General features: G+C 27.1%; 5 protein-coding genes across 11 annotated transcripts in view; 4 read left to right on the top strand and 1 right to left on the bottom strand.

Moving 5' to 3' along the window:
• Positions 1-2202, top strand: part of LOC135924409 (uncharacterized) — a 2489-nt gene extending 287 nt beyond the window's left edge. The window contains exons 2-10 of the mRNA XM_065459466.1: positions 1-101; positions 140-196; positions 249-305; positions 396-470; positions 513-569; positions 613-693; positions 737-1546; positions 1588-1852; positions 1938-2202. The exon at positions 1-101 is cut by the window's left edge and continues 80 nt beyond it. Coding sequence (XP_065315538.1) covers positions 1-101; positions 140-196; positions 249-305; positions 396-470; positions 513-569; positions 613-693; positions 737-1546; positions 1588-1852; positions 1938-2202 — 1768 coding nt within the window. The remainder of the gene's footprint in view (positions 102-139; positions 197-248; positions 306-395; positions 471-512; positions 570-612; positions 694-736; positions 1547-1587; positions 1853-1937) is intronic.
• Positions 2203-15733: 13531 nt separating this feature from the next.
• LOC135923299 (uncharacterized) lies at positions 15734-34296 on the top strand. 2 transcript variants are annotated; one of them, XM_065457969.1, is made up of 17 exons: positions 15734-15842; positions 17576-17768; positions 18819-18946; positions 19757-19873; positions 20299-20478; positions 20656-20881; positions 22475-22945; positions 24750-24931; positions 25111-25219; positions 27542-27853; positions 28068-28183; positions 29233-29499; positions 29713-29809; positions 30548-30699; positions 30762-31159; positions 31594-31893; positions 34148-34296. In XM_065457969.1, exons 1-17 carry the CDS (start codon positions 15777-15779, stop codon positions 34209-34211), a joined length of 3378 nt encoding a protein of 1125 aa, XP_065314041.1. In that variant the 5' UTR covers positions 15734-15776; the 3' UTR covers positions 34212-34296. The 2 variants fall into 2 exon arrangements, with proteins under 2 accessions (XP_065314041.1, XP_065314042.1); XM_065457970.1 differs by lacking the exons at positions 30548-30699; positions 31594-31893; positions 34148-34296 and having other exon boundaries at positions 30762-31005.
• A 10505-nt stretch (positions 34297-44801) lies between these two features.
• On the top strand, positions 44802-103504 carry LOC135924408 (kinesin-like protein KIF13A). Its single transcript, XM_065459465.1, has 36 exons — positions 44802-44901; positions 45011-45077; positions 62099-62117; positions 70453-70504; positions 71069-71161; positions 71319-71556; positions 71961-72048; positions 76636-76770; positions 77217-77332; positions 80585-80699; positions 80969-81181; positions 81517-81618; positions 83019-83156; positions 83397-83617; positions 84263-84378; positions 84632-84971; positions 85286-85549; positions 85900-86160; positions 87380-87578; positions 87725-87862; positions 88491-88559; positions 89484-89828; positions 90072-90500; positions 90831-91117; positions 91376-91628; positions 91853-92000; positions 92296-92454; positions 92932-93058; positions 93448-93739; positions 96337-96561; positions 98046-98351; positions 98403-98477; positions 101702-101888; positions 101994-102056; positions 102107-102199; positions 102813-103504. Exons 1-36 carry the CDS (start codon positions 44850-44852, stop codon positions 102908-102910), a joined length of 6123 nt encoding a protein of 2040 aa, XP_065315537.1. The 5' UTR covers positions 44802-44849; the 3' UTR covers positions 102911-103504.
• A 1823-nt stretch (positions 103505-105327) lies between these two features.
• On the bottom strand, positions 105328-123626 carry LOC135925448 (AP-1 complex subunit gamma-1-like). 3 transcript variants are annotated; one of them, XM_065460775.1, is made up of 22 exons: positions 123514-123626; positions 122903-123029; positions 117223-117443; positions 115852-115976; positions 115281-115422; positions 114818-114914; positions 114369-114445; positions 113382-113477; positions 113087-113167; positions 112630-112784; positions 111682-111795; positions 110866-111064; positions 110268-110565; positions 109769-109962; positions 109523-109656; positions 109151-109255; positions 108597-108752; positions 108296-108383; positions 107486-107873; positions 107135-107313; positions 105797-105892; positions 105328-105729 (listed from the first exon to the last, which is right to left on the bottom strand). In XM_065460775.1, the coding sequence occupies exons 2-22, from the start codon at positions 122940-122942 to the stop codon at positions 105628-105630; spliced, it is 3087 nt and encodes a 1028-aa protein (XP_065316847.1). In that variant the 5' UTR covers positions 122943-123029; positions 123514-123626; the 3' UTR covers positions 105328-105627. The 3 variants fall into 3 exon arrangements, with proteins under 3 accessions (XP_065316847.1, XP_065316846.1, XP_065316845.1); XM_065460773.1 differs by having other exon boundaries at positions 105329-105729; positions 107135-107346; XM_065460774.1 differs by lacking the exon at positions 123514-123626 and having other exon boundaries at positions 107135-107346.
• A 1682-nt stretch (positions 123627-125308) lies between these two features.
• On the top strand, positions 125309-143437 carry LOC135925128 (phosphoenolpyruvate carboxykinase, cytosolic [GTP]-like). Of its 4 annotated transcripts, none has more exons than XM_065460321.1 (10): positions 125309-125421; positions 133292-133738; positions 135130-135317; positions 136734-136937; positions 137632-137863; positions 139075-139265; positions 139471-139690; positions 140730-140932; positions 141060-141279; positions 142808-143433. In XM_065460321.1, exons 2-10 carry the CDS (start codon positions 133410-133412, stop codon positions 143061-143063), a joined length of 2043 nt encoding a protein of 680 aa, XP_065316393.1. In that variant the 5' UTR covers positions 125309-125421; positions 133292-133409; the 3' UTR covers positions 143064-143433. The 4 variants fall into 4 exon arrangements, with proteins under 4 accessions (XP_065316393.1, XP_065316392.1, XP_065316391.1 ...); XM_065460320.1 differs by having other exon boundaries at positions 125309-125435; XM_065460319.1 differs by lacking the exon at positions 125309-125421 and adding an exon at positions 133142-133173 and having other exon boundaries at positions 142808-143437.
• The last annotated feature ends 742 nt before the right edge of the window (positions 143438-144179 follow it).

Raw genomic sequence — 144179 nt, 5'->3', positions numbered from 1 at the left:
TTACTATTGTCGCAAAAGATGTGGTGGGAGAGCAAAACTCACCATTAATTGTGACTTTAGTATAACTAAATGTCATTTAGACACTTGTAAACCAATTCAAAGTAAAACTTAATTGTAATTATATATTATTATATTTTAGATGTTTCACCTTTATCATCAAACATTATCTTAGAACAACTGAGATCAAATTTTCAAGGTAAAAATATTTTATTACATAATTATAAAACAATAAACTCAAAATCATATAGATGTATCTCAAATATCTTCTCAATCTCATGGAGAATCCTTGACCCTCTCAAATCCAAGTTAAAAATTATAAATAATCTTAAATAAATATTATAATTTTAGTTACAACATATTATATAACCATTATCTAAACACAAATTTTAAAATAGGTTATACTCAAAGTCATTCAGCTTACACATCCCCTCTTTGCTCATATATCTCCCCATATATTCCTGATTTTCAAAGTAACATTTTTATAACAAATCAATTTAATCTATAAAATATAGATGCTCCCAACATATCAAATGATTTCTATACATCTCCTCTTAATTCAGAAATAGAAAGTAATAATTCTTAATGAAAATATATATATCCCTATATATATAGGCAATTATTTTTTAGAAAATATGGATAATTATGGATTTGCAGAATCTCTAATAGATTTTAATGAAAATATACATATTTTTGGTAAATTTCTATATAAACATCTAAAAATTTTCTTATATTTTAGAGGAACCAACATTTATCGATAGCCAAAAGGGCAAATCATTGCTCTTTTTTCAAAATTTTCTTTACCGTTATAACGGTACATACAGGAATACAATTTACTACCGTTGTCTAAAAGCTGATTGTAAAGTGACGTGTAAATATATTCAGGGATACACAATATCCAAAATGCATGAACATCAAAATCATGCTATACTTTTTCACAAATTAAAAACTTTGCAAACAGTAAAAGCAACGGTACAACAAAATCCTTTAGATACAAGGATGAATATCTATCTAAAGGCATTAAACCAACAATGCTCTGAAGATCCAGATATAATCAATTATCCAGGAGCCTTACCACCTTTTATTTCCGTTAAAAATACGATTAACCGTATTTTAAAACAAACCAGGCCAAATATTCCCATTAGCAATGACACAATTGTATTGACCACTGAATTGATAACAACATTCAGTGGTGATAGCTTCTTAATAAAAAATAATAATAACAAACTTATTGTATTTGGGTCTGTCATGTTAGTCAGTTTATCTTCCTATACAAAATTTATTTATATGGATGGGACTTTTTACACATGTCCACGTTTTTTTAGCCAATTATATACTATACATATCATGTATAATCAAACGATGATCCCTATCATATATGCACTTCTTCCAGATAAAAGGAAGGAGTCCTATATTGAGCTATTTCAAATAATCGTGGAATATGGGACATTGAATGGTATCCAGTTTTCACCAGAAATGGCACAAACCGACTATGAAGCAGGAGCGATATCTGCTCTACAATTTGTATTTCCCAATATTTTAGTAAAGGGTAAAGTTTAAATTATATATAGTTGTATAATTTATTTTTAGGCTGCTTCTTCCACTTTACGCAGGCCATTTGGCGTAAAGTTCAGCATTTAGGTTTAGTCAAGCAGTATAAAGAAGAGACTGCTGTATACACTATTGTTCGAAGGATGAGTGTATTACCTTTATGCAAGAGAGAGGACATTCAAGTGGTCCGTGATTCTTGTGTAGATCTAGCAGCCAATGACCCGTTAATATTAAGTTTCTTAATATATATGGATACTACCTGGATAAATTCTGATGCAATCTTTCCTCATCAAATTTGGACCAGGTAATTATTTCATTTTTATTAATTCCTCACAATTTATATAAAAGTTTATAATATTTTTAACATTTAATACATTGTTTGGTGTTAGGTATAAGATTCAAGGTCCTCGCAGTAATAATCATCTTGAAGGATATCACCATTCCCTCAAGCGAATGGCAAAAAATGCTCATCCGGACATATATTCATTAATTCGCGTTTTAAAAGATAACCAACGCCTGACAGAACTTAAAGTTATACAAATCAATAACGGGGAAATAGTTACGGAGAAAAATAAAAAATATGTGATAATTAATAAAAAAATTGTAAACTTAACAGCATTATATGATATTACTTCTAATTTTTTTTTTTATTGATAAAGTGTCTGATTTAATAAAATCATATTAAATATATATTATTAAATTTAAAATAGTTGTAGATATATTGTTAATAAAAAATTTAATATAAAATTGATAAAAAAGACCAATATACTTGGTGTTTGAAATGATACTTTATTTTTTTTTTGTTTACATGACAAGATTTTCACTGGATGTAGATATCTATCATAAATCTATATACAGCGTCTACATGAGCGGGAGAGGTAGGAACAGTTTGCATCCTATTTTTTGAAGGGGTGGGTGGTAGGCTGCCTTAATGGGGGTAGGATAAAAATATTTTGGGGTTATCTATTAAATCTTGAGATGAAATAAGACAAAATTTATTGCTGTAAAAATTAATACTTTTATTATGGAATTATTATAATACAATTCATCGACCAAATCTATATATTGCAAACAATCATACACATTGTTTTCCAAATAAACTATCCTTTTAAATGTAATTTAGAGTTTAGATATTTCAGCAAGCTCATAATGCCATAATAATTAATTCATTGTAAATAATGGGAGTTTTAATTGAATTTATTATCTAAAAAATAAATTCTTTATATTCACAAAATATCGATAGATGGTAGTAGAGATAGATTAATTTAAGTTATCCTTTATAAATTCTTTGAAAAGAGTATCAATAAATTAAATAGGTAAAAATAATAATAAAAAGAACGCATACTTAATAATATTATATATATATATATTAAAATTTATTATAATATCCCCCTTAAAATATATATTTGTTATTAAGTATTGAATATAACTATTGATAAAATCTTTTATTGCCATTTAAAATATTTTTGTAAAACGCCTTGTTAATAATATAATTTGTAATTATATACTAAAATTTATTATAATTTCTCCCTTAAGATATATATTTGTATTAACTATAAAAAGTTTATTGAGATTTAGATTAAAAAAAAAATAATGATCATATATTCAAAAAAAAAGTTTGCTATATATATTGACAATGTAATTTATATAAATTGATCTTTTTAAAAAAATTAAAAATAAAAAATTGAACATTAGTTTGTTAAGTAAATTGATTTATAAAATATAAAATTTTAATATTAGTTTATAAACAATTTGATTTAAAATATAAAAGTTGTTTTTTTAACAAAAAGAAATTTTAAGTTAAGCCATAAATGGCTTAAGGATAAAAAAAAATAATTTTTTAAAGTTAATATTATTTAACATTTCACACTTTTTTTTTTTTTAATTTTTTTTATTTGCCCTCTGTCTATAATTTAGTTGTATGTCATTCTTGCTCGTCAACCCCTTCGTTGATCTTTTGTACGTTTTATCTATTTAGTTCCACACACAAAATAACTAATTTTGTTTTAATATAAGGAAGAGAGAAAAAAATTTATTATCAAATTTAATTCATTATAAAATTTTCAAATTTTCTAGGCAACACAGTATTTCTAACTGGTCTTTGATTCTGATCATTTATTTGTACGTTTTGGTTTCTTGTTTCATCACCTCTCCTTCTAAAATTCAATGTATAAGGTGATGCATTATTATTAACATTCGCTTTAAAAACTGTTGCACCATTAGAAGAAAGTTCTACATTAGTTGATCTTCTTTTTATTTGGTCCAAGTGTCTTTTTATAATTTTGTTCCCAGTATCTATATCATACAACAAATTTCCGTTTTTGCGCATTATTGTACCTTTTTCCCAATTATTATCTTTAAAAGTTTTATACCATATGCTGTCTCCTATTTCTATATCCCTATCTATTGATATCTTGCGATTTAGTATATGATCTCTTTCATCCCTCGGTTTTATCAACTCCCATTTTGTCCTAATCATTCTGGAGAACATTACTTCGCTTGGTATTTTGTTGGTCGTTGCGTTGGGTGTATTACGATAATTAAAAAGAAACTTTTCTAGAGCTATGTCTACGTCTATTTTATTATTATTTTCCATATTCCTTTTCATATTCATTTTCATTGATCTAATCATACGCTCACATTGGCCATTGGACTGTTGGTGGTGAGGTGCGGTGAGCAAGTGTTCGATTTCATGATCTTCACAAAATTTCTTGAATAATTTACTGGTAAAGTTAGTTCCATTATCACTGACTATTCTATTAGGTATACCAAATAAACTTATTATTTTCATCAATTCTTTAATCGTTGATTCCGTAGTTGTGTTTCTCATTCTCCTAATAATAGGAAATTTGCTGAAGGCGTCAACACATACCATAAAATTATTATCTTTGAACTCTGCAAAGTCTATGTGTACGCGCTCGAATACTTTCGTTGCTGTTTCCCATGGGTTTTGAATATTATGAGGATTGTCTGCGTATTTATTGCAAGCATCGCAATTCTTTACCTCCTGATCTATTTCTGCATTTAAACCAGGCCACCACAGATACTCTCTCGCTAATGATTTTGTTTTTCCAGCACCGAGATGCCCATTATGCAACTCTTGCAAAATCTCTTTTCTCATACTTTTCGGTATTATGATCCTATTCTCTTTAAAAAGGCAACCTTTGATTAAACTCAATTCCAATACCATATTTTTATACGTTTTGTTCTTTATCTGCTCATGATTCCTTATATCATTAATTACTTCCATTAGTTCTTGATCAATATTAGTTTCTTTAACTATTCTTTTAAAATTTATTGGTGTGTCCCAAAAATTGTCATCAATTATTTCGTCATCTAACTTTTGTACCATCTCTTCTGTATTCATTAGTGGTAATCTGGACAAACAGTCTGGTACAATATTTCGTTTCCCGGGTCTGTGAACTATCGTAAAGTCATGTGCTCCCATAGCCAAGTTCCATTTTTGGAGTCGCATTGATATGGAAGAATTGTCCTTGAGTCCCTTCGTAAATATATACACGAGTGGCTTGTGGTCGGTAATTATTACAAATCTTGTGCCTATTAAATACTCCTGGAATTTTTTAACCGCGTAAATTACCGACAAAGCTTCTCTTTCGATATTGGTATAATTTAACTCTGATTTCAATAGTGCTCTTGACGCGAAAGCGATGGGTTTTTCTTTGCCATCACCCTCAATATGAAATAAAACTGCGCCTAACCCTTTCTTTGAAGCATCAGTTGCAATGCCCACTGGTAGATCCGGGTTATAAAAATTTAACGTAGGCGGAGTGCTTATGAGTTTTTTTAGGTAATCAAAGCTTTCTTGATGTGTACTATCCCATGACCACTTGTCTTTATTTACTATTTTGTATAAGGGATCGGCGATGTCAGCAAAATTGCACAGAAATTTTCGATAATAGCTCGCCATCCCCAAAAAAGTTGCCAACTCTTCTTTTGTCTTAGGTTCCGGCATATTAGAAATAGCCTTTATTTTATCTGCGTTCGGATGGATTCCATTGTCGTCTATATCGTGACCTAGAAACCGTAGTTTTTTTTTAAAGAAATATACTCTTTGTGAAGTTTGGTGTAAGCCCATACTTTGATATTTTGTCAAGTACCATTTTTATGTTGTTCACGTGAGCTTCATCATCCTCCCCAGTAATCAATAAGTCATCAATATAAAACACGACGTCTTTCATGTTCCCGAAAATGTTATCCATGGTTTGTTGGAATATTGCTGACGAAGTTTTTAATCCAAACGGAAGTCTTGTAAACCTGAAATAGCCTTTATGAGTTGAAATAGTGAGAAAGTCTCTTGATTCTTTGTGTATTGGAACTTGAAGAAATGCATTTTTAAAGTCGATCTTTGTAAATTTCTTGCCTTTCGATAACTTTGCCATAAGGTCATTAATGCGTGGAATTGGGTACTTGAAATCCTCTAACGCAGGATTAATAGTATTCTTGAAGTCAACACATAGCCGAATTGAACCATCGCTCTTGACAACAGGAGTGAGAGGACTGGCCCATCTTACCTCTTCAACAGGTTCGATTATTTTGTCGCTTATCCACTTCTGTAGTTCTTTTGTAACCAATTCCATTCTAGAATAAGGTACACGCCTGGGAGGTATGATTTTCGGTGTAGCACCTTGTTTTAGATGTAGTTTGACATAATTGCGTAGTATTGGTTTCTTGCTAAGTTTTGACTCGCATTGTTTGATCAGTTCTTGAATAGTATTGTCATAATCTTCTTCGACTAAGTTTACAAATCTATCTAGTATATTTCTAAAGACTGCTATCCAGGTCCTTCCTAACAGTGCAATCTTATCACTCTGGACTACATAAGCAGTTAAGATTTGACTTTTGTCTTCGAATTTTGCCTTGACTTTGGTAGTTCCTAAAACATTTATTGTGTTTCCATCATAACCAGTTAATTTAATATCTGATTTATTTAAGATTTTTACTCCAATCTTTTTCGCGATATGAATCGGTAGAATACTATACTTTGACCCGGTGTCGATCTGCATCAAAATAGGCATCTCATTCAAATATACCGTGACCTTGTAAGCATCGTTAGCTGTGTAATTATTATCGGTATCCATATTGTTTATGTCTAAATTGTCTAAATTGTATAAATTATATTCTTTTCTTTCTAGTTTGTCATTATCATCTTCTTTTATCTCTTCTATATTAACAGTGTTTACTTTATTTGTATATCGTGATTGATTATTGTCGTTGTTATGATATTTATAATTGCATACTTGATTAGTTCCTCGATTCCCAATATTATGATTATCATTATATCTTTGAATACATCTTGAATCGTTATAATGTCTGTTATATCTGTAATTATAATCATTATTAAATCTATTATTATTATAGTCATTTTTAATATAACTAGTTCTATTATCAAATCTCGAAGAATTATTGTACGATCCTGGATAGTTTGCTCTGACGTTGTAATAATTCGCTTTATAATTCTGATATCTAGGGTTGTAATTATTTCCTTGGTAACTGGGGTTATAATTATTTCCTTGATAAATATTTCTTTGAAAGTCATGGCCTCTTGCTGTCCATCGTTGTCTGTTATCGTAATTAGATTGTAAATTTCGTCGTTCATCATGGTCTCCATATCTCACCAATTGTTTATTTTCTTCTGTTTTCCTGCCTCTTTGCCTTTCTATATGTTTCACGGTTGTATCATTTTCTGTTTTTTCGTTTAAAGAAATATTTTCAACTTTAGCAATTATATTTTCTTTTAATTCTAACTCTTCAAAATCATCTCTTAAAGTAAGAACTTCTTCTAATGTAATGTTTTCTTTTAATGTAATTTTCTGCCTAATATTTTTGCTGATTGACGAAATTTTTACTTTTTCAATAACTCTACTATCACTTAGCAAACATTCATTTTTTAAAATGCATAATCTACTTACCCAATCGATGTAACTTTCGTTTTTACCTTGTACAGCTGCATTAAATAATAATAAGTTGGAACTTGTAGATTTCCTCGGGTGTAATAACCTGAATTTTTCAAACAATATCGATGGATTGATGAAGTCGGTAGGTGAACATATCGATTTAAGCTTGATGTATACCTCATCTGGTAATCTTCTTGTAAAGGAACCCGCTTTTTCGATGTCCGATATCTGATTGTCCTTGAAGATGTCTTCAAATCTACTCAAAAAAAGATCGCCATTGCCTGCGTATATTGGAAATTCAATATTTATATTAACATTATTATTGGGAATCTGTTTCATATTTATTTATTTATTTACGACTTCCTCGAATAAGTAGCGGAACTGCCACCATAAAAAGTTTATTGAGATTTAGATTAAAAAAAAAATAATGATCATATATTCAAAAAAAAGTTTGCTATATATATTGACAATGTAATTTATATAAATTGATCTTTTTAAAAAAATAAAAAATAAAAAATTGAACATTAGTTTGTTAAGTAAATTGATTTATAAAATATAAAATTTTAATATTAGTTTATAAACAATTTGATTTAAAATATAAAAGTTGTTTTTTTAACAAAAAGAAATTTTAAGTTACGCCATAAATGGCTTAAGGATAAAAAAAAATAATTTTTTAAAGTTAATATTATTTAACAAACTATTTTATCTATTGATGAAATTTTTTAATGCTTTTTAAAATAATTAAAAATTTATAAAACGCATACTTAATAATATTATATATATATTATAATTTATTATAATATCCCCCTTAAAATATATATTTGTTATTAAGTATTGAATATAACTATTGATAAAATCTTTTATTGCCATTTAAAATATTTTTGTAAAACGCCTTGTTAATAATATAATTTGTAATTATATACTAAAATTTATTATAATTTCTCCCTTAAGATATATATTTGTATTAAGTATTTTAACTATTGATAAATTTTTTTAATGCTTTTTAAAATAATTAAAAATTTATAAAACGCATACTTAATAATATTATATATATATATTAAAATTTATTATAATATCCCCCTTAAATTATATATTTGTTATTAAGTATTGAATATAACTATTGATAAAATCTTTTATTGCCATTTAAAATATTTTTGTAAAACGCCTTGTTAATAATATAATTTGTAATTATATACTAAAATTTATTATAATTTCTCCCTTAAGATATATATTTGTATTAAGTATTTTATCTATTGATAAAATTTTTTAATGCTTTTTAAAATAATTAAAAATTTATAAAACGCATACTTAATAATATTATATATATATATTATAATTTATTATAATATCCCCCTTAAAATATATATTTGTTATTAAGTATTGAATATAACTATTGATAAAATCTTTTATTGCCATTTAAAATATTTTTGTAAAACGCCTTGTTAATAATATAATTTGTAATTATATACTAAAATTTATTATAATTTCTCCCTTAAGATATATTATTTGTATTAAGTATTTTAACTATTGATAAAATTTTTTAATGCTTTTTAAAATAATTAAAAATTTATAAAACGCATACTTAATAATATTATATATATATTAAAATTTATTATAATATCCCCCTTAAATTATATATTTGTTATTAAGTATTGAATATAACTATTGATAAAATCTTTTATTGCTTTTTAAAATATTTTTGTAAAACGCCTTGTTAATAATATAATTTGTAATTATATACTAAAATTTATTATAATTTCTCCCTTAAGATATATATTTGTATTAAGTATTTTATCTATTGATGAAATTTTTTAATGCTTTTTAAAATAATTAAAAATTTATAAAACGCATACTTAATAATATTATATATATATATTAAAATTTATTATAATATCCCCCTTAAAATATATATTTTTTATTAAGTATTGAATATAACTATTGATAAAATCTTTTATTGCCATTTAAAATATTTTTGTAAAACGCCTTGTTAATAATATAATTTGTAATTATATACTAAAATTTATTATAATTTCTCCCTTAAGATATATATTTGTATTAAGTATTTTATCTATTGATGAAATTTTTTAATGCTTTTTAAAATAATTAAAAATTTATAAAACGCATACTTAATAATATTATATATATATATTATAATTTATTATAATATCCCCCTTAAAATATATATTTGTTATTAAGTATTGAATATAACTATTGATAAAATCTTTTATTGCCATTTAAAATATTTTTGTAAAACGCCTTGTTAATAATATAATTTGTAATTATATACTAAAATTTATTATAATTTCTCCCTTAAGATATATATTTGTATTAAGTATTTTAACTATTGATAAAATTTTTTAATGCTATTTAAAACAATTATTAAATTTGTAAAACACATGTTTAATAATATTATTATGAATTATATATATTAAAATATATTATATTCTCACCCTTAGATTTATATTTGTATTAAGTATTTTATACAACTATTTGTTGTCTTTTATTTTTATTTTTTTAGTGGTATTTTAATTTTTAGCGATTATTACTTTAGCGATTTAGAATGGGAACCTTAATTTCTACTAGCTTTCTAAGTTTAAAATCAGCTGGATAATTTTAAATATCGGACCAACTTTTTGGATTATTTGACGATAGCAAATTTTTTAAAATTACTTGGAATTAAAAATTTTTGGAAATGTATCTATGAAGGTTTATAATTTTTATAAAGAAACTTTCAACTGTATTGTAAATAGTTAAAATTCGAGCAAACGTTTCCTAGGAAATCCCTATCCCATCTTAGCATAAAATATAGTTTATCTTCTAAGTTTTTTTGCTGTTTAGGGTAAAAGATTAATTAAATATTATCTTATAATACATTTTATAGAGAAGATGATAAAGCACTTAATATTTATAGCCATGATGGTATAATTATAGATTCTTTTAAAACTACCAAGTATTTTAGTCAATATACATTTTATTCAAATATTCTTGTAAGGATAATTTTAGATTATAAATGGAATAAAAATAATGATGATTTAGCTATAATAGTTAAAACGAATAGGGGGAAATTTATAACCTGGAATGCTGAAAATTCATTTATGACAAAGAATATTGAAAAAAGGTGTATATTTTATTAATACATAAATCAACCAAAATTATTTAGAAGTACATACAATCATATATTTTGGTCTTATAAGGATACCATTTTACTTGTGTCAAAAAAATTTGATTTTTTGCTTTATTATCCATTAAGCAATAGGTAATATGTGACTTATTTAAGTGTTTTACCTTATGATAATAGTTTTATAGTTATCAAAAGTATGTACAATCAATCTGATTTAAAAAATGATGAGTTTAAATTTTATTTTGGAAAATGGATATCATTCAACATAAACAAACTAATTGATATATTTCTGATAGTATATGTGGACTCATTAAAAAATCTTAATATTGCTTATATCTTAAATCAGCAAATATTTCATTTCAACCAATCTCTTATTGCAAATTTCAAGGAAGAGAAAACATTTACAAATCAATTTGTAATGAATTTCTGTACTGACAATGACAATGTCAATATTCATGTAATTTAATTTAATTAAAATTTGTATCATATATGAAACTTTTAGATGATATTAAACTTTTATCAAACCAATGAAAAAATGAAATCAATATCTGGAATTAAATTATTAGATTTAGAGCTCAATTATAATATTTGTGATGATAAAGTTTATTTGAAAAAGAAAAGGGAATATCAGGAATGTTTATTTGATTTTAAATATGGAAAAATTTTAAAATGTTCTTTTCTTCCTGCATATGATACAAATGCACAAACTAATTTTTCTAATATTTTAGTATTATTTGAATATGGTCATTTATTATTAATAAGGAGTCTTGAACCTGTAGATCAGGTAACTTTATAGTTCAACATTTAATATTCTATTTATTATTTAAAACCTAAACTCATAAGGATATTATAAATATATTTAGTTATTATAATTTTATGAAGTTATCCAAATTTTTTATTAAAATTTTAGGTTAAATATACCTCTGAACCCTTATTCAAAGATGTCATATCGTATGATCACAGCTCCTTATTTTGTTCCCACATGAAAAGCAATAATAGTGGTAATCTTCACTACTTATATTTATTAATCAAGAAGAAGCGATATTTTAAAATAATTTCTATATCTATCCCTTCATTAATTATGAATGAAGCATTTATAAATCTTGTTAAAAATAAGCATCAAATAGTTGATAATATGGAAATGCAGGAGATCAAAATTGAATCAAGTCACAATTTCAAGCATTCAGAAAACATTGTGTTTGAGGATTTGAAGCTTAGCCCTGATCATGTTATCATTATAGTAACATCAATTAAAGTAATAGAAAAAAAAGATAAATGTCATATCCTGATTTGTCTTATTTTGATACAATTGTTTGTTTACCAATCTATATAGCTTCCTACAAACAGCCTAAAAAGAAGGAGCCTATTTAGATTTATGATTAATTGTTTATACCATAAAATTTATAAATAACAAATAATATTTATTTAATGTCAAACTAAAAACAAACCAGAATATAGAAATAAGTTTCAAAAAATAAGATTAACCAGGACATGGCCAAAGCATTTAAATATTTATAATTATGTGATAGTTTGGTAATTATATTAATAAAGCTGTTGTTTATGTGTCCAGTATTTTTAAAAATTTTAACATTATAAATATGATAAAGCTTTTACCTTAGCTAATGTAAAAATTCTTATTTTATTAAATCTTTCAACCCCGACCATTTTTATTTTTGCTGACGTTAATCAAATTATTTAATATAATAAATTGTGACAAACATAAATAAACTTTATTAATATATATTTTATAAATATATGCAAAAGCAAAATATATAAAAATTTATAAAATTATTACAATAAACTACAAAATATACAAAACCATAAATTTTTTCTGGGTTTTTTTTGCATATTTTGGCAATGGCAATGTTATCAATTTAAACATATCATACATTATTGATAAATCATCTTCTAAAAATATGTCGCATTTTTGGCAGAGCCATGGTTCCGCTAAAATACTATTATATGAATTATTTATTTTTCTCCATGCTTCCATTGTAACGCCAAAGAGATTATCAAAAATTAATGCAAAAGATAAAATCGATAAACAACTGATAGCTGTCAATAGGTATCCATACAATTACATCGAGGGATCGATATCTTAAAAATTATGATGCCGATATTAGTCTCCGTAATGGAGAAGACTAAATGATTTATATAATAGTCATTTATCGAGACCATGGCTCTGCCAAGGATAGGACATCATTTTAAAAGATGATTTATCAATTATGTATTTAAATTGCTACCATATTCGCTGCCAAAATATTGTAAAAAAAAAATCCGAAAAATGTGTATATATTGACGTTTATTGTAAAAATTTACATAAATTATATATTTTCCTTCTACACATGTAAAATATATATTAATCAGAGACCTGCAGATAGAGGACTGCAAAGTAATTTTTTCGCAACCCGAGCCCGAATAAAATTTTGCAATTTGAGTTTGAATATTATAATAGCCAAAAAAAATTTATGTGTATTTATTCATCGCCACCTTATATAAATGTGTATTTGACGACCATAATCTATTCAAGATATATATTAAGTTGCATTTTATTTAATTTGTAAAAAATATTATAAAAAGATTAATATACAAGCGAATTAAAAATTATAGCGATTATATAAATATACAATAAAAGCATCATTTATGTCGAATATAGATGATAATGATATTAAAGTTAATAAATATATAAAAAATATAATGAACATATTATATTATATTAACAAATCAATATCATTATCAAAAGTATCACAAAGTGAATAATTATGATATATAAATAAAGAGGCGTCCAGTTTATCTGGCTTTTAAAAAGTCCCTGAAAACGCTCTTTCACTGCTAGCCGACGAAGCAGGGATAGCTAGAAATTTAAGAGCTAAAATACTTAAATTTGGAAACTCATTATGGTTTGTTTTCCACCAATTTAAAATATTATCATCTTCTATACATAATTTAGGATCTAGGTATTTTTTAAGCTCGTCAACTTCGCCGCTAGCATCAGAAAACGCATTGTCAGCCTCCCATAGAGATAAATCCAAAAACGTATCTACCTCAGTATTTTTTTAAGAAAAAAAAATATTCATAATATAATAATAATATTAAAAGATATATATTTACTTTATTATTTTTTAATAAATAATTTTATTATTAATTTTATGAACCTTTATTTACTACTCTATCAGTTGAGCGTTGATATTTATATACTTTTGCTCAATAATATCTGTTGATTTTCTCTGCATTCATCAACGTGTTAATATGTTGACACAAATCTTTATAATGTTCTCGGGATAACATTTTCATATCCCGAAATTTTGGGCACAAAAACGTCGTAATTTGGTGGAATATATCTATTTGAAATTTATCCACAAATATTCCCGACATCTTTGCGATGTTTAGCTGAGAGTTTAAGTTAGGATGCGCTAAAAAACTCAATATTTTATGATAACACAATGTAAATTTGTGAATAGTGAGTTTTAAATCACTCGCAAGTTCATCACTCGCAATTTTAAAAGGCGTCAGAAACTTGATAAGATCCCTCATCATTTCAAAATATTATTGTTTAGTCTAATCGACTCTCCTCTGGAATTGAGGATCCCCAATATTTAAATTGATTAAAAATCGATTCAATCATATTTAGCCTGCTATTCCATCTAGTCTCAACACACATATGAAGAGTTTTATCGAGCTGATTAACTAATCTAAAATTTAATGATATATTTTAATAAAAAGTTAATTTATTTTAAAACTAGTTTCAGATTTAATATCTATATCTATTAGAGTTTATACTAGATTTGAGAGATGATTTAAATCTTTAAATATTTCAACATGATTAACATTAGAAAAATTTAGTATGTAAGAAAGATCAACTAACTACAGATTATGGTAAAAATAATATGGATAAGGACAATTTTACTACTACTAATTATAGAAAGCGAATAAATAAGGTTATTAGGATTATTTTTAAAATAATCATGACCAATTTGTATTTGGAAAAAAACAGAATTATAGAAAGTTTTATAGGAGAATGTATATAATAAAATAATAATGAAAGAATAAAACTTATCTTATATCTTTAGTACATAAAATAGTTTGTCTTGTCTTATCTTGTACTTCACTGGGGAAACACACAATTAAGTGATAAAATATTTTGGTATCCGGTTGTTAGGTAAATTATAAAATAATAATTGATAATTACATGACATGTTATTATGATTGAAATTTTAAGATAAAATGGATAAATAAAAAATGATATGATTTTATAATTAATATTATAAATTATAATAACTATTTAGAATATTAATATTATTATTCATTTTTCGGGTTAGGTCGGGTCGGACAGCTCTTATAACCCGACCCGAGCCCTAACCCCAAAAAAACTTTTCCATGTCCGAACCCGAAGCTCGGGCCGGATCGGGTCGGGCCACGGACAGCCCGTGCAGTCCTCTACCTGCAGAGATACCATTTGCACGGCACCCGGATTTAAAAAAATATTATTCTTACTTTTTATAGCAAATAATGGCTATTTAAAATATACGGCTGCCCGGTCCGGTTATTTTTAGAAATTTTTGGGCCCGTCCCAGATATATTTTTAAAAAAATTAAAATACAAAGCTTATTCATGTTTGTAACAATTTATTATAAATACAAAGTTAGATTTAAGCCAACAAAATATAGGTTTACAATCATGATCTTTTTATAGATAGCACACGTGTATTTTTCTCTTGAGACATTTTTCTATAATTTGGTTTGCTTTTTTTATAAAATTGTGTAGAAAATTTATGCCCAATGCAAAATGAACCAATACAAATATTAATTATATTTGTATTGGTTCATTTACTATAAGCAACAGTTATTTTATAAGATAACAAACTACAAACAATAATTTTATAATTATGTAACATTATTTGAATTGAAATGATGGTACATTTAAAATATTAAAATTATTTAGATATTTCTACATTAGTTACTAAATAATATAATGTAACATATTTATATATAATTTTGATAACCAGCCTTATTAATAATAAGAAAGACGGGAAATACTGAATATTTATTTAAAATATTAGAAGTTTTAATTATTATATTTATAATATATTCAATTTTTTTAAAATATTTTAGGGAATCATAATGGGTTATTCCAACTTTATTCAGAAAAGAATCCCACTGCATTGCTACAATAATTTGTTCCATATAGTTTATATGAAATTCTTTGATAATCAACAACGAATGCTTTGTTTACACAAAATTGCGCAAGATTCCGAAAATGTAAAAAAATATTCCGCTAATCATCCAGATTACAATTAACTGCATACATTAATTTATATACGTTATATTATTATTAGTATATTATATCCCCGTAAGTGCAGGTATCTGAACCATAAGGAATATCGGTTTGGATAAAAATAACGGTTCAAGTCTTTAAAATAATATCGGTTTGGTTTGAACCTTTTAAAGCTGGTGCTAACTTTTTCGCATAAAAACTTTTCTTTAAAAGCACATATTCAAAAATATTTTTTGTGGTATTCCCTAAAAAATCATATTAAGCCCTTATACAATTAAAATATTTTCAAGATTCTCCTCTGTTAACTTACATCTATAAGAGGGAAAAGTAAATTATTTGGTTGAAAACATCTTCATATGTATCTGGCGTTAGAGACTAATACCACTGCGGGGGTGACGCTAACATCATCGAAATTGGGGAAAGGCAAGGAATTATGAAGATCTCGTTAAATAAAATTGTAGCGAGTAGTTTCTATTTGAATTTCCTTTCTTTGCTAATTCTGATTTGGTATTAGCGCATAAAAAATGGAATCGTAATTATGGGGGTGTAGAAATCTCTGATTCTCTGTCAAATAGAAATATACAAAAATATCTAAAAAGGACTACTGATACTTATTAATCAAAAATGATTGATAATAATCTTTAAATGATATCAAAAGGTTCAAGTCGATTCACAGACCTTTTTAAAGATTCAGCTCAGGTTCGGTTTAGATTCTATAAATAATACTGGTTGTTCGGTGTGGATCTCTCTATAAGTGTCTATCGAATTTGGGTAAAATACTCCAATTTAAATTTTTCAAAGGGATAAAAGGATATTTAAGGTGTTGATTTTTATACAGAAAAAAATGGCATGTGCTCGCAACTAGCAATAATCTCAATTCATAACTTAGGCATAGCTAGGATTTGGTTATTGGTTGGGGGGGGGGGCTGGAGAGAAAGCATTATTAGATGGGTATTTTGCTATCCATTTAGTGCAGGCCTTTGGCTATGTTAATTTTTTTAAAATAATTTTTAGTTTTTAATTTATATTTTTTATTTAAGCTGTATCCAAAAATAAAAATTTTAAATTCACAAACTTTCAAAACTTTAATGAAAATAAATAAACAAGCTATTTTAATTATAAAAATATAAACTTGTCCAAAACATAATTCTAGAAAATTTGATTAACTTTAATATAGATTTCAAAATTTTAAAATTTGCGAAAGTTTTTTGGATACAGTCTAAAATGCTTATTTTTTAATGAAAATTTTGAATTATCATTATTTTAAAAATGTTATAACTTTTACTTACTTTTCTTTCAAATTATTTTTTTATAGTAATATATTATGATTTAAGATGAAATTTTTTTTATTAGCTTTAAATGCTATTTACGAAAACAGACTATTTCAGAAGTAGAGGAACTCCCCTTTCCCCATCGTTATGCCCATAGTTCATAAATAGGAAAAATAAATTTTTGAACGGAGATTTTTGAAAAAACCTTGTAACATTATATTTTTATGCTTAAAATAGTAAGAAAAATATCACCCAAGAGGAATTCAGATAAATCACCTAATTTATATAAAGTATTCCTACTTTTGCTTTGATTTAGCTAGAAGGAGGTGGGGTGGAACATTTTAATAATTTCTTCGTCCTTCATTTCCATTTAATTACAATTGTTTATGGGGGGGGGGCTATGAATTTTAATTATCTTATATTAAATTATTTGCAACAAAAAATAGAGACATATAAGCACAATGCAGACGTCTTCCATTTTGCCAGACATCGATTTTGAGGTATGCGAAAAAATAAGTTTTTACATCAATGAAATGGGCTGCAAAAAATTATGGTACACGGCAATCCACTTTATTGACCGAACTCATCGAAGTTTTATCAAAGTTTTCCAGGCTAATTTAGACACTGACCCATCAAAAAGTTATTAATTAATACCTTAATTAATTATCTGTAATATTTATAGCTCTTGAGTAATTTATTCAGTAATTAAAATGTTTTTTTGTGCTCGAATTAGGCGAGTTACTCTGAAATTGTAAATTTAAAATACGAACAATTTTTGAGAGTTTGATTGAATATTACTATTAATTTTTTTTCTTTTAACAAACAACTGTTATCAAAATACCTCAAGATATGAGAATATTGATAGAAAGTATTCGATAGGAAAAAATCTTTGATTTGAAATCCTTTAATTTCTATAAAAATTAATCTTCAAATTTCGAAAAATTAAGGAACAAATTAAATTTCATTTGCTTAGAGTGGAGTTCCAGAACCAATATTGAATTTTAAAATCTAATTAAATTCTTAACAAAACATTAGCGTTGTTAAAAGTTAGTTGTGAAAAGTAACTATAAATTATAGTTACATTCTTAAAAAGGTAACTTTTTGATTTTTAATTTATATTAATTAACTAGTTACATTTCAAGCGTTATGTATATTTAATATAAATCATCATTTTTTAAATTATTATTATACAAAATTATTTTGTACAAATTTTGATCAAAGGGTTGTAAAATAAAAATAAAATTTAAATATAGATATAAAACTGAAAAAAATATATATACCAGAATATAATATTTATTGCACTGAAAAAATATTTACATAACAAGATGCAATTTTATTTTTCAAAAATAAATTGGGTTCAATAAATTTTTATTCGACAACAACCAAATATTTTTCAAAATTGTCTAAGAGGCATACTGGATTTCTAAATAAGAGCTTTCCTAGATTAAACAAACGTTTTACTTTAGAGCATGATGTGAATGAGACATTATATCTAATAAAAAGTAATTTTGAATTTAGATAATCATCGTATAGAGAAAATAGATGAGAGATATATAAATATTTGTAATATTTTTAAAATATAATTTGAAAAAAATTACTTTTGTCGTTACATTTCAAAAAAATGCAACTATATCATTTAACATTTAATTCCAGAAATTAGAACTTTAAAAATATTGTCTTTTGCAACAGATCAATTAATCGAAGTATTGAACTTGCCTTTGCTCAAATTATCCGACGAGAAGAAGGTTGGAGAAATTGCGTTAAATTCTTCCCATTTATTTATCTTCTACACGGACAAAAACTTAGAGATAGTAAAGGTAAATCTTAGGATTTTTTTAAAATAAACTTAAATCTTAATATTTTAAAGTAATGTTTGTAGGTATATAAAAAACAAAAAGCAAAAGGACACGTTTTTTTTTAAAAAAAAGGAAAAATCACACTGTCCTAGATGAAAAAAACTTATCAAAAGATTTAAGAATTACATAACTTTCGTGAGTTTTGAGGGGTAGGAAACATGTCCAGAATCTTTTATTAAATCTCCATTTAAAATATTAAAAGTGTTTGATGTGAATGATTTATTATATATTTTATATTATTTTTCTCGCAAAAATTGCACAAATTACAAAATTTTAATGATAAAATGATTAAATTTTTATAGTAGTTGGTACAACTTTTAAGAATCACAAAACATTCGCGAATTAGAAAAAAAATCATTTAGACTAATACTTTAATTTTACGTTAAAAAAATGGCTTGATTTTTTTTCCCGATAAATTCGCGTAATTTTTGAGATTTGATTTTTGTATATTTAGGACAGAACCTTAAATAAAAAAAGACGAAAAACAAAAATTAACAAAAAAACACAATATTTCGAGATCTTCAGCTGCCAGTGGGCGATTCTTATCTGTAGTTTCCATAGTAAATCGCTCACTGACGAGTCATGGGGATGACCTAGTCGAAAAATAACTCTAAAATTACAAAATATTATTTTCATAAGAATTAGTAGTAAGAAAAAGATTTGAAATTATTTAAGAATTAAAAAGAAAAAAAATACACCAAAAAGGTTTTTTTTATTTGCCAGTTTGTCTTCATAATTTTAAATATATTTTCGCAAAATTTTTTATCTCAGATATCTCCTCACTCTACCAAAGATGAAACTATTATCGTTGCGGATAATTCTTTGATCCTCAAGGGCGTAACTTGCTTTGGAATATCCAACGAATCGCTATTTTACGCAAATCAAAAGGTAAAGTTACAAAAAAAATTACAAGTGATTTTTTTTAAAAAGTTAACTAAAAAAGTTTTTTTTAAGACATTTAACCTAAAAATTATGTATTAAATAGATACTTTTTATTTAAAATAAAACAAAATCGGGTTACTTTCTAAAGTCAGGTTTTAATTTTCTATTCTACAATATTTAATGTTAGAAATTCTCGTTCTAAATATTAATTCCATTTTGCCCTTGGGGGGAAAAAAGTAATGTATCTATGTAATTCTCTCAACCATGACCTTCGCTATTGACTATTCTTACAGAATATCCTTAAATTCAATTTTATAAATGAAGCTTTTTAAAAAAACTACATAACATTCTTTTGCGTTTATGAACAAGAAGTTTTGATTTCAGATAACTAGTGATAACATCATAATTAATTTTTTGATATAAAACGTCAGAATCAGATTCTCTTCCATGATTTAAGCTATCATTGCGATATCATCAGCCAACAATCCCTTCAAAATGATGGCGCCCATCTGTTAAGTCACCATTTTAGTATAAAGCGTTTGACGGTACACCCGAATATGTGTATATTGGTATTCGTGGATTCAGCGGGAAATCATTTTTTTTATGATTTGGTATAAATTTTTAAGTTTTAAAAATTAAATTCTACTTAGCAGAAATATATGTATATTTTATTAATAATGCGAGAAATATTTTTGCAGTGGCTCTAACATAATTGCAGAAATCGAATTATTTTTATTATTTTTGCGATTGATTTAAATAAATTAATATTTTTTAAAATTTAATTAAAGGAAAAGGATCATTTATCTTCAATCGATGTTCAAATATCAAATGAAACGAACGAGTTGCACACTAAAGATTTAGAAAATATTGGTTATCTTGATCAAACTCATATAATATGGGATTTATCTTTGCACGAGTCGTTTTACCCTTTTCCCGTGTTCTTAGTGCTAAATAATCAGCCTCCTTCTAATTATGAATTATTGGTATACGTTTACATGTCCAAAACTATCCATGGTAATTATTACCGGGGGGGGGGGGGGTATTATATTTTTTACTAAATATTTTGATTTTGGTGATTGATAAAATATCACCTTAAAATATTAAATTTTAATATTAACTTGACAAGTGTTCGAATTAATGTATTTTACATTATTTAGCGACTTGTCTTATATAATACCTGCACTAGAGTCCTGCAGGGCTGAATTATCATTGGTCAAATCGGCAGTAGAACAATTATTAGTACATAGATTCGGCGCTTGGTCCGAATTAATTTTTTATTTCTTTCCTATTCTTCATTTTTTTGCTAGATTGAATATCATATATATTAAATTTATAAATTAGGTTTAAAAAAAATGAGTTGGGAATATTATTTACTTTCTTTTAATAATATTTTGTAATTAATAGAATTAAAAAAAAATAGATATTAACCATTATTTAAATTATCTAAGATAAAGTTTTTAAAATGCACAACATTAAAATAGAGAATAAAATAGATATTTTGAATTCGATGTTTCTTGCCTATTAACTTAAAAAATTTTTTATACAACGGACCCGAGTCGGGCCTAGTTTAAAAAATTTTTCCATTGGTTATCGGGTAGGCTTGGGGCAGGACATTCTGATTTAGCAGGTGTTTAACTTTTACCACAAATATTAAGAATACTATTTTTTTGGACATCTGATAGTTTTCTATATTTGTCAAAAGTAAATGTTAAAATTTGGAAGTTTATATTGTTCCTCAATTCTGCAAAACTTTTTCAACTATTACCTCGAATGTCAATTTCCTTGAAAATATTATTCCCCAAATAGCGAATGCAATATCGCTAAGACATTATAGCAAATTTAATTTTCCAATATTTATAGTATGCTGATTCCCCATCAAAGCTATCAGTTTGTTTAATTTTAGTAGGGTGTCATAGAGGTCTGTAATGGGCGGGGTGTTTTAAACCGAAAACCCGCCTATTATTTGAAAAAAAATTAACTCGCTCACTTGTCCGCCCTAAAATTTTAAATAAAAGCTTCTCCGCTTAGACCATTTATCTAAAAATTTTGTTTAACCCGCTCACAATTTTTTAGAATAATTTGATTAGTTGGTTTGGCTTTTATTTATTTTAATTTATTTTTACTTAAACTTATATAATATGCAATATTATGAAATAATAAAATAACCTAATATATAAGCCTGTTCTACTCATTTTGTCCGAAAATTATCTTTAATTCACCAACCCGAACACCTATTGTTTTTATTTTTTAACCCGTTCACACACCCACCCAATGAAAATATTTAACCTTCCGCACACCCCAGAAATATAAAAATTATTATTTTATGCCGATCAAATAAATTTCGTTTCATAAATAGTAAGTGAGAGATGCTTTTGCTAAAGTTTTCACTAATAGTTTATTCGCTATAATGTTCCCGATAATACATTGCCCTAGAATTTTCTTTTCATGGTAATATAAGTTTTGCGCGGAAATGACATGTGAACACCGTAAAGCCGTCTATCATTCAGTAAGAATTTTTTTTCTGTTTTTAATAATTAATAATCAAAAATTTTGTTTTTAATTTCACATTCATTTATTTTCGTTTCTACCTTTTATTTCTCTATCAAGGTCCCCTCTTGAATATGATCAACCGTATACTATTGAATAACTTTCTAACTTTCAAGCATCTTAGCAAACATCCCCAATCAAACATATCAGAAAATCCCTTTACCGTTATCACAGCTTTCCTTAGTCTCGGAACCTTATCTTTTTGGTCGCTTTACAGTCAAGAAATAAAATCGGAAAAGACTCTAGAAGATAACTTAAATATGATCGATTCCTTACCCGTACCCGAGTTAAATATCGAGGAGATTCTTTTGTCTTCTGAAAATATTAATATTCCTAAAAATAATAATGTCAAGATAGACAGTTTGAACCAAAATGACAATAATAACATTATTAAGCGTTTTCTAAACGCTCTGGATATAGGGCACTTGCAATTGGCATGGAAAAGGTTGCATCTTCTTCGAGAAAATCATATCAAAATCTACGCCGAAATTTTTTTGATCAAGGCACTCCGTTTGATGCGTATCGATTGGGGTTCGCTTTTTTAAAGACAATTTATAATTTTATTTTAAAAAATATATTTTTCACTGATTTAATTTTTTTTACTAAAAATTTATAATAAATTTAGTTTATTTGTTTCTATTTGACTAAGATTCAGATTCTATTTTTGATCCTAATTTAGTTAGGTTCAAATTGATATTATTAATTGAAAATTGTTTTGCTTTAAAATTGATCGAGTTAGAACCTCATAATAGTTAAGCTACTCTTTTGTTAACTAAATTTACACTCGTATTATAATTATTTGAAGCAATTTGTGGACAAAATTTATGAATACTTTTTTTTAAAAAAAAAATCCTACGCAATTGTTTTAAGCAATTTGTAAACTATGTAAAAAAAATTTTTTACCATAAATTAATACAAGACAACTACTAAGTATGGTAATTACTATAATTTTAGCCGTTTAAACCAATTTTTAGCCGGATAAAAAATCGGCAAATACAAGATATTAGAAAATTTTCACTTCCTCTGGGTTTTTTTAAAAGAGAGCAGCTCAAATTTGAAAGAAACTAATATAAATTAAAACGCCTTAATGTTAACTTATTTTCTTCGGAAGGCGCCAGAAGATTGAACCCAATTAGCCAACATTTCTATTACCCAAGTTCTAAGCATACTATTTTTTGTTTGAACAAATCTTTTGCAATCGGAAACTTTAAATTAATAGCGTTTTGTAAAGGTTTACACTATAGAGGTCTGAAGTGGGCGGGTTTTCGCCAAAGCCCGACCACTCCTTGTTTTAAAATTTTTACACACCTTCCCATTGGTTTAAAAAAATTTTAACCGTCTACCCGCCCATTATTTTATGATTTTTTTAAACTCACGCTCGTCTTTTTCTTTCATTTTTTTTAAACATCTAAAAAGAATGATTCAGGATATATCTGCAAAAATATTTTATAATTTGAGAAAATACTAAAATTACGAATGTAAATTAAGAATTTATTTGATTAGAGAAAATAATCGAGAAAAATATAAAATTAGTTTATTTTGATATTATTTATAATTACAATGTAAAATAACAATGAATCCACATTATCTGGATTCTAAAATGTGCTTCTTGGCTCTATAAATCATCCAGTTATGTTAAATCCTTGTTCAAAAGAACCTCTAAAAGCTGGAGTTGCTAATATTTTTTTTAGCAAATCTTCTTGTCGTTTCCATCAAAGTAGAATATTCGTTTGAAGTTTTGCAATCCTTCAAAATCACAATAGTTATATTATAGTTATTTTGTCTATTATTAAGAGTTCTAATTTCTAAGAAATTTTTATTTATTGAATTATAAACGATTTCAATTTAAAAGGTTTGTAATATACATATATTTATATTATATCTCGAATATATAAAAGACAAGAACATACAGAAAAAAACAAACATTGTATTATGCATAAAATTATATTGCTAAATAAATAAGTAATATGAAATTTAATTTCCAGTAAATTTTTATTTATTGAATAATAATATATACCTTACTGAAAAAGATTTATAATATATATTTATATCTCGGATAAACAATGACAAAAACATTATTAATAATATATAAAACAACATTGTATAATTAGATGTATATTAAAAGTATATTACCGAATAAATAAAATAAGGAAGATTTTAATTTCTATAGACGGGCACCCTTTAATTATCTAAAAAATAACAGGTCCATCCGCAAATTTAAAAAATATTTTTAACCCGCCCGCCCACTGTTTAAAATTTTTTAATGAACGGGTTAAAACCCCTCTCATTACAGACCTCTACCTTACTATTTCAATATATTATTTATTTTATTTAGCCAAACACGCGTGCAAACATTTTGGGCAATTATTAACCCACCAAGCTCTTTCAATGATTGCGATGTCAGAGGACAGAGAAACTGCGTCTCGATTCATCAAATGTCTTTTCCAAGATTCGGGGAAAGATCTGGATCTCTTCTCTCTGTGTCAAGAAATATCGAACAACAATTCGATTGTTCAAGTTGATTATATTTTTGCCATACGGAGTTATGTCTCGTGAATCGTGATTAATGTTCGTTAGTCCCTACTTTTTAAAAAGAAAACTTTTTAAAAATTATCGTCTGTGATTTGTTAGCGGAATCGGTTGGTAACTAACTGTTAAAATCATAATTGATCGCAATTTTAAAAAAATACAATTAGTTTTCTAATCCGGTCAAAGATATTTTGAATCTTCCAAATGAGACTGATCATCCCAACGATACTGATCCAGAATTGCGCCATATGCTGAATGAGATGGAGAAAAATAAAGGTTTTTTTTATATTCATTGAAAAACGAGATTATTAAAAATAAATGTTCACGTCACACATATTACTCAAACATTATAATTTACAAGAAATACTGTCGAAAAGATAGAAACTTAGGGCACTCTTAACCTAAGGTAGGGGGGGGGGTATGACGTACACTGGAACTTAAAGAATAGTTTGATTTTACGTGAATGGGAGTCATTCCTTATATTCTTACTTGTATTCTTACTTATATTTTGTATATGTCAATTATAATTGCGAGGTGACAATGCAGATGTATGATCAGATCGGCGAAAAATTTGTGGACTGGCACAACCCACTTTGAGATGATTCTTACAATAAGTAGACAGAATTTTAAACGAGTGATGTTTTAGTAGGTTAAGACATAATGTTTTAGTCTTAGGATTTAGTTATATTACAGGTTATTACATATCAAATTGATCAGGATCTGATCGACCTTATGGGATCTGTAAGAGATTTTGTATACAAACTAAAAACCTGCAATCGATTTTTTTTTGGTCGCGACTGCTGCCGTGTGGCAATTTTTATTTCATTTAAGCCCTGTCTATGAAACCTTTTCTTCCAGCAGTTCGAATTTTTTAAAAGCATCCAAGGAAGAGATATCAATTTTTTTATTATCTCTCTTGATGTTAGGCAAAAGAAAGAATAGAGAGGATATATAACAATATTTTGGGCCACGAGCCGGGCTTGTATTTTGATGATTTTTCTACTGTAGGACTTATTCAAACTTAGGTACACTTGACTAAAACTTGATCCAAATTTTTGCATCCTGGCTCTTATATTTTAAGGATTTTTAGGGTCGAAGTATGAAAAACTACTTTTTTATTCTTATCGATTGCCATCCACTAATTAAATTGATTCTAATATCAAAATAGTGGCGGTCTAATTAGCCTTATTTTGAAGAAAATCCTTGTAAAAAATAATGGATTTCTCCCAATTTCGCAAAACTTTAAGCAAATATCACTAAAGCTAATCTAATTTTTTATTTAAAAAAATATTTTCGTTGGAATGGAAAGTTATCTCTATTATGGGAAGAATGAAAAAAAAAGAAATATTTTTTTATTCAATAGATACCATTATAATTAATTTTTAAAAATAAAAAAAAATCTGAGATGGAATAGCTTGAAAATATTTTTGAGTAATATGGTATATGCATGTAATTTACCGATTTTTAAATATTTTCCTGTCAATAAAAATCAAAATATATAAATATATGCTAAGATTCTTTACTACAATAAGAATCTATAATAACATTAATAGATTAATTATATATTCATCAATTTTATGAATGCGAAAAATTGGCATTCCATTTTTTTAAAAATACAGTCTTAATAAAATTGCCTAAAATTTTATAAAATTAAGAGAAACTCATCATTTTCTAGAAAGATAAACTTTGAATGGGGTTAAAAGAACCCTTACATTAAAAAATATAAAAGACAAAAATATTTTTTTAAAATGGAATATATACAAACGTTATTTTGTTATTAATCATTATTTATAATACGATATTTTTTGGTAAATATATAAATGAAGACAATCTATAAATGTGAAAATAGATTATTTTTCTTACTTTGATTCTCGATATCCAAAAATATAATAGCTAGGAAGCTTAAATTTAAACCATGCTTTAGTGTTAAGGCTCAAATCCTAAGAGGTCATTTGAAAATCATTATTTTTGATCGATTTGATATGGTACTACTAAAATTAAACGAAAAACGGGTAAAAATTCTATTTAGCAAGCATTTATTTTCGTTTGTAAACCATCTAACCACAAGATATATATGCCATGATTTTATTCTGGATAAGTTGAGCATAATAAATGATAGATACATTTCATAACTACTACTTCTGATTAAATATACCGTAATACACGTAATGTTAACTTTGTTGGACAACCTCAAGTGTAAAATACTCTATTTTCATAAGTCACTTATCTTGCTTCGATCCGCCGTAGGTTATCGCCCCCTAAACCACAATCATTATTTATGGTCTACTTTATGCCCCAATTATCATCTCTCTACCTAAATATTTCTTCTCAATTAAATCGAAAACTACTGCCCTACCTCTTTAAATACACTTTTCTCTCTTTCATCATATATTATAACATATCAATAACATTTATTCAAACTATTTAAACCAATTTAGAAGCATAATCTAATATAAAACGAAATAATTACATTTTAAAACATTTGCGAACACATGCGATTAGCGTGGCACACTCTTAAATTAACTTAGTGATAAGGCCTCTTAGACCGGATCTTAAGTCCTTATAAGTTTCCTTTATCATTTCCTATATCTCACCAAGGTGTCCCTAGCCTGAGAGAATCACGAATCAAAGACTTGGGTCAAAAGTTGGTATCGCTCGAAATACGTGATCGCCGCGAGGCCATTACCAAGATCAAAAGCTACTTGGAATTTTCCAAAGTTATCGCGCTAAAAACGTTCAATTCTATCGACCATAATTCGTCTGGAGATAGCTTTGTTTCAACCGAAATCGATCGGGAGAGGGCCATGAATGAGGAAATCAATGATTTAATCACCTATCATTACATGCGAAAGGTGTTCGAAATCATCGACGAAAACGGGATAGATATCGAAAAGGATATGGAAGCGTTCGGTACATATTATTTTTTATCATTCTTTCAAAGTTGCTCAAAAATTAGTTAAATTTAATTATGAAAGTGACCTCATCTTGTTAAATAATTTTTTTTAAATTAATTGATCGAACCGTTAAATTTTAGCATGTTTTAAACCTGAGGCCCCAAATTTTTAGTATACTTAATTTTTCAATACTAATTTAAATTGATTAATCTTTATTTACGGCCACAAAGATTTGAATATGAACCACCTCCCTCATTTCTACTTCAAAATTGCCGATTATTTCAACCAGAAAGGCTCTCATCTATTGGCAGGTGATTATTACCTCAAGGCCAATCTTTTGGAACAAGTTACTAATATTTAATTATTTACATATGTTATTATAGAGATTTATCAATAGAAACTGACTTTATGAGAACGAAAATATATACATGTGCCGTTTGAATTAGAAGGACTATCTTTATTTTCATCCGTTCCAAACCAAAAAAAAACATTTATAAAAAAAATTATTTATTTTTATATTAGACTTAATTTATAGTTAATTCAATTGTAAAAAGTGTTTACATATCCGAGTTTCCCATCGAAACTAACAATCCGTATAAATCTCGAATTTTATATTAGACTTAATTTATAGTTAATTCAATTGTAAAAAGTGCTGTTTACACTATTTTGTACTCTTAATCCGAGTTTCCCATCGAAAATAACAGTCCGTATAAATCTCGTTTTAGACAATAAATTTATCTAATATCACGATTAGTATTATATAATGACACGTTACAAAAGTAACAGCGTTACTTAATGTTTTAAAAGTAACGATTTGAACGCTTAATTTTTACGTTACTGGTTACTTTATATTTTATTACTTTTATTTTAATATTGTTTAGGTTTTTTAAAAAACCTTAAACAATTTCCAAACATAAACACCTTTTTTTATATAAAATATAATATACTCCTGCCATCCTCAGCATCAATTGAACTGGTGTTTAAATATGGTGCTGATATTGTTTATCAGATAGAAACTTAAAAAAAAACAATCATTATTAAAAATTAATAAAATTGTTTAAAAATAAAATAAGAGAATTCATAATATTATTATAATAAATATATGCGCCTTTTTCTTTGAATTTTTTTGATTTAATATAATAAATACCTATATCGATTTATAAAATACAAGGAAAACAATTTATGCTATCTTTTTTCAAAGTAAATGGTTTAGAGACTTTTAAATATAAATAAGATTTTTACAGAGTATCACGAGATGTATAACGCGAAATATAATGACTTTACTGTTTTTGAGTAACATAGATAGCTTTACGACTAATAGATCGCTCATCGGTTAAGCATTATTTTTTTTTTTATTCTCACCATAATATAAAAATAATTGTATTATTTATAAAGGCTCTTAAAAATTATTTAACCTGCGCGAAATCAATTACCGAAGATTGTCGAATATCATCTCCCAAGGATACCTCAGATTACGATAAAGCCATTACTGGCCTCCTCACAACCATAACCAGGCTTTACACACCCGATGACGCTTATTCGAATCGAGATATTGAAAATAAAACTGAATCATTTCCTTTCGATCATTTTACGGAGACTAAAAGGGAACACGCCCTTAACGAAGTTGTAACCTTTCTACTGAGACCGAATAATTATGAAAAGGTAAATATAAAGAGACATGTAAATTGCCTTTATTCCCCATTTGGTAAGTTTTATGGTTCAGACGTAAATATTAAAGAATAAAAAGATGTGTTCTTTTTTAAAGCTAAAATATAAGGATATTTGAAATGATTGATTTTTATGTGACGTTAATATTTAGAACAAAATGTCAGATAATAAATATTAAATTTGATCCATTTTACTATACTTATTTAGGATTTGAAGACACTTTTGAATCTATATATATACTGCGGAAAAATATCTGAATCTAACAAGATAGCCTTAATCATATGTGACATGGAAAAGGAAAATGGTGAATTAGATATATTATATATAAAGCCAGGATTTATTTTGAAAAAAAATATAATCGGCCGGGAAATAAAATTATAATTGGCTGGGCCGTTCATATATATAAATTTTTCGGCGGAGCAGGACAATTTATATATAAAAAAATGAGACAGTGCCTTGCAAATCTCTGATTTCGTAAAATTTTAATAGGCCAGCCTGGACCATAAAATTATATATATTTTTTTTGGTTTTCAAGCTAATAATTTGATTAATACTGTTTCAAAACAAATTAGAATATGCTTATTTATTCAGCTGTCTAACCAAAATGGGCCGGGCTGGTAAATTTTTTAAAAAGTTATAATGGGCCGGGCATAGCAACTTATGCACAAATTCTTAACGGGTGGGTTCTCCACATTTCTGATATCTAGGATAGTTTGAATTATTATCAGAAGTCCATTGGCAAGTTGTTACACGGGATTAAAAAATTAAACCATATGGATAAAAAAACTTTGTAAATGGCTTGCGCTCAAAATATTTTATAGGAGGGGAACTGGCTTGAGAGATTAGACGAAAGATGTGAGTGATTATGTAGTACCAATATTTTAAAACCGTTTTTATATTAAATTTTTTATCTCATTATTAAGTTTTGATATGTTTAAACTATTAATCGTTAGGAAATGCTTGGATCGGTGATGATAAATTGTAAAATTTGTTATTTTTTTAATTATTTTGGCTAAAGTATGTTTGGTAACTTTTTTAAAAGGATTGTTTGAAGATGCTCACAGAATACTTTATCAAACATACAAGAGCTTGATTTTAAATATGAACAAAAATGAGGCTCAACAAAATAAGGTCATCATATCGGACCATTTGGATTTACAATTAATGCTTTTGCACAGTTACAAGATTGCTAAGGTAATATATATTTTATTTAATTTTAAAACCAATTAACGAAAAACGATTATTCGCATTTACAGATCCAAATGAAATCCAAGATGAACGATCTTTCGGCCAAACTATTGATGAGGTTGATCTTCGAATTTCCTTCGCAATTTTTCTTCTCCAGCCCTTCCATTAAAAGCGAAGGGGTGAAAAATTTAAATCAGCATGCACTTTTTAATCTCAATGATACACTGAGTGATATAAACCAAATCAGCGATAATTTCGAAAACATCTTATCCGTCGCCAGGATAAAAATATACCATTCCGTTCTGATATCAGCGGCTCTGCAGTGCTGGAAAGCGGGGCTCGAGGCGGCAGCTTATAAAATCGCCGTTTTGATATTCGAAAAAGTAAACGAGCACAAGAAGAATCAAGGCAGGCCCGAATTTATAATGTCTCAGCCTAACAAAATCAAGTTGCAAAATATTATAAGGTTTAAGTTTTTAAATATATTCCGGGTATAATTAAAAGCAAGATAAATTGTTTTGTATAGTTTTTTTTAAGAAAAAAGGAAGGGTTGGGCTGTGTCCTAAACCTGGTTTAAAAATTCACAAAAATAAAATCAGAAGTTTTTAAATTTTAATCAAATCGAAATTTTAAAATTTTTTAAAATTATGTTTAAAGACAATCTTTTTATTTTTATATTAAAATTAGCTTATTTCTTTTTTTTTCGTTAAAGTTTCAAAAGTTTAGGAAATATACTTTTAATATTTAGGACACAGTCTTAAACGAAATAAAGAATTATTTAGCATTATCAACATTTATATCAAACTTTCATGAATAATTTTTTCAAATTAAATTTTTAGCGCTCTGATTTTTTTTAGAATAATTGTAAAAAAAATAAATAATTCTTTCTCTAACTCTAAGAAAATATAAAGAAGTATCTCGTCACCATTCGCCGGAAAAATCCGATAGTCTAAATTTATACCAGCTCGTGCCTTGTAAATTTTGCGGAACGGATTTCGAGAATTACAAAATCGTGTGCTCAAAATGCGGTGAAATCAATTGCCATCCTTATTGCATTTTGACGGGACTGAGACTCAATAAAACGGTCTTATCCGAGATCGAAAATACCGAGGGGGGGAGTCGTGATGATAAGATGGTATCTGAAATGATTGGTTGTTGCCCATCGTGCAATTTTCCTTACCTAAAAAGCGCGGCAAAAGAGTTTAGTTAATTAATATGTTAAATAGAATACAAAATTAAATTTGCATTATGAGGTGATACAACTGTAGGCCCTTGAGCTTGGCTATAAGGAGGGTATTGTAATAGATTTTAATAGTTATGCCACCAGATGGTTAGCCATTTTACCCTTAGCCATTTTACCCATTATAAAGTATAGATTTAAGACGATATTTCTTGGTGGGGGACAGTGGCGTAGCCAGAATTGATCCAGGGGGGTTAAAATTTTTTGTGGGCTTCACCCCCAAACCGCATTTTAAAAATTTGCCAATTTTGTGCTTTATTGGTGTCTAACCACTATAGTAGTCAGCATAAATAAAATAAATATTAGTAACAAAATTTTGGCCATTTATGATTAATATGCGACTGAAAGCATTATTCTGAAAATGTTATCAATGTTTAGCCAATTGTAAATTAATTCAATCCATTCGGTGTAGAAAGAAGAATAAAATCGCCCCCAAACCTCCCATTTTTTATGATTACTCAATATATCTTATTCTATGTTAAAAATAAATATTTTAATTAAATTTTTGCATATAACAAATTTTGCAGAGAATTTCATTATAGATTTTATTTATTATTTATTTAATAAAATAAATTTCAAAATGTATAAATTTTATACAGATTATATTAAAAATTTATTCTAAATAACTATATTTAAAAAAAATAGAATTACAATAAAATATGAGTAATTCTTGTGCGGTATTTAAAAAAATCTAATTTAACAATTATAATATAATTAATACAAATGAGTATATTAGGACGGGTTGGGTTGGGCCTTGGAAATTTTTTTAAATTTTTTATGTGAAATAAAAATATTTGATTTTATTTATAAAAACAAGACGCCATATAACATATATCTTTTATTTTGAGTAATTATAAAAATGAATTTCTATATTTAAATAAATTCGGGCTAGGCCGACAAAACTTTTTAAAAAAAATTTCGGGTTCGGGCCGATAAAACTTTTTTAAAATAATTTCTGGCAGGACCGGGTTTGAAAAATTAGACGCGACGATATTTTTTAAAAATAGTATAATATATAAATATTATAACTAAGAATTCATTATAATTACTTTTTGAATATAAAAATTTTATGACTAAGATCATATTATAATAATATAGCTATTTTATAATTTGAATTTATAAAGAGATCTACATTTATTTGAGATTTCACTAATTCATCAAGAATCAAATTTTTATCTAGAATAATCTCCTTATAAATATTTAATATTGTGAATCCATTTAAACGGCTTTCACCGGTGCTATTTCTTAAATAGGGTTTTAACCTTTTCAAAGTTGAAAAAGACCTTTCATTAGTGCCGGTGCTAATCGGTAAGGTAGCTAAGATAAAAAGCAATGTTTTGATATTAGGCAGGGAATCTAAAGTGCAATTATACATGGAAAGGGCCTGCAAAGCATATTTTGGTCTCTTCTGTCACCAAAATTCGACATCACAAAGTAATTTATCATATGATCCTGATAATTCATCAGAATAAAACTGAGATTTTCTTAATATCCTCTCGCGTTTCAAGTGTATTTAGACTCAAACGGCAAAAGAAAATAAAAGCTGTTTAAAATAAAATTGTGACTAATAAATCTTTCTTTTATTGAAATAAAAATGTATCAATAAGGGGAGTAAAAATATTTATTTTATAAAAATCCTCAATTGTAGGCATCAATATTTAAGCGATTGGACTATCTAGAAACTACTCTAGGTTTAAAATTTTTAATCCCAAACATATTAGCGATTACCTTTACTTTCTCATTATATTTACCAAATTAAATGATTTTTCTTTTATTTAAAAATTATAAAAAATTAATTTAAATTTATAAACTATGCGAGAAAAAATTTACAATATATTTTTATTGTTATTTAATATTTTACCTATAATTTTTGATATATATTTTTAAACCATGTTATCATTTAAAATTAAAAATTCTCATTTGTTTTTTTAAATATATTTCATTTTAATATCGTATATAATTTTATTTATAAATTGAAAACCATTTTTAAATAAAATTATTTGCAATAAGAAAAATATTAAAAAAATAAATTTTTTTCGGAGGTTATAGTGGGGTTTCAACCCTACCCCCCCCCCCCCTCCTTCTCTACGGCACTGGTGGGGGAGGACTTCTTTAATTAATTTAACTAATATAGTTTAATTCAAGACGACTAAAAAACGGTTTCTTTTGTATTATTTAGTTTTTTTTATATTCTCAATTTTAAAATAAATTTAGATATATAAAGGCAAGCATAGAACAATGTCCGATGTGTGAATCATGTGAAATATCAAAATTTTGAATTTCTTTCGCTATACAATTTTTATTATAACATTTTTTTTAATAAAAGAAAAAATATGCCTTTTTTATTCAGGGATTATATTTATACGTATATTATATGTTATAAGTATTTTATATGTTATATGTATATAATGTGTAATATGTATATCATATTTTTAAAATATTCGCAAATAAAATAATTAGGCGGCAATATATGCTCATTTAGGTGTTGTAATACAAATACTAAATGTGAATTATATTTCGAAAATCAAACTTCAAAGTTTTTTTAAATAAATTTTTTCTAACTAAATTCCTGACCGTCTAATATAATTTAAAAAAATATATATTATATTATTGCTTAAAATTAATGATATATGTCGAAGTCAAGTTTTAAATCTTTCAATTAAAAATTATTATCTTCAATAAATTTGTTGTTATTAAATTGTTTGATTCCCAAAAAGCAAACCAAATTTCCTATTTAATAAAACATTTCAGAATTGAAAAATTTTAGGGATAAAAAAGTTAGGAAGAGTAAACTATATTTGTTAAATTTTTATTGAGAGAAAATATTTTGCTTTATACAAAAATTTATATGCCTATATACCGATTTTTAAAAATAAATCAAGATCATTTTTTATATTAAATCAGAACATCGAACTTTAATTCGGCGTTTTTAGATTTTATTAGATTCCAAGGGTTTTTGTTATCAGTTCCAACAGTTAGTAAAAAATGAAAAAAAATTAAACCTTAAGTAGATACAATTCCTCTAAAATGAATCACAACAGTTTGTAGAACCGTTTCGGGTTTTTATAAAATTTAGGTATCTGCTCCTAGAAATTTTAAGAAGCGGGCGTTCCTAGTATATTTGTAGTGTTGTTAAAACGCCGCGAGTCGCGACCCCGACCCAAAGCTCGGGTCGTTTTATTCGACTCCGACTCAATGTTTGGGTCGTTTTTTTCGACTTCGACCCAAAATATGGGTCGTTTTTTTCGACTCCGACCCAAGTCCAAGCCGAAAAAACGACCTCGACCCAAAATATGGGTCGTTTTTTACGACTCCGACTAAAAATTTGGGTCGTTTTTTTCGACTTCGACCCAAAATATGGGTCGTTTTTTACGACTCCGACTAAAAATTTGGGTCGTTTTTTCGACTTCGACCCAAAATATGGGTCGTTTTTTACGACTCAAACTTGAAGTTTGGGTCATATTTTTCGACTCAAACTTGAAGTTTGGGTCGTATTTTTCGACTCAAACTTGAAGTTTGGGTCGTATTTTCGACTCCAACTCAAAGTTTGGGTCGTTTTTCTGACTCAGACTCAAACATCGGGTCGTTTTATTCAATCCGACCCAAAATATGGATCTTTTTTTTTAAAGTCGACTTAAAGTTAGGGTTGCTTTTTTTCACCCTTAACCCAATATCTAGATCATTTTTTTTGACCAAAAGTCAAATAACATTTAGTATATATTAATATTATAGGCGGGAAAGTTACTTAAAGCTTCTTTAAATTATAATACTCTGGATTAACTATTCATCATAGTTATTTTTTAAAATTTTTAAGTGAAAATGCACCATAGAAAAGAGCCATTTGTTATGATGGTTATTTTTGAACTTTTTTAAATGAAATAGATAAAAATATATATTGTAGACATGTTAAATCAAAATTTCAGTGAAGATGTACCATAGATAAGTGACAATTGTCATAATCGCCATTTTTGAGCCTTTTTGAGTTTTTTTAAAGGAAATAGCTAAAAATATATATTCTAAACATGTTAAATTAAAAATTCAGTGAGGATGTATCATAGATAGGTGACAATTGTCATAATCGTTATTTTTGAACTTTTTTCAATTTTTTTAAAGGAAATAGCTAAAAATATATATTGTAGACATGTTAAATTAAAAATTCAGTGAGGATGAATCATAGGTAGGTGACAATTGTCATAATCGTTATTTTTGAACTTTTTTCAATTTTTTTAAAGGAAATAGCTAAAAATATATATTCTAAACATGTTAAATTAAAAATTCAGTGAGGATGTATCATAGATAGGTGACAATTGTCATAATCGCTATTTTTGAACTTTTTCAAATTTTTTTAAAGGAAATAGCTATATATATTCTAAACATGTTAAATTAAAAATTCAGTGAGGATGTATCATAGGTAGGTGACAATTGTCATAATCGTTATTTTTGAACTTTTTTCAATTTTTTTAAAGGAAATAGCTAAAAATATATATTCTAAACATGTTAAATTAAAAATTCAGTGAGGATGTATCATAGATAGGTGACAATTGTCATAATCGCTATTTTTGAACTTTTTCAAATTTTTTTAAAGGAAATAGCTAAAAATATATATTCTAAACATGTTGAATTAAAAATTTAAGAGGATGTATCATAGATAGGTGACAATTTTCATAATCGCTATTTTTATCATTTTTTAAAGAAAATAGCTAAAAATATATATTCTAAACATGTTAAATTAAAATATCAGTGAGGATGTATCATAGATAAGGGACAAAAAATGTTATTATATATACGAGTAGTAAGGTACATAATAATTTTTAAGTGATAAAATGAGATGCTAATATATTTCTTGTAATTTTAATTTATAAAAAAATTCTTAAATATGTTATTGTCATAGACTGGGTCAGAAAATCAACTATCACATAAACTCATCTATGTTTTATTCATATTATATTAAGTTTGAGGATATTAAAATATTTCCTCTTTGAAGTTTCTAGTTAGGATAAAATTTACTTGGCACATCTTACAATGATATTTATACCTTGTTTTTTTTTCGAGAATAAATTTTATGCGATATTTCATGAAGGAAATTACATATCATTGTACAGAGAAATAACTTTGTATATATTATCTGCACCAATATCTTTTATATCAATCTCTATCGATGACATTTTAAATTATATTGGAAAACTAGATTGTGTAGATTTATAATTATTAATTTAAAGGATTAAGATTTTAGAATTAATTATAAATATATCTTAATAATTTTTATATGCATTTAATATTTAAAATCTCTCGTTATAAGCCTATTTAGCAAGAAAAATATTGACTAATCCTGAAATTACGATAATAGATATCTATACCTTTATATAATCTATGAGAAAAATTGCTCTCATAATATTCTTCTTAATAAAATAGTGAATAATTAACGCCTGAAAAAAAGTATAGCGCTTTATAACATGGTTCAAAGTTAATCCCAGTATCAATTTTAATTTGTAATTTTTCTCAAGTGTTCAAAATTCTAAATCTTAATATCAATTTAGTCAAATAATATTAAAACACTAATATTCTCCAGTATTCATAAAAAACAACAGCCTGAAACAAGAATACTAAGCTCAAATCATCTTAAATATTTGATACATTTATAGTTTAAATATTTTTATTTAAATTATATATATTTATTAATGTACAAAAAATTTAATTTAACAATATATATAGATATAAAAATTATGTATAAAATTTATTATTCATGATATTGATATCCCATGAATTTAAACATAAACACTGTTTAAGTGTTTCGGAGGCCATGCGATTTCTTTTCTTTGTTACGGTGTCCACCCCTCTTGAGAAGACACGCTCGCTCTCAACGGATGTACTTTGCTGCGACAAAAAATCTTTAGCCAACATGCAAAGGTACGGAAAACGCTCAGAATTACAGTACGACTTAAAAAAACTCGACTTAACACTACATTTATGAAAAATATGGCTCGCCTAAATTATTAAATTATATTTAAAAAAATTCATATTTTAATTGAAAAAATGCATCCGGAATCGCAAATACTTATTTAAAAAATTTATTGTTTTATTAGTTTAAAAATTCCATATGGAAGTGAAGTGACTATTTAAATTCTAAAATTATAAAAGATATTTTATTTTACTTTTAGTGGTGCCAGCTAGACGGCAAATTTGTTGAGATTTTTTCTTTTCTTCATTTTTAGGGATAAGGATATGATTAATAATCATTTTTTTTAACTTTCCAAATTTTTTTTTATTATTTTTAGGGGTATAAATCTAAATTTTTTTATTTTATTCATTTTTTGTTTTTAAAATTATAATTTAATATTATTAACATAAATTTTATTAATAAAAGTTCTCCAATTTAAATCATTTCTTAAATGTTTTACACATTAAAATTGATACTGGGATTAACTTTGAACCATGTTATAAAGCGCTATACTTTTTTTCAGGCGTTAATTATTCACTATTTTATTAAAAAGAATATTATGAGAGCAATTTTTCTCATAGATTATATAAAGGTATAGATATCTATTATTGTAATTTCAGGATTAGTCAATATTTTTCTTGCTAAATAGGCTTATAACGAGAGATTTTAAATATTAAATGCATATAAAAATTATTAAGATATATTTATAATTAATTCTAAAATCTTAATCCTTTAAATTAATAATTATAAATCTACACAATCTAGTTTTCCAATATAATTTAAAATGTCATCGATAGAGATTGATATAAAAGATATTGGTGCAGATAATATATACAAAGTTATTTCTCTGTACAATGATATGTAATTTCCTTCATGAAATATCGCATAAAATTTATTCTCGAAAAAAAAACAAGGTATAAATATCATTGTAAGATGTGCCAAGTAAATTTTATCCTAACTAGAAACTTCAAAGAGGAAATATTTTAATATCCTCAAACTTAATATAATATGAATAAAACATAGATGAGTTTATGTGATAGTTGATTTTCTGACCCAGTCTATGACAATAACATATTTAAGAATTTTTTTATAAATTAAAATTACAAGAAATATATTAGCATCTCATTTTATCACTTAAAAATTATTATGTACCTTACTACTCGTATATATAATAACATTTTTTGTCCCTTATCTATGATACCTCCTCACTGATATTTTAATTTAACATGTTTAGGATATATATCTTTAGCTATTTGCTTTAAAAAAATTGGAAAAAGTTTAAAAATAACGATTATGACAATTGTCACCTATCTATGATACATCCTCACTGAATTTTTAATTTAACATGTTTAGAATATATATTTTTAGCTATTTTCTTTAAAAAATGATAAAAATAGCGATTATGAAAATTGTCACCTATCTATGATACATCCTCTTAAATTTTTAATTCAACATGTTTAGAATATATATTTTTAGCTATTTCCTTTAAAAAAATTTGAAAAAGTTCAAAAATAGCGATTATGACAATTGTCACCTATATATGATACATCCTCACTGAATTTTTAATTTAACATGTTTTGAATATATAATTTTAGCTATTTCCTTTAAAAAAATTGAAAAAGTTCAAAAATAGCGATTATGACAATTGTCACCTATCTATGATACATCCTCACTGAATCTTTAATTTAACATGTTTAGAATATATATTTTTAGCTATTTCCTTTAAAAAAATTGAAAAAGTTCAAAAATAACGATTATGACAATTGTCACCTATCTATGATACATCCTCACTGAATTTTTAATTTAACATGTTTAGAATATATAATTTTAGCTATTTCCTTTAAAAAAATTTGAAAAAGTTCAAAAATAGCGATTATGACAATTGTCACCTATCTATGATACATCATCACTGAATTTTTAATTTAACATGTTTAGAATATATATTTTTAGATATTTCCTTTAAAAAAATTTGAAAAAGTTCAAAAATAGCGATTATGACAATTGTCACCTATATATGATACTTCCTCACTGAATTTTTAATTTAACATGTTTAGAATATATATTTTTAGATATTTCCTTTAAAAAAATTGAAAAAAGTTCAAAAATAACGATTATGACAATTGTCACCTACCTATGATACATCCTCATTGAATTTTTAATTTAACATGTTTTGAATATATATTTTTAGCTATTTCCTTTAAAAAAATTTGAAAAAGTTCAAAAATAGCGATTATGACAATTGTCACCTATCTATGATACATCCTCACTGAATTTTTAATTTAACATGTTTAGAATATATATTTTTAGCTATTTCCTTTAAAAAAATTGAAAAAAGTTCAAAAATAACGATTATGACAATTGTCACCTATCTATGATACATCCTCATTGAATTTTTAATTTAACATGTTTTGAATATATAATTTTAGCTATTTCCTTTAAAAAAATTGAAAAAGTTCAAAAATAACGATTATGACAATTGTCACCTATCTATGATACATCCTCACTGAATTTTTAATTTAACATGTTTAGAATATATATTTTTAGCTATTTCCTTTAAAAAAACTCAAAAAGGCTCAAAAATGGCGATTATGACAATTGTCACTTATCTATGGTACATCTTCACTGAAATTTTGATTTAACATGTCTACAATATATATTTTTATCTATTTTATTTAAAAAAGTTCAAAAATAACCATCATAACAAATGGCTCTTTTCTATGGTGCATTTTCACTTAAAAATTTTAAAAAATAACTATGATGAATAGTTAATCCAGAGTATTATAATTTAAAGAAGCTTTAAGTAACTTTCCCGCCTATAATATTAATATATACTAAATGTTATTTGACTTTTGGTCAAAAAAAATGATCTAGATATTGGGTTAAGGGTGAAAAAAAGCAACCCTAACTTTAAGTCGACTTTAAAAAAAAAGATCCATATTTTGGGTCGGATTGAATAAAACGACCCGATGTTTGAGTCTGAGTCAGAAAAACGACCCAAACTTTGAGTTGGAGTCGAAAAATACGACCCAAACTTCAAGTTTGAGTCGAAAAATATGACCCAAACTTCAAGTTTGAGTCGTAAAAAACGACCCATATTTTGGGTCGAAGTCGAAAAAAACGACCCAAATTTTTAGTCGGAGTCGTAAAAAACGACCCATATTTTGGGTCGAAGTCGAAAAAAACGACCCAAATTTTTAGTCGGAGTCGTAAAAAACGACCCATATTTTGGGTCGAGGTCGTTTTTTTCGGCTTGGACTTGGGTCGGAGTCGAAAAAAACGACCCATATTTTGGGTCGAAGTCGTTTTTTTCGGCTTGAACTCGGGTCGAAGTCGTAAAAAACGACCAAAACTTTGAGTTAGAGTCGAAAAAAACGACCCAAAATTTGGGTGAGCTCTGTTCGAGCCGACTCGGCTAAGCCGATTAACAACACTATATATTTGTTCCTGTTTTGAGGGCTTGAGTTTTAAACAAACATAAATAAGGTAGTATATAGCACAAAGTATTAATAATGTTAATGTGTTTTGACAAATAATCAATTATTGAAAAAGAAATCATATATCAATACTAGTGTTGTTACAAGCTCTATATAGCTGATTTTTAAAAACGGTTAGATCAAGATTTTAGCCAAACAAATATTAAATAAGCCTCTAGAATTAGGCAAAATATTGTTGCTTAGTTAATATTTGTTTGTCTAATATCTTGATTTAGCATTTTAAAATGAGGCTAAATCCAGATTTTTAAGATGAAAAAAGAGGCCACATCTTTAAACTGTCCCAGTAAATTCTAAAATGGTTATCCATAAAGAAGATATTTGTTTACATATAATCAAATTTATAGAAACTGGTTATTACTTTGAATCATGGGAACGCCTTAATGGAAATGCTAGTAATTTTCTTGATTTTATTTTTCATAATTAAACAGCGATCAAATGATTTAATCGAAAAAATTATATGAATTAATTTATTTATATGCATTAGATGGTAGAGGCCACATTGGGCCGAGAGGATGTAGTAATGGAAATCGTTTCGACAAAGTGAAATATTTTCTTATTTTTACATTGATTTTTTTCCTTATAGCTATATGTGTTACCTCAGAAATTTGTAATACCGATATTGATACTTTAATTGTAGCTCTGTTATGTTAGATAATAGTTTATGTAGATTCTGACATTAATTACCTTGAAAAGTGAATTTCCAAATATTTCCATAGTTTATTTTTCTTTCTACTGTTAAGTTTCTGTGTTTTATCTTTGGAGCGGACGTGCTATCCGTTGTAATAACACCATTTTTTCAGACGGAAGGGACGAAACCCCGAAGGCGTCGTAAGGCAAACTTTAAGACGATGTCTTAACGCAAATATCAGAACCGGGTGTGTTTTAATGGAATTTTTTTTTTCGAATAATAATACAAATGTCGTTTTCGATAATATATAAAATTTTATTTTACCAAAAAGATAATATAAATATAATAAACAACAATTATTATTAATAAATGCACAATAATAAATTTAAAATGTGCAGCTATTGAACCATTATTTTTTCCAATCCAAATCTATGGCTTTACAACCTTAACCTCGTCTAAGAAATTAGATTCAAAATATTGGTCTCATCAGGGATCGATATAAAAATAGAGATGATTCAATAGCTACCAACTTACCTGAATTACAAAACGATAAAATACAAAAATAATTGATGATAAAAAGCTTTATCAATGATTAATTTATCTAATATACCATACTTATTTATGTTAAATATTATTTGAAATTATCACGTGATATGACCGAATTATGAAAATACCGATTAAGGACGGAGTGGTGCCGACATTTGGACGCATCCGTGTTGACTCATTCTCCAATAATAATTCAAATATTAGGATTTCAGTTGTATTTATATTTTAAATTCTATAATTAATTTTGTGTTTTAATATATTTATAACAATTAACCCCGACAACGCCACTCTAATTTAAAATCTTTTAATATATAAAATGTAAAAAGATGTTTGACTATAAAATTTTTATATCAATAATAAGAAAAGAAATTCAAATGTAACACTTTTTAATAAAAATTAAAATATTTTGGCAGGGGAGGGGTCTCAGTCTCCCTTCAATTGGAAAAGGAACTAAAAATTATAAAATTTAGCGATGAAGGACCTAGCCCCCAGTAGTCCTCCTCGCTATACACTCCTGGTCTTAATGATTCAGTTTACTAAAACCAATGACTAAAACAGTATTTTTAATTTTCTAGTTTGTCCTTTTTTACAGGTATAAAACTAATATATAATATTTATTAAATTGAACACCTAATAATCGAATCTAAATTTTAATTAAAATAATAACTTAATTTATGTAAAGGTAATCAAAATATATCCACCAAAGATTTCTGTATGAAATGAAAATTCCGCGATATAAAAGTATATATTAAAGCAAAATAATCATAATATCCAAAAGGTGTCTCCTAGGTTGTTTCAAAAACTGGACTTCTATGAGAAAAGAGGTCCATTCAAAAATAATAAACATAGTTCTAAACAAACAATAAAATATGATTCTGATTCGAAAAATAATTTTTTTTTACCAAAACACCCAAATATTTTTTACTAATAATTTGCCCTGTATATCTGGGAATAAATAAATAATTTTTAATTAAATTCTTTATAAAGATTATTTGTAATAGAAAAAAAAATAAAATTTTGATAACAAAAAATTCATTTTTTTAAACAATATATGATTTGACATGTTAAACTTTATTTTTTCAAAAAATCATAAAATAATTAAACAATCCATGGTGTTTTTTGGTTTCAGATATAAGAAAATGCAACTTTACCATTATGAGCCTAGTACAAAATGAATTATATTTTATACTAGATTTTTCATTAGAAAGGAAGAATAACTAAGTTTTTGCCAAATATGGTCATTTTTTCCAATGACTATCTCTTTAATTTAGGTTAATTTTGTTACAAATATTAACTGATATGAGTTGTCAAGTAAATTAGTGAAAGCGAATAAAATTAATTGATTTAAAGTAAACTTTATCCTCCACAAGGATTAAAATTTGGTGGCTTTAAATCGCCTTTCGGCACCTGGATATCTTGTCCTGTTAGCTCATTCTGGGCCTATTCACATATTCCAGAAGCCTCATACCTAGTATTTACGTGGGAGTGAATAAGAGTAGGAACATTTTTCCACTAAATTTTTTGAAGGAGGGTAGGTATCTGGGGGGGGGGGGAGTAGAATATGGAGGTATTTCAGGGATGGGGTAAATTTATTGTGGAGGGGAGGGTATTAATAATATTTTTAGATAAAATTGGGCAAAATATATTAATGTAAAAATTTATTTAATACTTCTATTATAGATATAAAATACATTATTACTAAATATTGACAAAACTATATATTGTATACGATCATAGCCATTATTTTTCGAATAAATCTTAATTCTGGATATTTTTCTGCTATATTTATAAATGTAATTTAAAAAGGTTAAACATACTGTCAACAAAACAAACTCCTATTTATGCCAAAAAACATACAAAAATAATGTATTCTTCAATAAGGGAATGAGGGGAAGGTTTTTAATTTAATTGATTAAAAAAATATCTCATACATTCACAATTTTCTTTCTTTCTTTCTTTCTTTCATTTATTAATTAATAATAGTATAATAACCAAGATATGGAAAATAAATTTGGCCATCCAGGAGCTGCCACTCCTTGAGCATAATTCTTGACCCATGAGGGATTCTTTTTATTAAAAACAAATATAAATAACTTGTGATAATTTATCGATATCGAATATACATGATAAATCATGGTCACTAAGTTGTTTATCAAATTTTATATATTTGCATTGGTGCTAATTTTCCTTCGGTTAGGATATAGACTAGTCTTAATTACCTTTTTTAAACATATGATTATTAAAATATCATTCGTTCATATATTTAAAAAATATTTTCATGGGAAAATGTAATTTTATATTTTATATAGTATGGCAAATAAAGTTAATGTCGCGATACGTATAAGACCATTCAGTAAAAGAGGTATTTAGATTATATTTTATTATCTCCTAGAAAAAACGATATTAATAACTTAGAAATCTATTAGAAAAGATTCAAGTTAATAACTATTTTATTATTAAATATATATTAGAATGTGATCTAAACTCAAAACCAATCATCAAAATAGATAAAAATCAAACAATATTATATCATCCTAAGTAAAATTTTTATTCCTTTTTATTTATAAAATATACAAATACAAAGCATTTAAAGCAATATTTATTTCTTTAAATATATAAATTTAAAAAAATTATATTTGTTATATATCAACATGATGAAATTTGATGATAATAAATATAATATTAAGTATATTTGTTTTGACTACTTATTTACCATTTATCTACATATTTACTATGTTTTTATCTGCTTAAAAGTTAAGTGTATTCTTACTTTAAATTACTGCAAATAACAGAAGAAATAGATTATTTAAGATTGATTTTGTTCAAAGCTTTATGATATGAACATTATTCATTAATAAATGGAAATGCACTATTATAAATCAATAATATTACATCATCACCTTGTTATTTGTAAGATTTTATAAGCAATTAATGATAATGAGTTATATGCTCATAATTTTTTTTATCAGGTTTCATTAGTCGTTTTTGGGAAATTAGGGTACACAAAGTTTTATTGGAATGTTTATTTAGAACACTATTTATCAAGTCTTTTTATAAATGTAAAAATCAGGGTTGTGCATTGACCAGTCAAATATAAATCAGTCATTTGGCTAATATTTGACAAGTCAAATTCAAATAAATGTTTTTTAAGACTATATTAACTTTATTTTATATATAATAGTAAAAATTGATCTACGTAATATTAAATTGTATTTTTAAATTCATAATGAATGTTTCATTCACCATAGCAGATCTTGTTCTGATTTAATTTTCTTTAATATTTTTAATCAATTTTAGGTTGTGTTATACTATTACTAGTTTTCTGGTCAAGATCCTCAATCAATTTTGTTTCTTCATATGAATATTACCCAAAACTGACTAATTTCTTTTTGAAAAAGAATTATAACTTGTTAGTAATATAGACACTTGTCTTAATGTTCAAGGTGGGCAAAGATGATATCACTTAAAATATCTTGATTATCAAAGCTATATTATATCATATGCTTTATCAAATTCACTAATAGTAAAATGCTCTCCTTATAATGGGGATCCAATAAATAATCAGCTGTGTGAGGACATATATTTGAATTGATTTTTCTTTTCAAAAATATCTTTAATATTTTTCTTTAGGCAGAAAAATTAATGATTGAATTATGTGTTTTCCAAATTATGCATCTCATTTTTTACATGTAGTAAAGTACATTTATTTCTTTGCATTTACAACAATAAGATAGCAAAATGTTAAAGAATTATTTGAAAATCTTGATCTTATTGTACAAAATATTTCTTCATTAGCAATTTCTTTCTAATAAATAATCCACTTCTTCAACCGCTGCTTTCAGAGATTCATTATATATTTGCGCCTTAAATTTTATTGACGATCTTTCCTGGATAATTTTACATAATGTAATATAAATTGGCATAGTAATTTTCTTAAACCATGCTTTAGCAAAAATATTATATTTATTTGAGATCCAATCAAATTATTAATGGGAAATTTTTTTATTTTTATTTTTAAATCTAATTCTAATTTTAATATGAAAATATTATATTTTATTATAAAATTATAACTAAATCAATGCCTTGATGATACATATATATTTATAAATAAATTGTAACCTAATTAGATGATTAACATACTTTAAATACATAGTTAATTAAATCAATATATCTATTCACCAAAAGTATTTGAACATATTTGATCAGGTTATATACTCCTTCGGTCAATTGACTGACTTGCCAACCCTGATAATAACATAAAACAGTGGGGAAAAAAGAAAACATTTTGAATTAAATTTTTATATCATAAAAAAATAAAAGTTAACTTTTTTTAAAATAATACAATTAAATTATGTGGGCACATTAAAAAATGATTGTGATAGTGATAATGGAAAATTTGCAACAAAATATTGGTAGTATATTTTCCATATATAATGATATATTTTTAAAAAACAAAAAACCAACCTTTGTTTTTTTTGGTTTATTTTTTATCCAAAAATTGTGGTTTTTTACCCCAAATACCACAGTAATAAAACAAATGAGGATATGAGGGAAAGGGGGGGGGTAGGGAAAGAGGGTTAAGGAAATTACAGTGTAAATATATATAAAACGTTGATGCTGTTTATTCTAATGTATATTATATATAATATTATTATTAAATATATAACTGAGGGGGGAGAAATATAAATTCTCTAGAGAAAGATATTAGATTTATTCCCCGAATGTTTATGGTATTCAACTCTTTTATATTCATAATATCTTTTTTTCAATCATATTTTAAATATAATAAATACAGATAAATACTGTATATTTTTTCGTCCTAAATTACACATTTTATGAATAATTTATTACCAATATGAAATTTAAATATGTATAATTTTGTATATTTTAATGAAATATTAATGTGTTTAGCTTATTAATCTTTTTAAGATTTTGGTTTTATTTAATTAGCATTTATCTATACTAAAAAGTCAATATTTTGGATTTAGACATTCCGATTTAGTAGTATCCTTTTAATTTTATTTAGCAATTCTATATAATCTTTGAATCTCATTTTTTGAAGAAAAGACTATGATATTATTATTGATTGTTGCTTAACTAGATTCCAAAATATTCTAGTCATATAAAAGAACGCCGTGATAATTTATTTTTCTTCAGTTCAAATTCAACTGTTAATATAATATAACTGTGATGTACATATTTCAAAATTTCATACATATGTACAGTAAGACTTTTCTAATTTCTTGATAATTCGCGCAACACCCTAATTTAATCAAAATTTTATTAATTACTATTGCTTTGATAAATTTGGTAACTGTCAAATTGGGCAAAAAGTCCCAACTGTGTCCAAATTAGACAGGTTTTCTATATAATATATAATATCCATTTAATAAGGCAGTTTTTGAGTTATGAATTTGACATTCCTATAAAAATTAATATAAAACCCCTGGAGAAATTTTTAGATATTTGCAAGTTTACCTTTTTAATAAAAAAAATTTGCTAATAAGGATTTGCAAAAAGATTTTTTGAAAAATCTATTTCCGCATTAAACCTTATAATAACAATACAACAATAATATAAATTCCTCAGTAAAAAAAATTAATTATCATTCTGCCAAAATAAAATAATGGAGTTATATAATAAATTACCTAAATAAATTTATATTATCACAAAGTTTTGATTTGAAATGAATATAAACGACCCATTTTCTACTTCAATACTCTCTGTTGACCATTCTAGCTTAATATACACACTTTCTCGAATATCCATTGCAAATTAAGCCATCTCTATAATTACAACTATTCCAACAATTTCGGGTTATTTTCATAATAATAAAAATATTTCTAATCGCCTTATATTTTACTCTAAGAATATTACATCACTACGTCTATATTATATAAGCTCCATAAGAATATCATCGAGAGCCATGGTCATTATTTTCTTTTTTTTATACCTTCTAACTCGATTATCGAATAGTAACATGAGACCCGGTGGCATAAATCTAATATTATGGTTTGGAGCAATGGAATTCTTCTAGCCTGACATCTATATTGATAGTTTTTTTAGGGATGTACCGATATTTTTTATAGGATCGGATCGGGCCAATATTTTGCCTATTTTAAAATATTGGTTATCGGCAAATATTATAAAATTTTCCAATCCGATCCGATAAAAAATGGCGTTTTTGACTAAAATAAAATATTAAAAAATTTTTTTAAAAAAGTTATATCTAAAAAACCATTTATTTTTATAAATAAAATCGAAATTCATTTTTATGTTTAATTTTTTAATAATGATAATTAATTAATAAACATTCTGCCATATTGTTATTTTTTTGCGCACTCTGTTTATAAAAGTGTGCAATAATCTTCAGAATCTGTTTTTAGTGAAATTGACAGTCCCTATCTCCGCAGACTGACCTCTGATAAATGGAAATTTTGGTATTTCTAAATAGAAATCTTCGATATATTAATTTTAAATTTTTATTTAAATATTTATTTCAAATTTCATAATATATTTGTTTACTTATTATATTATGTAAATAGATTAATGTTATTACTTATTATATTATGTAAATAGATTAATGTTATTACTTATTATATAATAAATAAGTGATTTATCAATATAACTATTTATATCCAGAATTGCAATTGAATTGAATATAAACTATAACTGATCATTATAATATATTTAAATGACATATGTTATGGTATAGTTAAATTAAATTATATATGTTATACTAATAAAAAGTATATTAAAAATTAAAACCATTGGTATCTTTACAAGATACAAAATTAAAATGATATCGGTCGGTAATCAGCCGATATCAATTTAATACCGGGAATATCGGATCGGATCGGCCTCCAAAAGGTGGTATCGGTACACCCTTAGTTTTTTTCGTCATTTTTGTGCTAGTTTTCATGGCTACATCGAAAATTAAAAAATTGGTAAAAAAATTCGAGATTTATTTTAAAAAATAATTAACCAAAAGTTACTCATAATTCCCGAGGACTCCAATATTAAATTATGTTTTTACCCTTTATCAAAATAGGGGTATTTATATTATTGATCTTTGGAAATTTTTTATTTTACATTGTCTCCATTTAAAGATATAAATCTTTGTAAATAATTCTCAGACTTTGTAACCTGTTCCGGTTCAGATAATTTTTTAAAAAAATTAGGAAAGATTCAACAAGTCGAGAACGTTTTTTGCATCTTTATATGGATCGACTACGAATAACAAAGGACCGACCATCAACTTATGAGTTCCAATTCTAGGAGGGATAACTTAATTAAGAAGTCAGAGTTTGTGGACCACCCACAATAGAAGGAAACATATAAATTTGAAGCCTTTCCATTATATCGAATGCTCTCCTTTCGCATATCAGACAAGATAAGAATCAACAATTCTTCTCCCTCTTCCGTTTAATTTTGCGATCCTTCTTCTATTTTCTCTCCTGGGTTATTATAAAATGTCCGGCAAGATTGTTTTCTTTTAACCTCTGATATTTTAATTCCACATCAATGGCAACGAAATCGTTGCGACCTTGGAGAGAGCATTAAATATTTATTATCTTTTTTTAAAAAAAAATGATTAAAAGTTTGTGGGCTTATAAGGTATTTTCGGCATTTATGCACCAAAAATGATTGCAGAGCCTCTTGTTATCGAGTTTTACTTTTTTGAAATACATTTAAGAAAAATATAAAAGAAATTTCTACCTCTCCTATCCAACGAATTAATTCGCCGCTTACACATCTTTTCGATGCAGCGGCTGCCTAAGCCACTTCCAATATCAAAATGTGATTTTGGCCACAACTTTTTGTTTTAATATCTCAAACCTCTCTTATATAAATAACATATATTGTACATAAAGGGTAAAGGGGCTGCTAAATTTATGAAACCCTACAAACCGATCATAATAATTCATATACCGAGGAACGATTGAACATCGACCTCTATTTCTTGAATACTTTTTTTCGTGATTTGCTCTTAAGTCTTTATCACTAATGCGTTTAAACTCCTTCAGCCTTTGATTATACGGTTTACGCCCGCATCCGGTTCGAGTCCCTAGAAAATTTAAATATCGGTTCCTATAAATTTTAAAGATCTGTTTTGTTTCGATTACAAACTCTGCAAGATGTACCTTTACAATAGAAACAAGGATAAAAGAGTATACGCGAACAAAATATAGAGAAACCTATTTTTTAGGACCGGTATAAGTAAACACGAGAAACACATCACGTGTTTTTTAATTAGATACAATTTAAATTTTCTAATATTGCCTCCTCTTCTAGTTAGTTAAAAAAAATATTGGCCGGAGGTTAATTTTCTTATTTTACATTACCGTACAATATTTATATAAATAATTGGCTAATACCAAAAAAGTCCAAATGTTGATTTTAATAATAGCCTCACATAATAAATGAATAAAATAGAAAAAATAAATAAATTTTTGCAAAAAAAAAGCATTGTAGAAGAGGCGATTTCATGAATAATTCATATAATAATAGATTATATTCAATATTAGCTAATATTTTTTTAACAAATACATCATTTTGCCTCTGAAATACCAATATTTAAGCCATAAATAATGTCAAATTTTTTTTCCATTTTTAATTCATCACAGAAAAAAGAAATAAAGCGAAAAAAAAGAAAGAAATCAGGAATGGAAAGAAAGGGAACATGACATTTAATATTTTCTGATATTGAAAATGATTTTTTTAAAAAAAATATGATTAATTTATTATATAATTTTTTTTATTACAAATTTGGGGGTTGAAAAAACCATTATATAAAATGTAAATATTTATATTAAAATATCGAAATCGATATAATGATTTTTTTTTATTAAATTTTTTTTACTTTATAAATTTTTTTCCCGTTATATTAATATTAGAGGCCCGCAAGCCAAACCCCAAGTCGGTCCCAAAAATATTTTTATAAGTCGGAACTAGGGAGGACAAGAATTATAAGAAAATTTTTAAATTTCATTTAAACAACTTTATAAAAATCGAGCCGAGTTGAGCCTAAGATACAAATCTGGGCCGGGTTCGGGCTTAAAAATAAATAAAGCATCTTCCGGCTCAAAATTAACAGAATTTTTTTTATTGAATATTCGGGGTTATTTCAGACCTATCCCCTAAACGTTTAAGACTTGGTAAAGCCAGACATTGATTTTAAAATTTTTCATCGGGCCGTTACTTGGGAAAAGTCGACACTTATCTTGGCAATCGGACAGAACATTGCCTTGGATCTGTTTACAGAAATGTTGGTTCATAACCGGTAAGTCTCGGATCTTCGAAAATAAACGGATCGTACCATGAAATAATAGGTCGATGCACGGTTCTAATAAAAAAAAATAATATTCTGAACTAAATATATAGTCGATACAATTTAGATAATTACCAAATACTCTCATATCCACTCTCCCTTCCTCATTTGAATCGATGATGAAATTGGATTATTTTAAAATATAATTTTTTATTTTCCACATAAAACAGTTTTATTTTTTTTTTTCAATCCATTTTTTTATAATGAAAGAATTCCCCGAACGATGATCCCCTCCCTCATTTTAAATCGTTCTAATTTATTTACCAAAATCATAATAATAATTGTTTTATATTACTATATAATAATATATATTTTGATATTTCTATTGTGTAACCTTACTTATATTTCGTGAAAACCCATTTATGGTGAAGATTATCATTGGTTTCCGTTGAATTTTGGATAAAATGATAATAAAATATCTCCCATCTATATCGCTTGATTTATTTCGTAAAAGCTTATACTTTTATTTTAGTTTATAAAAATTTAACATTTGATTTAAAAAATATATATTATCAATTTCACACGTTTTGATAATGATCAATTAACTTTCGGGAGTTTTAGGTGAAGCTAAATTTTTCTAGCACGCTTTTAACTACACTGTAAATATTACATCAATTATGCTCATAGTTTAATACCCATTTTAGTCATTAATTACAAATGATTTATATTTTACTATTAAATTTCATACATCATACCTAGTAGTAGTTCATATTCCAAGCTATTTATTCACCAATCTCATTTAAAAAAATATCGAACCTAGTAATATTAGCACACGAGAAAAAGATAACAAAAGGACCATGACCGGAGCACTCAGGGTAAAATTTCTAGTTTCGCACAGCGTTGATTAGAAGTTAATTATTTTAATTTGTGTTTGATCGAAAAGTGGGAAAAAAATACGTTTTACTTAACAACAAAAGAAATTGCTTTATGCTGTGTAGACTCTCGGGCTTCTGGCCCCGCCTCAAAAAAATATTTGTTCTTCCTTTTGATGATGAAAAAAAAGCAAATTATCATCTCGCAAATTTTTGTTTGGATAGACCAGAAATATATTGCAAGAGGAGGATGGGGGGGGCATGGCCTCCTCCTTAGTTACAACCTTAAGAATCTATAAAAATATATTTTTTAAACTTTGACCCTTCTCAAAGTAAAAAATATACGACTCTTAAAACTTTGCTTTTGAAAGAAAAGTATTTGTTTTACAGTTATTTCATTTTCTCTAAATATTACCTATTAAAATTAAATAATGTATTATTTGTTTAATTTAGATTTAGCCATTTTTTAAATTAACCCCCCCCCCCCCCCTCCTTATTATATTTATAAAAATGGTTATATAAACCAGGAACGCTAACTGTTATTTATAGCGATTCCGGAAATTATGAATTAAACTTAGCACCAGGTTCATCGAATATATTTTTACCCTTCCAGCCCCCCCCCCCCCGATTTATTTAAAAGATCTTTCAGTATTGCAAAAGAAATCTATCATTTTAAATATAATTATTTAAAGTGATAAAATCATAATTTATAAAAAAAAAGTGACAAGTGGCTAAAATAGAAGGGGTGCATGATTATCAATATTTCTATATACCCAGGGTTAACCTTTATAATTGATTAGACACGTGTTAATAAAGTCTCGATGTAGTCTGGAACATAAGAGTTGCAGCCCCTTTTAAAATAGTTGCCGGAATAAAATTGTAGCTCGCTAACTTCAGTAAGAACAGATTAACAATTTTATCAAAATTTTAAAAAAATTATTAAAAGCCCATGCTTAAAACCTATTACTTATTTTACTTTTGATGAATTTTTTTTTATAGCTAATTTTGCAAAGTGCTTAAAGAAAGAAAGATATTTATTTTGCTTTTGTTTGGAAAAATTGGCATCTTGCAGAGTTCGATTTAACTATCTTTGAATCTTGTTATATAATTATCAAAGTCCTGCAGGCACATTCCAGGTTTGATTGCATTGGCGCGAATATCTTAAATAAAAATCAATTTTTAGTGTCCGGGCATAATTGATAAAATTTGGTTAAAATTTTTTTTATAACCCTTCTTCCGACTTTTATATTTTTTAGGCCCGACTCAATTTTTTTCTAATATCATTTCTATTATAAAAAATATTGGCCCGATTTCGCAGTAAAGTGAGTCAACCCGGGACGGTCATGCAAGACTTGATAAACAAAAATTTTTGTCATAATTCCACGAATAAAACCATCTAAAAATTCAAATTAAATTATATTGTATTTTTAAAAAAATCTTTAGAGCCGATATTTTGTTAAACTACTCACACAGTTTATGATGATAATTTAATATAATAATTATAAATGGTTTGGTTTTAAAATGATTCATCTCAATTTATGTGATATTTAACCGATAAAAAAAGGATGGAGTTAAAACATTGGTAACAATATCTTCAAAAATCTGTAGATCTTCAAAAATCTGTAGCCATTTTAATAGGCCAAATTATCATAGGATGAATTATATTTTATGGAAGCCTATTTTCCATAGATGAGTTATATTTTTGCTTATTTGTTAATGTTGAACGTATATAAAGTCAATTCATGGCTTCGCTACATAAAATGAAACGTCGCTAGTATTCGATATTGTTGTGTTTTCCATTTTAATTTTAAAAATTTAATATATCATTTTGCACCCTTCTTCGGTTAAATTATTCTTTAAGGTTTATTAGTTATTATTGTGGATTTTTTTTGATAGGATATCATTTTAATTGCCAATGCCATTAAAAAAATATATAATAAGAATAATAATTAGTCTATCTCCAATCCTATTATTACATATTTTTTTACTTAAATCGCACATTGTTTTAAAGCATTATTGGAGAAATGTAAACGTCTGTCCCATCTTATGCAGGATGGGACGCCCACCTCTTATTTTGTAATTAATGTAATAATGAGTTTAACGAGTTCGTAATCGAAATTAAAAGGGTTTCGGTTCTAAATTTTTTTTAAAATAATTCTATTTCCCGTTTCTGGATATTTGGAAAAATATGTTTCTGGTCCTGATTCCGGTTCTAGACTCGGTTTTATAAATAATTAAAACGTATTTCAAAAAACTTAAATAAACCCTAATTTTGAAAAAGAACTTTGGTTCCCGGTTTCTAAAAAACTTTAAAATTCTTACATTTTATCTGGGTTCTGTTTTTTTATTTCAACTCGTGATAAAACATTTGTTATTTTCAAAAATAAAATTGGGGAGCAGGAGCTGCAATATAATGTTTAGATCAGGGGGCAGGGAGATACGTTCTGAAAACGGAACTTAGGGAAATTTATATTATATCTTATCCTATTAAGAGTTTAATATTGTTTTGGCTCTAGCAATTATACTAAATATATTTGAAAGTGGCTCCTCTGCCTCCTTCCAAGGAAAAATGTTTTGTTACGGGGTTATGAATGGAAAAATCGAATGGGATGAATGGGAAAAAGGATAATAAATTGAGATCAAGATTGCCAAAGCAAATTTAAAGAATAAAAGTGAAAATTAAGTTCCAAAAAAAGAAAGGAATAAATATTAATCATAAAAGGCTTGCATTATATATACTTTATATCCAAACAAACTATAATAGAACTGGACGTTCTTAAATTTGAAGATTTAAACAAAAAAAAGGCTAAAATATTATTTTTCTAATAAAAAAATCATGAAATATTTGACACCATATTCTTACAGCAAATTTTTATTATTTTACTTATATTTTGTTCACAATAAAAATATCCATAATAATTTTGGACATATATTTCAAATAAATTGCCAACTTTCGACAAATGTCGATTTCGTCGAATTTTGTTGATTCGGAACTAATTTACTCGCCGGCAACAAATTATAATCTTAAATTATTATTTATTTTTTCTCTCTTTTCTTTTTTTTTTTCTTTTCTTTTCTTTTCTTTTCTTTTCTTTTCTTTTCTTTTCTTTTCTTTTCTTTTCTTTTCTTTTCTTTTCTTTTCTTTTCTTTTCTTTTCTTTTCTTTTCTTTTCTTTTCTTTTCTTTTCTTTTCTTCTTTCTTTTTTTCTCTATTTATTTATTTCACTCCTTCTGTATAATGAAAACGTTTACTTGGAAACCAGTAAAAAGAAAAATTCTTTTTTTCATTCTTTAACTCTTCGTCTTTTATATTATTTAAGATACGAAAAAATAATCAATATATACTAATAATTTAATTTTTTTTATATCATAAGGCTTACCTTTGGAACCATGGAACAGGAACATTTTTGCGTTCTTGTTCCATTTCAATTTTGGATTTGTTTTCGTTCCACCAGGTAAACCTTTTGATAACCTGTCTAAGTGAAGATATTCCCTTTGTCTCCCCCATTCATACTAGTGTTGTTAAACGGCCCGTCTTGAGCCGTTTTTTAAAAACGGCTAACTCAATATTTTAGCAAGAAAAATATTGCCTAAGCCTCGAGATTTCTCTAATAGATATCCAAAACCTTTGTTTCTTCTGCAAACAAAATCTTCTAGCTTGCGTGATAGTATTCTGGATGGAATATTGAGTTATCCGTTTTTAAAATTCGGCTCAAAACGAGCCGTTTAACAACACTAATTCATACGACGAAATTAACGTCAATTATATTTATAAGAATGTGAACCTCGCTTAATGGCCCACCCCCTCTCCAAACAAATTTTTTTTTATGAAGGTTCTTTTTACTAATATTAATTATTTTATTCATTTTTCAATATATGTCTTGATCATTTTGGTTAACTTTTTAATCTTATAATTGACACTATTCCTCCCTGAATGTTTAAACACAAATCTACATAGGGAGTTTCATTTGTGAACTATTTTTTTTATTCTCTATTATTTATTAAAAATTAATATCATAATATTTAATATACTATAAAATTAAAATATTATTAAACTTAAAATACTAATAAAATTAAAATACAATTTTATAATTGCGTTCCCAAAAAGGAACCATAATTATATCAAAGAATTTCTATCTGAATTTTTTGACCTATATTAAAATTCTTTAACTTCGTTTGTAAAATGCCGATTTTGATGCAAATTTTTTAAAAAAACTTATAGATGAATGGCAAAAATGGCCGTTTGTGGAAGTCACTATTGGAAAAGTTAAAATTTTTGTATTTATTGTTCTTTCTTTGTTTCTGCCTATGTTAGTAAATTGATGCTGAGGGGAATTAAGATAAGCACGCGTAGTCACATTTATTAGTGATTTTCCGAAGGCCTAAGGTAGAGTTGTCATACCATCAGGTCTTTAGCCATATATTTTATATAAATTTGAGGGCTCAAGATGGTTTGGAATATGGGCGGCTCTTAAACCTCGATTTATACATGGTTTATTGTATGTGGCGCTTTTTGAATAATACAATTGATGCCATGCCTACCCTTTGAATCAACGGGCTATTTGCATTTAATACAAGCATGTAGCTGTACGATGTCGCAATCTAGACGTAAACCAATAGCAACTTTCAATTGTTCGTCTGATAAGAGATTACATAGGTTATGACTAGGGAGTGATTCTAACCATTCATGACCACCAAATCTGTCAGCTGATTGAAGGAGTTGAGGGCAATCTAAAGGTGGTTGACTGATATATAAATTTGGTATAATATTAACGTTGTGAATTTTTTTTTATGATTGATGATTGATGACAAATGAGTGCTAATTAACCTCCAGTTGCGTTTGAGTTGTTTGTTAATCTACATGATAAAAATGACGATAAAGATAATAGATTGAGGAAAAATATCTAAACCACCCAATTAGAAGGTAACTATTTAAAATGTTTCTTTTACTTTTACATTTTATAATTCATTTTTTTTAAAAAGTTATAATAAAATTTCAGACCTGCAGGCCCCAACCCGACAAGGCTGGCAATAAAATGTTATATTCTATAAAAAACCCAAGATAGACTTAAAAATAAAAAATTTATAAAACCATAAACTGGTGGACCTTAAAATAATTTTATTTTTACAAAACCCGGACAAGAATTAATATGTTGGGAAATAATATAATGGGTGATTCAACATTTATCTACTGCTCACATTTTTCAATTTCTCTTTGAAACAGTCCACATAATGCAAGCAAAATTATTTAAGATGACAAAAAAATAATTATTTAAAATCCTAAATTTAGGCTAGGCATAAAATTTTACCCTTACAAGTTCTCTTTTTTTTTATAAGGTTTAATAGAGAAAAATTTGAAAGTTACAAGATTACACAATTCTTTTCTTGTCTTTAATTTATCTTATTTTTATATTATATTATTCGTGTTAATTATCTCTATTAAAATTTTTCTGATATATCCATATAATTAATAACACATAATATGCAATTATAATATATAATACAATATTCCTAGGAAAGTGTTTTTTATTAATATTAATTTAGTTAGAAATATTTATTTATATAAAAAAAAGTTTTAAAAAAATTAAAGATTTAAAAAGTAATAAAAAAAAATATTATTCTATTTAAATAGGTTTCTGGAAAGTAGGTTTCATATAAAGCTAATATGATCGAACATGTGTATGGCTTACGGAGCCTTTGCTTGAGATATAATCCTTCCCGGGGCCTAGTTCTTCGGAGAGGGATAGTGAGAGACCACCCATAATATATCGCTAGAGTAGTGGAGATGATTGGTTTAAAAATTTCATATTTGGATATTTATGATGCTGATTTTAAATTGCTCTTTATGATCTGATGTTAGGCTTTAGATTGGAAGGAGCTAAAGAATTGATACAGAAGTGTAGTCCCATTTCAGGAATTAGTGCTGCTCTGATATTTTCAAAACGATCCTTTTATTATTTTTGGTTAATTTATTATTGTATTATATAGTTTCATACATAATTTCAGAATAATAATAAATTCATAAAACGAACCAAAATTCATATTTATAACGTTTAAAAAATGAATTTTTTTAAAAAGAAAAATATAAAGCCTCATATGCAACAAGAACAGGATTTAAAAATAACGAGTTACATTCAGCTAGTTTTGTTAAACGGCGAATTTAATCGATTTTTAAAAACGCGCTAACTTAATATTTTAGCCAAAAAATTACCCTTGGTTAGAGATTTCATCCACAGATAGTAGATAGGCAAAGGGAGAGACCTATAGGCCCGGCTTTAAGTCCGGCCTGACGGGCCCTATTTTAGTTTTCTAAAATATACCGCCAGGCCTAAAATTTTTTATTAAAATACCCAGGTCTAGTCGGGCCTGAAATTTTTTTTTGAAAAAAATACCCGGGTCTGGCCGTATATTTTTAAACCAAATATTTTAAATCGCCATTATTAGCTATAAATTAAAAATAAATATAATGTACTTTAAAAATATCCGGGCCGGACCTGAAAATATAAAACCTGAGCCAAAAAATTTTTGAAAAAAAATTCTGGCCGGGCCGTGCAAATGGTACCTCTGCAGGTCTCTGATAATAATAATATGTTGGCTTAAATCTTTATTTTGTCTTTTTTTAAAAATAGGCGAAATCGCATATTTTAAATAAGATGATTTTCTTTTGGAGAATAAAAAACATACAATTAATCATTTCCTGAAGGTTTGTTAGTTTTTTTTGAATAGAAAATATTGATTTTTTTATGACTCAAAGATAAATGGTAAATAAAAATTAATATAATGGCGTTGCATTGATTGTATCGCAAGATTCGTCCTCTGCAAGAATGGTCATGCAGGTTGTGGTCAACGGGAGAAATAAAAGTCAGAACAAATGTACGGTTGGATAATTAGGCAATTGAGACGGATAAATCAATGGTAGATGTTAGCTCATTTTTTGTAAGTTGCAAGTGAAGGTTTATAGAAGTGATACCTTTTAGGAATTAGTGTCCTGGTAAGAAAAAAAGGGACCTGCTGGCTTAATAGAGTGAGGCAATGGGCAACAATTGGGGATCCCATTTCCTTTATTGCCTGTGGCTGGTAGATGGGAATCATTATCGATTCTAAATTTCCTTAAAGATAATACCTTGGTGTAGGATTCATCATCTTTGGTAGTGTGAGCATTATTTTAAGTTTTGTTAAGGGACAGCTTGAAATAATGGATGTTAAAAAGAAAGAAAGAAAGAGATATTAAATATAGTTATGTCACTTGTAAGCAAGTATATATATATATATGATATTTGAAATAATTGTTATAATAAATTTGCAAAATATCGATTATAAATATAAAACATAGCAAATAGCATAGATATAATCCATTTATACTATATAATTATAATTAAAAACAAGTTTTTTGACGAGATATTTAGACACCTTTTTATATTATTTTAAATTTTTTTATTAAAACATGTTGTTATTAACCATCTACAATAGTAGTAATTAATTGTTATTCTTATAAATTTAGTGTTTTTTTCGAACGGATAACAGTTTTATTTTGGTATAATTCGTATGCGCAAAAATATCCCCCGGGTTTTTTAACAAATTTTTACAACTCAACCCATTCATGGCGTACATATCTTATTGCTATTAATTAACTTTTTTGATCGTTTTAGATTGACGCTCAATTCTAAGCCGACTTAAAAACGAATACAAATCGAATGCTTTAGTAGCAATATTTACTATTCGTATCCGCACGAATATCAAATTTTACTATTATTCTATCGAATTATTGAAATAATTTATTTTTTAAAAATATTTTAAAGTAGTTTATGAGAAAATATATTGACATCATTTTTTTTTTATATTTTCTCTAATTTTAAATAGAAAAAAAATTAACCTAATGAGAAATAATATGCGATTAGTTTGGTTTAAACTGCTCAATACTGATTTTTAAAAAGGGCTCACTCAATATTCTATCTAGAAAAATATTGCCTAAGTCTCGAGATCTGTCTAAACCCTTGTGCCATCTATGAGTAAAATCTACAGACTTGCCTAATATTTTTCTGAAAAATATTGAGTTAGCCGTTTTTAAAAATCGGCTCAAATCAAGCCGTTTGAGACACTGTATGCGATCAAGATAACAATATAAATTGCCTATTTAATTTTTAATTCCAAGCCAATTTTTAAGAGAAAGCTTATTGTTTCTTTTTTTTATAATCGTGCGATTTTTTGACAACATTACTTCCAGGTAACATTTCACAAGCAGTTAATGTATACTTTATTAATCACATCACCTTTCAGATTGATAGGTTATCTATAGAGATGACAAATAAATTTTATTAAATAATATTAATAATTATTTCGAATATTAGATCTAATTATTTTAACAATTCGAACATTCATATTTAATTCTTTATTCATATGAGATATATATTTTTATATGGCCTTTATGGTCTCATCTATAAAATTTAACATGAACATTACATAATTCCATAATGTCTTGGAATATCATTGTTCTTTGAAAACAATCAAGATGAAAAGCTTCTGATTGCGGTTGAATTACCCTATTCCCTAACATTACCCAAATTAACGTTATCGCAAAATATACGATTAAATACTACTACGCTATTAACAAATCATATGATTATTTACCAAATTTAGTCTTTTCCTCTTTTCAAAGAGTTGTTGAAATATTTTTAAAAAATGCATATAAATAATTTAGATCGAAGATAATTTTTCATAATATTCGTTCTTCTCTAAATAGGGAATTTTTGGAGATCTTTGGATTTTTAACTATCTTTATTTTATCATACGGTTTTATGATGTTTTTTATAGTCCGTCGATATTTAAATTCTGCTTTCGTGTGATACCTAAGGTGTAAAATTTTCTTAGATGTTAATAACCTGAATTTTTGTAAAATTAGCTAAATTATATAAATTGAAAACCATCGAGCTATATAGGAGGCCGATAATTATTGACATAAGGACAAAGAAATTAGTGTTTTTTAGCCTCATTTGACTTAATAGAAATGCGTTATAATTTATACTTTTTAATTAAAATTTTGGGCCAGGCTCGGGCCTAAAATAGAAGTCGTGTCGAGACGGGCTCTGGCTAAAAATTTTGGGCCGCAAAAAATCGAATTTTCAGGGCTCTTCATCGGGATATATTTTAATTTGGGTAGGAAGGATTGTCACTTTTGAGGCCATTTTTGATATTTATAAAAATCCCTCTCCCCCTTGTTAAAATAGATTTAGTTATGCCACTGTTCCTACAACATTATATAATTATATAATGGAAATTAAAGGAAGAATATCAAATCATGCATTAAATTGAATTATGCAAATCATTAATATTTTATTACGTTACTATTTTTTATTTCTTATATAATTACAAAATTCAAAATTATATAGCTATGTTTTTTTTGTTACATAAAAATTACAGGTCGTTTAAAGATGCCAAAGTATGTGCTATTTATTTTATAATTTTAAAAAAATAATTATAATCACACTTCCACCTTGAGGATCGGAAAATTAAAAAAGATTTGTCTTTTGTCCTTGTTCTACCCACCACCAATATAAAAAAGACTATTGGGTTATTTAGGGAAATAACCACCTTTTTATAAAGTCACCAATACTAATATAGATTTCCAATCTTAAATAATCTAAATTAACCATAAAATTCTTGACTATTCTATATGATTTTTAATTACGCTTAGACTGTTTTCGGACTTTTATATTGATATTTTAACACGTCCCTAGAATTAGAAAAGGAAAGAAGAAAGAAAGAAAATTGTATGAAATTGGCTTAACGATTTCGACTCTTTTCCTAATTAATTATATTTAAAAACAATATTGCACCTTTTAAGGGATTTCTTTAAAACAAAACATTTTTATAATTAAACCAAATGTTCATTATAAAGTACAAATTAAAATTATTGTTTTAAGATTTTTTTTTCGTAAGTGCCATTAGCCTCTTTTTTTATCAGATGGTAACTTTAAAATTGTTTAAGATATTTATTATTAACTTTTTAGATTATAAATTTCTTATATTTTTAAAATACTTAAAAAAATATCATCTCATAAATGTTATAATACGCGATAAAACGTTAAATTTTTTTTTTTAAAAATCCAATTAATTTTTGAATATATATCCTTTAAAAATACAACTTTGAGCCCTCGCTGAATGGGGGGCTAATCTAGTCTTTTTTTTTAAAAAAAAATCCAATTAATTTTTGAATATATATTTATTTTTTTTTAAAAAAAGAATAAAAATACAACTTTGAGCCCTCGCTGGGTGGGAGTTAATCTAGTCCTTTTTTTTAAGAAAATCTAGCTGGTATTAAATAGTAACAAAATCTATGTTTATTATATTTATAATAACGTCATACTAAATAACACTGCATTCTAAATTCGCAAACTTACCAGTTACTCCATTTTTTGATAGTTTCCACTATACTTTCATGGTTTATTTACTGGGGGAGTGAGGGGTTATATTCTGTGTAATTGGGGTAATTTCTCTATTTTTAAGCTATTTTAACCGGCTAAAAAACTGCTAAACCTAGTTTTTAAACCTAAAAGAAAACTATTATCGCGAAAATATAACTCAGTTTTAAAGAAAGAGGAAATTAATTCACTCGGCTTTGGTGCGCTCCTATAGACTAGGCCAAATTAAACTATTTTTTAAAAAAATAATAAAACAACGATTCATCGATCAGATACCAATATTTTTATACTTTTGTATCTTATATTTGTTAATATTTATTCATTTATTTATCACATTCATTTATTAAGTTATTTTATCTATTAATTTCGATTTCAAGTTTTCATTGGCGTAATATTTACCTATTATTTTCAATTTTCTAGTGGCATAATATTTATCTGCCATTTTTATATTTCTAGTCAAATAATAATTTTTCTGAAACTCCTTGTCCAACAGGGAGAAAGAAAGTGCAAGCTTGTCCAACGAGATGGAGTCTCCACCATAAAGCAGTAACAGCTTTTATGGAGTTAGAAGAACCTATTATTAAATTACTGAAATATCACAATGGCCTGAAAGAAATATATCCTCAGAAGCAAGAAAATTATTGGATTCAATACTTATTTAAATTTTTTTTTCTCATTAGAATGTATTATTTAATTATACAACTATTTTATGTAATACTTTTCAAAAACATGGCATTGACTTGATTAAGAAGATGAGAATAGCGGAGAGCATTTTATTAGAACTCAAGGAAATTAGGGCTAATGTTGATGAAGAATTTCAATTTTATATGTTATCGTTGAGTGAAAAGGCGAGCTATGCAGCAAGGCAAGCTCATCGTCAAAACATTAGTATAAGATCAGTAGAAAAGTATTATAAAACTATAATCCAAATAAATGAATGGTTTTTAATTCATCATGCAGCGCTTACCAATCTGCAGATATTACTTCCACAAAAGCCTTCCCAATCTTTTACAGATGGTGATAGAAAAAAAATAATATTTGTTTGATGCCTTATTAGCTGAATAAATGTTTAAAAGATTAACTAAGATATAGTCCCAAAAAATGCTATGGATGCTTTGTATAATCTCAAACACATTTTAGATTTTATTCCCTATGTATTAAAATGATTATATATATATATATTAGCAACTCTTCCCATTAGTAAACTAATGAGAGAACATTCTCTTTTTTAAGAAGAATAACAGAACCCCGCAGAGATACAATTTGCAGGGCACGGCCTGGATTTTTTTTCAAAATTTTTTTCGGCCCGACCCGGGTTTTTTTTTAAAGAAACAGGCTTGGCCAGGTTTTTTAAAATTAAATTTTTCAGGCTCGGCCCGGATATTTTTAAATAAATTATATTTATTTTTGATTTTTATATCTAATTTCAAATATTTAGTTATAAAATATATAGCCGGGCTTGGATAATTTTTTTAAAAAAGATTCAGACCCGGTCCGGGTGTTTTTTAAAAAAAAAATTCGGGCCCTGCCCAGGTGTATTTAAAAAATTAAAATACGATCCGGTCCGGGAACCGGGCCTGCAGTTCTCTGAAATCATACCTAAGAGGTACAACTTCTGAAAGTGGATTGAATGGTTTGGATCTTTTAAATATTTATAGGCATTTGACGCCAACAAGGATGAGTAATTGAAAAATTAGCTCAATCCCAACGAAGATTGGATTTTACATTGTAAATATAATACAAAATACAATTATTCCTAAGAAACTTTTTGTGTATTAATTTATATTTCTAACAATTGAATTTTTTTTACTTTATATATAAATTTTAAAGGCTCAAAAAATTCAAATCTATTTTAGGACATTTAAGTGATTCATATGGTGATAATATACACTTTATATTTTATAATTCTCATTTATTTTATAATTTTTCAATGCCGGTTTATACACATAATTTTTTTTTAATTCAGATTAATTTAAAATTGTGTATTAGAAAAGTTATTCATCCTAATAAATTTATGCTTGATATTTTTAAATAACAATAATATTTCTTAAAAAAATTTATTATCCCCCCCCCCCCCAGACCAAATTCCTGCGTACGCGCCTGATTAAGCCATAAATTGATAACAGAAATAAAATTGATCCACAAATCTCAGAGCACACTAGAAAGAAGAAAAAAAGCAGTTGATTTTTTTTAAAACCTATTTCTTTTAATTTCTGAAATTTTTGTCTTGGAATTAATTTTATTATGAAGAATAGAAACGTGCAATATAAATGAATTACGACCTACTAGTTTCATTAATATTTAAATCAGAGATATTTTCCTGGACATGAAGACTGGAAGGAAATTGTATTTTTTTAAAAATAAAATTTGGCATCAGTGGATTGTGTTGGAAAATCGCTCCATTTGAGCCGATTTTTGTAAGCCGCTTTTTATACAGAAAAATATTACGCAAGACTGAAGATTTTGCTCATAGATGCCATAAAGTTTTTGACATCTATTAACAAAATCTCTATTAGACAATATTTTTCTGCCTAAAATATTGAGTTAGCCGCTTAAGGCTCACGTGGAGCGATTTTTCTGCCTCACTATCGGTGCATCTCTATAAATAACGTAGCACCCAGACTTATCATCCATATTACATTTAAAATTATTCTGGTCTCAGCATGTACCGATATCGAATTTTCTTGAACCCGGGTCGGGCAATAAGTATATATTGAAATATTTTTTTAAAAAAAATGGTGACAAATGACAATTTTACCAATTCAAATTATTAAATTAAAACTTTTACCTCCTACCGTTTATATGATACACTCTCATAAATAATAAATGTTTCATTTACAAAACCTTGTAAAACAATTCGATATTTAGAAAAAAAAGTGTTCAAGGCTGGAAACTCGCATCCAAATATTTTAATTGTTTTTTTTGTTTAATACGAAAATTTATAACTTTTAAAATTTTATTTCATATTTTTTTAAAAAATAAATAAATACTTTTAATAAAATATAAGATTGATAATGATTTTATTTATTAAGATTCTCACATAGTAAATGTAATTTAAAACCTAACAATCTTTTTAAAATTAAAGGAAAAAAAATTATAGAAATATTTACAATTCCATTTTCATTTTAATCTTTATTTTGTAAAAAAAAAATTATATTTATATTCTTCTCTATGACATTCATTCGACTGTTAATAATTTAATAATGATATTATGGTTAATTTTTCTAATTTTTTTGTAATGACTACTAAATTTACAATATAAATAGTTTCGTTTTTGAGTAATATTTTAAAATGTAAATGGTTTTTTTTCTTCAAAATTACAAGTAATTTAGAAAATCTCCTCAAGGGCGATTGGATGGTGGAGATTGTTTTTTTTAATTTTAGTTAAATTTTCACTTTATGATAAAAGGGAGTGTAACTAACCTCTTATTCACAGTTAGCGCGAATTCGCTGCTAATAATACAAAATACGTTGTATTTTTGTATTCTCTGCAAGGAATTCGCGCTATGACAGGCTATCCTGCATGCACAGTTTGCACGAATTCATGACGAAGTGTACAAAATATGCATTTTATATACTTCGCCACAAATTTGCGCTAACTCTGAATGCAGGGTAAGGGAGATTTAGATCTTTTTATTATTTTAGGACTCGCCTCAGCTCACTTCTTTAAAACCCTATTAAAAATTTTTTTAAAATTAACATTGTAAGCGTTTTAAAAGCAATGTTTAAAAATATGAGTAAGGACTGAGTGGCCTTATGGAAAGTTTTAATAATTTTTTGTTTACTACTGGCTAGTGAACGCCTCGATTTAACCAATTTTTAATTAAGATAGCCAAAATAATAATGCGCAAACCTCGAGATTGTAATAGATGTTTAAACTTACTGCAGACTATTAGCAAAATCTCCAGGCTTGCGTAATATTTTTTGGGCTAAAATATTGTGTTAACCGTTTTTTGAAAATCGAGCCGTTTAACAATACTATCACTAGCCAATAAATTAATGTAGTTTTATCATTTCATAATGCAATTTAGTCCACTTTAATATGAAAATATAAAATGTTCTAGCAACACAATCTAATCTGGTGGACTGCTCTTTTGGCATTTTATTTTCCATTACTTTTAGTCTGCTCATATATTGGGGACATTTTTTTTAAATATGAATTTTAATACCGAATTTCATTTATTTTTTAAATTTTCATATTTTAAAAATATTACTTATTTTTATGTTTCATGCGGTAAAACAAAGAAGGCTAGGTTAGGGTTCATAACAATTATTTTAAATTTGATTTTTTATGGAAAAAATAAATTAAATAATCATGTAATATTTTCCATATTTCACGTGGTTTAAAATTTTATAGACTATATAATTTTATTTTATCAACAGTGAAATGTTTAATTTAGGCTTTATAAATTTTGATTAACATTTTAATTATTTTTGAACCCGAACTAAACTCGTTTTTATGCTCGCTTCGCCTTGAGCCCAACCGGATTTACAAATTTATTTTGTTTTCGAACCTAATCCGACAAAAAAAATTCGCACCCCATTTCAATTTAAAAAAAAATATTTATAGTTCCATAGAGGATGACAGGGCTCTCTGGCACGGGGGGGGGATACTATGCTTATGTATCATCAAGATCTCGAGGGAATACTCTATTAGTCAACACACATAAATATATCCATTTTATAATCGAACTTACATTTTAGTCATCGGATTGGAGGAGGGGGGCTTAAGATGGCTCAGGAAGTTGCTAGCGGTGATTTATTCAATAGAGTTATTCGACCTATTTTCTTTATATAATGGAAATATAAACTTTCAAAACTCGTTCTTATTATATCGATATTTTGGATATGTTTCAAAATTTTGTCAGTTTTTTAATGTGTATTTTACATTACATATATATATTTTTTTTTATAGCCAACATGGAAAAAAATATCTTATCATTATGAGGTCATTTTTATTTTATTATGTTTTGATTGATTAAAAAAAATGAATTAGTATTTTGCATACAACATAAAAAACCGATATTTTTTGGACACGAAAGAAAACACATTAAATAACTATTAATTTCATAAAGATTTATTAATCGATATCTCAAAATATTGTAATATTTGTATTGTTAAAAGGCTTTATTGTTTATTTAGCCGATTTTAAAACAAGATTTTAGACAATATAATATTAAGCAAGCTTCGAGATTTTGTTAATAGAGGTCCAGTCTTTCTACCATCTATGCGCAAAATCTCTAGGCTTGCGTAATATTTTTGGCTAAAATATTGGGTTGGCCGTTTTTAAAAATCTAGCCTTTTTAACAAAAATACGTAATATGTAGTGATATAATGCAGTAGAATAATCCAATAACAAATTTGATCGTCGATTTTTGTTATATTTTTTTAACCTCGGCATAGTATTATTCATCAGAAGATTTTCTTGCCATAAAACCAGGGATGTGAACCCTTCGACAAAAAAAGAATCCAGGTCCGCGTTCGGGTACAGGAATAAAATTTGAAAAGACCCGAGTTCAGGGTTCGGGTCCGGATTCAGGGAACATAAAAATAATGACTCAAAATAAGATTTTTTTTTCATTTATTATTATACTTCAATATATACATATTCATAATTTACAAATGAAAAATTTAAAAATGAAATAATTTATATTTTAAATGTTTTATTCAATCGTACAATCATAATATCTTCTAAAATATCATCCTGGAGATTTCCACGTAAATTAGACAATATATATTTTACAGATGAAAATTCATGTATATACCCTTACCTAAAATAGATAGTTATCTTTATAAAATTATTGTACTTGCGATGCCGGTACAGCCATGAATATTCTAGATAAGATATATAATTCTAGATATATTGAAGAATTTTTTTCTCAGAATTTTAAAATATTTATATCCTTATTTATTCTCTTAACTTCTGAGAACTTTACTATTAAAGATGCAATAGGCATTTTTTGATCGACCTTTCTATCTGGTGATAATTTGATTTTTTTTTATCTATCTAAAAGTAAAATTTCAAGATCATCAATGTTGCTATCATTATTATTATCACTACTACCAGTAGGTATTGTCGTTGCCTCCAATATATTGTAAATAATGGAGTTTTGAGTATGGCATAAATCCTTAAGATAGTCTTTAGCCATTTGTTTTTGCTCAATACTCAATAAAACTTGATATCGAGGGTCTAAATATATAGAAGCATATACAACACTATTTTGCAAATATTTTCTCTCGAATTTTCATTTCGTATAAAAAGGACTGTAAATTTTTCTAAGGCGTCTAATCCATATTCTATAAAAATCTAATAAACAATCTTAATATTGTTATTTTTAAAGGAACTAATAAACTAGTAAGGTCCTTTATTTGGCAACAACAAAATGACTTCACATGCTCCTATAATAAAATGAAATCTTTCCAACTTAATAATCGTTCTAACATCATACAAATTGAGGACAAACGTGTTGTGCACTATCATTTAAATTAAAATATTGTTACACAATTCACTTTAAAAATAATCAAGGTATTTTTATAAAATAGCATATTAAAAAATTTACATAATAAAATATTATTACCTACACTAATGATATCAATCTCTAAATAAAATGGAAGTCCAGGAATTGAAAGAAAAACGCGAAGATAAAATAAATGATTTCACAAAAAATGTTAATAAAATTTATATTATTTAATATATTTTTATTTTAAAAATTATTATGACACCTAGAACCCTTGGACCCTTCACTTTTAAAAAGGGTCCGGGTTCGGGTTCAGCCAAAATACAAGGGTTCAGGAGGGTCCGGGTTCGGGTTTACATCCCTGCAAAAAACTAGGGTATCATGGAGATGTAAAGGGCCTTATGTGCTCATTCAAGCAATATATATTCCAATGAAAACAACTTTAAGAAAATAAGAGGGTTCAAAGGTCTAGATGAGGTTGGATATAAATTGACAGGGGTATTGAGTAATGTAGATCTTGATAGGTGAATATGAATGACTTATTTATAAGAATCAGTATTGTAAAACGGCTAGATATGAGCCTTTTTTTTATAACGGCGAATTCAAAATTTTAGCCAGAAAAATATGGCCTACGATTCTAATATTTCGCTCGCTAATAGATGCCCTTATTTTTATGTTATCTGTAGCAAAATCTTCACTCGCATAATATTTTCCGGATAAAATATTAAGTTTGCCCTTTTTAAAAATAGGGTCAAATCGAACCATTTAACAAAACTAATAAGAATAAATTAACTAACTATTTTTCTTGAGTTCTATTTTATTTGTTTTTTTTTTGAAATAGGTTTTCATTTTACAATCTTAATTTTATATAAAATTATTAATTTGTTACAATTAGACATTTGCTTTCGATTATTGCTTTGATTCAAACGAGGACTCTAATGCAGCAAGTAACATAAATTTTTCTATATTTATTTTTCGATGTTACCGAAATTAATTTATTTTTAGTTATTAATTTTTTATCAAGACAGTAAAATTTTTAAGCCCTTCCCGATTTAAAAAATAAATAAATCCCCATACGAAAACATTTTATTTAATAATTTTGGCTGTACTTTATAAATTGTTTTCAGCTGCAAATTAAAATTATGCACAGTATTATGATTTTCTATCTAGTTAAATTTATTGAGTTGAGATTTATTTATAAAAATTCGCCCGACCCGGGTTTTTTAAGCTCCACTCCTAAGCAAGCGAAATGATAAATTAATTTTCCTAAACTGAGCATTTCAAATACTGATTTTAAGGTTTTCTTAATAGTGGAATAATGAAATTTTAAAAAAATAATCAAATTATAAACATGAATTAATATACCAAGCTGGTTATATTATTTAAAATAGATTATTGCAATAGTATAGCCTAATTTTTCCCTTTATCAAATGCAATTAATCATATCATCGAATTATAAATATGGCCTATTTTATAGAAATTTTTTTTTGACAAAAACACTATGAAAATAGGTCAATCCGACATTTTCGAAAAAATTGGATTAGATGTTTTGAACAACGCTTTTATGGGTTATAATGCTTGCATTTTTGCGTACGGACAAACTGGTTTAATTTTTTTTTAAAAAAATATAAGAAAAAAATTAAGAATGAATATTGAATTTTTATTAAAAATGTAAAAAATATTTATTTTATATGATAGACGAAAGAAATAATTAATGAATGTAATAAATTGCTAAAATTGTACTAAAAATCATAATTTAAGGTTCTGGTAAATCGTATACTATGATGGGAACCTCCACGGATCAGGGTATCATACCCAGGCTTTGCGAGAAACTTTTTGATCGAATCGATACAACTAATTCTGGCATAGCTTGTTCGGAGGAAGATTCTTCGTATAGCTGCAAAAGTTTGGAGGCTGGTAAGAATACGAAATACAAGGTGGAAGTATCTTACATTGAGATCTATAACGAAAGGGTTCACGATTTACTTGACCCCACAGGGTAAAAATTAATCAAATTAAGATCTGCAAAAGTATTTTAAGAAAATTCGGGCCGGGTAGGGTCAGGCTTTACAATTTTTTAAAATATATCTAAATTAATCAATTTTATGTTGAATATGTGATTTTATTTATAGAAAGTAGACGCCAAATAACATATATCGTTTATTTTGAGTAATTATAAAAATTAATTTCTATATTTAAATAAATTCGGGCCGGGCTGGCAAAATTTTTTTAAAAAATTTTCTGGTTCGGGCCGGGCCAGTCAAAACTTTATAAAAAAAATTTCTGGTTCGGGCCGGGCAAAACTTTATAAAAAAAATTTCGGGCCGGGCTTGAAAAATTAGGCTAAGTGCAGATCATTAATGAAAATATTAAGCTCGAACTTTTTATTATCTTAAATAACAGTGAAAAGAAGAGTTTGAAAGTACGGGAACACAATCTATTGGGTCCTTACGTTGAAAATTTGACGCTTCTCGCAGTTGCATCATACGCCGTAAAATTGAAAATTTATTTATATCTTTTTTTAGTCAACTTTCAAATACCAAAATAGGCAAGTGTTAATCCTAGGCCGTACTGAATATTTCAACTACCATAACTTATAAATCGCTTTTAGATAGATATAAAATTAATCTCTGTCATCAAAAAAACAGTATTTTGTTTTGGAAAATAGTGTCTTTATATATTATTACATATATCCTATCTCAGTTTTCTCTCTATTTTGACTATTTCATGATTTCCTTTTTCTTCATTGTAAACTTTTTCTCTAATCTCTCGTCTACAATTTATTCTTTGAATAAAAAACAAACATGAAGTATAATATCAAACATAGCTTCTATTTTAATTGTATATAAGTTACTCTTAGGTTCGGACTAGCCTTCGTATGGGATGTATATTTTATTCCTTTTATCCTTTAAAAAAAAATTATATATAGTTGTTCTTACCTTTATTTTGATAGATTTTAAATATATTAATTCCTTTTGTATTTTCCTTTCACCTTTTTATTATGTTTCTTTTCGACAGCCGAAAAAAAAGATTCCTAAAATAACTTGCAAGGATAATAATGATTTATTTTTTCTAATTTTGTTCAATATATCAGAGACCTGCAGAGGTACCATATCCACAATCCAGCCCCACCCTGATTTTTTTAAAATATATATTTTTTATTTTAATTTTTATATAATGGCGATTTAACATATTTGGTTTTAAAATATATGGCCCTGCCCGGGTATTTAAAAAATATTTAGGCCCGGCACGGGTATATTTAAAAAAATTATTACTGCCCGACGTATACCAGGGATTAGGGCCGGGCCTGCAGGTCACTGAAATATTTAATATCGTCGATAAAACAATAAAATAAGAATGATCTAAAATAAATATAAATTCATTGAATTTTCTTGCGATTAATATCATATCTATTAAAAATACATAACCTCAAATCGATAAAAACAATATGGCTAACTAAAATGGTTAAAATAAAGCTGTAAAAATCAATAACAAGACCCCGTTCACAACACCTCTCCAACTTACAAAAATCCCTTATCGTCCCCTAGAACGAACTCGAATTACGAGTCTAAACCAAATACTCCAACCAATCCGCAAACTCCCCTATTAGATATGAGGCCGCCAACTATTCTCCTGCCCAGACCGTTTGCGTTCACTACCTCTCGCCCCAGTCTAGTAGGTGTGGGGTCATCACTACGGCTATACCAATATTATATCGGATCGCACGCGTTTTCCAAAAATATGTGTGTTTGTGTATAATAACATTATAGGGATAGGCGCTTAATTATCGCGAATCACGTTTAAATACATAATAAGGTAATATTGTACTTATTTCAATGATAATTATTTTATTTATTATAGTTCAATTATATTATTATTATAATCAGTGCAGGGGAGTGTATCTACATCTATTGTAAAACAAAAATATTCTTCAAAAATAAGAAATAATACAGATGCTACTACAGTTGCGGCAATGGTATACACTTATCATGTAGTACAACATTCATAGAGCTACTTATTATCACAATATAAGTAGAATCTTTTTTCCTTAATATTTAAAGCCTCCGAGATAAATGAAAACTTTGCTTGTAGAACAAAGATGAGCAAGGCTATCATCAATGTTTTAGAACCTGAATCCAGAAGGTCAATTCTTGGGCATACATATGCAATCTAACAGATGCATCTAATAAGGGAAATAGTAAAACATTTCCCTTGATCCTCCTCTATTTTAACAAAATTAAGGTCGTTTCAATAAAACTATTAAATTCTTTTTCCCTCATAATCCAAAGACATAACTAACTATATAATGGTAAATATAGCAGATTCGGGATTATCGACGAATTTATACTCATCTATACTGACTTATATAAATGAAATGATGTTGATTTATTATTGGATAAAAATAAAATACGATAGAAAGAAATTTACAAACTAGACATGTTTTTCGAATAAATATTTAAAGTTTATTTTAAAAATGTAAAAATAATCAATTATTGTCTCTTAAAACAAAATTATTATTTATATATTAAAAACGTTTAAATGCTAAAAAAAATTTGCGAGAGAAATTAAAAAATTGAGGTAGATTTTTGAGGGAGATTTCCAATTGCGGTGGTTTTGCGGGAGTAAGATGTCTGCGTGTTTACTAAAAAATAGCAGGAGTCTCCCGCCGATGGGGGGAGACATGGCAAACCTGGTCTGCAATCTGCATTGTATTATTTTATTTTAGTAATAATTGTTTATCTTTATATTTGCCTTTTTCATTTTTATTTTATTTTATTATATATATTTTTTTTAAATAATATATAAATTTTATTTTTTATAACATAATTTTTAATAAAAAAATATGTAAAGAATATATATCTAAAAAATTAAAAAATAATTTTTACAAGTTAAAAGATAATGAATCAGACAATAAACTCAAATCTTCAATGTGGAAAAAATTTAAAATCATTTTCAATGAAAATGACAAAAAGCTAGATTGGATTCGCTGCAATGATTGCGAATCAATCTATAAATATAATCAAAAGTGGCACATCATTCTTCATTCGGTATCAATGTTCATCTGTAAATTATGTAGACTTTATAGATAATAAAAAAATAACTGGATATTTTCAAAAAGACAATTCTCAATTAAAACAAAAGGATAAAATCTGGTCTTGCCAATTTATAGAGGTGTAATGCTAAAAAATTTTTTTATTAGATGCTTAAAAAATTGAAATAATAGTTATAATTATTATAAGCGGGTTTGGGTTAAAAAATTTTTATAAATAATGGGCGAGCAGGTATTTAGACTAATGGGCAGAGCGGTAAGGAATTTTAATTAATGGGCAGAGCGGTAAGGAATTTTAATTAATGGGCAGAGTGGGCGGGTATATATTTTTTGAAAACTATGAGCGGGCTGGTTAAATTTTTTAAAAACATTGGGTGGGTGGGCTTTTGTCCAAAAACCCGCCCAATGCAGACCTCTAATGCAAATGCACAACACCCCTTAAATTTTATTTTTTAAAATAGATTTATAGTATTTTAAAAGTTTTTTTTATAAAAATAGAAAGAAACACTCAAAGTTTTATTTATTTTAAATCTTTTTAAATAATAACGCCAATTTTATTATTTATACTTTAAAAAAAGAATTTTTTTTAAATATGGTATCTGAATTATTAAAATATTTTACAAAGGACAAATAATTTTGAAAAATGCGTTATCTGCGGAATTTTAATTTCACGGGGAGGAATAATGAAAAATGCATTTAATATTACCATTATCCGTAAACTTTTTTTTAATTATTGTAGAAATAAAAAAATTAAATTAAATGCATAATTCGATTTTTTGCATAAGAAATATTAATTTCTTAATTATATTTGGTTAGGGCGGTAATGAAAAATCAATATAAATATCGGATCGGTATCGGAGTTTTGAACTAATATCGTAAAATATCGGATCGAATCGGTGTGGATCGGCACAGTCCTAGTCATCAGAGGTGCCTACTCCTAGTTGATGTCCTTAATGGCTACTTTATCAAGTTCTCGCCCCTCCTGGTTCACATTCCAAGTTGACGCTCACACACTTGTCGCTAAAGATTCGGGTTTCGATGTCCCGACTTGATTCGCTTCCCCGGTTGTAGCGCTCGTTGATTCCCGTTGTATGGGCAGCTAAAGACTCCCGACGAGTCATATTGTCGATAGCACCTCCTTGGTGGACAGTCGTTCCTCAAACCTCTTTGGGGGTAATTGTTTATTACACATCCCATTCCCTGTAGAGGTAGCACCGACGGCGCTAGTTAAATTATAATGGGAAATTGAGTTAAATATTTAAAAGTTACTTACAATTAAGCCAAAGAATTTTCAGATGGCAATGTTTCGGAGTTAGATTTTTGAAGATGTGGAGATACAATTGATAATAGGACCGAGACAGACGCCCTACAATTGAAGGAGACCGAAAATTCCCGCTATAAGAGTGCCACAGGATGAGCGCCGTCGGTGCAGGGAGAAGGACATATAATAAACAATTGCAAAGGATTGAGGAACGACTGTCCACCAAGGAGATACTTGCAAGATGACCCTTTGGAAGTTGGAGAGCTGCCCATACAACGAGAATCAACGAGCGGTACAACCGTAGAAGCGAATCAAGCCGGAACATCGAAACCCAGAGACAAGTGAGTGGGCGTCAATTTGGAATGTGAACCAGGAGGGACGAAAGCCTGATAAAGTAGTCATCGAGGACATCAACAAGGACCTGGGTTGACACCAACCCCGTTGAAATGAGTGGCTGGCATAGGCCACATATCTAAAAGAGGAGTTCGCGGATTGATTGGAATATTTGATATCAGACTCGGAACTCGAGCTCGCGATAAGAGATATTTGTAAAGAGGGTGCTTTATTTTAATTATTTTAGTTAGCGTTATTATTTTGATCAATTAATGAAGTTATGTATTTATTTATTTTTTGTAGATTATTAACAAATATATGTTGTTTGTTCCACTTTAAAAAAATCAATATTTGCTTAGTGTTGAACACGAATTCTTACAATTTAAAATATTATGAATGAGTCCAAGAACTGAAAAAATTTAAATTTCTCTTAGGATATCAGCATGTTATTGAGGGAAGGCAACAAATCAAGGATAGTCGCTGCTACCAACATGAACACCGAGAGTAGCAGATCTCACGCTGTTTTCACTATCCATTTTACTCAATCCAGGGACGATGGCGATCAAGAAGTTACGTAATCTTTATTATTCATGATCATGAGACCTTTCATGATGTATTACAAAAAAATAAAATCTGAATATTGGCAATATGGAGTTATATTAAATCAATACTTCGTCGAATAAGTCTGCCCCGGATTTAACCGAATCTTAAATAAAATAAGGTGACATCGATTGCTGCTGCTTAAATTGTAATATAAGTTATGATAAATAATAGATTGATGCTCTTATTTAAACGATAATTATCGCATCGCCTTAACCATCATCTGATTACTATGAATGAGGCATTGGTTTGGAATTTGGCGAATTTTTTAAATTAAATTAAATATCTTAAAGTTCTACCTTCATATTTTCGTAAACGCTGGCCCGAATATTATATGATTTATGTTTTAGATCTAATTGGTTAATATAATTACCATAAAATGATTTAAATATTTTTTCCTTTTTTTTTTAAATAGAAAATTATCGGCGAAAAAATTAGCAAAATAAGTCTAGTCGATTTGGCAGGAAGCGAAAGAGTGTCCAAAAGCGGGGTTATAGGCGAACGCCTAAAAGAGGGCAGCAACATAAACAAGTTTCATTTTTAAATATTTACTTTTAAATTGGATTAATTAAATTTTGGATTCATTATTTACCGTTTTGAAATTGAACTTTTCCCTAATAATATGAGATTGACGGCGGCTGTTTTTTAAAAAATTTTTTATCGGCGTTCGGATCGATTTTGCCGCCACCCAATTAATTAGCAACGGCCGCGGCATGTTATTTAAAAATTTTTTTAATGAATTTAGTATATAATTTAATGTATTACATTTTTTTTTATAATTTATTCCGGCGCTCTTGTTCTAACATAGTAAATATAGTTTAATTCATTTTAAATTATTTTCTGTCTCACTCCTATTTAAATTTATGTTATTTCTCATTCTCAGAAATAGACGAAGGAATTGCATTTTTACTCAAATCAGAGTTACATACAATACATTTTAGTAATATTTCATTGATTTTTATTAAAACAAATTAAAAATAAATTTCGAATGCAAGTAAAATATAAGTAAGAAATATTATAAATTATAAATCAGATTTTGTAAAATTATAATTGTCATGAATAAATATATTTTATCAATATTCTTGGCACAAAAGAAGTATTTTTGCTTTAAGTATTAACATGAATAAATAGCATTTTATCAATATTCGTTGGACATAAAGAAGTGAGTAATAATCCAGCGATGGAAAAATTTCTTCACCTGGGTCTACTGGTTCTAGGCATATAAAGAACCTTCCTAGCTAAATTGAGACTAGGAAGTTCCAGTCGCTTTTTTCCCTATATAGTTAGTGTTCCTCTTCTGGTATACTATATTGGTTGCGAAATATGGCATTCTTGCTCTAAATTGCTATGTTGTTATTATCGTTGCTTGCAAAGGAATGTTTACGAGATATTTTAGCTATATATTAACTGGATGTTTGCCCATTATCTTCAACTTGAATCTCGCTCTGTGCATTTCTATCATGCTCTAAAAGTTTTAAATGTTTAATTAAAAATGCAATGATATAGAATTCGGATTTATATGTTCTGAAACAATTTTAAGATTTTGAAATCAGGGATCAAGTAGTGTTCCTAATATCTGATGTTGTTTAAAATATAATATAAATTACTTGAAGTTCGGATTTAGAAACCTATGGTCAAGCTTTTTTTCATATTTTCTTTTGTGCAAATGATATCTGAGCAATCAGATTTATTGATTTATATATGTGTTTATATTTCACTGCGAAATAAATCCTAAATTTATTTTTAATCTCTTTAAGGAGGGAAGAAATTCCACCGAATCTCGGAATGGATTTAATAATGTGTAAAGTTCGTTAATTATATCCATTCGTTATTTAAAGGTTTTATTTAGAAGATTATTTATAGGAATCTGAATAATACATATGCTGTGCCAGCTGGTTGGGCTTGACGAAAACTAAACATGATATAATTTTAACGCATTAAATGATCTGTCCATAAATCAAAAATGATAGAACACAATTTTGATCCAGAATCAATAATATTTAAAACATGCGACTTTATAGATTAATAAACATCATCTAGTGCACCCCGACTCATTGTTATCCTATCAGGCAATTCTGAAGAGGAATTAAATATCATATTTCTATTTTTTAACACTTTATTTCTTAATAATTATATTTAAATTTCAAATCTATAGAAAATTAGTTATTCCTTTATTGTTTATAAAATAAAATGGCATTAAATCTAGGCATCACATCAAAACGTAATTTCGCCTAATTAGATTTTATATTTATTTAATACATTAAAAAGATATTTAAAAATCATCAAAATAATTAGAGCTGAAATAAAAGTTGAACTTTCAAAATAAAGTTTTATATAATTAATTTAATAAATCAGTTATATAATAAGTTTATTGATTAATAAGATACTCAAAAAAACATCAACTAAACCTGGCAATAAACAAACTAGGGTGGTTTACAACGTTTAAGTCCATAAAAAGATGTATTAATGTTTGTGTAATTTTGAATTATGATGTATGAATGAATGTAAATAATATACACTATTTTATTTTGCAAATAGAATACAATTTATATTTTTATTTTATTAATGTTAATATTCACTAAAAATTATGCACGCAGCGCCGCCGCTATAAAAAATCAGCGGCGAACCTGGCCACGCTGCTCATCTCAATCCGCGTCTTTTCCAACGTAAATAAAATTGCCGGTGTGAACCGGTGACGCACAGGTTTAGATATGAGCGAACATTTTGAAGGGGAAATCTTGTATATTATTCCATTTTTTAAAATAAATTTAGGACCGATTTTTATTTCTAGGGTTCGGGTGCGCTCTCTATACTCTTAAAAATATCAAAAAGGCAAATAAGCTAAAATGGCTGTCAAAATGGCCCCTATAAGTTTGAAGCGAGAGATTTAAAAAAATATTAAAAATTTCTTACAGATTAGATAGATTTAAGTATTTAATATTAAATTAATATCATATAACGAAAAATTTATTAATTGCATTACTATAAATTTTAGTAAATACATAATTGTAATATTTAACATAATATAATTTTAATATAATATTTAAAGTAATTAATATATTTAATTTAAATTAATTTGATATAAAGTAAAATATATAAATTGTATTAATATAAATTTTAGTAATATATAATTGTAATATTTAATATGATTTAATTATAATATAATAATTAATATTATTTACATAATAAATATATAATTAATATAGTATAATTTATATTATATATTTATATTTTATAATATTATTTACATATTTTACATATATATATTATAATTTATCCATTTAATATAATTTATTTGTAATTCAATATTATGCGCAATCAGCTTGTTAAATTGAGCTTACAAATTTTAAGCTTAAGCAAAATTTAGCAAAAAGTCACGCGACAAAACATCAAAACACAAAAAAAGTATATCATGTGGCACGATACCTATTTGTTTAATACTGACCTGGCTCGGATAAAATTTCGATTGCCTCATGCCCCGACCTGGATTTTTAAAATTTATTATTTACAATAATTCTGACCCTATTTTTTAAATTGTTTAAAAGGGAAATTAAAAATATGAGTAATGATTTTTAAAATTATTACCATTTTTACAATTCGCTCTTGATCGGATTCTTGGCTAGGCCTGTAGATATCCAATATTTCTATTTATTTAAAATTTAATTTTTTTAAAATACTTTTTATCGCCATTATAAAATAAAGTATTTAACTTTTTATCGCCATTATAAAATAAAGTATTTAACGAAAATTCATAAATATTTGTCTATATTTTAAAATCATCAGATCCTTAACTACGCTTGGTTTGGTCATATCAACCTTGGCTGAACAAAGTTCTGGAAATTGCAAGATGCATAAATTTGTTCCATACAGGGACTCCATATTAACCTGGTTGCTAAAAGTAAATATTTCATTAATTATTTATATTTTATTTTTTAAATTCTTTGATTACTTGTTTTATAATAAAAAAAATTGATAGATTTTTAAACAAATTAATATATTTCCTCCAGTTACAAAATACAATTCATATGTCTATCAACTTTCGTAAAATATCTAACAAACACCAATAATCGGTGCATATTAACTCTATATTAAAGTTTTAAATGTTAAAATTTAGGAATTTACTTTCTTTATTAATGCAACATCTACCACCGAAATTGAAAAAAACAGGACAATTTGGGAGGCAATTCCGTGACTACCATGATAAGTACCTTATCTCCTTCATCTGATAATTACGAAGAAAGTCTATCCACTTTGCGATTTGCCAACCGAGCTAAGCGCATAGTCAATCACGCTATCGTCAACGAAGACCCCAGAGCCAAAGTCATAAGGGAACTCAAGGAAGAGGTGGAGATGCTCAAGATTCAACTTAATTTGAGACAGGTTTGAATTTTGAAATTATGATCAAAGTATAAACGAAAATATAGTATAACGGAGTTTGGAACCTAGATTAAGCTAGACCGTTCATTTTGTGATTCCTGAAAATTAAACAAAAAAGGAAGCTGTCCTGGTTTTTAAATTTGATCCAGTTTTGAAGTTTTCTGATTCTAAACTCTTTGGTATAAACCCTCTATAGAATTCCCGTTTATAATATTTTTCTTGGTTCACTTTTCATATTTGTTTCATGTATAAATTAATACTTTATAATAATTATACACGACATCAAAGGGGTATCTTGAAAGTTTATCCTTATTTTCTGTTTTATTATACATATACAGGAGACCTCTACCTTGGAGAGATTAAAGCAGTCGGAAGATTTGATGCAAGAATTAGAGATGCCATGGGAAACCAAATTAGCTATTTCAGAGAAGATTCAACAAGTTTAAGAAGATATTTTATTTTTTTTATGCGCTCATATGACCTCTAAATTAATTAAAATAACATGATCGATGAGTGTTATCAAACTTTTTCATTTTTATAAATGTTGCTTTAGCATTAGTTTTCCTTAATCATAGGCGTATCCAGTGCCCCCCCCTCAGAAATTTATCACTTTTTGTGAATATCATTTTAAGCTAATAAAAAATATCTCCCTTAGTCCTCCCGCCACTCCCTGTCCCCTAAAAATGTATGCATATAACTCAAACAATAATTTGAAAGAAAGAATGTAAAAGTTAATATTTTTTTATAAAAATATTCATCATAATTTATACATTTTTGGAAAAAAGCATTTATATATAAAAAAAGTTAACCAAAAATGCTTTTTAAGAAATGGAATATAAGATAAGTCTTAAGGCAAAAGTGATTATAATTATTAATAATAGATCCATTAAATTACTAAATAATATAATATATCAAATATAATTTTTTATAAAGTGAGTAATTTTAATTTATTTATCTTAATAAAAGTAAAATATAATTATAAAACTATTGATAAAATTAAATCATAAATTAAATAAAAAAATTAAAGGACAACACAAACAGTAGAATATTATATGTCATGGATTTACAGTATATCTAATTTTATCAATTATTATATGAAATCAAGTAATTTTTACCAATATAGCGAATTATATATTTTACAGATTATAAAATACTGATAAGGGCATCAGAAAATATCTTTTAAAGACATTGTGAGATAAATAATATGAAAATTAATTTTTAATATTTTATTTAAGATAAATAGATGGCGTTAAATAATTGAATGCAAATTGTTGCTATATTTATTATCAAGAGCATTGATTAGTAAAATTTGTTAAAATATTAACTAATATATTTTCTAACTGTCAAATATGTCTGTAAAAGTGGAATTTTACCTAGTATTTTGTAACTAATTCTATATAATAGGGGAATATCAACTATATGCCTACTTACTTTTTCTAAATAAATTTCTTTTACTTGTTTGGAAATTATTACCATGCTTTTATATTAATGTATATATAAGCAATTTATTATATTTTATATAAACTAATAAAAATATATTTCATATTTGTTCCAGGCTTAATTAAAAATATTTTATGACTATATATAGACTAAGGTAACCCGCCCGAAGGCCGGGCAAAACGAGCCGAAGACCCGCCTAAAGGGGGTCTGGGGGCGAAGCCCCCAGTAATTTTGTATCCCCCCCCCCTTAGAAATATTTTGGCCACGCCTATGTTCTTAATATATTTATGGATGAATCTAATAAATATGAATGCTACGGATATTATTGAGGCATGAAAAAAGGTTAGGATTATAAGTATCGAAAAAACTATAAACATTATTTTAAAAACAAATTTTTTAGGAAAGGCAGAAAACTTTAGAAAATATCGGTATATCAGCTGATGACACGGGTATTAAAATGCAAAACGATAAATACTATTTAGTCAATTTGAACTCCGATCCTTCACTCAACGAAATGCTGATATATTACTTGAAAAAGGTATATTTATATTATACCTTTGTATAGTATAATCCGCTAACTCTCGTTTGCAAATTTTTCACGCTTTAAGTCATTTTGTTTCAACTTGCTTATAAAATCTACAAATATTTTCTCTTTTTTTTAAAAAAAACATTTTAAAAAAAGATCTTATAGTCCATTGGGAAGCGTTTTGTAGCGATTATATTTTATTTTTTAAAGTGTCAGGTGTACAAATATAAAATTTTATTAATTTTTTCTCAGTTCAAAACCTTGATAGGCCGCCCCGACACTGAGCCAGAGCAGCACATTAAGCTCAGAGGTTTGGGCATAGTGGCTCATCATTGCGAGATAGACATCATGAAAATAAACAGGATCGAGTCCGACGAGGAAAACGATAGCGAAGATATAAATAAAGGAACGGTTGGAAATTACGTGGATTCTCAGCTTTACATGGTTTACATTACCCCGTTGGAAGGAGCTTCGTAATATATAGCAGATATCATATTATATTTTTTTATAACATAAGTATAGTGTTGTTTAAACGGCTCGATTTGAGCCGATTTTTTAAAAACGGCTAACATAATATTTTATCCAGAAAGATAATACACAAGCCTGAGAATTTTGGGCACATATGGAAATAAGGTTTGGACACTCGAGACTTAGGCAATATTTTTTGTTTAAAATATTGAGTTAGCCTTTTTTTAAAAATCGGCTCGAATCGAGCCGTTTAACAATACTACATAAGTACTTCGAAATATCATCCATTTTTGTATTTTGGATAAGATTTTAAAAATTACTAGAATTACGAGGGCGTTAAAGGATTTTTTTTAAGTTTATTTTTAGGCCCTGGTTAGGGGATCCAGCTTGTAGAGTTCTAAAGAAGGGGCAGCTTTAAGAATAATATTTTGAGTTAGGGGATCCAGCTTGTATAGTTCTAAAGAAGCGGCAGCTTTAAGAATAATATTTTGAATCTGATGCAATTTTCACTAAAAATGAAGTTAGATTATTAGAAACAAGAATAATAGAGACGATGAAATAGCTAAAATTAAATTTTTTTAAAAAAAAGTTTGTGTACTTATATCTATAACATATATTACTTTTTATGTCTGCTTTTTTTTGAAAAAAAGTACGTGTGTTAATGGTTCAAGAATATACGCGAAAACTTTGCTGAGGCACGGGGATAGAATTTTATGGGGAAATTACCATTTTTTCCGACTGAATTGCCCATTAGTCCATAGTCACGGTAAAAACTGAAAAAAAATTATGAAATTGCTACACAATTTGTGCTTCATTATCATTAATTAATTAATTAAATAAAGAAAATAAAATAAATGAGAAAATTGTTAAAAAGGTATAAGATCATTTAAATATCTATAATGAAACTCCTAAAAAGTAATCATTTTAATTGACATCCGAATCATATGAATAACTTGACAAATCTATATTTCGCCACTTCTTTGAAATTGAGGAATTTATTTTTTTTGAAAATTTCTAAGATCACAATCAATCTAATTCGCTTATTTCCATGCGCGACAATGACGTTACCGGATCCGACTGGTCGATATCTGTAGAAGCAAACAATAATTCCATCAACCACCAAAGCACTAAACCGTTTAATTCCATTTTTGAATCGTCCAATTTTGTCGCGGTGACTGAAGAACTAGCGTTACAAAACCGGTGGTTTCTTTCTAACCCGGTCGAAATGGAAGGTCTTTACAGGACTTTTTATTCAAACTCTAACTCTCTTTCACTGTATCCAGACCGAGAATCCTTTGATAATTGTAATGCGAAAAACACAATCAAAGAATCGAAAGATGGCAATAGCTCGGCAGGAAAGTATGACTGTTGAATCGAACGATTCAATTTTTTCCCCATAAATATAGAACACTTTGATAAACTTTTAATAATATTTTGGCAATGAGGTATAGAACTATAGAGGTCATCATATGAAGGTTGGCATCATTAGAAGTTCATGTATATTATAAAAAAATTTTTAAAAACCCGCATTTTACTTGTCTTAATATTTTTTTTCTTTAACATTTTATATCTAATATCTATACATATTTTTTTGGAGGAGTTAAGATATCATTTTTGAAAATAAGTATAAATGTGTTCCATCTGATTTCTTTTAAAACAAAAAATTATACCAGTCTTGATATTGATACAACTACGGAAGAAAATTCATTTCCATTGAACTCAGATAGTACTACACACCGCGATAATTCCTTGTACTTCGGACACGATAGCATAAGCCTAGAATCGGCTTCGGCCAAATCTGAATTCAGCTTCAACAAAGATGGATGTAAGAATAATAAAAATAATGTCAATAAATCTCTCGCAACAGAAAATGGCGTTAAGTTGATCGTCACCGAAAAAATGGGTATCAAAACGAATTTAGAATTTGAAGATAACAGGTTATATATATATATAAATAGACATAAAATTATATATTTTTTTTTATTTTAATTTTTTCAATGCGGTGTTTTCCAAAATTTATTCGCAGCGAACTAATAATAGGAAAATTCGCGAAAAAGTTGGAACCTTTGAAATATTGATTTTTGTTTCTATTTAACTTGGAATTTTAATATTATTTTTTTAAAGTTTAAAAACGAATTTGTGAAAATTAGAATGTCCTTGGCCTTAAATAAAACCAATTTTGTTGTATAAAGAGATAAAGAAAGGGAAAGCAAAGAAAGAAAGCATATTTTAAGTTGGCATTGTATATATTCCTATTTTTTAAAAGTACGAAAATTAAAAAAATAAGTTACAAGATCGATTTTAAAAGAAGTTCTGCCATGTTACGGAAAAGAATTCTGAATGCCAATCTCTTGGTGGAAGAGGCCAATTTGATGGCCAAAGAATTATCGGTTGATATATGTTATAGGGTCACACTTAGAATTCCTATGCAAAATCTTCTCCTTTCATCAAACAAAATCCATTTCTATAATAAGGTTTATCCATTATATTATATATATAAATCTTACTTACATTATTTTATAAAATATTTCAAAAAAGGTAAACTCTAAAAGCGATAATAATAATAATAATTTAATTGAGAAACTAAAAAATAATAATCCATTTTTACAATTGTTTATATCGATATTTATATTTCTATCTTTCTATTCACATCGGGCCTAATTCTATTTTAAATAATCGGGTTTGGGCCGGGCCCGGCCTATTATTTTTTAAAAAAATTGGGGCCGGGTCAGGTCGGACCTTGGAATTTTTTTAAAATATATCTAAATTTTTCAATTTTATATTGAATTTTTTATGTAAAATAAAAATATTTGAATTTATTTATTGAAACTAAACGACATATAACATATTTCTTTTATTTTGAGTAGAGTAATTATAAAAATTAATTTCTATGTTTAAATAAATTCGGGCCGGGCCGGTAAATTTTTTTTAAAAAAATTTCGGATTCGGGCCAGGCTGGCAAAACATTTTTAAAAAAATTTTAAATTCGGGCCGGGCCGGCAAAACTTTTTTAAAAAAATTTCGGGCCAGGCCGGGCTTGAAAAATTAGGCCCGATGCAGATCACTAATTCACATATCAAGTTAATGTAAACAACATATTATTATTTGATTTTAATAACAATTAAGTTAATATTAAGCTACAATAATTTGGGTATTTTTTAAAATGTAATAAGAATATTTATTAATGGAATCACGCAGTCGCTTCCGATATTCTATATATCATACTTAGTTAACGTCAGAAAAGAACCTCGTCGCTTTCTGGAGTCGAACCCAGATCTATACGGTAGATGTTATACATCACCGATTAGGTCTACTCGAAAACATCAACAAAAAATTTGCGTATATGAATGAATTATGACGCTCTCTAATATTGATTAAAAAAACCTACAATCAATAACGTTCCAATAATTTACTCTTATTATTATATTAAAGTATATATGGATAAATTTAAAAACCCGTAAAGGATGATAAGTATATGTCATTTCAGGTGAATCGAAAAAGTGATTGATTTAGAAATGAAAATGTTTTACCGATTTTTTTTTAAAAAAAGACACATTTTTCTACTTTTTTAATAGAATTGATAATTTAATTTAATAAATTATAAGAATTTTTTTTAAAAACTAGATTTTATAAATTTTATACCTAGTATAAATTAATTAATCAAAATAAGTTCTAAACTCGTATTTTATTTTGGGATTTACAGAAATCACTGAGTTCAGGATCACAAAAAATTCAACTTAAACCCGGTAGCGGGATTCGGTTTGAAGCCTTATATTGATTTATTTTTTATGTAAAAATTATTTTCAGAGAAACAAAAATAGGCAACCCTACAAATTATTATGCGAACCTGCCATATTGATAGTTAGAGGCAATTATCCCGAGTATATATGGAGTTTAGACAGATTTCAAAATAAGATTTACGAAATGCGCGATATTTACAACGATAATAAAAATGATCCCTTGAAAGTTTACCTTTTTATATATAATATTATTTTTATGTTTTTTATTGTGGCCTGAAAGAAAAAAAAGAAAGAAAAAAAAAATAATTGTGGAAGTAAGATGATGTAATAATACAATTTCATTTTTTTTGGTAACCATATAAATACACAAAGGAGACTTTCATATCCGACATCTTTTACGATATAAACTATACCGAAGTTCTTTTAGGAATAGCTAACGTATACTTAGGATGCCTGAGATACAATGTCAAATTTGATTACAAAGTCCCCATTATCAATCAACAAGGAGAGGTAGGGGACATTATTAACTTTATTTTTCTATTAAGAGCATTATGTATTAAATTTTGAGTTATCATTTTATCAAAAGTGTTTACTTCGATTTAGGGCCAAGACCATACCTAATCTTTAGAATACTTAAAGTTAAGGAGTAAGGTCAGATTTATCAAACGCGCATTGTTTAAGCGGTGCGGTATTTATCGCTATCGAAATAACATCTGATTCAACACATTGATAATTTTTGAAATATACGTCCTCCAACATATTTTTTAAATTTTATCAAAGCGTTATCATCAATTCGCCTTCATATTGATGAATTATGCCTATTGGCTTGATTTTGTAAATAACCCAGGGTTAAATACCGAACCGCTTGAAATCACATTTATCATAAATTCGCACCTCAAAAATTGAGCGTTGTAAAATATCCTTTGCAAAAATTTAAATATTTAGAACATTGCACATTAAAATTTTTATCGTCTATTTACTAGTCGTATTAATTCCAAATATTTTCATATTTTATAGTAACAGGTATATAATATAAAAAATATATATTTTAAACTAACCTGTAAAATTTTTAACGATATAGTTATAGTTTGATTTATTTTATAATGACTACCAAACGCCCAATTTCCCGGAGAGTTAGGTGGAGAGTTTGGTGTATGTTCATCAAAATATAGCAATGGTGACTTTAGTAATCACTAGTGTTGTTAAGGTAACTAGTTACAACAAGTAACATTTTCGTGAATTTTTTTTATTGATTTTGTCTTTATTATTTTTTTTAATTAAATTTATAAAAATTTTATTTAGACCTTTAAAAATTTTTTTTAACTCTATCAAAAAAAATAATATAAAAATAAAATAGTATTCTAAATAATTTTTCCCAATTTACGAAAGTTTATTAATTTTTTAAAGTTAGGAAATTTAATAAATTTTAGTTTTTATAAAAAGTTGTGAAATTTTTACAAAAACGTTACTAATATTGATTTACATTTTTCAAATTTTATAAGAAATGGGCGGTTATATTGATCAAAATGGAAAGTTTTTAAATTAAATGGGAAGTATAAAAATAATTTAATAGGACTAGGAATTATAAATTTCAAAATTTATAAAACTTTTTCTAATGGAAGATTTTGGACATGTTTCATAATTTTATAAAGTCACCATTGTTTATAAATTTTGAAATTTTTTTAAAATATATTTAAGGTCATAGCCTTAAAAAATATATTAAAAAGGATGGGTTAGATAAATTTTTATTAACTTGAATGTAACTAGGTATACTTTTGAAATAATGTATTTAGTTATCCTTTTATGTATTTAATTATAACTGGTTATTTTCAAAAGTATCTTTTAACAGTACTAGTTATCACGTATGGTTTTTTAATAAAAAAATTAAAATTTCGTTAAGGCTGAATTTATTTCATATTGGACTCGATTTAGCAGCTGATCGATTTTATAAATCGTTTCAATGAGAATTTTCTTTATTAACATTATTTCTCATATTTAATCCTAATCATGAATAATTTAAAAATTAATATTAATAAAAAGAAATATTGATCTCAGAAAGATTTTATAAACTCGATCAGCCATTAAATCACCTTCACTATGATTTTAACTTAATTTACTCAAAATTCACTAGATAGCCGGAAGATTATGCATTTCTCTAGATCGAATACAATTCACTCATGGCACCCAGATAAATAAGAACGTCATAACTAACGATTCCTACAAAAAACACGAATTTTCGCACAATAGATACTTAAACCCAATCAACTTTGACGAAAGTCGCGGGAAAGATTCGTCCTTTGCCAAAACTCTAGTCAGTCCTTTAAACTTTGAAACCGTTCACAATTCCCATTACGATTGCAGAGAGGATAATTATCCTAATTCATCATCAGCTATGGATGAATCATTTCTTTCCACCGAATCCAGTGGCATATTCAATTCCGAAAATCCCGTCAAAATCGAAACCGTTTTCGCTCAAGTTTTTGAAAATATATTTTAAAATTCGTTATGAAAATGAGATTTCGGAGAAATGTGAATAGGTGGATAGATGGTTAGAGAGTTTTACAAAAATTGTTCTGAAGTTCGGGACGAAAAATATTGATAATTTGGAACTCAGGTTGGACCTTGGGTTTTGGGTATGTTCTTGCTGTGCTATAAATATTTAGATAAGAATTTATATCATTTTACCTAATGTATAATATTATATTTTTTAACTTTACAGCTAAATATCAAGGAGGCCCTAGACATTCGGAAAACTAATCGGTCCGACTCCATTTATTTACAATACGAGGTTCCTGAACCTTATAATCGGGCCACGGCTCAAAAAGATTTTAAGAACGATAAAACTTTACATTTTGTTCCGAATTCGAATTTCAATTTCAATCATCCCGCGAAAAATGGCTTCATGAACAATTCCATGTCTTATCCTTGCTATACCGCTGCCGGCTTCAGTTCCCCCGTTTTAGTGCTAGAGAGAAAGTTTAAAAAAAGGAAGTTAAATCCTTCCAACAATATTAATTCGGATGAACTCGGCACCGAAGATCTATATTTTGGGGAAATGGGTCAGGATAGTAAAGGAGCTAGGACGACTAATCGAGGCTCCAATAAATGTCCTTACAAGAGAAGCGCCGTCAAATTTAAGCACAGAAACGTAAGTATATCGTATAAAAAATATTCTGGTTTGTCTTATTTTTGAATATACTAAGACACTCTATTTTGGGTTTGTTTTTAGTGTACAACATTAAATAAATAGTATTTGTTATATATATATATTTCATTTAGATGCTGATTTACCGTTTATGTATAGCAACTTTCTTTTTAAAGCTGTTTAGAGGTAGCTCTATAAACCTCTAAACACACGACTGTTTATTAGAAATAAGACGAACCAGGACACTGCCTTAAAATTTTTTTTACAGAAAATAGCTTAACATTTGTAAATTGTTTTATTTTTAAATTACGAATTTATGAATACATAATTCAGACGTTTCGACTTGACTATCCCGAAGAAAACCCGGAGTCCTTAAACGATTCGGTGTTATCAATCGAGGTTTGGTGCAGGAAAAAACTGGTGGCGGATGGTGGCATTAACATAGTTGGATCCGGAATATCCAAAAATGATTTGTCCCTCAAGAACAAAAATAGTTTATCGCGCGATACTCGTTTGAATAAAATTAGCCAAAATCTTGCTTTAAGTTGTCGTCCAATTGATGAATTTAACTCTATCGGGAAAAACTATATCAATGCCAAAAGAAAGTCTTTGACGCAAAGGTGATTAATATTTTATTAATTGATTTCTTTATACTGAGTTCGATTTTCATGCATAAAATAGATTATAAAATTATAGTGATTTTTATTTCAGCACCTTGATTTGAATTTTTTGAAGGTTTAGATGCATAAGTATTAGCAAAAAAAATATATACTAAAAGATTATAAGTGATTGTTTCCTAACTTATTTTGAGGTTAAATAAGGGAATTTAATCTAAGATTGAATTTTTATCTGGTGATTTAAATTTCATATTATTTAAGATGGAACGAAGTTAAACGCAAATTGCAGGTTTGGGTTAGAATTTCTGAGCTCAACGATCAAGGGCATTTTAACGATGTGAAAGTCATCCCAGAATCATCATCTTCTTCCAATTACAATAGCGCAAGCAATAGCGATACGGAGGATCCTAATTTATTGTCCACTGTTAAAAATGGGACTGGTGGCGTTTACCAATTGAGGCAAGGTCGGCAGCGTAGAGTCACGATAGATATCAACGTGGCCACAAATAACGAGGTAAAATATACTTTTATTTATTGAATTGTAAAAAGAGACAATGCGATGTTTATCTAAGATGAATGCGGTACCGCTAATTGAACCCATAAAATAAAATGGTTTATTAGATATTATAACTTTAAGTACATTGCAACCCATATCCTTTTAAAAGACTTTTATAACACATGAAAAACTTTTTTTATCATTTTATTTTTTAAAACAAAATTTTGTAAAAAAAATAAAAGACGAGTAGCCAGTCACGCAAAACAGGACAGCTTCCTTTGATGTGTGAAACGCTGCAAGGGCCCGTGCTCTGCGGCGTCGTTTTGAGAAGCGAAAAATTACTGTCGATATGTGCTAAAAATCGAAACAATATTTCGCAGAAAGATGAAAGTATCATTATTTTAAATATTCGTTTTTTTCCTTATGATAGGAAAACAAAATTTAAAAAAAATCTAATTTAAATAGGCATTCATGAAAGAAATGAGGGAAGAAGGAAAGAAAGAGAAAGAACGAAAGTGATTTTATGTTCTATTATAAATTGATACGAATGAACTAATTAAACATTTGTTTAAATATATAAAATAATAGCCAAAAGAGGTGCTCTAGCTAGAATTAAGAACAAAGATTAAGACGAATAGTACATAGGGATTTTTTTTCACCTAACGGTTCAAATTATTAACAAAAGGAAAGCAACTTTATGATTCGTATGACAATAAATCCGAGATCGTCATTGACTCCTATCAAGAAAAAGGATTAAAAAGGCTGAGGCACAAATGGAGCCGAGTTATAGAACGACGCAAGGGCTATTTGGAAAGGGAACTTCAGAGATTTTCCGATACAACGAGTGATTGCCATTTACCTTATTATATTTCCTATTATTGTCGTTTTTGTTTTTAAAATTTATATTAGAATGGTCGCAATATCCTCTATATCCCCCCTTGAGCTACTGGCTTGAACTCCCTTCAAAAATTACCGCCTGATTTCAATGATGCCCCCCTCCCCTCCACCAATTTTTTAACTTGCCGTTCTGCACACCTCTTACCCTTTAAACGAAATATGAATTCCATAAAGACTGCGCGAGAAATTTAAAAATTTATGTACAATTCTGGATTAAAATAAATTCATGAGAAATATATCAATCGAAATAAATTTAAGTGTCTATTTGATTTTCTTTTTTAAGGGGTGGGGGGGGGGGGTAAACGTTATTTCATCCGGCAAATTATTTTAACGATTGACTTGTGTAACAAATTTTTTAAATTGTAGACTTTTTTTCTCTTAATTTTAAAAAATCCCCAAATTTAAATAATAAATAAATGAAAAGCAAAAAGTAAAGACGATGTCATGCGAGAAAAATGTTTGATGGAACAATGGATTACTCTGACGGAAGAAAGAAACGCGCTCTCCTTACCAAGCGAAGGAAGTGACATTCCCGGTTCACCAGCTGATTGGTTTTTTTTTCTTTGTATTAATTTCATTTTTTTAAATGTTTATCCTCATATGTTTGAAGACCGAGAATCTGAATAATGTATCGCAATGAAGGTTAACCAAATTTTTCTATCTGAATAATGTATCGCAATGAAGGTTAACCAAATTATTCTATTCAATTAGACCTATCTTTTCTAACACACTTTTTTGTCATACTACGGGTCAATTAATAGATTTGATATTTTCTTAAGTCTATTTATAATTCAATGAAATTAGTCGACAAAATATCGAAAATTCCTGAAAATTGTGGTTGGTAATAGCTATTAAAATACCTTCTTTAAAAAGAAACTGCTTTGTTTAATAATAAATTTAAAAATCACTTTTTGCGCTATTTCTTAATCATCATTTTAAGGAACCCGCCTTTGGGCATGGAAAAGCACATACCCGTCATATTTTTGGATCTCAATCTCGATCACACTACCGAATTATCAGAATCTCAAGGTTCTTGTGATAATTTATATCAAGACTCAACGAATTATGACCAAGATTTGGATCAAATTGAAATTTCGATTGGTAATAGCACGCCGATTATATACCAAGATTCTTATTTACTCGGCGAACCCGCTTGCGATAAAATATATACGAGCAGCCATAGCGAGTTCGTTAAGCTCAATATAATCAAAGAATGCCAAATAGCTACTAATGTAAGATTTATAACTCTTCTAGTGATTTTTTTATACTAACTAGATTTGTTATTCATTCATTACAGGTGTGCACACATATAAATCAGCGGAAACACTTACTATTTAAAAAAATAGGTTTTTTTTGAATAAAAACTTAAATGACATTTAGTCAACGTGCAGACCATAAAATGGCCTCTAATAGGTGACTCCTATCACCAGTACAGAGCTTAATCCATTTTAAAGAATGTCGACAAGAATATTTAATGACATTTAATATCATTGAGTATATTAATGTTATTAGACTCTTCCTAATTAAGTTTCTTTTTTTTGCCTTTTTTATCAAATAATAACTAATTTAAAATGGTATTCTATTCTAGAAAATTTATTTTGCGTTGTGCATACATTTTTTTAAAAAAGACGGCAAAAATATTTTTTTTTAATATTCCAATGAAATATCTCTTCATTTATATTGTTAAAATGAAGAATTTTATCCACCTCAATTCTGAGTCTTAGCCAAAAAAAACACTTCTGGCGATGAGTTTGAGACGATTAGTCAATTAAAGACTTAAAAACTACCTCAGGTTTACTTCGGTATCAATTTGTCACGAGGAAAATATATAAAAAATTTATTACTTAATTTTCAACTACGTTAAAATTATTTATAGTAGAGAACAGTTTCAAAGCCTTTTATACAAACTTAAAACTACAAGTAATTATTATATATAAAATGTTAAAATATGAATTAAAGAATATTCAGTATTATATATATATATCTGAATATTAAATTTAGATAAATAAATTTTCAGAAACTGAGGTTCAATTTTTATAAATTTTTTTATTACCTTATGTACTAAAAAAAGATGACTGGACTTAGTTTGAACTCCGACCAAGGGTTTTGTAATTCAAAAAAACCAAACCTCAAAGCTTTCCAAAACAAATTAGTTAAATTTTTGCAATTTTCTTGTGGAGTATAATCAGATAGCTGGATCTAGTTCAACTTCAGCCAAAGAACAATTCCCTTTTGTTACCAAAGATCTTTACACTATTCAAAACTGAGTAGTAAATTTTTTAAAATTTTTTTATTTTTCTACTATATAATCCTGATATATATTGGAAGAAAGGGGAACGGGGAGATAAAAAAAATAGTTACATAGTGTGCATGTTAAGACAAAGATACTAATATAAAAACTCTTTAGAGTAATAGCAGTTTTTTAATATATAATTGTTAGGATAAAATTAAGGAAAATTCAATATAATTTATTATACCTGAATAATAAATTTAAAAACTGACACTTAAAAAAAATTTCCCACTTATAACTTTCCTCTTGGAGGGAAAGGAAATGACGAGATAGTTCAAAGAAAAGCTAATGATGTTTGACATTGAACATTTTTTTTTAAATATATTTTTATTAAAATATTAGATAGCGTCGTAATTTGTTCTTATAAACAAAACAATTGTTGGTTTCGAGTACCGTCTGATCCTTTAGTCGATGATTGTATATAACTCCTACCGTATAGATCTGGGTTCGAATCCAGTAAGGATCGGGATTTTTTTCTGTATCTAATTAGGTGGTTGTTTGATATGATATATAAAATATCGGAAGCCACCACGTGATTCTATTAATATATTTCAAAATCAAAATGGATCTTATATTTCAAATTTGGATATAATTTAACAAATTGTTATATGATGGCCAACGCTATATATCATTTACTCGCAACCAAAAGTCTTGTAACTGTTCAAATACCAAAATGTTTTAACAAAGCTAAGTAAAGTTTTATAGTTTATAAATTTCCCTTGTAGTATAGAAACAAATGGCGGACTTAGCTCAAACTCCAGTGAAAGATCTTATAACAAAACAAAACATAGTAGTCTAATTTTTTTTAAAATTGTTCTTTTACGCTGTGGTAAAATTAGATGGAGTCCTAGGACAAACTCTAGCCAAGTCTCTTGTGTTACATTTGAATATTTATTATTGTAAGATATATTTTAAAAGGTCACGTTATATATTTTAAAAGGACGTTATTTGTATTATATTATAACTTTCCGACATGATTATATTATCGAGGTTAATCAAATTGCATATTATTAGAAGTTAAAATGGATAATTATATAAATGTATATATACAAAAGAATTACAAATAAAATTCATTATCGTTTTTTAAACTTTAATCGATTTAATATCTTGTAACTTTGTTCTGATACCAGAGACCTGTAGTTCAAAACTGAGTAGTGAAATTATTTTCAATTTTTCCTAAATTCCTACTAAAGGCCTTGTAACTGTTTCCTGTTACCAAAACCTTTATCCAGTGAAAACTAAATATTTTCCTTATGGAATAGAAAATAACGTTAGAGCATAAGGTGGCCTTATAGCCGACTCGAGATGACTTTGGAACCGACGAAAGCAAAATGAATAATCTACTAAATTATTTTTCAGCTAGGACTCGGAGTTGAGGTTGGTAAGACTCATTTATTTAAAAACACTAGTAATTGATAAAAATAAATCCTTTGGGGCATCTAGTTGAATATTGGATTAAATTAAAGGGCTCCGATTAAACTAATTTATTTTGCACCTACCAAACATATGCCTTTTATAATATATATATATTTTAAAAAGTGTCGTAGAATAATATGCGCTTGGGATTCATCAATCCACGATTCCCTTTACCTGAATGCACCTAGTGCATCGCCTTCCGAAAAAACTTACCTTATACTCAAATTTTGCGTTAAATTGAGCCACCCAGCTTCTATCAACGTTTGGTTGCGGAAAAGAATTTGCGTAAACGTTTTAGCACAAAAACTGACCTTAGCAGAAAAAATAAAGGATAGGATTATTAGACAAGTATTTATTTTCGGGTTTATTGGATTGGATTCCTTAAATTTGCAGAGAGTATGACTGGCCCGGGTTTGTAGATTTTTTTTTTAAATTTCCCTACTCAAACAGAGTTTTATCATGTCCGACTTAATAAAATTGAAAATGTGGAATTTCGAAATTTCAATTGCCGCAAGATTTAGAAATTTATTTAGAATGGGATCCGTGGAGATTCAGAATCGCGATTTGTAAATTCGAAATTCCAGCATGTTTAGACTTATTACCCTATACAAGTCATATTTTTTGCCTTACCCTACACGCGAATTCGCGGTAACTGTGAATAAAGGGTTAACCTTTTGTCTATTTTTCAATTTATATTCTTTGTATAAAAATGGATATAAATTATGATGTTTTTCAACAGTTTTAGACAAAAGTTTGAAATTTACAGTGTAGATATTCTATACATGTTGGAATGCATTTCCCGTCAAATAGTTTTCATATTTAAAAAAAAATTGTTCTCCTGAATATTTTTAATTAACCCCAATATCGTCAATACACAGAACTCATATTTCTATAGAAAAAACATTTTCACCCAGATGTGCGGTTTATTTAAAAAAATATTGGAATTGATTTCCTAAAACAGCATGGAAATACAAATTGTCAAAAGATATGTTCCCCTTTACGACCAGAGAAAGAAAATTTTTACATAGAACTATAAAGGATATATACTATCGGAAGGTGTTGGAAAGGAGACTGGCATATCACTTGATGCATCCACTTTCCTAGAGCAAGTTGAAGCCAATGGTAATTTCTTTTTAGGACATTCATAAAAGCGTTTCACATGAATATAGAGCAATTAATCTGGAAATCAAGAAACTCAATGCTTAATTCACAACCTCTCCAAATTAAGATTATAAAAGGTCAACAAGGATTATAATATTGAAAATAATAAAAAAGAAGATTTAATGACGTATGCTATAAAAAATGTGCCCATAAGAAGAAAATAGATCTCTGCCACTTGAGATCAGGACTATGGCCACAATGCATATCAATTTATTTAAAATATAACAATAACTTTGCCTAGGCCTAATGTGACTTCCTTTTTTTTGGCGATCATATTATAAAATAAATTTAAATTTACCTTTTCTTTATATATATATATGATTATAAATTGTAACAACTTCTTTAAATTTGATTTCTTTAGCTTCATAAATTTTAGGAGTAAATTTATATATTTTTTAGTTAATTCATCATATTCAAATATTTTTTCCATAGATAATAGCCATCATAAAATCTCACGGTTAACCTGGGGAGTTTGCTTGAGATTTCAAAATCCCACAGCATTCTATTTTACACGTTACAGTAGGCTTTAAAACGGGGGTTGTAGATCTATAAATTTATATATTTTTAAAAAACTTTTTCATAAATTCTTATCAAAATATATTTAAATTATGCTATAAAACATTATATTGGAATTTAAAATAATTTTTATTTAATCACGGGGAACAATATAGGAACCCTTTTTAACTTCCTGCGGTGTTACCTACGAAATAATATCGAGTATTCCCCATGAATCTCAGCATCTGGAAAACACTAGAAATTTGGCACTCTTAGCCGCTTCCCCTATCAATGATGATGGTCTTGTTAACGGATTTCCTGACAATGACGCTAAAAATAAGGATGATTATGAATTCGAGGATGCACAAAGAGATTTAGATGAGCCAAAAACTGGGGACGGAAATAACCAATATTATATAAAACAGTACATGAGGAGTATCGCAAATTTAAATAATCTGTTATCTTTCGATAAAGTCAAACAGGTTTTGAAAAATTAAATTATTTATTAAATCTTATATTTTTATATATATTAGGAATTCGTTGTTAGAGAATTAGCTATGAGAAATCAACATACAAAATCTGTCAATTCACACGAATCAATACATCGAGTATAGAAAGCTATGCATTCTTGTTTTAAGATGAGTTTTTGTTTAAATCAGAGTATGAAGATTTTTTTTTAAAGAAGATTATCAAAAAAATATTTTAATTTTTATATTATAATCATAAAATTTTATCCATGAAAATCACAAATATTTTACTTATAAAAGATTTTGGAATTATAGGTAAAATTTGATCAAAAATTCTGTTTAAACATTCTCAAAAAAATCTTCAAAAAGTAAAGATCTGTGAAGAATTTTTTTTTTATTTTGAAAACATAAAATGATTATATGAAAAATCAATCAAAAGGGCGAAATTTTAACCACCATACTTGAAAAAGTAGTTAAATTTTACTCAAATCCAAATCTTAAAGCTATAGCTTAATCATATCCGGAGCTATGGGCCTTCAATCAAGGGTAGGCACGATCCAGTTTTAATGAATCTCAAATTAATTAAAAAATATTGTTGGAAATGTCATAAATAATATATCATTTTTTAGCCCCTAAAATTCTCTTTCGGAATATATAATTGTTTTTTGAAAAAATAATTTCTTCAGTATTTCCGCGAAAATGTATTTTTTTTAAAAAAATTTGAGAAAACTACATTTTATGATGCCAAAACTCACTCAGGTTGCTACCTTTATATTTAAAAAATTAGATGAAAAGGAAATTGGAGAAAATAAGTTGTTAAATTTTATTTGAATTTTTCAAAATTTTGAGAATACTATAAGGTGCTACGAGTTTTAATTTTATATTTGTAAAAGTTTTAATCTAGACAGGGTGGCAGGCTATGGGGATCGACCCTAAAATTCATAATTTTTAATGTCTTTTCTATCGATTCAATATTTTGCTAATTATAAAATTTAAATGAATCGTAACCATTCTATTAGTCGTGACATTTTGTATACAATATTTTGGCTCCTTAAATGAACGTATATTTTTCAATCCCTCTCATGAATCACTTAAAAATGCTTTGACCTTAAATGTAGATTATTAATTAAAATATTACATTATTTTAATTCTTTTTTGATTAGTTTTTTGTTTAACTTTTCTTTATAATCTCAATTCCTATTTAATTTAGTGTTAAACAATGTTATAAAGAACATGTAGCTCTTCATTATTTAAATTGAAATATTTTTTAAAAGAAATAGTGATCGATATGTAAGATATAAGGTTAAAAAAATAAAAACTTCGAAAAAATAAACTGAAATTTTTTCTGTTATTAAATACAATGATATTACACCGTGAAATTAATATGTAAAAATTAGTAATAATAGTTTTTAAAATAGAAACAGTCTTATACGTTTACTCCCTAAGAATATTTGAGTTCTGTCCAAAGAAATCCCAAATCTAGCTATGTTTTGCATATGAATTCCCAAATTCTGCACCTCCCCCCCCCCCCCCCATGGATCATCACCCTGATTCTTTTATTCGACCCTCTACCCATTTAACAGATAATCGCAGTGATATATCAAAAACAACAGCCACTGTATGCATATACACTTTATCCTCTCAGGAATTTAACAAAAATCCACAAAATAGAGTATATATAATTTAAAAATAAGATTTTATTTAATATTTCGATAGAGACCAACATAAACGGGAGCAATAGAAATTTATATTAATTTTTTTTTATTTAACTCTTTATAAAATAACTATAAAAACATATAATATTATATCAATTGATAAAAATCTAATTACAAACAGATAATATAACTGGTTCCACTATTTTTTTAGTTGGGTTCCCAAGAAAGAGCTATGTTTATATTTAAAGGTTTATATATGCATATTTTAACGAAGATAGGGAAATTTTCTAGCTTTATTTGAGTACATCTTGATTTTCTTGCTTAGAAATTTTAATAATTTATAAATTAAGAGAAAAAATGTTCATTTGTAGACAAAACGATTCAAGTGTTGAGTATTTTTTTTATTTTCCTTATTTTGGCTGTTAGTAAACGAATCAAATCTTTGTATGATAGAAATTAGGAGACATGAATGAAGTCCCAAGTAAGGATTGGTCTGATCCTCAGGGGATTGTAATAATCCTTCAGGTATCAGACTATCCTCTGATAATAGATCGATAGGTTGAAGAATGTTTGGGATATGAGCTACTTTTAGGCTCTTCTATATAAGATTTATTGAGGTAAGACATTAGTGTCGGTCTTGACTATATAAATAGTAATGTCCATGCCTCCCCATATTAAAATGTAGCAACCTATACAATTTGGTTGGACTATGTTACAACCTAGTTTGTTAAACCATTGCTGCTCTCTATCGTTAGTTAATATAAAATGAGATGAGATGTTTACTAAAAAAATTATTTTCTTTTCATGTATTTGCACAGTGTAATAAATAATCGGTTTGTGACATTAAGTTAGATCGTTATTTCTGACATTGTAATAGTTAATGGAGCTTAATAAGATTAATTTATCGCATTGCACTAACCAAAAATCTGATGGTGTGCTATATAAAAAAGCAAATCTCATTTCGGACAATTGTTTTAAGAATATTAGGTGAGGGCCCTCATAAGTTTCCATCGTCTAAATATACCATAGGTTCAAGTCCAAATTAAATTTGAGTTTCACTTGAGAAAATAGATTATGGATGCCTAAACAAAATAGTTCTCAAAAAAAAATTATTAAAAAATACTCCAACGTGGAAGTTATTTTTTTTAATGATATTTTCCAATGGAAAATTTTAGGAGCTATTAAATGATGCATCATTTTCAACATTTTTATAACATATTTTTTAATTAATTTGAGATTGGTTAAATCAAGATCACGCTTTAGACTTTGAAGGCTCATAAGCCCAGTCATCGGTTAGCTAGAACTCTTGAAAATTCGATTTTATAACATTAACAACCTATTTAACCAATATATAAAGTTTCATTTATTTTCAAGAATAGTGGTCAAAGCACCGGTAGATTTCACATGGAATGACCCACATTTTAGTTGTAAATGTTTTAAGCACCGACTCAGGGTCTTCTATTTTATATATCAAATTTTGACAATCAAACAGTTTATGGAAGGATGAGGGTGAGGGAGGTTCTCAGCAAGCTTAAATTTAATTTTTCTATTTAATAAATTATCGTTACCGAAATATCTCAAAATATATATTTTCCCTATCATAAAATAGAATAAGGGTATTTTATATTGAAGCACATTATTTTTTAGTACTACTGAATGATTAAATAATTTAGTGATAAAATTATTTAAAACTAATAAAAAAAATCACAGTCTCTCTCATTTAATGAATCAACAAAACATCTTCTACACGCCAATGATGGTTATAAAAAAGATGTTCATAATATAAGAGGATCCCCGGATGGCGACAATTTTGAAAACTTTGAATTTTTTAAGTATATTGGAAACAATTCCTCCAATGATAGTCATCTACAGCTAGAAGATATGACCAAACACCCAGGTTAGTTAATTATCAAATTATTTATATATAATAAATAATAATAAGAAATATTGACATAGGGCGATGTTCAAAATATATAATTCATTTTTTTCCAATAAATTTAAGCTCAAATATTTCGTAAAACGATTTATGATTCTTCAAACTCTAACCACTTCGTGGATTATGAAGGTTAATTAATTATAATTATTTAATATTATAATATTCATATTTTTGTTTAGATAAAAAATTAGAAAGACCCAATTATCTTAATATAAATTCATATTCGCCGTGCCATAGCGTTAATTACTATAATTTTGAAAATCGATTTAATAGTAAAAATTTATTTACTTAATTTTAAATGTTGTTTCGTAATTTGTAGTTCGTCCCAAATGTGTTTCTTCTCTTTTTTTTCTTATATATAATAATATCTAAAACATAGGCGTCTTTAGTTTGCCGGGGTTCAATCATAATGCTAAACAAGATTATTATAAATCAATATATTCTTTTAATATTTTGCTTCAAGATTTGTATATTTCGAATAAAATTGTGGGGGACTCTATACTCCTAATAATTCCTCCCTAGTGAGTGACGTACGTCACTGGCATAATTAATTTAGTTGATCTTATGTTTTAAGACTATATCTTAATATCGAATCTTGAAAGGTATAAAATGGTAAAATTCAAAAAATATTTTTATATCGGGTAGAAAATAAATAATTTGATATTGACTTTTAAATCGTGATTCAAAATTCGATAATTATTACCACAGCCTTACTCTACATTCATAGTTAGAGCATTTTTATAATGTTATATACCATTAATATTTTTTTTTTATATTATTTGAAATCCTATTACATTCAAGTTCAAGCATGATTTTGATTGTATTTACATGTTTAACATTTGTATCCTATAAAATAAATAAATTTTTAACATAATTTTCATGTAGGATTGTCACCATTATCAGCTCCCAATCCGCCTTTATTTCGAAACGTGAAACCTATGAGAACATTGCTAGAAGAAATAATAACATCCACCGCAAATTAATCATCATTAAAATTAAATGCATCCCAAATTTAGGCAAATAGTAAATTATCTACTCCTATATTGTAATGAGTATTTTAATTTAAAATGACAATCAATAAAAGTTTTAGCTAAATCGATATTTGATGGTTTTGAGGAATTACATGGCGACAAGTAAATATTAGTGCAAGTAATACGATTTCTCTAATCGGTATCAGATATTGATTGAGTAAAACTTTTATTGATTGTCATTACTCTAATATTCTACTTCTGTGATATATTATATTTATATTGTATAAAAAAAATATATTTATTTTGTACTTGCAAATTTTTTTTTTATTACTATTTAATTATATGAAGTTTTCAGACAAAAATTGGTTATATAGAAATTTACAATTTTTTTAAATTAAAATTTTTATATTGGACGAATTTTTTTTTAAGTCGGAGGATTTAATTCCTTCTATATGAATGAATTTATATATATAATAAATAGAGTTATCGACTTTCTTTAATGTAACATGATTATGTTTTATGTTTGCAAAAAATAGATCGTTGTTTACGTTACTTTAAAAAAAAGAGTTGCTGTGTAAAAAGATTGAATAAATTATTTGCCTTTTATTTCATCAACCGGTATACATATATATTTGTTACACAAATTCCAAAATTTAAATAAACAAATAATTGGATAGAATATTTTTTAAATGTAGATAATTTTTATTTTTTTCAAGTTTTAATAGTAATCGTTTTTCAAAGTTTTTAAGATCGTTCTTGGCATCGTACTGTAATCTACACCCGTTTATTATACTTTATAAACAGGATTTTAATCTATGGAAATTGTTAAGGTTTTCTTTTCTAATTTTTAACCTTACCTGTTTTACTAAACTTTTTCTTAAATGCGGAAATTAATAGGGGATATGTGCCATAAATGGCCACCACTTTTTATCTATTGGACCAATTTCTTATTGAATAGAGCGATCCAATAAATAAATATTTTAAATAAGCTGTTTTTAGTAACTCTTTCTAGAAGAATCAAGTTACATATTTTTTTGTATGGTAAAAAAATTAGATTGATTTTTTATAAATATTATCCTTAGGCATTTAGCATTATTCACACAAAGAATTAAAGCTTACCAATTTTATTTAATAGGCATATAAAGGCACTGAATAATAATAGACATGTGAGTATTGACTGGCCATAATTTATACATTCAAATTGAAATGAGAAACTCGTGCAAAACAACATTTGGTGAAATTTTAAATGATGAACAAACTTAAGAATGTTTAACAAAAAGATAATTAATTAATTTAGAAAATATCATTAAATAAATGATGGTGCCAGCTATCCAAGCATATAGAAACGTTTTCAGCCATAACATTTATTCCTAATCCTTACTCGTATAATTTGACATAAAATCTTGAAAAAATTTCAATTGTATACTGCTCAAATTTTTTAGAGAATAGTAGTAAAATTTTAAAATATGTGTTTTACATAATTCTAACACGCTTATATGCCAAAAGGTTTGAACCGGTTTTTGAAGGTTCAAATCGAACCTTCGTTAATATTTTATAAACAGAAATTGAATTGTTATTTTTATTTGAACCTAACCTAAACAGATATTCAGCACGGGTTGGATCCTTGTTTAAAATATTGGTAATTTTTAATCAGAATGTAAAGTCCGAAAATTTTTCAAAAAAAGAAATGATTAATTTATACATTATGCACCCAAACTCGATTTTGTAAATTTCAATAAATTAATTTTTTTAAAAATAAAATTTTGACTTTGGACACACCCTAACTTGTTATATTTATATATCCTTTTCTTGTTGCAATTAATAAAAATATTTTTTTAGCTATTATTCTTCCCAAATAATTTGAAGTAAATCTTTTGTACAAAATGATGAAATCATAGTTTCTTTTAAAAATGATTTTATCTTTAAATTTTTTTTCAAACTCTGTATTAAGTAAAGCTTTATATTTCTTTTTTTTATATGAAAAAGTTTTTTAAAAATATACTAAAACCTGCTCTAGAATTCTTCAAAAATTTAGGGTCTCAAATCAGCAAATTTTTAGAACCTCGAGAGGGGTTTTTTCTTAGACAAATGTTGGTGAGAGCTAAAAGCGAACTAGCTTTAATGCTAAGAAAATAAAGTGATTATAGTATATAAAGCCTTCAAAAAATTTATTTTAATTCAATTTTTTTTTATTAATCATTTATATATATAATATAATAATGGACAAAAAATATTAAGTCAAAAGGATTTTAATTCCTCTATGTGAATAGAATTTTTTTGTAAATATTATAATTTAATATAATTGTGGAAAAAAATATAAATTATCAATATTTTGTACATTTTTCAAAAAGTTATAAATAAAATGAATATAATAAATAAAATTGTTATAACATAATTTTTTTAAAAAACAATTGAATTTAAGGTGCATAATCCAAGTGTGTGAAATTTAATAATTATAAAATATTTTATCAATCAAATTCTATTAAAAAACTTGGAATGGTAAATTAAATTATTAAAATATATATTTTATTAAATAAATTAATTTTTATATTTTATGTGTCTAGATGAGTTATAAAACTGATAATGAAAGAATCACTAATAAATTTGCAAGCGATTCCTTATGCGATTTAAATTTTTGGAGGGCGTCGAGTATTTGTAACATGACAAGGAACATAAATTTGAGGAGGGATATAATCGATCACATTACATTCGCGACTTTCGATTTTTTTTTAAATCCATAAATCTTTTGGAAAGTTGTTAACTTGCGTATCTTCGGTATATTCCTTTCCGTTGATCATAAAGGTAAACCTCAACTTCATTTTCAATGCAGCCTGATAAAAAATTTTTTTATAAAATAAATGTTATTATTTAAAAAAAAGTATTCTTTTTTTAAAAAACTTTGAGGGGATTCATGATAGTCATGCCTTGATTTAGTATGCCACCATTTGGCAGAATTTGATTGCTCGAAGGAGGCAACATTTGCAGTTGAAATGACTGTTAGAAATAAAGATATAAAATATTTTTGTTTAAAAATTATGAAATGTTTTAGCATTTCATAAATTATATTCAATATCAAATTACATTTACAAATCAAATAAGGTGAATTCCACATATTAAATCAACCAAAAAAAGTATATTTTCAACCTTACCCTTTAGATTGTAATGTATAGTATGTGTCATCTCATAATTAAGATGCATCAAAGAGTCGGCAGCAATGTCACTTTTCAATCAACAAATGAATGCACCTTTTTTTAAAAAGACTCGTAATCCTAAATTTTTATATCCCTTCTATATTTTCTTCTAAAAATCAAATATACGTATTTTTAATTTTTAGAAGGAAATTAATAAATTATTTTATCAGCTTAATATCATCAGCAATATATTATTTTTCTGGTATCTCCTTCCTATTCCGAATTTGGGTCTTTACGTCTCAGCTAGTGTTATTAGACTGTCCTGATTCAGATTTTAGGCAAAATAATATTGTGCGATTTTGCTATGGGTGGTAGAAAGGTTTGAGGTCTATTTGCCAAATATCGATGCCTACATAATAATATTTTGGCTAAAATCTTAATCGGGCCTTTTTAAAAAATCGGACCGTTTAACAAAACTAGTCTCAGCATTGCTAACCAATATTAACCTGAGCATCTTGATAGAGAATTCTCCCTAATTGCAACTTCTAACAACGCTGCTTTAATAAAAATTTGGCTCATAAAATAAAAAAACTTGAACCTAAGGAAATTTTATACCTTAGGCAGAAGATGCAAATACAATTTATTAAATTAAATTTAACTATTATTCCTATTTAGGAACACAATTATGTTTTTCTTAATTTTTTTTTCCTTTTTAATTAAAAGTCATTTATTAGTTTGATCTTTTATTTAGTTTAAAAATTTTATACATATTCAATAGATAAGAAAAAATGAATTTTTACTTTACTCCCTAATAAAAATAATGTTTAATTTCCAACCGTTAAATAAATGATTTGAATTTTATTAAATTTTATAATCACTCATTAATATAAAATCCAAAGGGGTCGTTTCCAAATTTTTCCGTCAAATTAGATAGCTATTAATTGTCTAATAAAATTTGAATCAATCAAGCGCTCAGTTAATTTCTGAGACATTAAAAATTGAGATAATATAATTATTGATCCTTGAATATAAAAATACTAACTTTTAATCTAGATTTAAAATAAAATGCAGAGTATTATATAATCAATTTAGTTCAATGGCAAACCTTAGGGACCGCTGCCTGCATCAAAAAATCAGAAACTATAAGATTAGGGTCGGTGTTTTTATTCAAGACTCTCATATTGATGAATATGGACGGCTTGTTGTCGCCATTACTTAAACGACCATTTTCATGGGTGAAAGAAAAGTTTACCAATATAAGGTGTTTGTCCAAGACGAGCATATCTGGTATTTTATTATTTACATCCTTACTTCTATCTAAAAATGATATATAATAAATATATTCAAAAAAGTATTAATATAAAATGATCCCCATTTGATCGAAATAAAAATGGCTCTCTGTAAATTTGATCAATGTGAATTATAATTTTTTTTTATTGTTATGCAAGGTTTTTACCAATATCAAATCCGTTGTTGGGTTCACTGTGAGTCGATGTGTTAAAAAGATCCATTATATTTAAACTGTTGATTCCGTTTCCGTTATTTAGATTATGAATTCCCTTGTGACCATTCACAATTACATCATTTTTAGGAGGCTTATTATCATTGGAAGAAAATAGCAGATCATCTAATGCGTTACTCTTAGTATTAATTTTTGTGGTAAGAATTTGGGAATTATTTCCCGAAATTAAAGAAGACGGTAGAGTATCGTTTATACTGTTAAAAATGTCCAATAATATATCTTTACTGGAAGATGAATTGTCGGGTTTGGGGCTAATTCCATTGCTCAGATGAGAGGAGCCATTAATTAGGGCGGGAGTGAAATGCTTGTGGCTGGTGTTAATCTGAGTTTAGCAATATAGGTAATAAAAAAAGTAATCAATAGAATATAAAAATGTCAATGGAAAGTTAAAAAAATAAGCAAATTCTTATATAAATTGGTCATAGGCATAGTTAGAATTTTCTTAGGGGAAGGAAGATCTATTAACATAATTATTTTCGAAGAGGCCGTTGGGAGAAGGTATAAGGTATCCCTAGGCAGATAATTTAATGTTGGATGCACTGATTGAAAAGGATAAGCCCAAAATATATCGTAAAATACTTTTTATTAAATAATAAAAATTCAATGGCCGTTTTGTAGATTTTCAAAATTAAAATTAATTAAATTGCAAAAAAATAATGATAAATTATAATTGCATAGCAAATTTTTATTTTAAATTATAAAAATAGTATTAGTGGATAAATCAAAGAGAGAATAATTAAAAACCTTTTCAGATTTAGTTGCAGGAATGCGAGTCTTCGATTTTGAAAGGCTAAAACCATCGAATATATGGTCATTTGTATTGCCGTTTTGACTTTATAGTTAATATAAAGATATATAATGTTGAATTACCAATAAATGTATAAAGATATATAAAAATTAAAACTATAGTAGAAAATTATAATTTTTATATTTTACAAAGCATCCCCAAATAAGAACTAGTTGGGAATTCGCTAGAAGAGTTAATAATCAAATTTTGTATTTTCTTTATTTTCCAAATTTAAAGGCAATTTTGGTTCTTATCTACTTTGTAAAATCAATATCATTGTGCTTGGGATCGAGGTCAGAGTAAATATCGCTTATGAGATCCCCATTATTACGTGTTAACTCGCTAATGGAATCAAAATTATTCGTGTTAAAGTTGGTTGTAGAAGGGGGAGGCATTTGCTCGAGTATGCCCATCCTGATATATTAATTTAAAAATTTTTGTGAAAGCATAAATTAATGATAAATTTAATAATTAGATTGTTCTATAAGCTAGGTATTACCAAAAAATATTAAATTGGTACCGACCTTAGTTTAAGGAGGTAAATATATAAAACTGTATATATATGCTTTAAATAAATTTATACAACTGAGAAAAAACAATCAATAAAAAGACTAAATATTAGTGATCTGCATTTGGGCCTAATTTTTCAAGCCCTGCCTGGCCCGGCAGACCGTTTCGATTAAAAATATTAACCCTGATCCAAACAGAACCCTGAAATTATTTTTAAAATAGGCCTGGCTCGAAGCCCGTTGCAGCCATGATTTTAAGATTTCTACTATATATTAAAGAAAAGTGATAAATATTTTATGAACCTAAGATCTATATCTAATTTAAAGAGAGAATCATATTCGATGGCCCTTTGCTGTAGCTCGGTCTCCATGCTAACAGTATAGCGAGATATAATTAACTTTATACGACTTGTAATGCATTATAAAATAAGTATAATAATATAGGATATAATAAAATTTATATAAATAAGAATATTTCTTTATATAAAATTAGAGAATTTGATTTGGAATAGCAATTTTAATAGAAAATTTGATTTCGCTCATTTATTTTGATATTCTAACAAAATTTATTAAATTAAAACAAGAAACAAAAAAAATTATAATGATCATCAAACTTTAACAATGTTTTCTTGTATAAATTTTATTTTTAATAAATTTTTTTAAAAAAATCCAAACTTCAATAAGTGATCAGTAGAAGGAAAGCGGGTGGATAACTTGGCTAACGCGTTGATTGCGTATTCTTTTGTGGTCAAATTGGTGGACGGAAATATTAATAATTCATCTATGTATTCTAGAACTATTCTGGCTTCCTTTAAAAAATTTTTATTAGCATAACGGTATAATGGCCAAAAAAACATTATTTTTCACCTATTTAATAGAGCTATGAAAGATATTATAAAGTTTAATTTCTAAAAAAATTACATTTGAATCCCTTTCTGCTGGTCTGTAAAACTCGCCTAAACACCACAAAATGACTTGATTTAGTGGTTGATAAGATCTCTTGCCGTTTTCTTTAACTTTATCCCCAAGGTCACTGTGTGAACCAGATATTTTTGTATCAGCAATTTCATTCGGGTCCGAGCTAAAAAATTCTGAATCGATACCTTCTGTGTCATCTATTAATAAGTAAAAAATAGTATGTGTTTTTAATTTTTCCTTTTAAATTATATTTCTAATATTTTCAACTTGACTATAGCTAATTATAACCCTACGCGAGCCTGTATGATTTCCAGTCAGATAAAACAAGGAAACAGTCTCATTAGACTCAGTATTAAGTAGTGGGAGCGATCAAGACTTTATTTTAAGTGGGATTGGATTTATTCCAAATAAAGTCTTCACTTGATATAGCTCTAATAAATAAATGCTAATTTATCCAACCCCCAAAAAGTGTATTATCTTTATTAATCGAATATCAATTAACCATTTAGATCACCGGATTTTTTGTCACCCAACCCTTTCGCAACTGGCGTCAAATTAGTTGTGAAATCATCAAATATGTCTGTCCCACTTTCGTCGTTCTCCCCAAATAATTTATCAGCTGTGTTCATATCGTTGGGGGTTTTATTATCGCCAGGTGAGAAATTGGAATTATGTGCATTGGAGTAGTATGGGATATTAGAAAGGAGCTTGGTACAGGCGTAGGATTGGTCCCCTTTATCACTTGATGCTATGAGTATAATCACGCTGCCAACTACTTCTTCAGGCACATGATTACCAGCCTAGCATATATTTTTACAAAATAAATATGTAAGAAAAGCCATAATCAATAGCGTTTTAAGTACTTCTAAGTGTTTTTTGTTTAATGGTATTAAATATTTGTTAAGATCTAGCATATTTAGGTTGCCATTTTTCATAAATAAGCATTTCTTGGCTAAATTTATTGTTAAATTCAATTTAAAAAAAAAAATTAACAGCATACTCCTTCCTATTCATTTTAAGAAAATGATGAGCTTCCTCACATCCTTTTACCCTTCATTTATTTATTTTCTTTTTATCTTCGTTATAAAACCATGCTATACCGTTTGCAAGACTTTGACCATCGTATCAATCTTCCATTTTTTATCAGGGGCAAATTTTTGAGCGCAAAGGTAGATGCTGGATGAACATTTTGCTTTCATCTCAGATTCCGGTGAGGTGTGAAGGAAAATGAGTAGGTCTTTCACCATACTTCTCACGTTAGAGCTGTTTATGAGAACGAAACACAGTTCCATGGAACGTCTTAATGTACATCAACATATCAATATAGTTTTAATATTTTAAAAGAGAATCTAGAATTATTTAAAACAAATGAGTATGTTTTTATTTGATTAACAGGTGACTCTTTATAAGGAAGGAGGGTTATTTGTGCAGGCCATATAATTTAATCCATTAATTTCTAATTCCATCTAAAGAGGAATACAGGTATAAGTTAGAGATCTGCATCAAACTTAATTTTTCAAGCCCGGCCCGAAATTTTTTTAAAAAAGTTTTTCAGGCCTAGCCCTAATCCAAAATTTTTTGAAAAAATTTACCGGGCCAGCCCGAATTTATTTAAATATGGAAATTAATTTTTATAATTACTGAAAATAAACGATATATGTTATATGGCATCTAGTTTCTATAAATAAAATCAAATATTTTTATTTTACATAAAAAATTCAACATAAAATTGATAAATTTAGATATATTTAAAAAAAATTCTAGGGCCCACCCCGACCTGGCCCGAATTTTCTTAAAAAATATTAGGCCCGACGTTCAGGCCGGGTACGAGCCCGACCTTCTTTTGCAGATCTCTAGTATAAATCTTATGCAATTATTTCATAAAAATTTAATGAAATAATATCTTCTTGATAAACTTTCTAATGGAATAATCAGGATCTTTAAGACACTCTAATATAGTATTCCTATGTCTCTGGACGGCATTGTGATCAATGTTCACCGTTTTTAACAATGTATTGAGCGCCACGTATCTGTTTTGACATAGACAATTAATAAAAAAATATAAAATTTAATAAGAATCAGGATTAATTAATACTGCACACAAATTGAGCGTTTGCGTGTTCTGGTAACTTTTTAATAAAAGAAAACGTAATGCATCCCTTTAAATTCAATAGTGGCCTTTTTGTCAGTATCGTCGATTCCAAATTATAACTGTTATTAAAAAAATCTTTTTATTAATATTCCATTTTAAAAGATTACATAGGCTAGGAAGGGATTTTTCAGGAATCTAGGAAAATAATAAAAAATTTATACAAACATTCAAAAAACCCGCTAATAAAAATATATGGAAATCTTGCTACGATGGGCATATAAATTATTAGCTTACGACTACGATATAAGTTATAGAGTAGGCGTTAACAATATTATTGCAGATGTTTTATCGCAAAATCCATTAGAGAAAACGGATAATAGAATAAATGAAAATAGTAATAAAACAACAAGCTAAATTTTCTTAATAAAAAAGTTTGAAAGCTTGGGGAAAAATAAGGTATATTATATTCCAGTTCATTGTTATAAAGATTATATCTTATTTGTAATACGATATTATTTGAATATAAAGTTATCGCGTTTAATATTATATAACAATATATCATTATAAATTTAAAGAGGTCAAAGTAAATTGAATACCGTATATATTACAAATATAAAGACAACACTTAGTAATAAAGATTACCATGACTATATATCTTTTAGAATCATAGTTTAAAAAATAGTTATTTAAATTTATTTTTTATTAAAAGAAAATCTTTTTAAATGGATACAAAAAAATATTATTTAATAGAAATCTTATTGGCAAATGTAACCTGATATTTTTATCGGTGTTAAGTAAAAATCTGCCCAATATATTGACAGCTAGGACTCTTAAGCCGGATTCCGATTTGATATTCATAATTGTTAGGACGGTTTCATAGAGTATGGCGTTACCAACATTTTTGGAAATCTCTGTGTTGGTAGCAACCTTTTTTTTAAGCAATAATTTTATAGTTTATAAAAATTCAATTTAATTTATACAAGTTTATTTCTTTACAGTATACACATGTATTTTGAATGTTAAAGAATATTTGAAATGATTAAAATATGCAAAGTGGAATTTTTTCTCTCAACAAAAACAATTTATTATGCTTAGATAGCGTTTCATATATTGTATGAATCATGAATGATTTTATTATTTGGTTAAGGGCATTTCCTTTCTCAGTTTTCCACCAATGAATGAAAAATTTGATTTTTGGTGCAAAACAAAAGAAATTTAAAAGTAGTAACTTGAGCCAAAATATCGTTCATAGTTTCGCTAGCTTCCGCGTCATCTGTTCCCAATATTCGTAGTAATCTCAAAATTTTGACCTAAATCAAAAATAAATTTTAAACATAGATATAAATAATTGTATACCTAAAAAGTGAATAATATATTTTCTTTTTTTCTTTACTAATTCATTATATTATTCTAATTAAAATATGAAAACCAGAAAAAGATATATTTTTAATTTTATTTTCCAAAATGGTATGAGACCATCAATAGGCAGAATGGAAGACGTTTTAAGGGAATAAACTATACTACCTGTAAAAATGGATCACTGATGCCACAAACATCGTGTTCCGGCGAGTATCCGGCCATTATGAGATTCTTCAAGATTCTGACTAAATTCGAAACGTACTTTTTTTGGATGGTAGGGTTATAAAAATAGTAATAATAAATTAATGATTTTTTTAAAGGATTTTGGAATAATATATTATAAATTCATAATCTAGTTATTTGTAAAATATATCACCGTTATTCTCTTAGTGGTCCAACATACAAAATATTGAATTTTATTATTAGTGATAACAATTGTCTATTCTGGACAATTTTATCAGTGTTACTTACAAGATGTTATAGTGTGACAGGCGACTTAGGGCTTCCGACAAAAAAATAAAACTATATAAATCCAACTATATAAGGTCAAACGTATGTCCGGGACTTCAAGATTAGGGTTAAAAGTCCCGGTATAGCTTCTTTGGGAGGCGTTCGCTCTTTAAAAATGAAAAATAGTAGGGTTAAAAGTCCCGGTATAGCTTCTTTGGGAGGCGTTTGCTCTTTAAAAATGAAAAATAAGAATAACGGGGATAAACGCTTATACGTCCCGTTTTATAAATTAAAAACTGAACAGATAACTGACCTTCACTAAACTAATAACAAAACAAAATTTAATGTAAAATTAAAAATAAATTTTTGTTGGTAATATAACTTTCTGTATGCATTTCATAAATTCCGTTTCCCCTATCGTACTTTATGATATCTTACACACCGAGCAAAATTTTTTAATACATCAAATTTGGCAAATGGTCAAGTCATAAAAATTGGTGATAAAATACATTATTTTTGTTATATAGGCTAAATTAATTTGACTCGATAAATGAATCGTAATCATGAATTGAAAAAAAACGGAAAATTTATGATATTTTTTATTTCGTCAAAATATATTTTGCTTGATAGACGAAATTCAAAATTTCGCGCTCGCTTGGTTTTCACGAGGCCTATAAATCGAATTTTGAAAATAGAATATACCTTTTTGAAATGATTAAGGGCGTCGACCGATTTTTCGCACATTTCGGTGATTAAAACAATAGCCGTCAATAACACGCCTATTATTATTTTTTAGTAAGTTTATTAATTTTTTTAAATATTTGATCGCCCAAATAATCAATAAATAGGAACTTAATCATTTTATTTATAACATGCAACAACCTTGAAAAAGTAAAGAAGGGTGATAAGATAAATTAATATCGGGAGAGGAGTAAATAGGGGTAAATAAAAAAAGGTAAATTAAGAATAACAAAAATATTAAATATTAATAGACTTAGAAAATTTTAGATTTAATTTTCGTAAATTAAAACGCCTAATAAATTATTCATTCCCAAACTACTTTTTATTTATTTATAATAATTTTAATGAACTAAATTCAAATCTTTCCTCGATGAACATTATAAGTGAAATATATTTATTTATTTTAAAACCATGATTTTTTTCGCTCAATAATGCTCGCGTAGCGGGTATGAACATTTCCATCAAATCTGGTATCTTCCGTATGATACAAAAAGCGCATAAAATAGCCTGGGATTTTATGTTTTTTATAATAATAATTACATCAAATAAAAAGGAAAGGTATAAATAACATAAAATTGAGATACTGAAGGTAATTACCACCCAAAAAGATAGGAAAGCTGAAATATAATATATGTTTATATAATCAAAACTAGCTTCATTATTAAGATTATCAATATAAAATAGTGTAAAATTTTTTATTTTAAAATCTAACAAACGTTTACGATTTAAACCGACATCGAAAGTGTAATATGGTAGCGGGATTAGTATTAGAATGGTTTGTCTTAAATTTATGTATTTTGAGAATCTTAATAATGAAGAAACTAAAGAAAATTGCGATTATATAAAACGGCAATTAGGAAATAGAAAAGACACCTTTTTCCTGATATATGGGTTACAAGTTTTCATGAGTTTTTCGACTTCTCCTGCCAGGTCTCGGCACATCTCGGGCGAACATATATTGCCTAAAGTGCACAAGGCTAACCCGACCACGAATTGAGTTTGATGGCTTAAATCGCTATATAATAAATACATTTTATGGTTGTTTTCTAATAACAAAATAAGTAAAGTTCCTTATAATTGTAAGATTTCATTTTTAAAAAGTAGACTTTTTTATGGAACATAAATTAGAGATCTGCATCGGATTAGGCCTGGCCAAATTTTTTTTTGTCATAACAAAATTATTTTCGAAAATTAGGTCAACCTAAGGCCAAAGTAAATTAGGACCCCATGAGGGGATGATCGGGCCGGGCCTTGCAGATCACTAACATTGATTAAATGGCGGGGAGGGTCAGATATTGATAATCGTGAATGATGAATAAAATAAAATAAAATAAAATGTATATATTGAGACCATTCTAATTTTTGGGGTATGATACATAATTTAATCACAACCGTTAAATATTAACAAATTTTTTTATAAAGTAAGAAAAGAACATTTTGAAACTTTTTAAGTGAATTGGTCATTAGTAAATGAACGTCTTGTCTTTCGTCCAACAGAAGCATAGCGCCTAGGTACCCTATCCTTTTGTCAGTGAAATGAGGCGAGGCGATCAGTTTTAGGCATTCGAGCTTAAGAATTTGTTTTCAGTTCAATATTATATAGTATATACTCATTTAATTTCCCTTTATTTGTTTTTATTGAAAATATATGGTTCATTTATGTTATAAAGAAACTAACTATTAAGCCAATACTGTTGGAGCAATTGATAATTTGAATTCAAAATATGGGGAAACCTATATATCAGAGACCTGTAAACCAGGCATTAGGCCCGGTCCGTATTTTAATTTTTAAATATACTCGGGCGGGCATAAAAAAATTTTTTTAAAAATACCAGGGCCAAGCCGGACATAATACTTTGATTTTTTCTTTCTCTACGAAGAATTTTATTTTAAAAAAATCTGGACTGAGCAGGGCTTAAACATATAAAACCAAAACCGGGCAGAAATTTTATTAAAATATGGGCAGGTCTAGGCCATTCAAATGGCATCTTTGCAGATTTTATATAAAACTGTTTTGTATGAGACAAAAAAGTTACGACAAATTTCTATTGAAATAAACCAATACTTTATTTAAACCTGAAATTTCTTTAAAAGATAAATATATATACTAATGCTAATGATTATATAATTCTAGTGCATATGGAGTAATCCTTTTATATATCTTAATTATATATTTATATTATTAAAAGACATATTATTGAGTTTTTTTTAAATAAAAATCGATTCTAATTTTTAAATTTTTTTTTCTTCTTATTTTAAATCTTTTTCAATATATTAATAACATTTGAAAAGAGGAAGGTGAAAAAAAAATTAATGCACAGAAATTATAAAAAAGTAACATTTAAATTTTTTTAAAAAAAATATTAATATTTGATTTGCATCAATTAATGGAATGAAATTTTTGAGAAAGGAATAGGGGGGGGGGGATACATTCTGATAATCTAACTTGTTACATATAGGTGTGAATAAAGATTAAATAATTAAAAATAAAATCATAAAAATTGAAAAAAATTTATGATTTAAGAGGAACATATATTATATTTTTTTTTAGCTATAAGTCAAAATCCCCAAAAAACGAAATAAAAAGATAATGTGATTATAGTTGGGTAATGGCTAAAATTAGGTTCGATCTAAGGTGCGTGCTGAATAAAACCCGCCGACTAAAAGCTAGATTTAGCATTACCCAACAATATACTAGATGTAATATAAGAAAGGTCTCCGCTTATTAATAATCTTTAAATTTAGGCTAGAAATTTGAGATCAAAAATACCATTTATAATTAATATATTATGTGGTATGTTTTATTGTTTTAAACCTGACCGAAATGAGCGGGATAACCGAGCATATGAATGTACAAAAGCTTTGCCACGTTCCTACATCTGTATGTATTATCTTCCTCCCTAAATGTTGATCGGATGTAAGCGCATTCCTTCTGTATGACCGCCCTCTCTTCGGCGGCGGTCGGGGCTGCCCTGATCTGTCTTATAAGATCCCTGAGCCTTAGGGGTGCTGGATTTTTGGCCTGGTTTATTATACCTAATATTTAATTTATAATCAATTAATGTAATTCTCTAACCCATTGGATTTCTTTTGCCATTTCGATTATTAAAGAATAAATTAATCTAAGGAGGTAAGAATAAGATTTCTAAGTAGAGAATAGCATACAATAGTTTTTAATACGATATAAATTATGGATATATGGATTTATGATTTTTAAATACTGTTTGAGCCAAACAATATAATATGAACATGGCAATGTGCGTTGAAATGGTTTATTATTTGGGTTGCACCGATATACAATTTTTACCAATCCGATCTGATATTTATCAAAATTTATTTCAAACGGCACCGATATTTACATTGGGTTTTTTGTCATTATTTTATAAAACATAAGGTAATGAAATAATAATTTGTGTATAAATGAATATTCACTTATTAAAATCAAAAAAGTCTCAAAGCTTTAAAATTTTAAAAATATGTGTTTAAATTTGTAGAGGTATTTATAAGTAATAATGTATTATCTTATTAAATTATGGCCCTTAAAGAATAATTATATATATAGTTCCATATTTTTTAATAATGATCAGAATTTTCATTTATCTATTTTAATTTTAATATTAATAATTATAAATTTACATGCTAGCATACTATATTATATATTTATATTAATTTTTTGTATAACAAACTATATATCTTTATTTGAATAAAAGGCAAAAACAAATTAAATATCAATATCAATTAATAAAATAATATAATGAAATATAAATTAACTAAAATTATAACATTGAATATTTTTCTTTAAAAAGATAAGAGCTTCAAGCATGTGTGATAAGTTTCCCTTATATGGCTATCTTAAGCGGCAACTCAATATTTTACCCAGAAAAATAATACGCAAGCCTGAAGATGGTCAAATATGGCACAAAAGGCTTGGACGTCTATTAGCGACATCTCAAAGCTTAGGCGATATTTTTCTGGCCAAAATATTGATTTAGCCATTTTTAGAAATTGACTTAAATCGAACTACTTAAAAATACTATCTATATCGCCAGCTTTGTCGAAGACTGATTCTGATGGAACACTTGTTCTGGGAAATGATACATAGGTGCAATTACAAAGTTGGAAACTTTCTAGTATTAACCCTCCAATAATCAAAAGGATATCAACCGGAGATAAAATATTAATACTTATTTTATCGTTAAAAAAATGTAAAAACATATTTTATAAGATTTCCTTTAGGGAAAATTAGTTCAAAAATAAAGATAGGCATAAAATCTGTATGGGTTAAATTTTTAAAATATCGACTAGATATCAGTACATCCACATTTTCCATACTATATATTAAAACCCGGTAAGGCGGGGAAAAATTTAACGTGAGAGTTAGCAATATAGAGAATATATAATTATAACCACCCTAATTTTTAATTGCAATATTTCTAACAAATTTTGAAAAAATTTTAACCAAAAATTTTGTACATATTACACAAGTCACAACCATCTTTAGCACATAATAAAACAAAATTCTATATTTTTTCTTATGATATAAAAGATTTTATGATTCTTGTATTTGTCATGATTATTCTTCTTTCATTAAATATGATATTCGAGAATTCATTAATTTGTATATTTTTTATTTTTGAGATATAAGTATAAAAAAATTGCAATTCAAATTGATTGACAAAGATAACAAAATTATAGGTTACCAAAATATTTCAAAAAATAAATATTACACAAATTGATAACTTCCCATATAATGTTTAAAAAAATGAATAAATAAGTATTATCAAAATATTTATTAATTTCCCAAATAATATTTATATTAAAAAATATTTAACGAAAGTTAAAGTGGGAAATTTTTAACCCCCAGGCTATAAAAAAAATAGACTAATAATTCATATTATACTGGATAAAAATATATTAAACTTTGCGGATATTAACTTTGACCTGAAATAGAAAATGTCATAAAACAAACCCATGAAAAATATATACTCAATTTAATTCCAAATAGATTTATTTTTAAAAAAGGATGGGTGGGGGATTTAAACCCCACCACATACCTCTTGAGTGTATAATATGCTAAATGTGGGGAAAGGATTTAAAAATATGATAATTACTAATAATACAAAGACTTGATTATAAAAAATAGCTTGAATTGGATATTATATGCAAAACTGTGCAATGACATTAAAAATTGCAAAAAATTAGTTATATAGTGAAAACCTCTAATGGTTACCACTTTTTTGTTGTGACCTTTAATCCACTACTAGCTAATATATTTAGAAGGCATAACCCAAACGGACTCATGGAAGGCATAGCTCAAACTGACTCAGAGAAGACATAGCCCAAACTACTCATGAAAATTTTCTATTAAGTTTTTTGACCTGGCCTATAATGTATATTTTGTACCAGCCCAGTTAATAATTTTCTATGATGGCAAACGACAAAGCTAATTATCAGCTTTAAAAACATTATCAAAGCTTCCACCCAGACTCCTATAAAAATATTTTAAATAATTTGTATGGCATAGCGCCAAATTTATTTTCCTCAGCCACAGGCTTTGGAATGAGCCAATTTCTAATTAATTACCTCTCTATGTTGACCTAAAAGTAACAGAATTTTAGTAGTTTTAAACAACATGTGGATATCTCTAATTTTAAGAAATATCCAATATATTTTATAAATAAGAATAAATTTTTAGATCCATTTTTGAAAAAGGGATTTAAACCGAACCAGAACCATTAAACCAGTACTAACCACTATTATTTACCTAACCTGAATTGAGCTTCTAAACATACTGGCGAATCTTTTGATATTTTAACCATTTTAAAGATGAATAACAATCAGTAGTTGTTAATAATATTATCAGTAATTATTTTTAGATATTTTTTTATATCGCAATTTGACGGTGCCAGCTACCCGAGTTAGATAGAAGTATTCTCAGACTAAAATTATTCTTCCTTTACCCTACATTTACAGTTAGCACAAATTCATGGAAAATATATAAAATAACAATGTATTTTGCATAATTTGCAGCGAATTCTTGCTAACTGTGAATAAAATTTTTAAAATATTTTAATTGTACACAGCTCAGAGAATAGTGATAAAATTTGAAAAAAAAAAATTTTAATATAATTCTAATACAATATTATAATTTTTTACGAACCGAACCTGAATCATGAACCTATTTTTATCTTATCTAAATCTACCTGATATTTGTTAGGGTTTAAATCCCTGTAAAAATCCATAGGTAAATTTTTAAAGAACCTGGTATAGATTATTGTTGCCTAAAAATTGATATTTTTGCTAATATTGATATTACCTCATTATAAATGTGTATATCTCAGAATTGTCAGCCAATTATTTATGTATAAACATCTTGAAATAACGATATAACATCACAACTTGTTATAAAACAAAATTATCTAAGGAAGCGTTTAAAATTGGATGATTTAAAATTTGTTCAAAATTGAAATGGGTTTGCCAATCCAAAACATAGGTTTATTTTATTTGCCACTATCAAACCCTCCTTAAAATATTTTTGTTTGATAACACATTTTTAAATGTTTTTAACATTTTTCCAAGATGGTTATGTATTAAAAAATATGTCAATCTTGTGACAATTTCTAAATATTTATAACCAGGGTATTTTAATACTGGCATAAAAAATAAAATAGTTCTCTCTTACAAAAAAAATATATCTTAAAGATAGGTTTATAAAAAACCAATGCCTATGTCTCCTAAATTTCTCTACAATTTTCAATTTTACTTTTATCAAACCTTGTATGAACTATGAAGCTAGCTCACAAATTTTCTTTTAAAAAAATAGCCCATATTTCAATTTGATAGTTTAATCAAATAATTTTTTTATATACTAATTCTCACTCTCAGCCATCAAATCAAAAGTTAAATATATTAATGATGAGGCTTGCAAAGCATGTGAAAATCAATATAATATAAAGTAGACTTCCATCTTAGATTGCAAAATGATATGATTTTAAAATGGTCAGTTTTAATATTAAAAAACCCTAAGCTTCTTCTAAAAATAAAATATTAGAAACCAAGGCAATTTTTTTTAAATAAAAATTAACGTGTTAAAGAATCATATGAAGTACTAGTTAACATTGATTCATACATACTCAATATCACCTCGAAGCTATTACATTTCCAATAATATTTAGAGATAAAATCATAAAAACATAGGCAGGACATAAAATGAACAAAAATTTTTTAAAATTTAGGCCATATTATTTTTGCAAAATGTAGTTTGAACTTGAGGAAAATAATAAAAATGTGTCAGTCCATGCCTGCGAATTTGACCTTTTGCAAATCAAATATAGTTTATTCTTAAATTATTTTCATATTCATCTAAATCATAGGCTTCAACATCAAAATATTAAGCCCAGCCAAGCTATAAATTATTTTTGCCCTAGGGTTGGGGTTTATTTAATCCCCACACAAATTTTTCTATAATTTGTGATCTACATGGTCTGAAATCTTTTAAAATTTTATCATATTATATAATTTTTCCTATATTTTTGCAAATTGTTTCAGAAGGAAATAGCAAATAATATTAACTCATTATTGATTTTTATTGAATTTAAAATTTAATTTGATAATTTCTCATTATATATGTCTGAAAACTTTAATTAATCATATATATAAAAAAATATAAATTTTATCCAAATCTCTCAAAAAGTAGGATAAAAGTTTGATTGTCAATCATAAATTTTAATTACTTGAAGTAATTACATATTATGTCTGCTGAATTGCTAAATTATTTATTATAAACAAATATATGCTTACAAAAATATGTGATAAAATATTTGTTTAAATATTTTTTAAACTCATATCTAGTTATTGCATTTTTATATAATCTAAAAAACCGCTTTGAATTATTTTTAAATCGTATATTTTAGAATAAAATAAACAATATTCATGAAGAAAATTCAATTTTAGTTGGGCAATTTTAACTCTGATTAGTAATGGGGGTCCATTATTTTATTTTTCAACTGATTAATTGATATAATTTAATTTTTTCTATAGATGGGCAAATCTGAGCTAGGCTAGTCTTTTTTTTGTAATGAGCAAAATCACATCATACATGAAACAATTATAATCATATCATTTTATATTTTTTTTACTGAATATTTCATATTCAAAATTTTTTAAAATTGAAAGTGATAGTAGATTAGATAAATATATTTTAGCAATATTATAATTTGGTAAATTTTTTTTAGTATTGTTTGAAATATTGCAGGTATTTTTTAAACAAAAAATGGTATTTTTTTTTGATGGCCTAAAAACTAAATTCAAAATACAGTCATATAATAATCAAGTCATTTATTAAAATTATATTTTGTGCCAATAAAATGAACTCAAGGTAATAAAATTAATAATACTAAAATTAATTTTAATAACTAACTATAACTATATAATTACAGATATAAGGAATGTAGAATATATATATTAATTTAATTGGTTAGAATTATTTTTTATACTTTGTATTCCATTTTGCAATGTTTCAATTTTCAATGACATGAGAGAATTGGATTCTATTAAATCTTTTCTATTAACTGTTTTTACCAATCAAATGTTAGGATATAAATGTCCATTTATTTCCATATTCTGTGTAAAAAATAATTAAAATTGTTTGCACATATTCACTAAATAAATTCTACATAAATTTTAATATATTATAATGGCCTAAAATTTTTTTGGAATAAAAATCTATATTTTTCAATTTATAATTCAGAATTTAACATCATATTTCAAAAAAATACATGTATTATATTATTCATAAAATATTTAGGTTCTATCAATCAATTGTATCTTGGTGATATATTTAAAAAATATATTATTATTAATGTTAATCAAAATAGAATTATCAATAGTTAAAACAAACATATATGAATTTGATCTAGATATGATTTATGAATTATCTAGATAAAAGTTGTCACAATATTTATAAATTATAAACTATTATCATATACATTGAAAAGTTTAATTATTTACTTATATATATCGCAAAGCGTAATTATATGTACTCATGTATATTGCAGCTTAGCATACTTAATAACTACAATAATAAATAATTTAACATAGGGTTTACTTTTAATTTAGGTAAAGAATTGTAGTCTCGCATCAATAAACAAACAATACCTCAAACTTAAAAATAAATAAGTTATTAAGAACTTTATAATTTTTAAAATTAATAGTTTAATTATATCAAATATAAAATCTAATGCTTATTCTAAAATTTACTCATGTATTAGTAAAATATCTTTGTTAATATTAGTCTTTTTGAACACTGCTTTCTAAATCACTACAAATAACCATAAATTAAGTTATGGCCTTGCAATGGATATTAATGCTCTTCCTACACAACTTTTAACTCTTAAAATTAACTCTAATTTAAAAGACATCAGTTTAAAATATATATTTTATTTCTCTATATGATATTGTTATATGGGATCCATAGGTGTTTTTTAAATTTTAAAAGATTTTATCGAAAAATGTATCGAGTACAAACCCTTGAATTTGAGATAATTATGTTTTGAAGTTATAAACTAGACTTATTTTAAATTTGTAAAATATAGAAAGGTGTAGAGTTAACACTTTTGAAATTCATAGGTTGATTACTCTACTCATGGTGGAATGCATTTCAGTTTAAATCAAATTTCCAAATTATCTCAATGATTAATATAAAACTGAGAGATTTTGAATCCTAATAGACTCTATATTCCAATCAATACACCCCTCCTTAAAATTTAGGGGCTAAGGATGGGAATTTTTTTTAGTAGGGTGCTTAGCTCCCAGGTAGCCCTCTTCTCAATATATACCTGTTCATCCTAAATGTGTAGACGATTTTTATTTAAATCATATTCCAATAAACAATTCCTTCATATTCATAATTTTTAATAGTTCGTAGTAGAATTTATAATTTAAAATATCATTCGTAAAATATATAAAATAATTATAAATAAAAACTCATCATTAATTGAAGGGATATTTTTTTTTGGGGGGTGATCACGACATTTCATGGTCCAGGTTTTTGTCCGGGTTTATATCCATGACTTTTTCACACTTAAATAGATAATTTAAAATTTATATTTACATTTTACATATTATTACACATCAACTTACACAATTTTCCACCTCAGCGAAAGAACCTCATGTTTTTAATTTTTTTATCCAATCATCGAATCAAATATTCCGATCGTACCAAGTATATAGATGAGTGTTGTTAAAAAGCTTGAGTTGGCTTGATTTCAAAATAAAAATATTATGAAAGCATGAAGATTTGGTAAATAGATATCCACGCATTTCTGACAGTCATGAGCAAAATATTTAAGATTACATGATATTATTTTGGGTATAATCTTAATCGGGCCTTTTTTTAAATTGACCCGAATCGGGCTTTTTATCAACGCTAGTAAATAATTGGTACTGTAAAGAAAAGTGACGCATCATTTTTAATTATAGCTTGATAAATATAATTTAATTTGTTATATTATTTTGTAAATAATATTATAACACTTAATTAAAATTGGCGAATGTAAGATAAATTTATTAAAATATAATATATTACATAAAAATAAAAAATTATAATATTTATTCTTTATAACTCATCATGCGTTTCTAACATAATTAGAACTATATTTTTATTTTATTATTTAAATTAATTGAATCATTATTCAAATTAAGTTCAATGATTTAGTTATAATTAAAAAAAATATATTATATAATTTATTCTGATATAATAAATTATATAATTTAATTAAAAAAGATAAAACATAATGACTTACTTGGCTATTCCCATTTCTATTTATATTAGTTGTCACTTTTAAAGCCGATAATGGTGGGGATGTTGATATTTTTTCATCTTTATATACCTGAAGGAATGATTAAAACACACGGTTTTTTTTAATTTTCTTTTTTTTAATGCGTTTCGTTAATATATCTTTGATATGAATAAACTAAAAGCTTTTGAACATATAAGGGAATTCTAATATACTAAGTAAGATTTTTAAGGTAAATAATCTTGATTATTGGTTTTTAATTGTAAAATTTTTACCTCATTTCCTTTTTTTTTATATTTATACTTTTAATTATTCTATGAGTCTGATACTGGATTTCCTACAGATTCCACTATGTTAAAACTTATAATACTTATTATAAAATATAATCTAAAAAGATGATATAGATTTTAATTATTCCTACATTATGATATTTTAATAAATTTTAATTTATATTTTGCTTAGATTTAATTTAAAGTATTATAGCTATATTATTTATTGTATTGAGAATTTATAAGAAAGATTGGCCTAAGTCAAGATTGAATATGAAGCCCCCATAAATTTTACAGGCCATTCATTAACTTCAATGGTGTAGTTAGAAATTTTCCTTAGAGAAGGTCCATACATATAAAATCCTGGGGGCTTCACCTCCAGACCTCTCTTTAATGGGCCTTTAGCCCTTTTGCCTGGCCTTCAGCCCGGTTTATCTTAAAAATCATATTTGTTTTTCTTATAATGTAAAAGTCCTAGAATTATTGAAAATATATTTTTTAAATGCATCAATAATATGTTATTATAATTTAGTAGATTATTCTCAATGACTTTATAATAATACTATCCTGAATAATTTCAATATAATATCCTTCCACAAACATTAAAACCAGAAAAATTTAAATATTCATGGTATTTATTATATATAAAGTCACTTTTGAGTCTTTTGAACGTATAATAAATGCTTGGGGGGGGGGGGGGTCCAACCCCAAAAATCCTCCCTGTAGTTTCACCACTGATTCACTTAGAGTTAAGTTGGTCTCAAAAATAAAAATAAATATAGACTAAATTTGAAATATAATTGAATTTAACCCAACCAGAAGAACAATAATTGAGATATTAACTGGAATTAGGAAATAGATATTAGTATATGGGTTCAATTAATAGAAATATACTTATATTTTTTAAATAAATATTAAAATTTTTATTATTTGGCATAAGTAAATAATTCAAACCAATTTCCAAAAAATTGTTTTATATGGATTAAATACCTATGATTAGCGTATTTTAAGATTTGGTGACTAGTTTGACATTTCTTTTATTGAATAAAATTTGTTTAGAATAGACTGATTCTAAATAATTCATTGGTTGTTAAAACTTACAATCAAGCACCTTAATACAACTGGGGAATGATTTTTTTAGATTACTATATGCTACACTTAAAAATTAATGGTCACTATTATATAAATAGATTGAGTTATTGTTACTTGGATAAAGTTACTATTAATAAAGATTTAATGGGTAAAATCTCTTGCTACATTATTACATTGCACTGGTTAGTAAAAATTGATAAAATACATGGAAAATAGATATTGAATTGTATTAGACAATCCATTTTTCTCTATATTTTTGTTTAAATGGGAAATATCAAATAAATTTATCAAAATTTTATTTTGTTTAAAAATTAGCAATGAAGAGTGAAATAACATCACAGATTTCACATTTTAATAAATTACCTTATATATTATATTTATTTCACTATAAAAAGTCATATAAATAATTAAAAGCAGTCAATTGTCTAAGGTTCCTATCTCAACATTTGATATGCCTTTGCATTATGCATATATCGAATATAAGAATATATGACATTCGATTTTAAGTATTAGGGATATGCAACAGGGTCACAAGCAATATTTTTTTTAAAATGAATATTTTGATTCAAATCACAATTTTTAATTAAATCACCATTTTTTGATTGTATCATGATCTTTTTAAATTTAAATTAAACTTTAATAAAAAAATTTTTTAAAAATAATATATGAAGTAGGCTAAAATAACCCAGAAAAACAAAAAGTAATACATATCTAAGATTTAAAAAAAATATAACTTACATTTTCGAAAAAACTATTTAAAGAAAACAAAAACATAGCTAGCTAAAAAAAGAAGATATAAAATATTTAAGTTGAACAAATAGGGTTCAATGTACTATGGATGAAATTGCAATTTGAGAAATAAATCTCATTTATCACAGATAAAAATTTTTGTTAAGATCGTCTTTAATATAATCATAATTTTTCCCAATCAGATTTAAAGAAGAGCATGCAATTTGACTAGCCAACGTATCCAATTGGAATGAATGAGATGTTGCTTTAATGATTGTATTTGTTAATTTTTTAAAAACTATTTTCAGCCCTAAAAAGGGAGTTTGTGAAAGAATAATTTTCGCGAAACGATCTATGTAAATTAAAATTATTATATTTTTTCTAAATATAAACTGCTTGAAATTAATTCTCCTTTGTCAAAATAAAGCTGGATTATTTTTTAATTACTAAATATTAGAGATAAAAATTATCATCCAGGACAAAAATATTTTAATTGGCCATATTTGAATTTCAGGTTGCCTAGGTTTATATATATTTTCCATATGTTTTATTTAAATTTATAAAAAAAATTACAAGAAAACAATATTTTCTTTTACAACCTTTTTTGTGTTATTATCAGAATGATTATTTCACGTATATATATGCTTAATTTGCAAAATACACGGCGCTATCCAGGGCTGTGAACCCTCCTTATAAAAAAAGGGTTCTGGTTTGGGCAGTGAAAAATCTTTGAACCCGTTTCGGTTTCAGGGTTCCGAGACCAGAAAAATAATTTATAAAAATTAGTTAAAATAATAGAAACATCATTTTTTTATATTTATTTTAATTAGTATTGCTATAAAAATAATTTATCATCATAATTATAATATATACATATAATACTACTACTGTTGTTAAACGGCTCATATTCCCATTTTTAAAAACAGCTAACTCAATATTTTAGCCACAAAAATATTGCTTAAGCCTCGAGATTTCGTTAATAGATGTCCAAACCCTTGTGTCATCTATGAGCAAAATCTTTAGGCTTGCATAATATTTTTTCTGAATAAAATATTGAGTTAGCCGTTTTTAAAAATCGGCTTAAATCGAGCCGTTTAACAACACTAAATACTACAAAACAATTTAAAATATTATGTTTCTATTTTAAAAATTTTATTTAGGCGAATTATAATATTTTCTAAAATATCGTCATTAAAACTTCCACGATTAAAAAAAATTTATAAAAGCTACCTTGAACCCTAAATTTTAAAAAAGATTTCGAGTTAGGGTTTGGGTTTAGCGAAATATCGAGGGTCCGTTCTCAGCTTTGGTTTTTTCAGTACATCTTTCTTTCATTCTTTCCTTCCTTCCTTCTGATTAACCTTGCATTCACAATTAGTGTGATTCGCGGCGAATACACAAAAACGAAATGCAAAATTATTATATTTATATCATATTTTATATACTTGGCCACGAATTCGCGTTAACTGTGAACGCAAGGTAAACTGGAAATGTATTCCTTTTGTAAAATACCAATCCTGCGATTTAGAAAATTTTGCCTTACACTTTTTAAACTTAATATAATTTATATTAGTTTTTTTATGTAGATTTTTATATATAGAATATAAATAGCTCAAAAGTTAACAAGAAAAAATTGTCTAAACTTCATATATTAGGTATTCGAAACATGTCATAATACATTTCCGGTAGAATCCTATTTTAAAAATGCAAAAACGCGCTCAAAGAATGATTTAAAGTTAAAAAAAATAACACATTGACACTAACATATTCAATTGCATATTAATATTTTTTTAAACTATATTATTAAACAATACGGCTAAAATTTATATCTTCCTTTGCTCATTTGTTTGCAAACCATAATATAATAATCAAACGAAACAATCCTCTGTCATGCAGTATCTTAGGTAGGTTTTAACTAGGCAGTGAAAAACTACGTTCACCTGAAGCCACACTGATTGGGATTATTAGTAAAAAATTTCAGAGCCGAAATATTAGGAAAATGCTTCCGCTGGCCTAATTACTATGGATAAAGTGTGAAATTTGTTTGGGAGTATTGATAATATAAAAGTTTTTAGTTAGATTGATCTAAATCCTTCGATGTCACTTTACATATCTAGACCCGTAAGCAAAATATTTGATTAGAATAATTAACAGCTTCAGAAATACAAACGAAAAAACTAAATGATCCTCAGAGACCTATAGAGGTACCATTTGCACCACCCAGCCCGACCTGGATTTTTTTTTAGCCCGGATTTGATTTTTTCATGCTGTATTACATTTATTTTTAATTTTTATAGCTAATAATAGCGATCTAAAATATTTGGTTTTAAAATATACAGCCCGGCCCGGGTATTTAAAAAAAAGAATTTTAAGCCCGCCCGGGTATATTTTAAAAAAATTTTTAGACTCGGCCAGGTATATTTATAAAAAAAATATAGTTCGGCTTGTACTTAAAAAAATAAAATATGGTCCGACTCGGGCCGGGCTTACGGCCAGATCTGCAGATCTCTCATGCTTCTATAAATATTTAAACTGTTAAAAAAGCGTTCGTGTAATGACATCATAGCCTGATCGAGCAATATATTGAAAAAATCAATAGGATATTTTTAAACTCTGGATCCTTTCCTTCAAAGGAAAACTAATTTTAAGTTTTTTTCGTCGAATTGACGTTCTTACTCGTAAAACATTTTTCTCACTAACTCTTCAGCAAGCTATTTTTAGGATTAAGTAATCCTTAAAACGATTATTCCTAAATCCATCAATAATGCGTCATTGGATTATACTGTCGCTTTGCGTAATCTTGCATCAACAAAAAATGGAACTCTTTGATGAAGAACACGCCTCTATGATGCTACACTATGGGTCTTTTGTTGTGTCTGAAAAATCCAGCAAAGCGTCATACAGGGTATACCATTGTTTTCTAACAGAAACTCTTATTATGAGAGCACAAAATATATAAATAACATTTTTTATATTGAAAATTTTTTTTTTAAATATGTCAACCTATTTTATATATTTTCTAACAAACATTTATTAAAAAATATAATTTTTTAAACTAAACTTAAAATTTATTCACTAAAAGTCAGAAATTTATATAATTTTTGAATAATTTTATAGATTACCACTTAGTTTTTAAAAAATTATATTTTTTAACAAATGCTCGTTTTAAATGAGAATTTGCTCAAAAAAACGATAAAAATAGGGGTACTGACATTTTAGAAATTATTTTTATATGATGTTCGAATTGAATGAGAACAAAATATAGTTTCTGTTCCAAAACAACGGTAAACTCTGTAAGTATTACTAACTATGAATCGCTTTTACGTTTTTAAATTAGCATTCCCATTAAGTTTCCCATACCAGTTTATATGTAAAATAATTATTTAAATATCTATATTCTTTATTTTAAATATGAACGGGTTCTTAAAATTTCGAATAATTCGGCGGCTTAGGGCGGTCGCATCCATTCCGTAACATGGCCCTGGCATCCCTAAGTCCGGATCGGTGATCAGAAAGTATAATCTTTACTTTACTAAATAAATGCTCAACGTTATCACTTGAAGGGTAATGAAGTATTTAATTTTACGAACATTCTTTTAATATTAAGAAAAAATTATGAAATGTTTATTCGAAGTATTTTTAGATTTAAAAAAATGTGTCAAGAAGGATTTTTTATTGCATTATACTTCAACCTAATTAAGAGTTTGCGTTTATATATGCAAAACTCAAAATCTTTTCAAATGGTATTTTGCAAATTGATAACAATTTATAAATATTAATTTAAAGGCAAACTTTTTTGCTTTTTTTAAAACCGCTTCATTATTATCATTTATTTTAAAAAAAACTTCTATAGTAGATGCCGTTCTAGAAGTACCAGCTTATTTATCTATCTTTATTGGGTATTGGACTAGTCAAAATTAACCTATTTAGTTGCTTTTTGTATCCAGTTAGGTTTATATGAGGTCCCGTTAAAATTAGGGCGAATAATGGCAACTAGCACATTATCATCATCGTAGAGAATCTAATTATATAAAATAGTGTATACATTATAAGAAATGAAATACCTTTTTAAAATTCTTAAAAGGAAATCTTTTGTTTTTAGAAATAAATATTTTTTATAGATAAATTTCGTTTTTTTTTATCGTCTGTCTCATTCGTTTCCTTATCAGTCTCTGCATTTTATATTTTAAATTACTTGATATATCAGATTTTAATGCACATTTTGAAAATATTTCAAAATTAATTTAAATTTTACACTGCATTTATAGTAAGCGCTATTTTATTAAATGCAAAATTAATCGCTTCATATTACAAAATTAGGTAAATCATAGGCATACTTTATAAATTCAGCGTGAAATGATGAAATCGCGCAGCTGTTTACGTACATTTAAAAAGTATTATATAGAAATCGCGCATTCGCAAGTATTTAAAAATACACAAAAATAGGATATTTTGTATACTTCGCCGCGAATTCGTCCTAACGGTAAATGCAAGATAACTTCTCACTCACTCTTAGCGCGAAATCGCAGAGGAGATTACAAAAATACAGGGTATATAAAATTCGCCGCGAATTCGCGTTATGAATGCAGAACGCGCTGTACACAAAAATTTTTGCGCGCAATTTTTTTAACAATTCTAATAAATCGTATAATGGAGAGTTTAATATTTAATGCTCATATTTCCAATTCAAGTTCCCCCTTGAAGCCATTTACAAAATGCGCATTCTTATTCCAAATAGCGAAATTTTAAAAATTCCTGGTCGGACATAGAACAAAAATGAAAAATCCATCTGGGCTCAATGATATATATACTAATAGATTGGCAATTAATTATTTAAGTGTCCTTACATAAGAGTCTGCCATTTTATGGTTTACATTTCGACTAATCGTCTTTATTTGTTGTTATATTAATGCATATATAATGAAAGGGCACGAAATGTCGCTACAGCTGACTTCTACTTATGGACACTCGAATGCATTTAATGAATGATGTTAATTTTTTTTTAATATACTCGGACTGGGCCTAAAAAAATTTTAAAAAAATACCCGCGCCGGGCCGTATATTTTAAAACCAAATATTTTAATTCGCCATTATTAGCTATAAAGATTGAAAATAAATAAAATGTATTTTAAAAAAATCCGGGTCGGGCCTGAAAATATAAAACCCAGGCCGGACCGAAAAAATTTGGGTGGACCATGTACAGGTCTTTATATATATATCATTGGCTGGGCTTGGTGAAATAAATTTTTTTTCAAATCCATTCCAGGCCTAAATTAATATCTAAAAACTCAATTTTTGAAAACATCAACAATTTTCTTGATTATATTTTTTTTTCAAAAATAATTTTACGATTAAATTTTTAAAAAATAACAAAAATAAAATTTTTTGAAATTGATTTTTAGGGTGGAGGTGTGTTTTCTTACATACTAAACTATGATTGACTTATAAAATTGTTATTTATTTATAATTTAATGATGCAAAGTTAATAATGTTCCAATCCAGCCATTGTTTTTTTAGGGCGGGGGTGTGTCCTTACGCACTAGATTATGATTGGCTTATAAAATTGTTTATTTACAATTTAGTGATGCAATATTATATAATGCCAATGCCAGCCAATATATTTATATTTATTTTATTTAATATATTTTATTTGTTTAAATTGTAAGTGCTACGTTTCCCTCTCCCCTTTCCTGATCAGATTTTTTTTTATTTTATTGTTGTTTAAATTATTTATTTTTAAAAAATTGAAATAATGATAAAATTTTAACGAAATAAAAAATTTTTTACCCATCAAGCCTAAAATTTTGACTTTAAGCAAAAATCAATTTATTAAATAACTTAAAAGATTTTGTTTTTATATACCATGAAAACAACTGACAAGTAAATTGATATATTCAATATATCACAATTTATTTTGTAAAAATATGTGTTATTTTTAGCTTTTCTAACTCAAATCTAATTAATGTTTCACTTGTCTATTTGTATTATTTTTCCATAGAGTACCTTCCCATGGCTCCCACGATATAGGCCTCATCACCTCCGATTTTAATAGCGATATCCGCCGAGTAACAATTATAAACAATAATCCTTCTGTTAGTTCCGAAAATTCAGCCCCAATGATCCTGGCTTCTAAAATGACGGCTTCCTGTTTCTCGAAAGCCTTCTCCAACCCCAACACCCTTAGACTCGTCGGCGGCTTCTCGAATCATAGGGCGAATCTAGAGACGCTCTCGAACAACGTCATTCTTAGGCGGCCCATAACTTTCGTCAAAGGGAACCCCTCAAAATTGGCGCCTAACGTTTTGGCCTACATCAAGGAGAAGGCCGATATATGTAAGCCGGAAAATATATTCCTCTGCGACGGATCGGCTCAAGAAAATTCTAAACTGTTGGCTCTGATGCAGAACCAAGGGATCGTTAAAAAACTCAGCAAATATCAAAATTGGTTTTTAAAAAAAATATATATAAATATCTATGTCAAATTTTAACTTAAATATCCTATTTGGTAGTCATCTTCAATATTATGATAAAATAAAAGGATTTGAGTTTTTTTACATTTAATTAATATTTTTTTAACATTATATTTTCTATCTTTGAGGTTACAATTTTATTTTTTTTTACCCTGCGTCCAAAACATCAAAAAATTTAATTCGAAATATTTTAAAACTATAGAAAAACATGATAAGCCTTTTTTTTAAATGGAAAATAAAAAAAAGCCTTTTTTAAAAAATGGAAAATAAAAAATGTGGCCAAAACAATTTTTGTAAAATTATCATAGCTTTAAAATTAATGATCAATCTTTGAAACTAACTTTGGACATTGGAATAACCTTACACTAATATGTCAAAAAAAAGTAAAAGTTAAAAATTACAATATAATAAGAAAAACTTTTATAAAATTTGATTGCCAAATATTAAATTTGCATAATTTATATTATAGCAATATTATTTCAAGGAAGTTTTATATAACCTTTCTTCCCCTTTTTCATTAAAAATTATAAATAATTTAATTTTACTTAATATATTTTAATAGGCCAGCTAAACCGAATCTAGTCTAGTGTTGTTAAACGGCTCAATTTAACCAATTTCAAGTTAAGATTTTAGCCAAGATAATATTAGGCCAGCCTCGAGATTTTGTTTATAGATGTCCAAACCTTTCTGTATCTATGAGCAAAATCAGGCTTGCATAATATTTTTTGGCTAAAATAGGTTAGCCGCCGTTTCAAAAAATCGAGCCGTTTAACATCACTAATCGAAACTCTTATCATATCAGTAATTGATACTTTTCCTTCTCGCCCTATATTATATTATCTTAAAAATAATATTGTTTTATTACTATTCTTGGTCAATATTTGCCTAATTTTTTATTTATATATTTTCTAATCGTAATGAAATGATTAACAATGATAAATATTTTTTAGAGGTCGATCCTATTTTGTCGACATCAAGTTGATATCAGCTGATCACCTATAATCAGTGGACCCCATTTTGTCGACATCAAGTTGATATCAGCCGATCTATTTCTTGAATAAAATTACGGGACGATTAGTAAATTGTTCGATTCTTTCAAAAGAATCGAATACGAATGGTTCATTATTCGTTTCGTTTTTATATAGGCCTAAATAAGGTCATGCCGATTCTATACTAGGAAAGCTGTATAAATTTAAAATCAATAATCTATAATATTTTATCGTTTAATTACGATAAAATATTTTTGGATTTCAATAATTTTTTTATAAATTATTTTTAAATTCCTAACATTTTCTAACAAATTATATATATATATATATATATTTTTATCAAATTTTGAAATCTAAATATATATATTTTTTTAAAGTTGGCTAACCCTCACTGACCCAGCCGACGTAGCTAGGGTAGAAAGTAAAACTTTTATCAGTACCCCCGAAAAGAGAGAGACGGTCCCTACACCCAAGGAAGGAGTCAAAGGAACACTCGGTAATTGGATGTCTCCTAAAGATATGAGTAAAGCTCTTTGGCAAGACAGATTTCCGGGATGCATGAAAGGTTAGCTATATATGAAGAATTTTATTTAAAAAAAGTAGCTGCCTTAGGCACTATAATTTTACAGCTAAATTTTGGTTAACGAAAAAAATTTAAGCTTAAACACTGAAATAATTATTATAGTCTATAGGCCACTCAGATTATAATAATTCTACTCTAATGGCGTAACCATGTTAGGGTCGGATGTCCGAAATTCTTCAAAATGAAATAGGGCTCTAAAGACACTGCCATTTTTTATTATTAAAAATATTGAGTATTGTTTACCCGAAAATTATCCAAAACAATTATGAACCCTTCTTGACACTTTTCCAATATATTAATATTCATCTATTTACATAACAGATTAAAAAAATTATTATCAATTCCTGTTGAGAACCGAACCATTTTGTTATCGGAATCGGGCTGATACCACCGATATCCGGCAGTGTCACCTGTCTTATATAAAAGATTCTTAAATAACTTGCGCTATAATAACCATATTTTATATGAATTTCATCGATTTATATATATATAAATTAATATAGCCTACATCTTAACTTGGCAAGTAATTGCGCAAATTCGTGAAATTTTGATTTGCAAAAATATAAAATTTATATTTCGCAAAATTCATTACGTAGATATTATAAGAATATTCGAAAATATATTACAATAAACATTACATTTCTTAGAATAGAACGAAAAAAAGTTAATAAAAATAATTTTAAGATAATTGATTTAGGAAAAACAAGTAAACATGAGTGGGGTTGCATTTTTTCTTGTAAAATAAAAATGATCTAATAAACCTAAAAAAAAATACAATTTAATATTATTTTCCAAGAAAATATAATTTTTAATAGCGCAAAAGTTTATCGAAAAATTATTCATTTTGAGGGTTGAATAATCTGTTATTGGTAAAAAAGTGTCGACCCATATCGACCGACCATGTAACGTTTCATCTCATCATACTTATTAATATAAAAAAAATATTTATTTGAATATGATATATTTGCAAAGAAATTTATATAAACGCGTCATTCTTAATTATAGTTGCTATTATTATCAAATTAAAATATACTATGGCTCCCCCTATGTAAAATATAATTATACCTCCCACCCCCTATCTTGGTTTTAGCATGCAGTATCATCTTGAACATTTATTGGGCAACCATATTATACCACACAATACCCCTCATTCATAGAGCGCGAATTCGCGAATAATTATACAAAATACGTTGTAATTTTGCTTTCTCCACCGCGAATTCTCATAACTGTATGAGGACTTACCCTACATTCGCAGTTTAGAAGAATTTGCGGCGAAGTATACAAAATATGCGGTATTTTCATATAATTAGCCGCGAATTCGCTCTAATTGAATGCAGGGTTATTTATCGAAGATTCCATTATTTAAAAGCTCTCTAAATATTTAAAAACAACGGAAAGGTCGAACGATGTACGTGATACCTTTCAGTATGGGCCCTATAGGTTCGAACCTATCTAAAATAGGCATTCAACTAACCGACTCGCCTTACGTCGTCGCATCCATGGTTATCATGACGCAGGTTTCTCCCAAGGTACTAGAAATTTTAGGAAACGATTCCTTCGTAAAATGCTTGCATTCGGTTGGCCAACCGCTTCCCCTTGCAAGTTCAATTCTATATATGTTTATTAAAATAGCTTTTTTAGGGAATAATCTCGTAGTCTAATCCTGTACTGACCGGCTCTAGTCGGACCGGATTTTTATTTAGAATTAATTTAGGACTGGGCGGAATTGGACCTTGGCAAAAATTTAAAGCTTTTTTTTTGATTTTATATATAAAAATATTCTTATTTTCCTCTCATGCTTATAATTTCCCACATGCTTTGAAAATTAAATATTTTGTACATTTTTATTAGCTTTAATATTTTTTTAGGAATGGATTTTATTATGTCAGATTGAGTCTACTACACCGCTTCATTTATATCCTCTCACCTTTTTTTTTTTTAAAAATAAAAATATTAAAGACCTTTATTATTATAAAATAGCAATATTTATATATTTATAAAAATAATAATTCGGGTTAAATCGGTCCCAGACCCTCAAATAAAAGGCGATTGGACAAATTTCCTAAAACTTTCTCGAGACGGCTAAAACTGAAAAATAGGTGCGATTCAAAGCTATCATTCATATTATGGGTCATAGATTAAGTAGAAAAAAATTGCCCCCCCCCCCTTTATTAGATGCAAAATGATGAATTTTTTTATTCCACTTTTTTACTCAAAAGTCATACTTTGATGTTTTAGGGATTTATTAGAATTTATCGCCATAAATTTCTAAGTTTTAAATTCATACATTTATCAGAACCGGCTGTTAATAATTGGCCTTGCAACCCTGAAAAGACGTTGATCGCCCATATCCCCAGGTCCAACGAAATAGCCAGTTTTGGGAGTGGATACGGAGGCAACAGTCTTTTGGGCAAAAAATGTTTTGCTCTCAGACTCGGCTCCATACTCGCTAAAAGGGAAGGATGGCTCGCCGAACATATGCTCATAACGGGTTTCGTCCCTCCGGCCAATGAAGGCGACACTCAAAGGTGAAATTAAAAATATATACATATAATAAATTAAGGGAAGCCGTTACGATCACATAATTTATTTGGATTCCTATTTGGAATTATTTTTCAATATATGAATAATCATAATCGGAAGAAAAATATATGTGAGATGGCACCACTCCATTCATTAAATTTAATCAGTTGCCCGTATAACTTATAATTTAGTGCTGTGAAGCACGAAGTAGCTCTAAGTATCGGATTAAATTTTACCCGAAATTAGGTCTTCGTTAAACCTGACATGGGCTAGTTAAAGATATATGAAATGCCTAGGGTTAGAATAATAATTCATTTACAAATATTTTTTGTTTAGTTTTACACCTAAACTAGTATAAGCGATTTAAAGGCATCAGGTAAACGAAGTATAAATATTTGTAAAAAAAAAATTTTTTGGCCCAGCTCGGATTTAAAAAATAAGATTCGACCTAGCCCAGCCCTGATTTTTTAAAATTAGGCCAGGCCTGGGTGTATAAAAGTTCTTTAATAAAATTGTTTCGAAATAATTTAGGAAATATGAGAAGTGAATTGTGATATGTTATTCAATTTTTATATATTTTATTATTTAATATCATCTATTTTATATTCATAGTAATAGCGAAACTTTTACAAGAATTTTTGGCCCAACCTAGGTATTTTTTAAAAAATTGTAAGGCTCGGTCCGGTTTAATTTTAAAAAATTTCTTACGGTCCAGCCTGAAGGTCTCTGATATATACATGCAAAAACTTCTACCACAAGGGGGGGGGGGGGGTGAGGTATGACGAAATATTGGCGTTGTGTAGTTTTATTTGGATTTCCTTTTTTGCTAATTTTGATTTGGTAGTAGGGTAAGAAGCAAATCTTAATTGGCTTAGGGGGATCTAGAAGTCCCTTTATATATGAGATGATTACCTATAGGTAAAATCAATCGTACATGGCTGCCTTGTCAGTAAGCTTAGGGGTGTGCGAAATGGCTTATCGATATTACTGAAACTTTGCATGGGCTGTCTGATATGGAATAAAGAGTTTGTCTATATGTTAGGCGGCTAAGTTTGAACTAATCAATATATTTTCAGAAATAATATATAATTCCGAATATTTTTTATAGCATTCTTGGGTTTGGACATATGCCAGCCAAGTCAAGAATGCTGCCATATAATGAAATAAATAGATTTCTTTTTGAGCTTACGTTTTTATGTTTTTTTAAACAATGAAGTAAACCCAAATTTTACTTGACTGCCGCGTTTCCTAGTGCCTGCGGCAAGACAAACATGGCCATGATGAAACCCACACTTCCAGGGTGCAGTATTACTTGCGTCGGTGACGATATAAGTTGGATGAAATTCGACTCTAACCACCAACTCCACGCTATTAATCCTGAATACGGGTTTTTTGGGGTTGCTCCCGGTAATTTTTTTTGACTGAATATTAAAAAACCTTTTTTTTTATCATATTCTTTTCCGTATACCCACAATTTATTATTTTGTTTTGACACACGCTCATTTCTATCAATTTAAAAAGTGTATATTGATCACCTTTCTCTACACCAATTCAGCACGCTAAATTTCTTTGAACTCCCTTCATATATATTTTTTTTATGCCGTTCTCGTAGGTACTTCTTACCAAACTAACCCCAATGCAATGGAAACTATGAAATCAAATTCCTTATTCACGAACGTAGCCGAAACGAGCGACGGAGGCGTTTATTGGGAAGGATTGGAGGAAGAAACCTTCGGAAAAAATGGCGAAAAAAAAGTGAGCATAACTTCATGGACGGGTATTAAAAATTGGACCAAAGATAGTGGGACTTTAGCAGCTCATCCCAACTCTAGGTTGGTATATTCATTGTATTATAACATTTAAAAAAATGTTTTTGATTAGTTGTGCCTAACACCAGCATTCTGTAAGAGAATGTATGGGGAAAAGTTTTGCCTCACTAAATACATTTTAAAATGTTATTAATAAGATTACATTTTAATTTACCAAACAATTTTTAAAAAATGGCTCGCAAAATTAATTTATTATTAGATAATTTATTTAGCAACTATTATTTTTTGCTGAAAGGAATTTGATATTAGACACGAAGTTTTTCTTGATAAGATCATAACCTAAAACTAAGTGTATGTATCTTTTTATAACAGGCTGTATGATTGTTGATAATGTAATAATTTTTGTTCTATTCCAATTTTTTTTTAATTACTACTAGCAATCCTTAAAAAAAATATGTGCTGCAAATATTTTGTTGGAAATTTTTCATTATTACAATTATTTTACTCTCATTTTGTTAAATAAGTTTATTTTAAATAGATAATTTTTTTTATAAGAAAATAAAATATAATTACGTTACGAGTGTTTCGAAATTGCTGTTATTTTGAGGTTATTATTATATTTGATTCATAGAAATGTGAACTATCATGAAAAGCAATGAATAATTTTATTATAACTTTGTAATTAATTTTGTCCTTTTATATATCTTAATATAAATACATCAATTAATCATAATTCAAAATTGACAAATATATTTAAATAACAATTAATCCTATTACCAATTACTAATTGTGATAATTTTGTTATATTTGAGGTTTAGATAGGTATTTCCATTTTCCAGAATCCTAATGTAATGCATTAGGGGAAGGCTCACTTAATCTGGCGAATATAAGTAAAATAAAGTGAAACCTCCATAAAATGTTCCCTCTTTCGTTTTGATCAGCACAGAGCAATTTTGGTAATCATTTTTAATTACAAGTTTGCCTGGGTCGTTGAGATAAAGTGAATGTCACTTTTGGAGGCTACACGTGGTTTAATTATATAAATAAAGATATTTATTTACTTTCTATGATATCTTGTGTCTTTATTTTTGTGTTAATTTAGATTTTGTGCCCCAGCTGGACAATGCCCAGTGATAGACGAAAACTGGCAAAATCCTAAGGGGGTCCCCATCAGTGCTATTGTTTTCGGGGGCCGCAGACCGGATGGCGGTGTACCACTCGTTTACGCTTCCTTCGACTGGAATCACGGGGTCTTTATGGGAAGCTCTATGAGGTCCGAGACTACTGCCGCTGCAGAGCATAAAGGTTAAATTAGAACATGAAAGTTTTTATTAATCGTTCAATTATATCCAAAATTGGTCCTAATTAATTGCTAATCGCCCTCTTACAATATACGTTATATACTTGTTCCACTTAATTTTCGGATTTAAAGGTAAAGTGATAATGCATGATCCTTTCGCCATGAGGCCATTTTTCGGATACAATTTCGGCCATTATATAAAACATTGGCTCAGCCTTGGAGCCAAACACAAGGAGCATAAAGAGTTACCTCGTATTTTCCACGTTAACTGGTTCAGGAAACATCCCACTACTGGCCAATACTTATGGCCTGGGTTCGGAGAAAACTGCAGAGTCATCGATTGGATATATAGGTTATTGCTTTATCTCTTTGTTAAATAGGAATCCATAACTACTTAAATTTTTACGTTCTTGTTCCATTCCAGGTTTCGCAACGTTCTGGCAAATTACTATAAAAATATATAACTTAATGTTAATATATAGTATAGATTTTATTAATATTGATATGAATCAATTATTACATTACATCCAAATTAAATATTCTCTAAAAGATTATCATTTGTTTTTGTTTGAGTTCAAGATATATTGTCTTATATGATTAAATCTTCATAATGCCAAAATTGAAAATCTATTGTTAGACAAAATTGGAATTGAACCAAATACTTTTTGTTCGTTTTTTATTAAGGCATCCCCTTTTAAATATATTTTTACTTGAGTGTAATACTTTATAAATCACATTAGCAGGAAATTTTTAGTTAATTACAATTTATTTTTAAAACAAATATTTAAAATTTTATGGGTGTTAAAATTTATTTACTTATTCATATCCATTGGGGAGGGGGGTGCTGAAAAATATATATTAATTTCAATTTGCGATTTTCTCTCTAACATTTACCGAGATTATCAACTGATCGCGATGGCAATTCCTTTTTTATTCTTTAAAATTTTCTAGCATTTGATCTAAAATTGATGATATTTAAATATTAATATCAGCTATTTTCGTCATCCAATTAGTAAAATATAACTCGTCTTGAATTTGAAAAATTGACAGGTATTTAACAGATTTAATATAAAACATCGAATTAAATTTAACTATTTTAATATATTAAAAAACGAAAAATATAATTGAATCAAAATGTATCTATAAATTGATAGAAAACAGTTAACCTATACTTTTATATAAATTTATTTTTAAAAATGGCTAATTCAATATTTTTCTTAAAAGAATCTCAATTTCGCCGAATTAAAAGAAAAACGTTTAAATCAAGATTTTCGCCAAACAAATTTGATCTAATCTGAGATTTCCCCAAAAGATGGTAGATAACCATCCTTTAGCGAAATATCTAGTCTAAGCTAATATTTGTTTTGCTAAAATATCAATTTAGGTGTTTTTAAAAATTACAGGGGCTGGAAAACATTCCTTTTGCCTAGAATAGGAATGTAAAAATACAGTAACGGTTCCTGATTTTGATACTTTAATGAAATATATCAGTTACCTGCAGAGGTACCACTTGCATGACTCGGCCTAGATTTTTTTAAAAAAATTTCGACCCGGCCCAGGTTTTATATTTATAGGCCCGGCCTGACTCGTTTTTTTTCAAGGAAAAGTTTTTCGACCTGGTCGGGATTTTTTAAAATATTCTTTATTTTTAATTTTTATAGCTTATAAATGGCGATTTGATATATTCCGCTTTAAAATATACGGCCCGGGTATTTAAAAATTTTTTTTTTAGACCGGGTATATTTGAAAAATTAAAACAACCACAGGCCTCTGAAAAACGCTAAGGGCGTAGATTATATTTTATAAGTTGTCTTTTCATATTCTTTTCATATAGGTTAAAAAATTGGAAATCGATTCGTCCTATATTTTAAAAAATTAAGGTTTTGCAACGGGGAAGACGTGGCAATTAAGTGCCCCATCGGCTATATCCCCAAACCCGGTTCGCTAAATTTGAAAGGGCTGGAACATTTGAATATAGATTACGACGCCCTATTCTCCATTCCTAAAGAGTTTTGGGCAAAGGAATGCCTTGATATCAGCAAATATTTCCAAGAACAATTGCCCGAGGATTTACCTGAAGAAATAGGAGAACAGCTCATGGCCCTTCAAACTAGGGTTAATGCAATACCTAATTGATAGAATAAATTAGAATAAAAAATAATTCGCTTATAGGTTTTATTTAGTAAATTTTTTCATTCCTACAATTAATCGGTGATACGTTTTAAATTTTTTTTTGTGGCAATGATTTAAAAATTTTTTTTAATTGAATCAACAACCTTATATTTTTATACCAAATTGACAATTTATTTGTCCACTTCAGTATTTATTTTAGACATGATGTTAATATAATGCAAAGCTTTTAAGCAATAATAAATAATTGGATATTATTCACAAAATTTTCCATATTTTTCCGTTCACTCACGAATTACTAATTTCTCTATCCAAATAAAAAATCGTTTTTATATTTTTTTATTTCACTATTTTAAAATATCTTCCGTTTTTTGTGACCGGTAACAAGATTATACTGTTTTGTTTGTAATATGTCTTTATTTTATATATATTGATTGTCGATAATTAATTTATAAGACACAATATTTTTATTTCTAATACCGAATTATTTATTTATTCATTCGAGATAATATCATCATAATTATAAAAATGTGATATATAATGGTATACTGATTTTCTTTTATTTATATTCAATGTTTTTTGATCCTCTTATTTAATTTTATACTCTTAATGAATAGTTAATAAACCATACTATTAAATTATAACAATAGGCCTAACCTAAATTTAATTAAGCATTTTCCTCAATTTTTTTTGTAGTTCTTGGCCGGATTGTCAGCCTGCAAAAAATTTTTAAATCGAATTGTGGTGAAGGCCAAAAATTAATTGTGTTTGGATTTGGGAATTTTTTTTGATCTCTATTTAGATACCAGTTTAGGAATATATGTAATATAAAATTTTAAGATTGTGGATGAACCTTGTGTGAAGACAGTTATAGATTTATCAGTAATTTACAATTCGTACTTTCAAGTTAATGCTTATTATATTAAATTGAAAAAACTGTTATCAGCTGCGACAAATATTTATATATTATATATATTTAATTCGATAGTTCGATTCCAACTCCTGGTATTGTTGCACTTTTTCACAAAATATGAAATACTATTAAAGGCTCTACTCTTTTTAATAAAGATTAATTAGATTGATTTCAATATATATACACCCATCCTAAAATACCAGATTTTA

This window comes from Gordionus sp. m RMFG-2023, chromosome 2 (genome assembly GCF_954871325.1).
Source record: "Gordionus sp. m RMFG-2023 chromosome 2, tfGorSpeb1-WG-v2, whole genome shotgun sequence".
Taxonomy (NCBI): domain Eukaryota; kingdom Metazoa; phylum Nematomorpha; class Gordioida; order Chordodea; family Parachordodidae; genus Gordionus; species Gordionus sp. m RMFG-2023.
Note: the sequence above shows the minus strand (reverse complement) of the source record. Positions and strands in the feature narration are given on the sequence as shown.

Excerpts from the sequence above, each read along its gene's own strand:
- LOC135925128 (XM_065460319.1), top strand. Across the intron at positions 137,864-139,074 it reads AATGAAGGCGACACTCAAAG|TAAACCCAAATTTTACTTGA; the intron begins GTGAAATTAAAA and ends TAAACAATGAAG. Across the intron at positions 141,280-142,807 it reads GTCATCGATTGGATATATAG|GTTTTGCAACGGGGAAGACG; the intron begins GTTATTGCTTTA and ends TAAAAAATTAAG.
- LOC135925448 (XM_065460773.1), bottom strand. The coding sequence starts at position 122,942 with ATGTCATTGAAAATTGAAACATTGCAAAATGGAATACAAA. Across the intron at positions 113,168-113,381 it reads TCAGTGATCCATTTTTACAG|GTCAAAATTTTGAGATTACT; the intron begins GTAGTATAGTTT and ends TTTTTGATTTAG. Across the intron at positions 111,065-111,681 it reads CCTGATTATTCCATTAGAAA|ACGTTCCATGGAACTGTGTT; the intron begins GTTTATCAAGAA and ends ATGTACATTAAG.
- LOC135923299 (XM_065457969.1), top strand. The coding sequence starts at position 15,777 with ATGAAATTCTTTGATAATCAACAACGAATGCTTTGTTTACACAAAATT. Across the intron at positions 24,932-25,110 it reads ACAACAATTCGATTGTTCAA|TTTTCTAATCCGGTCAAAGA; the intron begins GTTGATTATATT and ends AAATACAATTAG. Across the intron at positions 31,894-34,147 it reads CTAAAAAGCGCGGCAAAAGA|ATATATAAAGGCAAGCATAG; the intron begins GTTTAGTTAATT and ends AAATAAATTTAG.
- LOC135924408 (XM_065459465.1), top strand. The coding sequence starts at position 44,850 with ATGGCAAATAAAGTTAATGTCGCGATACGTATAAGACCATTCAGTAAA. Across the intron at positions 81,182-81,516 it reads TTCAACTTAATTTGAGACAG|GAGACCTCTACCTTGGAGAG; the intron begins GTTTGAATTTTG and ends ATACATATACAG. Across the intron at positions 93,059-93,447 it reads CCCGGTTCACCAGCTGATTG|GAACCCGCCTTTGGGCATGG; the intron begins GTTTTTTTTTCT and ends CATCATTTTAAG.